Genomic DNA, 144179 nt, shown 5'->3' on the forward strand with positions numbered 1-144179 from the left:
ATATCACTGGGAAATCACAAAGTGGATGTGTCAGAACTTGATGACTGCTGCTTTGCTCTCCCAGTAACAGATGTCTTGATTTTATTATTATTTTTTTTAGTTCAAAGATTGCTGTGCTGATGGTTCCTTCTCCTTCCCACTGGATCTCTAGAGTTCAGATTGACAGTGCTCTTTTGGAACCAGGAGGTGATTCAAGGCATTGTTGTACATTCGTTTTGTACATACTCTCTGAATAACGAGATTCAAAAGCTTCCATTGGGTATGTTACTTAGAATTATAAATGTAAATATAAAAACACACTACAGTTAGAAAGGATTTAAACAGAGAGCGACAAGGCGACACACTTGAATAGTAATGAATAGTAAGCGTACGTATTATGAAAGCAAAGGGCTTGTTTAAAAAGATTAGCCTAGATGAGTCCAGCTTCATATATATCTGAAATTAAATCATGTAGTTTACTTAATTTCACAAATGTTTATTATTAGTTTTATTATTATTCGTCTTACCTTTTAGTTCGCTAAATGCAAATCAATGATTATGAATTTAATACAATTCAGTTATGGTAATAATAGTATCGCTTCTAAAATTGGTATTTGCATCAGGAAATTGGTCAAATGCAAGCCACTCGTGGGAGAGCTAGGACACTGCCGTAGGGCACAAATCTTAGTGTTCTGTAATATCCCAGGACACCCAGAACAGTTCCTCAGGACACCAATCTCAATGTCCTTGTGGCGGAGTGTCCCGCCCCTATTTATTATTATTTGTATTTTTGTTTGCGGCGCGGGTAAAAGCGCCGCGTCTTTTGTTATTATATTTAAAAACCCCGTGAGGATGCATGGCTGATCAGCTACTGATTATTTAACTAGCTGACAGTCATGCATCCTTACCAAACGCGTGCAGACTCTGGCCGGGGGATAATAAGATAATTACCAACTAGTTAAATCCCTCGGCCAGAGTATATAAACCTGCAGCTCTCTGCATTTGGGGTTGAGAGTGTAGAGGAGAGTACGGGAGAGCGGAGAGAGCGGAGAGAGAAAAAGCAACATTAACAAAACAATTGCTAAAACGTGCTGGATTTCCCAGCACATCACTTACTTGTTTGTTTGTTCATTCGTTTGGCCCTTGTGCCCTTTTGTTTTGTGTTGTGTTAATTTGTTTAATATTTTGTTTATTAAATACGCTGAGTGCACTAACACTCAGCTTCAACCGCCCATCCACTGTTTGGTTTGAGTTACTTCCTGGTCCGTGACGTCATCCACATCACCACTGCGAGCCAGACTGTCACATATGGTGTCCTGCGTGGGATAAACAACGCCTCCAACAGCCGGACCAGGATTGAAAAGTGCGTTTTTTTTTTGTTTGTTCGTTTTTTTTTTTTTTTCAAATTAAAAATGGGGAAAAGTAGCCGGAGGAGAAAGCGGCAGCAGCAGCAACAACAGCAGCAGGAGGCGCAGCAACATCAGCCTTACCTGGCCACACTGGATATCTGCCTCACCTGCCTGAAGGGTGAGGAGTGGTGCTTCGCGGTTGGTGAGGTTGGGCACGTGGCACCAGACCAACCCCCTCCATGGCAGGAGAAAGAGGAGCCAGAGCGTCCAGTGAGGGAGGACCTGCATCCTCCAAAGAGGACGAATGCACTCTCCTCTGAGGGAGTCTGGGACTGGCTGGTGGAGCCGGGGAGGGATTATGAGGAAGCCCTCCCTGCAGTGATCAACCTCCTGTGGGCAAGAGATGGGGAGCGCTGGGAGGCCTGGGAACAGCAACACCACCCAGCTTCCCTCCCAGACATCGCAGCCATGGTGTTCAACTACCTGGCTGCGGATATGGGAGAGACCCTGCTGCTGCCATCTCCAGCATCAGAGGGAGAGGAGCCATCGCTGCCGTCTCCAGCGCCAGAGGGAGAGGAGCCATCGCTGCCGTCTCCAGCGCCAGAGGGAGAGGAGCCATCGCTGCCGTCTCCAGCGCCAGAGGGAGAGGAGCCATCGCTACCGTCTCCAGCATCAGAGGGAGAGGAGCCATCGCTACCGTCTCCAGCATCAGAGGGAGAGGAGCCATCGCTGCCATCTCCAGCATCAGAGGGAGAGGAGCCATCGCTACCGTCTCCACCAGCAGAGGGAGAATGCCTGCTGGTTTCGCCTCCACAGCCTGGGGAGGAGCCCGAACGTCCTACGCCCGAGTGGGAGGAGCCCGAACGTCCTACGCCCGAGTGGGAGGAGCCCGAACGTCCTACGCCCGAGTGGGAGGAGCCCGAACGTCCTACGCCCGAGTGGGAGGAGCCCGAACGTCCTACGGCCGAGTGGGAGGAGCCCGAACGTCCTACGCCCAAGAGGGGGGAGTCGGTGCGTCCACAGCCCAAGAGGGAGGAGTCGGTGCGTCCACAGCCCAAGAGGGAGGAGTCGGTGCGTCCACAGCCCAAAGAGGGGGGAGTCGGTGCGTCCATAGCCCAAGAGGTGGAAGTCTGCGCTTCCACAGCCTTAGGACCCAAGCTGCAGTCCCAAGAGCCAGAAGGGGAGGAGTTACAGGCTCAACCCCCTGAATTTTTCTGGGGGGGAGAAGGGCAGGATGCTGATGTTCCCCAGCAGCCTCTATTTATGCTGCTGAAGGGAGCACGGCACACACCAGCCCAGCCGCCACAGCAGAGGGAGCCAGAACCGCCACAGCCTCCCTCTGAGTGGCCAGCATCCGCCCCATCGCCTCTGCCTCCACCACCACCAGGAGCAGAGCAGCAGGAGCTGCCTCTGTCTCCACCACCACCAGGAGCAGGGCAGCAGGAGCTGCTTCTGTCTCCACCATCACCAGGAGCAGAGCAGCAAGAGCTGCCTCTGCCTCCGCCACCTCCACCAGCAGAGGGTGAATGCCTGCTGGTTCCACATCCACCGTCGTGGGAGGACTGCTTGCCCCTCCCACCTCCACCAGCAGAGGGTGAATGCCTGCTGGTTCCGCCTCCACCGTCGTGGGAGGACTGCTTGCCCCTCCCACCTCCACCAGCAGAGGATGAATGCCTGCTGGTTCTGCCTCAACCGTCGTGGGAGGACTGCTTGCCCCTCCCACCTCCACCAGCAGAGGATGAATACCTGCTGGTTCCGCCTCAGCCGCCGTGGGAGGACTGCTTGCCACTCCCAGCTCCACCAGCAGAGGGTGAATACCTGCTGGTTCCGTCTCAGCCGCTGTGGGAGGACTGCTTTCCCCTCCCACCTCCACCAGCAGAGGGTGAATACCTGCTGGTTCCACATCCACCGTCATGGGAAGGACTGCTCCTGCCCTGCCTCGCACCACCCAGGGATGCCTGCCTCGCATCGCCTGGGGCTGCCTGTTCCACATCGCCTGGGGTCGCCAGGGATCCTGCTTCGCCTGGGGTCGCCAGGGATCCTGCTTCGCCTGGGGTCGCCAGGGATCCTGCTTTGCCTGGGGTCGCCAGGGATCCTGCTTCGCCTGGGGTCACTACACTGTGGTCGGAGCCCCACGGAGGGGAGCTGCCGGCCATGAAGAAAGGGGGGGAGGTCAGGAGACCAGCTTCCCCAGCCGCACTTTCGCGGCCGGAGATCATGTGGTCAGAGCCCCACGAAGGGGAGCTGCCAGCCATGGAAAAGGGGGGGGAGGTCAGGAGACCAGCTCCCCCAGCCGCACTTTCGCGGCAGGAAATACTGTGGCTGGAGCCCCGTGAAGGGCAGCTGTCAGCCATGAAGAAGGGGGGGGAGGTCAGGAGACCAGCTTCCCCCGCAGCAATTTCGCTGCAGGAGAAAGGGTGGCCAGAGCCCCACGGAGGGGAGCTGTCGGCCATGAAGAAGGGGGGGCAGGTCTGGAGACCACCCCCAAAAATTTTTTGGCCAGAGGAGCTGGCCGGTGCGCGGGCCATTGGAACACTACGGCTGTTTGGGTGGGAGGAGGACATCCCACCGTGGCCGCCACCTTTGGCCCGTTGCTGCCCCTGTTCCTGCGCCGGGACTGCTGACCGGGACTTTGGGGACTAAGGGGGGAGGTGGCCGAAAAGGCCATGTGTGCTGCGCACAAGGGGGGGCATGTGTGGCGGAGTGTCCCGCCCCTATTTATTATTATTTGTATTTTTGTTTGCGGCGCGGGTAAAAGCGCCGCGTCTTTTGTTATTATATTTAAAAACCCCGTGAGGATGCATGGCTGATCAGCTACTGATTATTTAACTAGCTGACAGTCATGCATCCTTACCAAACGCGTGCAGACTCTGGCCGGGGGATAATAAGATAATTACCAACTAGTTAAATCCCTCGGCCAGAGTATATAAACCTGCAGCTCTCTGCATTTGGGGTTGAGAGTGTAGAGGAGAGTACGGGAGAGCGGAGAGAGGAGAGAAAGCCACATTTGGAAAACAATTGCTAAAACGTGCTGGATTACCCAGCACGTCACTTACTTGTTTGTTTGTTCATTCGTTTGGCCCTCGTGCCCTTTTGTTTTGTGTTTTGTTGGTTTGTTTAATATTTTGTTTGTTAATAAATATGCTGAGTGCTACTGCACTCAGCTTCACCCGCCCATCCACTGTTTGTGATTCAGTTACTTCCTGGTCCGTGACGTCATCACCCTCACCACTGCGAGCCAGACTGCCACAGTCCTGTAATATCCAGGGCATCGGAGGACGGCATAGGACAGCCACACAGGACGCCTCAGGCCACAGGACAGAATGCTACAACGAATAGGACCATTTTAAACCACTCCTGTGTTTTTACTGTACATCCTAGCAGTGCTTCTCTTTTGTACTTTTAGCATTTTCATATTATAATTATATTTAGTGCTATTTTAGTAGTTTCTATAAATGTGAAGCTGGCATTACTTATTTGAATATGTAAGAGTTAACTGTTTTAGATATTTGTTATAAACAGTGTTAATAATTTATAAAGTTTGGTAGGGTTATTTTATTTGTCATTTTGTACGCTAGAGGCTAAAGACAGCTCTCCGGGGCAGTTCCTTCAATATATTGGAAACTTGCTGCTATTTTTTTGTTGTTTTTTTAATGGTTTATTATTTTATTGATTTACTTCCACCAGACTTTAAATTTGACACCCGTGTTGACAAACTTCCCCAGCTGTAAATTGCTATATGTAATGTCTAAGTTAGAGTTTATTTTCTACTTCACTTGCTTGTGTTGTGTGTCACGTTGTTTGGGTGTATAGTTTTGATTGTTTCTCGTTCTTTTGCACACTGTAGAGGTTACAATTAGCTGCCTCTGTGGGTCACTTTCTGTTTTGTTTCAAGATTTGTTTTTGGGCTTGCTGCCCAGGGTAGCTGCCTTGCATTTGAAAATGTACAAACCAGAGGCCATTTGACCCATTTAAGTTCGTCCGGTTTCTAGTAGCTGATTGATTTCAGAACTTTGTCAGCACAACATTTTATGTTCAATGCAAAGGAATTTACTGTAGTATTGTTTTGTGTTTCAAATTTGAATTGTGATCAGCTGTTTGAAACAGAAAGTGTGTATAATGTATAGCTTCAGGTGGGTAGAAGTGCAGAGCAGTCAAAAAAGCCATGCATTGACATACAGTAATTATCTTACAGAATGTATAAATACTTTTAATAGTTTTTAACTATTGTGCACTGTGGCAATGTGCCCCGCCCCTGTGTGCATATTATGTGTTGTATGTTGCGTGCGTGTGTTAATGTTGGTGTATAGTCATTGGTACACGGGATATAAACGGGTCTGTGTTTCACATGTATTTAAAAATGTAGATTTGTATTTAGGCACGAGGAGGGCACAAATCACTTCACGTGCTGGTTAAATGTAATATGTGAGCACGGGGTTGCACAGAATTAATTCACGTGCTGGGATTCAAGTGAATAATTAATTAGTAATTGAATCCCAGCACAACAGTATATATAGACACATTTTCATTCACTCAGGGTTGGGTGTTCGGTGAGTGGAGAACGGGAGAGAGAGAAGGAGAAAAGTAAATATAAGTAAATCAGTGTTTTCACTCACCGTGTTTGTTCGTCTGTCTGTTTAAGTGTTTAGTACGTTTTGTTTGTCTATTTATTTTGGCGCAAGTGCCGTGTCCTGTGTTTTTGTTTCAAACCTTTTATTTTCTGTTCTGTTTATTAAATGCTGAGCGAAAGCATTCGCTCAGCTTCACCAAACCACACCTCTCTGTCTGTTTATTTCCTGCTTCTGGTCTGACGCCACCCACTCCGGCCGTCTTTGTGACATGCACATACAACTTTTTTTTTTAAGTTACAAAACAGAATGATCAATGATTCATAATTTATACATCAAGGGCGTAGGTTTGGTTTGAACATTGGTGGGGACACAATTTTTTAGGGGGGTGGAGTCGCGGTCGCTAGGGGGGTTCAGGGGCGTGCCCCCCCGGGAAGACATTTTTTAGGAGACAGCTGTTAAATGGTCACTTCTGGTGGCTTGAAATGAATGAATCGAGGATAATCTGATTGACATGAAGTTGGCTGGTATACACTTAAAACACTATGATAAAGTGGCCCTCCTGGAAGCTGGTTTGACATCCCTGCTATAGAATTACTAATAACCTGAATTATAACCTTTCCCAGCCTTACTGTAAGCTACCATTACCCCTACCACTACAAGCATGAGCACATGCACGCTCACGTGCTCTGCCTACCTCTCCTGTGTCTGTGCTGCTGCTTGAACCTGGGTGCATTGCTTCATTCACCTGATAAAATAATAAATTGATGCATGCCTGTCACAAAGACGGCCGGAGTGGGTGGCGTCAGACCAGAATCAGGAAGTAACACACAGAGAGATGTGGTTTTTGGTAAAGCTGAGCGCGTGATTGCGCTCAGCATTTAATAACGGAACAGAAAATAAAAGGTTTGCAACAACAAAAACACAGGACACGGCACTTGCGCCAAAATAAACAGACATACAAAACGACTAAACACGAAACAGACGGTGCAGGACAGACGAACAAACACGGTGAGCAGATTTAACTATTACTATTACTATTATTATTACTTTACTTCACCTCCGTCTCCAAACCCGTTCTCCACTCACCGAACACCTAACCCTGAGTGCAAGAAACGTGCATCTATATATACTGTTGTGCTGGGATTCAATTACTAATTAATTATTCACTTGAATCCCAGCACGTGAATTAATTCTGTGCAACCCCGTGCTCACATATTACATTTAACCAGCACGTGAAGTGATTTGTGCTCTCCTCGTGCCTAAATACAAATCTACACTTTTTAAATACACGTGAAACACAGACCCGTTTATATCCCATGTACCAATCTATACACCAACATTAACATACGCACGCATACATACATACACAGAACACACAAATGCACACAGGGGCGGGGCACTTTGCCACAATGCCATATAGAGAGAAAATATATGGCTATGCTAACTTTATTTGCTGAGTATTACTATACAGCATTAGCCTACTATCATATCACAATGTGCCTCAAACAATAATATATCTTAAAACTGAGTCTAACACTTTCACTGTTATAATCACTAAGTCATTACAGACCTCACCTGCGACCCTGTTGCTCCACCTGCCTCTGTACTGCTTTTACCAGGTTGCACTGCTTCATTCACCTGATAAAATGATAAATTGATGCATGCTGTTTAGAGAGAAAGTATGACTCTGCTAACTTCATTAGTAAATTATTTTTACATTTGCTATGAGAATCATTATCAATTGTGTTTATTACTTTAACAACATCTTCCTACTTACACTTTGACTTTTTGTAAAATTTTTTTATTTTTTTGGCTGCCATTATGCTTTAGTCACCTAAAGCCAAATTGAAGTGATTAGCTAACGTTAGTTGGTTGACGATATGAAAACATGCTCTCTCTCTCTCTCTCTCTCTCTCACACACACACACACACACATAATGATTAGCTGTGAAACAAGCTAGCTAGCCACCAAGGACGTGGGGTTAGCAGCTAGCAATGGGTCGCTAACGTAATAAACCTACTTACCTACCCATTAGGTAGTTCGGTAGGTTTATTCTCTCAAACTATGTTGCTGACGAGCTGACAATACCTTCAGCCGCGGTACCTGGCTTTCATTCAGTCAGTGGGTCACATTCAGACTGACCGGCAAGCGGCAACTTCAGACGAGCGTCTTTCCACAGTCCAGCCTAAGCCAGCGGGTTTCAACCTTTTTTTACACACGCCCCAATGAAATTTATTTTTATATCCCCCCCCCCCCATTTTTTTATGACTACCTATATAATATAGAGCGTTTATTTAGCCGCCTGGATAGTCACACTGTCCATTCAATCAAATTATGTTCGTGTTCGCTTTTTACACACACGATACAAAAATATCAAGCAAGGAGTAAGTTAGTTACAAAGGGAGGAAGGAGGAGGATTGAAATAATGTGACAACGCATTAACCAACAAACACAAAATAAATATCGAATTTAACTGATTACATTTGTTCTTGTTTTTTTAAATAAATGTGAAAAATGTGGCACAATATACACCATTTAAGATTGACTAGAATGTTCCTTATTTTAAACCCGGAGAATCACCTTTAACTCCCGAGTCCTTGTTCACTTTCGCGCCTCAATGAAAACAGAACACTCTGCTTGGTCCCTGACGTCATCCGCGCACTGAGTCCGTGTTACAGTGATGCATTATGGAATTTGTAGTTTTCTTGTCTGCTGATTACACCCCAAAACCCCACCAAACACCTACAAATCCCAGGTTGAGAACCTAGTGCCTAAGCCAATCAAATTAGCGTTTTTTTTTTTTTTTTGAGGAGGGAGGAGCAACGAGGGGATCTTGTGAGAGTTAACCCTTTGTGGAGCGGATAAAATAACATTACAAAAGACGTTTCAGATTTATCAAAATTATTGGTAGGGACAATTCAACGGTCCCTTGACATTGGTAGGGACATGTCCCTACCGTCCCTAGCTAAATCTACGCCGGTGTTATACATATTTAGTAACTGCCAACCAGTCGACCAAGTCCAATGTTTTTACCAGGACTTGTGGACTCTTTTGAGTGGGAATGTATTCAAACAATTTAAAAGCAATACATATAACAGAGGAAGTAGACACCGCCCATTGACAATAATTGGAAAAGACACCATGGGATCGATGTACTAAGATGGGCCAGTCGCAGTGCAAACCTACCGCAGTTTGCATTTTCGTTACGAATTCACAAAATGCACATTTTGTCGTATGTGCTAAGAAAAAATATGTTAATGAAGAGATCCGCAATATACTAATTAAAATATTATTTGCGTCATCTTAGCGAGATCTCTAGCGAGAGTTGTGCAACATTTTTTCAAATAAAATAGCAACAGTTGAGTTGTGGTTTGCTGAATCAGAGAGGGCCCGAAGGATAACGTCTATACATGCAAGGGCAAGAATCAAAATAACATTGTTTTTGTTAAATGTAAACGTCACATGTACAATGCATTCTGTTCTGTCTTCATTTTAATTATTGTAATACTGTTATATATATATACTGTATATTAAAAATGAAAGGCAGTTTAATCCCATCAGATTCTATAGTGGGGCCCCAACCTTCACCCCCCAAAACCCTTCACCCCCCATAAAGCCCCTTGCTAAACCGGACATGTTTATCCGACACACGCATACATTTACAGTTCTCGATGTATTTTAAATATAAATTATTGCGCTGAAATAACACTAATGTGTTTTGGGTAGGCTACATTACATTATGTAAAAATATAAGTCTGTACAGCAAGCCTATACAGTATACAGTACAGTAGTAAAATAAATTAAATGAATACCTAGCGCACTTTTTTTGTAATTTAGTGTACTGGTAACATAAAATGAATCATGCTGCTGCATTGTACACATTGGTGATAGATCAAATTAGATTATTTTAAATTGAAACTAAGTGATTTTAGGTTTTTTATTTTTTTATTTTAATTATTATTATTTTTAACTTGGTCTACTTAGTAGCTCAGACAATTAACACCCAATAGATCACGGTCCTATATACATGTAGCACATGTGTGCAATCTATTGCTCTCAACACGTTGGGGAAACCAGAAATGTCATAGAAATTTGTTTTCAAGTCTTGTAAGGACACCCTGACTTTAGTGAAAAATAGGTACTTGGGTGTTCGCCTCAAAAATGCATTGAGCACAACTGACAACACACGAGAAAAAGCGGACTAGGAAATGCCAGCAACAATTACGACTGTTTAAAACATGCTTTCAAAAGTTCTTAACAAATTGATGCAATTGCCGGCAGTTTTGGTACATTTCTTTACAATATTGTTGATCCCTCATTTGCACTGTCTCCACCCTGTTTTTGTGAATTTCTGCAGGAACGCCCAGAATTACATCTTCATTTAAGGCTAAAGTGCAAATAAGAACTGCGGCTGCAAAGCATTCGTTAAAATGATGTTAACAGCGTTGCATTTGTTTAGTACATTTCATGCTACACTTCCAAATGGTTTGCATGTGGTTTGCAATGATTGCGACAGTTAATCTGTTTCTTAAATAAAACAATCACATGCTTCATACCTGTGCGAAGTAATTTATTCCATATCATTTCATATTCTTTCGTGCACCATTGTGTTTCGAGTTTGAAACAGACAGATATATAAAGACCTGGCAGCAAATTAATAAATGCATATTCAAATTGAAAACACTTTGGAATAAATTACTTCCAGTAATGATGAAGTATGAGGTGTATGTATTTTAAAAAAAAATGTTTAGAGAACAAAATTAAAGAACCGTTCCACATCACAGTTCCCATATACATTCTAAAACAGCTCTACATTGCAAATGGCTGGTAGGAAGTACCAAATAAATGTTCATGAATTTAATGAAACACTACAGTCACATATGTAAAAACTGCACAGCAAGGGCAATCGCTAGTGCTATGGTTTTCTTACAGTCCTCACAATCCTTTGCAAGCAGAAAGCAGTTTACTGTTTTTATTTGTTCCATCAGTATTGGTCCATAAGTGTGTGCACCTGTGAAAATGCTGCATTCTTCATTTTTTAAAATGATCTTGGTGATGGAAGCTCTACTCATGACAGATGGTGTTCTTTTCAGCTTACAGCTATAATTGGTGGAGGATGTGGTGGAGAAAAGTTAAACTGAGACATCATAGACAAAATAAGAACAGGACACTTGTTTTAAACACTGAAACTCCAAGCTTTATATACCAGTAAGTCCTATAATAAGGGATGATTAAGCCATCTGTATATTTAAAATCCCAGTGGTGAATTAAAATGCTAGTTATGAGTAATAACATCTTTTGATGTTGCGGAGGATGGAGAATGCAGCACTCTTGGCTAATATATAACATTATACAAATGATATATCATGTTGAGATGAAATAGATTTAATGCAAACAGGTGCAGTAGCTAAATGGTTTTGAACAGTAAATACCACAGGAATATTGCACAGCATGCATGTGTAAATGAATGTCATTATTGGTTAATTAAAAAAAAAAACACACACACAATTAGTGTGGAGACCACGATTGAAATGACTGGAAATGAAAAACAGAAATACATATGCCCTTGTCTGCAACCATGGAAATGGCCACTTGAAAAAAGTTAAATTTATTATGCTTCGCTTTAACCTTTTTTTTTTATTTCAATCTTCCAAATAAGACAGTACCCAGACAGTAAGAATGTACCGTTTACTTAATAAATAAACTATATAATCAGGAATGTTAAGAAAAACCTCACCTCAGTAATAGAACAATATAAAATAAGAGCAAAAGTATAGCTGTGTCATAAAATTGCAGATACAAGGACCATCAGTGTGTTTTTCATACACATGATAAGAACTGTGGTAAAATTCTGTCTGTCGTAATTGTTCTTTTGTATTTCAATTCTGGAGGGGCATCCACTGGAATACCACTATTTGCTTTTGTGTCCATCTGTCTTTGTTTTTTACAGCAGCACTAAAGTTTATGAAGTCACATTCCATTATACAAAGTTTCCATAGATTTGGGGAATCTATGGAGGTTTCTTTCTGCCTGTACATCTGTGTGCTTTTATTTCAGTACTGTCACTTAGAGTACATTGCAGTTTAAAAGATATTATTACTGTATATCTGGAATATCGCTTATTCAATTGTGATAAAACCTATTTACTGAGAGGATTAGATTAAATATTGGGGTGTCTGTGAATTCTAACTACGCCAGCGACGGTATTTAGACCTACCACTGTTTAGATTGATTGAATATAAATAATTTATTTTGATGTTGACATTGAAGTTACAGTTATCCAAGGATAAAATGACTGAAAAATCAATATTTATTACACTTTTTGGTGATAATTCTTTAAAGCTGCTGTATTATTTTAGTTGGTATTTGGTTTTGATCTAGGAATCATTCAAAGTAAGTTTTTAAGCTATGATGTTTCATGCAGTAGGACAGTAATGCTTAAAAAGGTAAGGGCACTTAACGAAAGACAAGGTAAAGGACTAATGCACAGGATATGAATGCTATTATAAACTGAACAAATACAGCCATATCAAGCTCATCAAAATACTGGGACACATCTTTTGATGTGCTGCTGAGGCTTCTAAATGTGTATAAATGTGGTGGTCAGATTTTTATGTTGTTGAGTAAGTCAAAGCTAAAAAAGAACCATCACCTCTTATCATAGAAGACCATAAAAACAGCCTGGTAACAGTTCACAGGGAACTGCTTGCAATGATGATGTTACGGTATACAGGGGTGTTTTGGCCACAACACATGGTCTGGTTACCAATGGCAAAAAGGTTTGGGGTTAGACTACACTTTTTAGAAAGGCACATTTTGAAGTCTACACAACTTAATGAGTTAAGGGAGCTGGGGATTCTGCTATGGTGCCATATCCTGTCATGGGAGCCCTCTTATTAATCTAAAGGTCAGTGAATGAAACACACTTTCTGAACAGTGGTTGGAGTTGTTTTTAAGGGCCCCAGGGGACCAACAAAATATCTGGAAAGTTCCAAGACTTCCACTGAATGTCACTCAATATTGCACACACAAACTATAAAAGGAAACAAGCAGATTCAGAAACTAGTCATCACAGCTATTCACACCAGCAAAGCAAGACACCAGACTGGTAGAAGGAACACATTTGTTCCTTATGTTAGAGAAAAGAAAAATAGGTCACTTGCGTTGTCTAATGTCTCTTTTCATATTTCACACTTTTGTCCTTATTTGTTCTACTTATTTGCTTATGTCTAGAGGTCTTCAAGCATATCCTGTCTCACTGACAATTTTCAGAACCATAGCATTATCCTGAATGTAGCAACATCCCAAGAGAGGGAAGACTACTCAAAGTACAATAATGAGAATGAACTGGTGCTCATTCTAGTGTTGAGAAAGAAATGAAAAATGTCTTGCATGTTATTAATGGTGTGTGTGTGTGTGTTATACACCGCTGCATACACCATAAATTTGGAAGCACCTTACAAAGAATGTATTAGAGCAGAAAAAACACACTGGAGTATGCGTTGCCTAATTATTAGCAAATATATTCCTTGTGGTTTGGATGGTTCAGAGATATACTAGAAATGACTAAATGTATATCACGTAGCTTACTTCTGGGTCCTTCTATGTCCTGTTCTGGTGACAAATTTACAGTTGTCATACACTCCTTATATCAAAATCTGTCATGATGTGGTTTTCTGTATATTACAGCAACAGCCAATTATAGCTATCCAGGTCACAGGAATGCTATTTGTACTTTTTGTATATGCATAGTCAGTTCATATTCCTAACACCACTTTCCTCATGCATTATACATTGTATATACTGGTTCTGCCCACACTCAACATGTCAATTTATTCTCATTATTTTATTTTTGTACAATATCCCTGCCACAGTCAATTGTCTGCTATATGTCACAAAATATATGTTGCTGCCTAAGAATGTCCAAAATCTAGAATACTCACCTTGTTTTTGCTTGTATTTTCCTAGTTTCTGACAAATGATAAGATGTATGTTTTTGTTCAATCATTGTTTTTGTATCACTAATCACATATTAGTATTCAAATATTCTCACAAATTACAACTTTAATAACTGCATACCACTGACAATATAGATATAGAAATGGGACTAAGTACCAAATAAAAAAATCAAAACATAAAAGTAGAATCACATACAATTAGTGCTAAATTATGGTTGGCATACAAATCAAATTCCAAGGAGAGTTACCTTTTTATAAAAAAAAATATGCATGATTTAATGGAATAAACACACAAGATCTTGAGATAGCACTGGAACAAATTATCTTTGACTGAACATAATTTACAGTATTTACAGGTAGCAAAAACCTTAAGATCTCAGCTACAAAGGCAATTCAAATGTTTAAATATATATATATTTTTCAAATTATGTAAAAGTGCATAACATGCATTAAAAGCTCACTAGAATACGCAGCTAAATTAATAGAAAACAAATACATTGTTACAAAGGCAGCCAGGGTGACAGTGTATCAAATAAAAAAAGAGAAAAGATTGTAGGCTATCAACATTGCTGTTGTCATTGTGTAACATAATGAATGTAGTTATAACTCACACTCACAGTTACTGGTTAAAAACAGAACAGATCCCTGATATTATATTCTCATACCCTAAAGAAACAATGACAATAGACTCACAGGGTCCCCAGTGGCTCGCCTTGTAAATTCATAGCAATGTGGTTGGGGGCTTGCATGTTCAAATCCCAGTCACACTTGACAATCTTAGCAGGGAGCCCACAGGGAGTGCTGCATTGGAATAGCTGAGCTGAACACTTTCCTCAAGGATTAACTCATTACAGATACAAAGGGCCAAACTGATATAACCTGTGACTTTTTGGGTCTTAGAGTAATTCAAAGAGGAATCAAGACACTTAGCGATCCTTCTGATATTCACTTTTCAAAACAAAAATCAATGTCTATTCACAGAGCACACCGCTACTCTGTCACAGGTCTTGTCAGAACCTCTCTCACCCTGGTATGAGGCCATCACAGGTATTTATACCTGTCCCAGTGACTAACCCCTCCCTTGGACTAGTCCTCAATTACTTTCCCTTTAGTTTTTTAAATCTTGGTAAACATACTATAGCTATAATTATAATATAACTCACAGTTTTAAGTCCTCCCATTGACTAACATGGGTGTGCTAATAGCCATAAAAAGATGGTGGTGCCTGTATCCTCTCATCATGTCAGTTACTCTGCATTTAAACCACTGTAGTAGCAGCATTTTTTAAATGTAAGCAAGCAATCACATTTATTTTTACCAAAGTAAAACACCTGACTTTCAACTCTATGAAGTCGCCGCTAACAAGTCATGTTATTTATTGTACAGAATATGTGCACCTATTCTCCACAACAAACACAAGCATGTACGGCGTTTAGGTTAAATCAAACACATTGCAAACCAGGAACAATGCATTGCCACTCACCCCTACAGGTAAGTTCTTTACTGTTCTTTCTTTTACTCACAGTGATTTGTTTGGTTCTACGTTTTCAGGTTTACACAGGTTAAAGTAACAGTTAAAATAATTTTTTTTCTCCTTAGGTTATAAGGTAAAACAGTGATGGAGTGTTTATTTTCTCTCCATCACAGTATTACAATATAGTAAAACTGTGGTCCTGTTTTAAGTGACTCTGCACCAGCAGTTGTTGATGCATAGTTCACCCCCTAGTCTCTGTAAGTCGCTTTGGATAAAAGCATCTGCTGAATGACTAATTAATAATAAGTAACAATGTGACTCAAACATGTTTTTCATAGCGTTTTATTTATTTATTAAAAAAAACTATAATTGTATTATTTCCTGATTAAAACGCTAACTAAATCTACAACACACATGCTGTATATTTCCTTTGTATTTTGATATCACCAATTGTGGAGGGAAAAAAAATAATGACGTTTAAGAATTCCTGATTCAGTCAAAACTATGGTTACTTTCTAGCCCTCCAAGGACTGTGGAGGGAAAGGTCACTTGAGTCTGAGGACTTTAATGAAGTGACAAGACAAATGATTGATGACAGCTTGTCTTCAAGCAGAACTTTTTAATGATCAAACACTACCAGTACTTTCATTTTATTCATAACCAATTATCTGTGGGGACAGCATGGTCTCTTACAAACTTAACTATCTGACAGTAGACTGATGATTGTTCACATTACCTACAGGCAATACATTTCAATAAGCTCTTTCATCAACTTAGAATTTGTTGAAATACTTACTTAACTATTAATCTTTAAGTAATTTAAAATGCAAATAACGGAATATAGTTTAAACAGAGCAGTTTTCCTATTAGAAAAGTTATACAAATGTTACTAAAATGTTACTAATGTAACACAGGCTCCATCCTCAAAATCATAATACATTTGACAGGTTCATACATTTTCAGATTTACATTATACTAATTATTAGACTGTTTTAAAAACTGTTGATTGTAATTAGACAAGGGATTTGATTAAGATATGTGTTTTGCCATTCTATTGTTTTCCCATTTCTGATAGACCCACCTCTTTCTGGGTTACCTGAGTAAACCATGTATTTTTCGATTTAGGTCCTGGAAAAAAAGAAAAAATAATCCAGCCGTCAAAGTGCTGCTTGAACTTGTTTTCAAAAGACTGCAGGAGAACCACACGTGTGTTAGCTTTTTTCTACTAACTATATACATTATTAGAATGATGTGTATTATAAACATTGACTTTTCAAAACCAGTCAAATGGTGTGCACGGCTACAACGAGTGCAACTATGCTCAGGCTAAGCCACCGCCATGCCGTGCAGTAATTCGGCTATGCCCGCTCTATAAAGAAAGAGCAACTAAAATCTCTCACTACACCCCCACTCGACCTCTCCACTCCGCCTGCACTAGAAGACTAGCTCTACCTCCGCTACGCTCCCCTGCCTCCAGAGCCCGCTCCTTCTCCACCCTTGCTCCGCAGTGGTGGAATGATCTTCCTACAGATGTCAGGACTGCCCAGTCCCTGACCACATTCCGGCGCCTCCTTAAGACTCACCTCTTCAAACAGCACCTGTAGAACTCCTCTGTTTGTATCCTGGGACACTATCACCCTTCATGTAAATGTGCTTTATTTTGCTCTTATCTGCCCCCTATTTTACTGCATTTAATCCTGTACTTCAGAATACTGTAATCTGCCAAGTGTTTAACCTGTAGTACTTTGTATTTAATCATATCCTGATGTAACTATCATTATTTAATCATATCCTGATGTCACTATCACTATTATCTGCTGTATTATTGAATTGTGGTTTGTCACACTTGTACTTTGCTTGAACAAAAGTTATTGTATTTCTTGCTCTTATTGTATTACTTGTATTGTAACACTTGAAATGTATTTGCTTACGATTGTAAGTCGCCCTGGAAAAGGGCGTCTGCTAAGAAATAAATAATAATAATAATAATAAAATGTAATGTTTCCCAATTTTGCCCTAGTTTAACAGCACAGGCTATTTGATTGGGAAGGAGCAATGCATGAACCACAAGGAAAGTAGACAACAAGCAAAATGGAGTTCAATGTTTTTATTTATAAGATAACATATGCTTTTTGCATTAAAAAAAAAAAAAAATATATATATATATATATATATATATCAAATGGATCCTTTTTTCAGGGCTTTGTAAAAACAGAGGAATATTAGTTATCAGCTACATAAATTAGAAACAGTAGTTAATATGTTAGCATCACAGGTTATAAAGCACTGAAGGGCACCTAAGCAGAATAAAACAACCCAGAGTTAATTGCATTGGTGAACTGGAGATGTGGTTGAGGACTCGGTCAACAAAATGTATTCAAATCAAGAAAACTCGGTGCTCCAACTAAACAAAACAAAACCTAGCGAGTCCTCAATCTCAGTTACAGAGTATCGGGCACGTATTCCATAGACTAAACAATCCCATTCTCACAGCTATCAAAGAAAGGAAATGGATTTTCATTTTACAGGCTAAATAACACTATGTAACACAATTTTTGTTCCTGGGTAGTAAGTGTTATTTCCTAATTGCTTATGCCTCAAAAGTATAGAAAATGGCTATTATTCCCCACAAACTTTGCTTTTGTGACCAGGACAGTGATATTTTGAAATTTACCTATTTCCAATGAGAAAACAGGCGAATTTGTGTCTTTTCGTTCACATAAAGTCAGAAAAAAACAACATATGAATCCAAATTAACATGTATTTATACTAAAGTAATACAAAAATGACTACAAAAGATTTAGAAGTGAGTAGTTTTTCGAGATTTACGATTATACTGTAAATCACTTTCACGAATCAGCCCCCAAATGTAGTCTCCCATCATGTTCTCGTTATACTGTCCTTGGTAGCGGCGTTCAAAGTCCAGTATATCCTGGTGGAAGCGCTTGCCTTGCTCCTCCGAGTACGCTCCCATGTTCTCCTTGAATTTATCAAGATTAGCATCAAGGATATGGACTTTGAGGGACATCCTACAGCCCATTGTGCCGTAGTTCTTCACCAGAGTCTCAACCAGCTCCACCTAGTTTTCGGCCTTGTGATTGCCCAGGAAGCCCCGAACCACTGCGACAAAGCTGTTCCAAGCCGCTTTCTCCTTACTAGTGAGCTTCTTGGGGAATTCATTGCACTCCAGGATCTTCTTTATCTGTGGTCCGACGAAGACACCGGCTTTGACCTTTGCCTCAGACAGCTTAGGGAAGAAGTCTTGAAGGCTGCCGACTCCTTATCTAGAGCTCTGACAAATTGTTTCATAAGGCCCAATTTGATGTGCAGTGGTGGCATCAGCACCTTCCGGGGGTCCACCAGTGGCTCCCACTTGACGTTGTTCCTCCCCACAGAGAACTCGGTCCGCTGTGGCCAGTCCCGCCTGTGGTAGTGCGCCTTGGTGTCCCTGCTGTCCCAAAGGCAAAGATAGCAGGGAAACTTGGTAAAACCGCCTTGGAGACCCATCAGGAATGCCACCATTGCAGCCTCTTGATGCCATCTCAGAAAAATGCAGATCTGTATCCACTTAGGCAGCTGGCACTAAACTGAACTGGTGGGCTTAAGGCTCCTGTATTTATACTACTATGTATATTACTGGAAAGTTCTAGAAAGTTCTAGAAGTTACTCCAAGTTTACTCAGCACTGAATCTATCTGGAATGTTCTGCAAAATAGGTAAATTTCAAAATATCACTGTCCTGGTCACAAAAGCAAAGTTTGTGGGGAATAATAGCCATTTTCTATACTTTTGAGGCATAAGCAATTAGGAAATAACACTTACTACCCAGGAACCAAAAAAAAAATAAAAAATTGTTACATTAATCACATAGGAGCCATTCTAGATCTCTCTCTACCCCTCTCACTACAGGCAGAGGCAGCGACGGGCTAAGAATGTAGCAGCAACGACAACACAGGAGCTACAATTGCTATATGTGGATACACACCACCGCCAGTATACGCTACAGTTCATACACTTCACACACAAAGTAGCAGTTTCTCAAAAACCCCAACCGCTGCTCCTTATCCATTCTCACATGAACTGCTCATTATCCTGAATGTCCTCCCAGCTCTCCCCTCGTTCTTCTTAATGAAGCTTTATAAAGTGTTCAGCTACAAACAATTGGACTAATAAATCAATTACAGCACGATCTTTCTTTCATACATTCACATGTGCGTTAAAAAACAAACAAGGAGGCTGTGTGGTCCAGTGGTTAAAGAAAATGGCTTGTAACTGAGGTCCCCGGTTCACATCCCACCTCAGCCACTGACTCATTGTGTGAACCAGTACGGTGTCCATATTAGGACATTGTCATTTCTCACGTCTCAGCGTCAGTTATCAGGAATTTCTTTGTCATGGATCATTTAGTTTGGCGATCAGTCGTCATTTCTTAATCGTTGTTTCTGTCATCCCTCGTGTTTTTTTATGTCAGCCATTATTTGTATCAGGTATCATTTGTATTTTGTGTCCGCCGTCACTCGAATTTTGAGTCATTGTGTTAACCGCTCATAATGGCCCCCATTTGTGAGAAAGCTATCTTCTGTCCTTAGGATATCTTTAAAAACCAGATCACCACATTTCCATAGGTTTAGCTTATGTTACCTGTGAAAACAGAATAAAACAGGAGGATGTTTAAATTTGGTCATCAGGTGAATCCAGAAGTACAAGAAGGAAAGTTTTTAAGAATTAGCATGAAATTCAAGCTTGATTGCTTATGATTAACTTTTATATAAGGGCTTTTTTTTGACAAACTTACTAGTAATTATTTGAACTTGTATAGTCACTATACCCAGTAAAAAAAAAACTAATATACTTTGCAAATGGGGCAACTGTTAAAGACAGTGGTGTTTGAGAACACAATAACACGTTTTTAATTGACTTCCAGTTTAGTCTAATGAACATATTAAGCTTGTCAAATGAGTTGACACATTTGAAAGTAACTGCAGGGAGTAGGGCACAGTTAATATAAATGATCTGCTTTTCCACATGGCAGTCTGTACCTTCCTGGGAACCAGATAGTGCCACCATCCTGCTGTGATCTTAACGCAAGGACCTGAAGTAATTACACTCAAATATGTATTTTTATTTGGAACATTTAAGTTTAATAGAGACCTATAATTTGTATTTAATTTAATAAACTGCACACCAAAGTGTTTTAACCCAATATTCCCAAGTTACCTTTAAGTTAAACAAACACAATAAACAATGGCAGTAAAAAAATGCAGTGTGTACAAGTGTGTCTTGAATGTTAAAACCTTTATTTCAAATAAAAAATAAAATAATCCACTAAAAAAAAAAAAATCTAGTCAAAGGTGGTGTATATGTCTTCTTCCACCAATTGAAATAAATTCCTTCAGATCATTTTCAGGACAATGTTTTGTATCCAGACATCTAGAGAGTTAAAGAGATCTTCATGCTGGAATAGCTGTGTGAAATGAGAAATTATAATTCAGGCAAAAAAAATGCAACGGTAAATTTAAGCAGGCATGAGACTATCCCTATTATTTTAACAATGTTGAGTATAGTAAGCAATGTAATTGTATCATGAAAATTTTAGTTTAGTTGTCTAGAACATGAGATAACGAGTAATGACTGTAAAAAAAACATTTCACTTGGAAGGAACAGCAAGCACAGTTCATAGTTTTATCCAGCAGTGCAAGATAAGCAATGCTTTATTTAATTTAAAAAGAACTGGGAGAAAAAAGATAAGAAATTGGGAAAAGAATATGAAGGAACAGTTAACAAGATACAAGATACATTGCATGATATTTAACTTAACATGGTGTCCAGTGTCAACTTCTGAGCAGCGTAAAATAAAATAAAAACATTTGTAAAACATTAACATTTGTAAAAATAATTATTAAAAAAGAGATCAAGATTTAAGTGTTTCCCCATAGTTATTTTATTCCAATAATAGTTTGGAAATTAGTACCTTAAAAGTTTATGAACATTGTGTTTGCTTTTTAGTATTGACTTATTTCAGTAATTGGTCTTCCATTAAACATTAAACACCGATTTCCCTACTAATTTTAATGCCACAGAATATGTAGAGAAAGAACAGTTCTACAAACTAGCTTTCTATCTTAGTTTTTCAAATTAAAACCATTTTTTTCTCTTTTTTTGATTTCTGTTTTATTAAATTCTGTATTAGACTGTTTTTAATGTAATGGTTTAATTATGCATTGTTTTATGTGTGATGCGCTTTGGGATCCTTATGATGAAAGGTGCTATAGGATGAAAGGTGCTGTTCTTGTTGTTTATGGGGTTCTGGTTGAAGATCAAATAGTTGCTAAGCTGGAATGTATATTTTGGAAATCAGAATTATTTTTTTTTCCTTTAGTCTGGAAGTATCATATTTTTCATATGAGAAATTGCTTCTAATATACATTTATGTATAACCCTGGAACATGCTTTTCGTTGACCAGTGCATTTTAAAGCGAATTCCATGCCCATGTTGTCTTGGGGCATGACCTTGACTAGCCTCTTACTTAAACATAAAAGATGTAAATGTAAATATAACTTGCCAGAACCTTGTCAGGTACAACACATTTAAATTGTGTTTGGACATGGGTTCATTGTGAATGATGTAGGGTCAGTTGACACCATGTAGCAACACCCTAAACATATTTATTTACACAAAATGCACAATTGACATACTGTTCCAGTTTTGTGGGTTATATTTTATCATTGAAGTTTAGTTTAGAGCAGATCCTAACTTTCCTGGAGCACACCTTTTAATTATCACATTCCTGTTTAGTCTATCCTGTTATCAGTCGCATTAATGCCGCTGGAAATCCATTTAATTCCAGAGGTTCCTGGTGCTGAAGCCAGTACAAAGGTTTTTCCATATTATTGAAGAAAATACATTCTCAACTTCAAGCAGTCAATCATAAATTCTAATGCCAAAGTTTAAGCTAGTGTCTTATCAGCAGCAGACAAACATATTGTCTACTTAAAAGTTTTTTATTTAAAGATAACATACCAGTTCCTGCAATGTAATTCTAAACTTATATTTATGATTCCTTGCTTCAAACCAAACATACTTTCAACATCAGCAAAATCCCCAAACCGTCAATAGATATCATTTTGCATTTGTATTCACAGAGAGATTGAAATGATTGATGTCCCTTTGGCTTGGTTTAGTCGGCTTAGACATTTTTATTTGTTTGTATTTTTTATTGATCAATAATTGTACCACCATGACCAGATTTCTGGATCCATGAACTGAATGGGATTTCTAATTATTTTGAAACGTGCTCCAAAATAAATATTTGTACTTGATTTTTATTACCTGAAAGTAGCTGTTATTTACTTAATGCTAATATTGGACTCGGCTTTCACCAAGATAAACTGAGATAATAGCGACGGGAACCAACAAAGACATAGATTTGCTGTAATATATGAGCCTTCGGCACTTTTCCTCTGACAAGAAATGTGGATTTCCTTTTGGCCCATTGATGGATGAAGCGTAATGCTGGCTCCAGGGATCAACTAAAGTGCGGCCTCCCTAGCACCTCGGCACGTGAACCGTCTGGAATGGGCTGGGTGGGGCACTTCGCAGGGGCCATCAGATGGGCCCCTGCTGTCTTCGGTGTTTCGTTGACTAGCCAACGACACCTCAGGAAGGCTCGACAGTGGTGCTGGCGTTGACTTGCATTAGCCATTCATTCCTTTTTATTGATGTTAACTTCATCCATCACCTCTCTTATGAGGTCCCCAATTGATCTCTTTCTTCCACAACCAGAGCCAGTTGCTACTTCTCTCTGCCTCCTGGGATACAGCCTTCAATATACGCTGAAATTCCTGTCCACTGAATCCAGCATCTCTGAAAAGCCAAGTGCACAATGCATCCCAGAAAACCCGCCTCTATTGGATAAACCCAGACTCTCTACCCCCGATGCTCCAGCTCAGCAGCTAACTCAGCATACTGGAGTTTCTTCCTCTTGTGTGTCGTAATTATTATTCATATAAAAAGACTGCTGATCATGACATCAGTCAGCCAGTGCAGCTTGCTCCAGGAACAATATCAGAGCTCACCGGAAAACACATATTGTGATTTTTACTGTAACCTGCAAAAGGGTTTTGATGTTGATGGTTTTCCCAGTGGATTATACAAACTAAAGAAAAAGATCAATCTTAATTATAAAATCAAAAGAAATGCCCTCTTTTACCATTTCCTGAACAGTATTTCACTTGAGATACTGTATGGTAATGGGAATTGCTGACTGAACATAGCTGATTTGGGGTTTTTACTATGATGGTGAGGTGCTTGTGCAAAAAAGAACAGATTATTTTTCAGTATTAGGCTAACGGTTGCTTATTGAATATGCAACCTCAAAACACATGCTTTCCAAAAAAGTGATAGCAGATGTATCTCTGATGAAAAAATACAATGCATGAAGAATAGGTGCAAGAATATGCTGTTAAAGGGAACTGGCCTTGTTTAACCCGTCACTCCTGTGCCAAAGTTTAATAAACTTTTATCTAGTTGTATTTTAGACAGGAATTGTGTTTTGATTATTGTAATGGTCTTTTACAAAATGATTTTATACATGAGGGGGAGGGCAGAGGTTTATGTGTTTTAGAACAATTGTTGTTTTAGTCCCATTTTTAATATATATATATATATATATATATATATATATATATATATATATATATATATATACAGTATATATACAGTGCTCACCCTTTATAACGCTATAGTGGGGAGCCATAGTTACAAGACTGTGCTATTTATGTTCCGCCTTATAACGACTATAAAAGGGCTGCTGTAATGGCATAATGGAGGAAATGGGAGCCACGACCCTACCGTGTTATAACAGATTCCGCACTATAACGAGGTGTGTTATAACAGGTGAGCACTGTATATATATTTATCGTGCTGAAAAAAAAAGTAAAAAGTTTGTATGGTTTTTGAAGTAGTTTATAATGTTCTGAAAAAAAGGACACCGACTACAAGATGCTGCTGTAAAAAAATATTTTTTAGCAAAATCTTTATGGAAGAGAGTCCGCTACAGTAAAAAAAAAAAAAACTGGTCCTGGGGAGCATCCCACTGAAAAACGCCTAGTCCTTCAAGGGTTGAGATCCAACACAGCCGCTCCCAACCTTGATTTCAGATCCTGTAGTTCAGCTGAATCAATTTAATTGATTTTAATTTAAATTTTATATGATTTTATTTCATATCTGTTAGTGCTGAATGTCACAGTGGCCTGAAGTCCTTAACTTGCAGCAGTGGTGGTGAGAATTTTCTTTTTAAATCTGTTGACCCAGACACACTTTGACATTCAGAGGTGAGGAGTCCTAGTATCTCAGCCATGCACTACGGCAGAATCGAAATTGTGATTGAAATAATATTTCATTCAGATTTTGCTGTGCAACAACACATTTGACTCTCTTTTGTCCCGCTCATCTTGGTTTGTCTAGTCTAGTTCTATACATATTTTTTATGGCCAAGGATAAACCTTGGATTTGGGTCTTTATCACATTTCACCAAACTCATCTTGGCCCGATACATGATAATGTAGTGTGATAATGCAGACTTTTGAAATTTCCAATCATATTGTTGCAGTGTTGCTATAGTAATTGGAGCAAGTGAATAAGAGTCGGACGATAAATTATGATTGTGTCTTAAGATGTGCTCAGCAGGAAATGATGAGATGCTGGCCACAAAGCAAAAGCCAAACTTAAGTCAAGAAACAAAGAGTATATGATTTGTGATGTAAGGATGGACTAAGTTGTGTAGACTTGATGCAGTTTCTGTTTAGTGGTTTATGGTTGATGAACAGTCAGTAAGAGGTGCCATGCTGTACTGAGAAAAGCATCGTTTAGATATTTAAACGTCAGTCTGCCTAATAAAAGCTTCCATAGTGCAATGTTTCATCTTATTCTTAGCTCGATTTAAATGTATAGTTAGTTTGTTTTTTATTTAGTGTTAACTGATTCCTGTATTAGGAGGAAATTGTTAACGATACGAAAAATTAATAATGATAATAAAAAAGAGTTTTGTAACAGCATGCATGCATGCAAAATTTCCCCCATTCGGTGCACTGAATGCTCATTTTAGAAGGGTATCTTGTTCATTTTTTATCCTGTCACAGCAATTCTTTCCTTAGTTATTTACTATTGCTCTCTTGCTGGGTGCATGTGGACTCACAATTTCTGTGAGGCATCAGGTTTGTTCCAGTGATTATCTTTGCTGAATGAGTATTCCCAAGTTTAACCTTGCAGTCAATGGAGTGGAATACCATCTCCACAGTAATCAGGCTTAGCTACCTGTTAATAAGCAGTGTTGAAGTGTCATGCAAACAGGAAATTATTTAAACTGAAAATGGATTCACTACACTAAGAATAACCATACCATATTGCATTGCATTGGAAAATGGATTAATATCAATCTACATGCAAGCATGGTTTGGCTCAGGTGTTGTAATACGTTTAATGAGCAGGGAATGCATTTCACAACACTGACAGGGTTTACATGGAAAAATAAAAATAAGTCACATATTTTGGTAGTACCTGTCTGTGTTCCAGTTTGGCCTTGTGCAATGGCTGATATCGTGCAGCGTTATTAAACTGGGTTTCCGCTAAGTTTTTAGGTTGTGTTGAAGAACCGCATCTGCAGCCTGCCTCATTTGGCCACCAAAACAATATAACAAAAAAGCACAGGAAACAAAACAATAACCCTGACTTAGAGTTACACAAATACAAGAACAAAAGAACATTCTATAAGAAACCGCTGTGAATGGGCTCCCGAGTGGCGCATCCAGTAAAGGCGCTCCGTGTGGAGTGCAGGATGTGCCCTATAGTCTGGACGTTGCAAGTTCGAGTCCAGGCTATTCCGTTGCCGACCGAGGACTGAAGCTCCCAGGGGGCGGCGCTCAATTGGCCGAGCGCCACCCGGGGGGGAGGGACGGTAGGTCGGCCAGGGTGTCCTCGGCTCACCGCACACCAGCGACCCCTGTAGTCTGGCTGGGCTCCTGCGGGCTTGCCTGTAAGCTGCCCGAGAGCTGAGTTGTCCTCCGACACTGTAGATCTTGGGTGGCTGCATGGTGGGTCCGCAGTGTGAAAAAAGCAGTCGGCTGACGGCACGCGCTTCGGAGGACAGCGTGTGTTAGTCTTCGCCCTCCCGAGTCAGCGAAGAGGTGGTAGCGGTGAGTTGAGCCTAAAAATAATTGGCCATTCCAAATTGGGAGAAAATTATAAAAATAATTGGCAACGACTAAATTAAAAAAATTAAAAAAATGCTGTGTACTATCCATGTACTATTTGCTAAACATTTTTGACTGCATTATATATATATATATATATATAAGTATAAGTCTATTATACATGTAAATATATAATACATATGTTACATTCAGAGTCAGAATTCGTAAATCACTGTTTTACCATTTTGCGATTTGAGCATTTACAAATTATCGAAGAACGAAATGAAAGACTATTTTGGTCTTTCAGCAAATTATTTGGCTCAAATAGCGAAATGGAAACAGCTTCTTTTGGTCTTTGAGTAAAGCGATAATCAAATTGCGAAGTGTGCATTAAGCAAATGCACAGTTCCCGAACAGATTTTGAAAGGCTTAATTTCTTGCAAGCCAAACAAAGTGCTTCTGTGTGCATAAGTGCAATTCTAAATGCCACAGCAGCAAGCCTTGCAAAAACAAATAACAATATACAGTGATTTTGTATGTATCTAAATCTAAATTGTGATTTTTTTTTTTTAAATGAGCTCTCATTATAGTTTCTTTATATGCATCTAATTTTACTACCGTAAAAAAACGCTGCATAAGTTGATTTTCTAGGGGCCTTTAAAAAGGGGAGTGAAAAAACAATCAGTGACTGGAGACGAACTTAAAATGGTGAAAGAAAAACAAGCTGATAGAGGAGGAAAGTGTTTATGGCCCGATGTAGAAAACATTTTGTTTGAATGGAGTACTTTGAATGACTTTAATACATAATACATGTAACTTGTTCTACATGTCAGTGCAATGTAGTGGTACACTGGTAAAGTATGTGTATGGTTATGGTTCTGATTAACAAAACAAAATGAATGTATTTGTACAGCTGGAAATGTAATGCAATTGTACTGCACTGTATGCAACACTAAAATATTTTGTTTACTGGTTATTAGATGGTGCACTGTTTATTTTACTTTATTTTATTTTATTTATTTTTTTGCTTTTTTAATTGATGCAAGCAGCACTGTTTAATACTTTTCTTTTTAAATTTGAATTAATACACAAATTTTTAAAAGCCAATGCAGCTGGAACTATTGTCTGTAAGTATGGTTTTGGAAAGAAATGTTCAGTAAAGCAAAGAAGATATGTTCTTGAACATATTTGGGTACTTGTTAAGCAAAAACCCCAAAACATTATGAAATTTGAAGCTAAGACATGGGACAAACTGGTCCTTGGCCTGTTCACAGTTAACACATTCACTTTTTTTTAATCTTAAGAAAAGAAAAAAATGAGTGTCATGGAAGACTTACACTGTAACCAAAATAACATTTCAGTAATCTACTCAGTCATACAATTTAATTTGTGAGAATTACAAAGGAAAAAGAAACATTACTGTGCATTATGTTGAAATAAACAAACACTTGAGAGTTTTACCTGGTGATGTTGACATTGGATGTAATTGAAGCTGGCTGCATTTTCCAGGAAAAGTGACCTCTGAAACAACTTGACAGGCATATACAAGAATGAAAAATTAGCAGTCAAAAGACCTAAGAGTGTTTTTTGAGTGTTCTAGAAAACAATTCCAAATAAAGACGTTTTTGAAAAAAATCGCATATTTTGTTATTCAATGTCTTATCTTACAGTGTATTTTTAACTTTAAATTAACCAGTATCATATATATATAATGTGAAAGATGTCACTTATTTTAATGTTCGTAGCCCCTTAAAATCAGACCCAGACACAAGAATTTGAAGTTTTTAATATCAGTTTCATGCCGTTTTATTAATTACAGAAATCAAAACCAAATTAACAAAAACAAAACAAAACCTAACATCGTTTTTGGAGCGCTAACTAAACTGTACAGGAACCTAACTACCAACCTGGACAGCTAAGCCGTTTACCAGTTACTAAACCACTTTTACATGATTACACATAACAATACACAAAAGGTTTACACAGTATCTTTTCCTTACTGACAGCCTCTAGCCTTCACACTGACTGCAGACTGCCCAGAACAAACATTTTTCTGGTTTTCCTGGCTAATCACAGGCAGGTGGCATTCGTTTATTATTAGAGCCAGGTGTACCCCATCCTGGCTCCCTCCCGTGGCATTCTGGGGATGTAGTTTGGCCTCTCCTTGACTACATCTTTTCCCCTTCCTCCCCATGGTCTGTTACATATATATATATATATATATATATATATATATATATATATATATATATATATATATATATATATATATATTATGATTTTACAATGAAAAACATATATAAAGGTCAAGCAGGCGTGACCTGGGTCGTGGGTTTTTACTGGGAGACAGTGGATACCCCCTTAGGTCTTTCCTCATGACTCCATATGTCAACCTATTGAGTGATGCTGAAGAAGGGTACAATAGGGCACACAGTACAGCCAGATGTATAGTGGAGAGGTGTATTGGAGTGTGGAAACACAGGTTTCGTTGCCTATATGACGAATTGCACCTTTACCCAGAAAGAGCAGCGAATGTCATCCCAGCTACCATCATTCTGCATAACATCACCACAGAGAGGAATGTTCCTGATATAGAGGAAATAGATGGAGTTGCTCAAGCAGCTAATGAGGGTGCCCCTGTTTTTTACGATGGGATTGCAGCAAGAGGAATCCTCACTCAAACCCATTTTGTGTGAATTGTTAGCATTGTTAGCATTTACTGACTTTTATTGTTTTTATTGATATTTGCTTGTCTGAATGTTTAAATGAATTCTATGAAGCTGACACCCTGGGATCCTTCAAGAAACTGCTTGATGAGATTCTGGGATCAATAAGCTACTAACAACCAAACGAGCAAGATGGGCTGAATGGCCTCCTCTCGTCTGTAAACGTTCTTATGTTCTTATGTATATACTGTTTATCCTGTCACTGTATTTATATTTATTGTGTCTTAATTGATTGTTGTATTGTTGGTGTTGCTGTTACCTTTCTTGGCTAGGTCTCACTTGTGAAAGAGGTTTTAATCTCATTTTGAGGTATTGCCTAGTAAAATAAAAATAGTAAAATAGACCCCCAGTGTCTTCAAGTTTTCGTTGCAACTGAGCTTTTAATTATTTAACTAAACCCTTAAATGAACTAACAACTTACTTAATTAAAAGAAACTCGAAATCTGCGACTTTAAGAGCTGAGTACATTTGATTTATTGTTTAAGCAAAAATTAAAACAAACAAAAAAAAATGTCCATCATGTTTACAATTCATTCTGGAATTCGATGTTTATGCCCATCTGCTTTAACTCAAATTGTAGTTTTACATGTGCGAATATATTTTTTGGTCTCATGTTAATTTAGTGATTTCTGCTTGCAATTTTTTTTCCCCTAGCTCTAGCACTTTTTGTTCTAGTTCACTTAAACTGTCTCTCCCTCGTTTCTGTGCAGATGGACCCTCTGTACTACGAGGTGGTGATGTTGGGAGGGATACAGGGTCTGGAGCTGGACCTGAGAATGTTGAACTCTGGTTCTCAACCAAAGTAACACTGAAAAAGCAAATAGAATCCTTGTATACCTGTTTTAATTTTACCTATATTTAGGATGAGGTCATTGTAGGTCATTGTGGGTTAAATACGTATCTAAAATGAATTGGGGAACATACTGATGGCGCATGGAGAGAATGTGATGTGTGCCTGAGTCAGTAGAGCATCTTATTATTCACTGTGGAAAGAATGATTTGGAAAAGTTATGATTACTCGTCTGAACAAAATAGGAATTTCAAATATAACACTGGAGGAAATATTGGGAACTAAGAAGTTATTGGGAGATTTATAAGTATTGTTTATCAGATCAATTAACATCAGGGATAGAATATCACGCAGGTATAGCAATTCTTACTCCAGTCCTGTAGGTGACAGTAATAAACCAAATGAGTTTACAAACAGCCGTGAATATAAATAAGAAGTCCCACCTACTACAGGGCGGCATTTACGCTGAGACAGCAGGAACTGGCAGTTGAGAGAGTGAGTGAAGCAGCAGTTCGACAGAGAAAGGGAGATGTTGGTATGTGGTAATCATCTATACATTAATGTTATTCGACAGGGTTGACGGAAATAAAAGTAGCCTAATAAATTTCCTTTGCTGAATTGTTTAATTGATCTCACCTGATAGATTCCGTAAACGATGAACTGTCCCATCCTTGGGGAATTCCTCCAGATGTTGGCTAAGATAAATCTCAATTGGCGGTCCGCCCTGTTTTTGGTCTTTTCATTTTGGAGAATTCTCACCTAGCATCAGAAACCATGTTTTTCCACTTCTTTTTTTTATTTCGTCAACTGTCCTCTTTACCTACAGATTAACAGAGTCCACAGCTTCCGTGATCTTTGCCCAGGCTTGATTTTTCTCCTTAACAGTAACCGCATTGTTAATTTTACTGTTAAGCAATGTTATGTTTTTTGACACTTCATCTAATATAGTAAGCTTCTCGGTTTCAGAGAAATTAATCTTTTTTTTTTCTTGTTAGCCATGATGTTAAAAATCAATCTGATCAAAGTGCCCTAGATCAGACAATGAAATATGCGTCTTTACGCTTGTCTTCATCAGATTCACACAACCTATGAATAAAATCTCGGGATATTTAAAAGTACTAGAATTACTTCTATGGTAAGGTTTAAAGAAACACTAATCATCTAATTTAACAAAGCAATTGCAGATTGGTGTTTGGAACATTCAGATACCATTAAAATTAACCTTTTTAATTTCAGTAATACCGATGCTGGAAGAGACACACTAGTCTGACATCTTTATGAAGTCCACCCAATATTGTTATATGTTTCCTTTTTAAATAATTTATGAAGCCAATACATGGTATATATTAGGATCTTGAATGGTAGTATTGAGGGAGATGATGGACAGCCCTTAATGTCAGTTAAAGGAAAAGGAGACAGAGTGCATGACTCTTTCACAGTTCACCTAGACCACAGTGGCAAATTTAGCAAAGCCACTCTAGTCTTGAATCTTGAAGCAGTTGGGTCGAGAAAAGAAAGGGAAAAAAAACAGTACTTGTCTGAATCCTTTCTAACGCTGTATAAATTATCAAGAACTTGATGCAGAACAAATTTAGCCTACCTCCGTGGAAAACCAGACACTGTGTTTTGAGCATAATTTCCGATATTTGGTTCTACACTCTGTTTTCAGATAGTCTTGCACGTTCATAGTCATTTTACCTGCGAGTTTGCCTCTGAAACATCTTGAAGGACCCCTTTCAGAAGAGAGTCGTGCCTCACTTTCTTACATTACCAGGTTTCTTCACAGAAACCAAAAATCCAGCATGACAACTGGAACGGACACGCTACTAAATGTTAGTTATTATTAAAATAAAAAACATAGAAACAGCAATGCAACATAACTGTATAGAAGGGTGTTTTTTCAGCTCTACTGTCAAATTTTACAGTATGGCAGTGGTTACTTTTGTAGATTTCTATACCCATTCCCGTATAAATGAAACTTAAAATGACTGTAGATGAAACAGAATACAAAAAGAAAAACATAAGTATATTGAAGGCGAAAGTATACTGATGCACTAAAGAAACACAACACTCAGGTCAAATGGATTTAATCAAATATTTTAAACACAGATGTCAAACAAAATCACAGAAATGTGAACAAAAATACAGATCAAAGAATCATACGTTTTCAGTATGAAATGTGACACGCTGTCAAAATGAAAACATTATAAAGTTAGTATCGGGTATGTTTTCTTGAAGTCTTGCAATTGTAATCCTCGCACTGTGTGGTCTTGCATTGTCCTACCGGAAAATCGACACTTCCAGATTGGCTTGCAGGAACGGAAAAAGGACTTTGTCAATGTATCACTGAGCAGTAAGATTGCCCTCAATCTGCACCAAAAGAGTTCTTGTGTCCTCCCCATCATCACACTTCCAACACACCACCAGTTGAACAATGCAACAGTCAGCAAAACGCTCACCACGATGTCTCCACACACGTTGTCTTCCGTCAGGGCTGTCAAGGGTAAAACGGCATTCATCAGTGAATATTATTATTATTTGTTTATTTAGCAGATGCCTTTATCCAAGGCAACTTACAGAGACTAGGGTGTGTGAACTATGCATCAGCTGCAGAGTCACTTACAAATACGTCTCACCCGAAAGACGGAGCACAAGAAGGTTAAGTGACTTGCTCAGGGTCACACAATGAGTCAGTGGCTGAGGTGGGATTTGAACTGGGGACCTCTTGGGTATAAGCCCTTTTCTTTAACCACTGGACCACACAGCCTCCACTCCACCACTCTCTCTGCCGCCACCTCAGATGTTCTCAGATGTTCTCTGCCCACAGAAGACGTCGATTTAAACTCTCAGCTGTCAACATGTTACCCCTGAACGGCCTCTGAGCATGCAAATCATTTTCATGCAGACAGCGAGCTACAGTTATTCTGCTGATGTGCGGGTTATTTCTTCCTGGAATTTCCCGTGCTGTAGCCACTTCAGTCTGAAAATGACCCTTCCAGGATGTGTCCTGTCCCTTACAGAGCTGGTTTCCTGGTTTCCTACAACAAAATGTTCCGTGCTTCATATAATTTTGTTCAGGATATCGTCGTTATGAAATAATTTTGTTAATTATGTTATATGTTTTATTTTTTTTATTTAATTAGTATTGAAAGAGAAGCACATTTTCCCACTATTTTTTTTAACAGCCTGAGAGAAAGGATCGATGCTGCAAATCTCCCTCCCGATTAGAAAGGGTGCTGTGTAAAGGTGAGGGTATGCTGCCTCCTAGATTTGCCACCTCGGTGGTAGGTGGAAACTGGAAGGTGACAATATTAGGAGGGGCGTGTAGCTGCAAGTACTCCGGACGATTCCATTGCAGTCAGCTGCGGGGCAGCCCTCTATTGGAGAAACCATGGCAACGCGTTGACTGCAGGGAGGAGTTTGCTGGGTACAAAGGGGAAGCAGCTACATCAGTACCGGAACTTTTGCGCTGAGAGAAATGAGCCACCAACCGGAGCTGTTCTCGTTTTGTTTTGTGTTACGTGCTGTCTGTGTTTGTCTTTACAGCGGAGGAGTAGGAGCGAGGGGCTGCAGCCACTGAGCCAGCACAATCCCCGGAGCACTTCCCTCACAGCACGGTACCAATCACTCACCACAATCCCTGGAATTACAGAGCACAGTTTTCGTGCACGGAGGATCGTGGATTAGGAGTGTTTTTCTTTTGTTATTTTGTTTCATAAACTTTATTAAATAAATCACTGACATTTTGGGAGAATCTGGTTTGGACATTGTATTTATTGCACCACGTCACTCGCATCCTGTCACACAGCCTTAAATGCTGAATGGAGACCCAACCCCTAAGGGAGATATTACAGAAAAAAAAGCAGACATTTTAGAAAAAGTGAAAATATTTTGTTTAAATAATTGGGTCAAACCAATGGTGATGACTTACATTATCATTTTATTCAGAAATAATAATGGGAAGAGGAATCAACTTGTTTTTGATGTTTATGGCCAGACATTTAAATGTTTCACTTTGCATATGCTAATGACTGCATCAACACTGTTCTTCAATCATTGCAAATATGACATGAGGAAAGAATATCTCATCTCAAAATGATTTACAGATTGTGGACATGTCTTTGCAGTTTTATTATCATGGAAAGCAGATTAGATTGGGGTGATTGCTATAGATATTAAACATCAGAGAGTCAATCTATCACAATCTTAACAAAAACCTCCTTTTTGCACACTCCCACTACATTCTAGCAACCCTGAATATCCATCCTCCCCACTGCATCTAACCTTCTCATCCTCAGTTCTGCAGCTTTATCACCAGCATTTCTCTGTGTGACAGTTTTTTTTTTAAATTTTATTTATGAATCTATGGGAGCCAATCAAAAAGAGCTTCAGCTCTCTGCCTTCCAGAGCTAAAAGTGATGCAGAGAAAGCCAGCTGGAGTTAGATACAACTATAGCCAGTCTCGGAATCTAAGTGCAGCTAGAAAGGGTACGGATGAGCACCACTGAACAAGACGTTGTCACAAATGAATATGAATTTAAAAGTGCAATAAACATTCACTGAAGGTAAGTTATTTTAAATATGATCTCATTTCATACATAGTGTGTTGATGAAGGATTAAATACTTGTATTATTTGCTTTAACAGATACTATATATATATATATATATATATATATATATATATATATATATATATATATATATATATATATATATATATATATGTATGTATATGTTGCCATATACTTGGTTAAAAGTAGACTGATGTAAATGTAGCATAGTTAGGTATGCAGAATGTGTGCAAACCAGTAACTATTTAAGTATGAATGCACAATCTGCCCATTGTTTGTTCAATGCAGTAAAATCTAAACAGAAATAAGTCTTTTTCATATGAATAGCTACCTTTTTTTCTTTCTCACTGTAGGTCTTGTGTGGTTAACAGTAAACAGCAATGAGCTGGACAATGAAATCCACATATTACGTTGAGTTAGTGCAGCGAATTCAAATTGGGTTTTAAGAACAAGAAGCCTGTAAGATCAGAGAAGGTAGTGGCAGGTTTCAGTGCTGGCTCAAACTAATTGACCAGTTTACTGAAAATGCAGTGTACCGACTTACACATACTGCAAGCACAGACACATACATGATACAGGTACCTTTTGTGTCAAACTGTTGTTTTGGGTTTTTTTGGGGGGGGATATTTCATAAATTAGGAAATTAACCATAAAAAAACTGATTGTGTTGCCTGTGCTTTCTCCTCTTTATACTACAACATATAGGTCATCCCACATAAAGCTTATTAGTTCTTCATGCCAAAAATCACCAATTCCAGCTATTAATATGTGAGAAATTGGTCATCAAATTCAGCTGTATTTTACAGTATATTATGAAGATTCAGTTATTTTTAAGAAGGGAAAAAAAGTTTCAGACATCAATGAATTGGAAACTAAACTGCAAACTATTAGTTTATAGTTTTTTTTTTGTTTTTTTTTTGTTTTTTTTTTAACAACAAATATAATATTACATTTCTATTGAGACTTTAATGGTAAACCATACCAGGGGAAGACATATTTCATGTAACAGAAATGTACTGTATTTTCGAATCAATGCATGTATTGTATTGTATATTGTAATTAGTATACTGAGCTTGTTTCCCTAGATCCTAAGACTCGTGGTTTAAAATCCTAAGACAGGTGGTTTAAAATGACCAAGTCAAAGTATGTATTGCCTTGCAAAACAGGATGCGTAGGTAGATTTGATAGATTTATAGAGATACACAGATGACCTGGATTTAAAAAAAAAATCAGAAACATGCTCCTAAAACTTCAGAAAATGAAACTTGCTAATATCGGTGTTTTAATATTGCATGTGTCACATTATCAACTGAAGTTAAAAAAATAACAAAAATAATAATTTAGTATTTAAAAAATAATAAAATAATTGTATCAATTACTGAATTAAACAGCGTGCGTGATTTTAGATCACCTCTAAAAGACATTGACCCTCATAATAGTGCTTCTCTATAACGTCAGCAATTTACTGTATAATTAGCTGCAGTGTGGGTTTGATTATCAAACAGATGTGTGCTGAGCCCATAGGAATTGATTGTCCTCATACAACAATCTTTGAACATCAGTCTTTTTGATATTCTGTAGTACTTTATACAAAACGGAATGGATATTGTTTACAGATCATCCTGTCTGCTGTACATTATTAAAGTGAATAGGGTCGATGATGGCAATTATTTAGAAAATTAAACAGATGTACATATTACAGAAATTGAGAGACATTTACCCCTCGGTTCAGACATGAAATGTTAAGTATCTGTGGTCAATATCAAAGTGAACATTACACAAATATTTTATATTTAAGTCCACCTGTAACTACAATGATGCTGAAAAAGACCAAGGGAAGCATTGCAGATAGGTCTTGAGCGCCATCTAGTGGCAGTTTTTGGCTGGCTTGATGTGCTTCAGCACAAATGATTTCCTGAGAAGCATAACGAATAAATAGCAGCTGACCAGATAATGTTAAATTCTGTTTTGGTTCAGATTTGAATGAATGCAATAAATACAGATCATATTATCAGACTTTTACGTTTTTATAAAATCATAAAAAAATAGTTCCTACAGGTACTTGCAACAGGGATATTTCTGACCATATAAACTCATAAACATAATCTTGCCTCTGAAAAATGTATTACTGAAAAATATGTATGATGAAATCCAGTTCTTTGGACACAGGTTTGCGCTTAAATGGCCCTTATTTGTTACCCATCCATGCTGTAAAAAATACTGACACTACGGTATAAATAAAATTTAAAAAAAGAAAAGAAATTAGTGACGACTAATATTGATTTCCAAAAGATACACAAAAGATTTTCACTTATTTAATGGAAGGAAGAATGTGACATGATTCAGAATGGATTTCAGTTCAAGCAACTACACAGCATCTCAAATTCAGTTCTAGCAATGACTTGATGATTTATTTTATTCGTGATCCAGTATTTTAATACTTCACTTGGTGGAATTTTTCATTTTACTTGGTTGTTAGTTTGGGGCTCAGAGAGAATATTGCTGTTTGTTTTTGGCAATTATTTTCAGAACAATGTCTACTGATAGCATTGAACTACGAAGCAGTCAACACTAAGACAGCCAATAGAAAATAATCAACTAGATACTAAATGGATTCCCAATGCTCATGACCTTTTTTTTCTGATAATGATGATGCTTGAGGAATGAATTAGTCTGCCACACATTGTAAATCTTATGACCCATTTCAGAAAACCATGCCATTTTTTGTGTTTATCATCTAAAATAACTTTTAAAGTAACCTGAAAGATAAACTAATCAGCCAATCCACTTTTCTTATTGCATGTGCGCTGTGAAATTTCCATTTTAGATATGCTTTCAGCATCATTGGTGCTGAAACCAGTACCTGAGTTTCAAAACAATGCTTCATGAGATGCATACCAGAACTCTGATTCACAAGAAGAAACAGACAGTTTAGATTTTGTTCAGTGATCAATTCTCCAGGCCCCTACTTAAAGATTGCCAGCTCTGAATTAATCATATCACTGAAGAGGCCAACCACAAATCAGCAGCCCCCAAGTTAAAACAAAATGGCCGTGTTTTTGATTACATTTTACATTACTCTAAAACATGAACTGTTTGGTGCTCAGAACTGGATGAAAAATAGACAAAAGAAAGAGCAATACTTTTTTTTTTTTACTAGTGTGTTAATTCATATGGCTAACTAAATGCCAAAAGGTTTACTTGAGCTCTGTATATCTAGACCCTTGAATGTAAGTAATGTATTTGTAAAGCATATGACAACAAAGATGAATGTGTATTATTAAAAAGTAGTGTTTTTCCAGCACTTTGTCAGACAAGCATAGTGCTCCACTTGTTGTTTTCTTAACCAAGTGTGTTTGAATGTGAAGCTGTGCTCTTTCACTATAGTGAGTCTGATTAGCCAATCAGCAATGCTTGGTATGGTGATCTTAAAAAAAAAAAGATACTGGAGCACTCAGCTTCCCTGATGGAGTCAAAGGAAAACACTGCATATTTTCCAGTGAATTACAGTCCAAGTGAATCATAGCTGTACCTGTATCTGGATCAAGGTGACTGCTGATCAAAATCAAGAAATATAGTTACTTTGTCAATGTTTTGACAATACCATATAAGAATGTGAGAATTATTTGTGTACTGTATTTATTCGCTATGCCAGAAAAGCAAGTCAAACCAATTAACACAGCATTTCTGTAAAACAGTTTTCAAGACTAAGCACTAAGCTGAATTCATAACGTCCCATCTGACTTTTACTCTTCCATTTAAGTTGAAAATGCTGCTTCGTTTAGGTTAAACATCCACGTATAATGGATATGCTATTTTAAAATAAATGATATTAGGTGAAATTAAAATATGAAACAGATACAATGACATAAATGTGGTTCTAGTATAATTTTTGGAGCTTACTAAATTGAATAAGAGATGTTTGTTCTATTGTAAATGGAAATGTAATTATACTTGTCTCTTTCCTCTTGAGACAAGACTGCAATAAAAGAAACTGAGGCAGAACACTATGCTGACAGGTATTCCATCTTACCAGCGGCAGATTTTTATTCATATATTCTTTTATGACTTGCCAGAATATTTAAATGATCCTTCACCTCAAAAACAGTACATTTTGTCCAAGATCTATTCAATGTAGGATTTAAAAAAAAAAAAAAAAAAAAAATCAAAGCCACTAAATAATTAGTGTAAAATCTATTTTGCGTAAACATTGTGGGTCCTGCTTTATTTTGAAGCAAGTTGAAATGCAAATTTTCGAAGAGGAATACAATTATTTTATCGGTTAAAACTAGCAAGAATGATCTAGCTAAGAAGATTTTTTTTTTATTTAATGGATTTTCTGGAATAATATCCGACTTTGGTAGTATGCAAATTAGCTAGTTAATACTAGAATTATTCCATTCAGGGCTTTTGTTGAGAAAGATGCATTTGAAAATCTGCTTATTCTGTAGGTTACAGTTACATGTACATTTTTTACTGGGATGTGTTTCCTTTCATTTAAAATTAAAGCAACCACCAGAGTTCCTTAGACATTCAAAAATCATGGAGGCAATGTATTAGAGGAATGCAGACTTTCACACTCCTGTGGCGCCTGCCTGCAGGACCTTTATCATCTGGTTTCAGAGACCTGGAAAAGCACTCCTCTTGGACTATTTCTCAAGGTAATATTAGGTTGTTCAACATTAGTGCTAATTGGCGTCTGTAAAACCTGGAGTAATTCATTAAATCTTTTTTTTATACATAAACCTATAAAAAATAATGTTTATTACATTTGATTAGTCACCAATAGCAGAGTATTGGCAAGCCCAAAACATAGGTATCTGTAAGCAATAACACACAACAGGGTGTGCAGTCATATTGTAAGAAGAGAAGTGGTATATTTCACAATGTGCACACCCTTAAGTGTTTTATTCCACTGATAAAATGGCTTGTACAGTATTTAGAAATAAAACAAGACACCTTTTTTCTGTAAATCACAAATAAAACAGTTCCTTAAAAGTATGTAATTAATAACTATAATATTTAAAATGTTATTTATTAGGGTCTCCCTGTCACAGTTATATTTAAAAAAAAAAGGGTTTAGTTATTCACAAATTGTTATGAATATGCATTTACTTAAGTATGTTGGTAGTACTAATGCAAACTTAGTTTGTATTATTATTATTTAACTATTATATTTACTAATTGTATACATTTAACTGTATATTGCCTGTTCCAGTGCTGCAGGTAGTGGGTTTTAGAATGGCAGTTTTTGTCTGGCACAGCAAGGGCCTCTGTTGTTGGAGTTTGCATATTTTCTCTTGCTGTCATTGGTGCTGCCGGGCAGCCGCTCAGGTCAGATTATACAGCAGCGGAAGAGTTCTGTAAATGTATGGTGCAGAAGGCGACTGATTTGTTTTTCATCAATGAGCAGGAACTAAAGTCTGTTACAACTTTATTTTGAAACATAAACTGAGTTGATATTATTTGCGGAAGTGGGTAGTTGTCTTGTTTTGGACAGAGATTAGGATTTGCACCTGTAGCCTGTGATGAACAAGTTTTAATTCTGTGTACATTATTGAGCGTTTTAGTGCCCGCTGTGTTATAGGTGGGAGTGAATATTGACATTGCTTAATATTTGTTTCCTTGTGTATTTTTTTTTCTTTTTGGTTTTCTTCCAGTTTATTTAACTCCTTTGCTCATTGAAGAATGCCTACTTACAGTTTTTATTTTCTTTCGTACAGGACTTTTCTTTGTTCCAGATGCCACCGATACAGTATATAACATTGGTAACACTTTATAGTAAGGTGCTGCTTAGTAATTAATGTTTTATAAATGTTTTATACATATATAACAGATGCCCAATAACTATGTTATAAAGTGTTAATACAACATTATAGGTGGTTTATAACCATGCAATAGCGATAGACAGACAGTTTTTAGCCACCTATTGTACTTTGGGATGTTTAAACGTAATTCTGTCTATGGCTATTGCATGGTTATAAACCATCTATAACATAGTTATCACACATAGTATACATTTATATAACATTAATAAGCAGCACATTAATATACAGTGTTATCATAACATTTGAGTTTTTTATCTTTGCATTATTTTATTCAGCAAAATACAATACCGATACTAAACTTATATCAACAGGGTATGTATAGTGCAAGCAGGAACACAATTTATACTATAAATTTACAAAATGTAGTCTCCAAATGTGTTAAGTATAAAGATCTGTCTCATTCTAAAGGTATTATCATTTTGCAAAACGAGTTTCAGTTTTAAGTGGCTGTGTAACAGATGACCAGGCTGAACACATTAATCAAGGCCAAATGATCAGAATGACTTCAACTCAGTATACAGTTAAGATTCAAAGTCAAATTGGGATGTGGAATCTAAGTGACAATTGATTTTGCACTGTCTGTCATCCCAGTTGAATAATTTTGCTGACAATGACATACTGAAGAAACAGTATGAGGTATTCTAAAATGTACAGTATACCATACAGAAATCGATGCCTTGTAGGCTATATGTAGGTCACTAACTACATTTATGTGCAATTAGATAAACAGATTAGTATACATCAATATTGTAGTGTGCCAGGGGGTATATTTGCAATGGTTTAACTGAGTAGGATGCTTTGTTCATGCTACTCCCCAAAATGGGGAGCTAGTTCTTGAGTTGCTTTGCTGTTTGCATAATATGAGAAGGGCTAAAATGTAATGTAATGCCCTTTTGATATTGGGGCTGCTCTTTAAATAAGGGTTTGGTTTGGATTAGGTTGTTGGGTATTGTAATAATTAACCTATTTGCTGCCAAATTAGAATGCTGCTTTTGGTTGTAAGCAATCTCTACTTCTGACTTATATAGGCTCTGTGATGCTGCTGGATGTGGTTACCTTCAGGGACTGACATTATTGTTCTTTTCCACAGCATTTCTGGCTTCTCTGCAAGTTACACATACCTAACTCCCTTTCCCCAAATGTAAACACATTCTCAGCACACAGGACCATACCCAAACTGGTTATACAAAGCAGAGGATTTACAAGTTAGTAATTGTAACAATGTGTTTCATACACAAATATTATACAAAATAAATGTTATAGTGAAAATAAAGCTTATTGCAACAGTTTTTATGGGCAAACGTTGTTTTTTTTGGAGTTAGCTTCATGCAGTACCTGGCATTGTAAAAGTAGTATTTGTGTATTAAAATACTTCCCCAAAATGTTTCATTGAGCCAAAAAGGCATGGCCTATCCACCTCCAGACACACCACCCTATAAATGTACATTTACACAAGTTTCTGAAAAATACAGTACAATGATTGTATGGTTACATCCTAGTTCTAGAAAAAGAATGTTACATTCTGGGTGCCAATGCTGTAACGTGGCTATTTAGTGCACATAAGGATATGTTATCTAGCTTATTGATTTCAAAAGGCATGATGCTTAGAAAAAAATACTGGCTGTGGCGACTGCTATTTGCTATAAGTAAAGGCATGGCCTTTTCGTTAAAAAAAAAATACAAATTTGAAAATGGTGTACTGTATATGTGATCCTCTGCACTCGACTGTGTATCCAGCCTGTTATCATTTGTTGTTTCTAAATTGTATATTTTATTTTTTCAGAGCTCAGCAGAGGATCAATGAAAGGAATAAAATGGCAGTTCCAGTAATACAGCATTTTAAGACACAGGAAATGCAAAACTACTTTCCTTATTAGACTCTATATTGTGGACTAAAAAACAGGATACAATGATATTAAAACACTGCATATTACTACTGCTGTTGGCCTCCTGCCCACTGTTGAGTTTTATGAAAACTCTGTCAGACAGGACTAATGGAGATACACAAGTCAAGGTCACTGGTATATCAGAGAGTGATGGGAAGGTACTCCATCGCTTCAAACGTGGCTGGATGTGGAATCATTTCTTTCTTCTGGAGGAGTACACAGGCTCTGATTATCAGTATGTTGGCAAGGTAGGTTTTATTATAGTTGTATATTGAGGTTTTGTCTACTGTATATTACACTGCTGAGGGAGTATGTGAGAAGATGTGATAATTCCATTTCTACTGGAGCAGAATTCTTAATGGATAAAAAAAGCCTGTTGAACATGAGATTGTGACCAGTGCAATTTAATATTTGAAATATTAAAATAAGAGATTAAGTGGAGCTGGACCCTGTGAGTTTAAGAGGTACTGCTGTTTTTATTAAATCTAAAGATTTTTTTGATCAATAATGTTTTAAGACCTTAGAAATAAAGACGAAGTAAAGAAAGGTCTCAAGTAATTTACACTGCAAGTGATAGGCCTATAGCTGGAGTGGTCCAAGGGATAAAGTCTTATTTAGTACAATCCAAGACTTGAGCGTGCAAGAGGGAGGAACAGGACATTGTCAGTGAGAAATAAAGCCAGGTAATCTGCAACCGGTATAATGAGTTCTTCTTATCTCACCTTCCCCAATTGATGCACTCCACACCAAGGTTTCCACACAGGGAGTTGGGAAGAGGTTCAGCAGTGAATGGAGATAGGTGGGAGGAGAGGATGATTCCTGATTTCCTTCTTTTTACTCACTAACCCTGTCCTATCGATACCAATTGATGCTACAATTGCTGGTATAAGAAGCAATTCTGAAAACTATATTTACGTAGTTTTACCAGGTATTTTGGGAGGCAGTACTGTATTAATCAATCAGACGAAACCCAGCTGATTTCAATGTACACATATATAGGATGTTTCAGACAAAAGCCCTTCAGATGTGTGTGTGTGTAATGAGAACTTTACTGTTGGCCTGTCAATCATTTGCTGGACTGGGATAGATATTCCTAAAACAAACTTACTAAAAGCATAGTGTGCATACTCTGCATATCTAATTTACTACTGCCTCCTTTCTGATTGCTCTACAGTGCACCACACCACTGTCACAACACTCAAATGCCCTGTTCTAATGCAAACTATCAGCTAATCAGAAAAAGGCTGTTATTCTCAAATACACAACATAGCAGTATACTGCAAGTAACAAGACAGCAGGACCTTTTAAGGATTTGCAATATGCAAGGAGATGTAGCAAAAGCTAAAGCTTTTAACACCTTTGGGAAATAATGTTTTATGTTTACAGAGCACATTTTGTTATTACACTACAGCACTAACAAGCCATTCGTACTAGGCACTCAGAAACCAACTCAGATGTGTTTGCATTCGCACATAGGTTTATACAATGAATTACTTCAAAGGGTCGAGGGTATTTGTTCAAGCACATTTCATTGTGTGTTGTGCTTATAATTGAGAGAATCCATTTTGATGCAATATAGATAGCTCTAATTTTAATGACCACTGGTGTTAACTAGTAACTGTATTATTATAATCATGCACCTGGCCTGTTGGTGACGGTAAACTTATATGGCGACAGTTAAATCAGAAAGCAGTCAAACACAAAAAGTTATGGTTTTTTATGTGTTTATTTATTTATATGGGGTGCATTTATATATACAAATATCCACCACTTACACCGTCCAGGGTTATTGCAGGCAGCTGTTTATATTGGCAAATAGCATCTGCCATTTTCCATTCCCACTGATTTCAATAACAAAGGCATAGTTTATATCATGTTAAGCACTCTGGATATTTCAGACAAACTCAACTGGTTGGATCTCATTACGTGCCATTCACATAGATTTAAATAACAAAGGCACTGCTTATAATGTAGTAGACGCTCTTACTGATTCACCAATCAGCTGTTTTCACCTCGTTACCTTGCCATTCACATAGTTTTCAATAACAAAGGCACCTGTTTGCACTGTAGTAAATGCTCTGACAGATCGATCAATAAGCTGTTTGCACCTCGTTATTGATTGCAAACTGACGGGTCGGAAACTTGTCCTGGCGGCTAGACAATTTTCTGGTCACCCTTACATCTCTGGGCTAAAGAACATACGTCTTATCTTCGTCCCTGCCAACCCAACCTGCATAATCCAGCCCTTAGATCAGGGCATAATTTACTCTATGAAGCAGCATTACGTTAGGTCAATGAGAGAGAGAGTGCTTGAAGAACTGGACTCTAATGCAGAACTGAGTGCAGTTCAGTGCATAAAAAATATCTCTGTTAGATGCTGTGTGCCTGCTGAAGCATGCTTGCGACTCTTAGTCAGCAAACAATCCACCTTGCTTCAAGAAAGCTGGGTTTTCTGTAGTTGAGAAGGAGTGTGCTGACGGAAATACGACAGAAACTGACACTGACAACACCAGACGGGGTGTCAGAGGAAGAATTCTCTCAGTTGTGTCACCTTGGTGACCACAACGTTCTGCCTGAAATGGACACCAATGACACAAGAGGTAGTCGGCGCAATGCAAGACATCACAGAAAATGCTGAAAATGATAAGCAGGACCTGGATGGCCTGAATGACCAAGAGGAACAGCTGTTGGTAACGCCAGCTGATGTGGGTGCTGTGCTTTTAACACTGCAGCGTGCTATGGAACAGCATCCGGACATAGCGCCAGAATGGGACATGTAAGGAAAGGTTGAAAAAGTTTGGCGTCCATACTACCAAAAAAGACCGTCCAGATGTGTATCACAGAGTTCTTCACTGGAAACAATTTGTAGTAATGTACCTGTACTGTACTGTACTGTATAAGTAGGGTTTCCATTTTTCGGGTTTTACTAATTGTATTTTTCGGTGCTTATTTTTAGCTATTTTCGAGTTTTATGTAAATCGTTTTTTTCTTGGCTTTCGTTTTTGATATACTGTATGAAATTAGTGTTTTCGGTTGCTTTCCAAAATGCTAGAGCGTTTTTTTTTTTGTCAAAATATGTATAGTAACTCGACAGTACTTGCACACTTAAGTTGTACCTTCTTTCCTTTGCTGTCTTCTACAACGAAATCCCTATGGTCACGGGTACATTCTTCTGGGGTTTTTGTGTGTAGGCATTTTTGCACATTTCACCACAATTCTGTTTTAAATCCTCCGTATCTTAACTGAAGTACAGCTTTAAATCCCGCTAACAAGCTTCCATCCTGATTGTAATCTTGTTTTAAATCTTGCAAGCGGAGTCTCCAATAGTAATATAGGTATGTGCTGTCACTCAGTAGTTGGGGCGGGTTTAAAGTATTCAGAACTAATCAATGATAGATACAAGTCAGGAAGACGGGACATTGCTCAGTAGCACTGGGAAATTTACTTATTATTATTTTTGTAGTAGGTTTCATTTTTTTTAATGTGAAAAGGATAAAGTCAGTGAATAGATTAACCATTTCCACAGTTTTTACATGTTTTCCGGTGTTTATTGGCTATCCACTGATTACATTTTTTTGTATCGGGGGTGTTTTATCAGGTTTTATCGGTTAAAACTGAAAATCAGAAGCCCTATGTATAAGTTATTTTTTTGCACTTTGTGGCAGGATGGCTGGGTGGGTGACATCATAGACCAGGAAATACAAGCACACACACGAACTCTGGGGTGAGTCGCCAATGCGCTCTTATTTTATTAAATCAAATCAAACTTTAAATAATAAACAAAACGGCTCGATGCCAAACAAACAAACCACTCACTAAACAAATCAAGTATTGTGCTGGTCTTAACCCGGCATGCGTAGCAAATGTTTTTAAAGCCTTTATCTCCTTCACTCTCTCTCATTCTCCATTCAACCCTCTCTCCTTTGTGAGTGGCTGATGCGCTTTTATATATATGGCCATCTCCAAATTAGTAATTACTTAGTTCATTTGGAGATGGCCGCATTACGCACGTGTTTATGGGGAATTTTAACCCCATCCATGCTGCAAAACAACAATTAAACATTCCTTTAAATAACCACAAAACAATCCATTTAAATCATAATAATACACAAATAATACAGGGGCGGGCATACCCTGTCACACACTTACATTAAAAGTAACTTTTTATTACATTTATAGGTTTTAATATACTGTATATATATTTTTATTAGTGTAATAAGGCTGGCTTAATAAAAGATTTTAACCGCATACAAGCTTGTTTGTTTTGTTTACCGTACTGGTGATCGGGGGACATTTTTAATGTCAGGTTATATATAAGAAAAAGGCTGTGTGTGTATATATATATATAAGAAAAAGGCATATTTTACTTACTTTCTGCACGTTCAAAAAAGCTTCACATATGCAATGATACAAATATTTGAACAAAATAATAGTGTAGACAGAATTAATATTACATCATATATTTTCAATATTTAACTAGACGCCTTCCTTTGAGATGTACATGTTTAATTTCTTTTTGGTCTTTGTAACTGTGAGCCAGCATCAATCACTCAAGGTTTAAACTAGCACAGAATGATAAAATACTTTTTTTCCCAGACTCTTTAAATTACATACTAGACTTTTTGATAAACATCAATGTGTAATTCCAATGGGTGGGGAATTCTCACCAACACAATTTACTAACCCTGTAAAGGTTTAATTGACTTTATTCAGAAATGTATTAAAGCAGACAGACTGCTCAATTTGTTATTATGGTATGATGCCTCATACATGGCCCTTAATTGTAAAATGACAATGCAACATAAGTACAACTAAGTGGTATGCAAAATATAAGAAAACAATGTAGGTGTTATTCTATTAAAAATGAATTGAATGCAGAAGACCTTCCAGCAAGTACAGTCATACTGGTGTTTCATTAATGTATAACACATATTAATCCAAGCATGAAAGCAAGGTATCAAGATAGAAACACAGTAGCTAACTGAGAAATACATACCTTTAGTGAAATATTAGTGATTTTTGTCACACATGTAAAGTAATATGCAAGGATTATGTGAAACTGGTGACCTCTAGATCAAGGTTAAATAACCTACTGTCATAGAATCCTATGCAATTCTCAAGAGTAAGGCTCACACAAATATGAAACCACAAGTAGGAAACAAAGATAACTCTGCAAGTGAAGATAGTTCTGACATTTACAAAATATAAAACGTGTCAGAAAATATTATTCGTGGCACAAATGCTGTTTATATCACATACTGTAAAATTACATCTGTCGTCAAGTTATATACCGAGCATCAAAAGAAACTTATCACTATTATAACACATTTATTTTCGAAAAAAATAAGGTATATAAATAATGGACATTGACAAAATGTTTTTGGTTTCTTTTTAATCACTCGATCATTCATCCTTGACCATGACACGCTTGAGTGATTATGACTGAAGCATATGCACTTAATCATCTAATTAGTGAGACAGTTGATTGGACACTGGATATGGAGTAATTTCAGCTGTTGAATTGCAAGCTTAAATAAAAGCAATAAAGAAAATCACAGAAAAAAAACCAATATGCCACGTCTGTCAAGAGAGCAGCGCTTTCGTGCAATCGGCATGTTGGAGGCTGGACTAGGGCAGCGTACTGTGGCTCGCCGTCTTGGGTGCTCACAGCCAGCAACCTGGCTAAACGGTATATCCTGAAATTAGAAATTCAACATTTCCATTGGTGTATGTAAATTTTTGTCTACAACTGTATACAGATGTGCTCCAATTTGTTGGTACCCCTCCACAAAAAATGAAGAATGCACAATTTTCTCTGAAATAACTTGAAACTGACAAAAGTAATTGGCATCCACCATTGTTTATTCCATATTTAATAGAAATCAGACTTTGCTTTTGATTTTTTATTCAACATAATACTGTAAATAATAAAACAAATGAAAATGGCATGGACAAAAATGATGGGACCGCTAACCTAATATTTTGTTGCACAACCTTTAGAGGCAATCACTGCAATCAAATGTTTTCTGTAGCTCTCAATGAGACTTCTGCACCTGTTAACAGGTAGTTTGGACCCCACTCTTCCTGAGCAAACTGCTCCAGCTGTCTCAGGTTTGATGGGTGCCTTCTCCAGACTGCAAGTTTCAGCTCTTTCCATAGATGTTCGATAGGATTCAGATCAGGACTCATAGAAGGCCACTTCAGAATAGTCCAATGTTTTGTTCTTATCCATTCTTGGGTGCTTTTAGCTGTGTGTTTTGGGTCATTATCCTGTTGGAGGACCCATGACCTGCGACTGAGACAGAGCTTTCTGACACTGGGCAGTACGTTTCGCTCCAGAATGCCTTGATAGTCTTGAGATTTCATTGTGCCCTGCACAGATTCAAGGCACCCTGTGCCAGGCGCAGCAAAGCAGCCCCAAAACATAACCGAGCCTCCTCCATGTTTCACGTAGGTATGGTGTTCTTTTCTTTGAAAGCTTCATTTTTTCGTCTGTGAACATAGAGCTGATGTGACTTGCCAAAAAGCTCCAGTTTTGACTCATCTGTCCAAAGGACATTCTCCCAGAAGGATTGTGGCTTGTCAATATGCATTTTAGCAAATTCCAGTCTGGCTTTTTTATGTTTTTCTTTCAAAAGTGGAGTCCTCCTGGGTCTTCTTCCATGGAGCCCTCTTTCGCTCAAAAAGCGACGGATGGTGCGATCACAAACTGACGTACCTTCACCTTGGAGTTCAGCTTGTATCTCTTTGGCAGTTATCCTTGGTTCTTTTTCTACCATTCGCACTATCCTTCTGATCAATCTGGGGTCGAATTTCCTCTTGCGGCCGCGCCCAGGGAGGTTGGCTACAGTTCCATGGACCTTAAACTTCTTAATAATATTTGCAACTGTTGTCACAGGAACATCAAGCTGCTTGGAGATGGTCTTGTAGCCTTTACCTTTACCATGCTTGTCTATTATTTTCTTTCTGATCTCCTCAGACAACTCTCTCCTTTGCTTTCTCTGGTCCATGTTCAGTGTGGTGCACACAATGATACCAAACAGCACAGTGACTACTTTTCTCCATTTAAATAGGCTGAATGACTGATTACAAGATTGGAGACATGTGTGATACTAATTAAAGAAACTAATTAGTTTGAAATATCACTATAATCCAATTATTTATTATCTTTTCTAAGGGGTACCAACAAATGTGTCCAGGCCATTTTAGAATATCTTTGTAGAATAAGCAATAATTCATCTCTTTTCACAGCTTCTTTGCTTTATTCTATGACATACCAAAGGCATGCAAGTATACATGATAAAATAGCTTTTAATTTCATCACTTTTCAGGAGGAATGAAGCATTATTTCAATGAGCTGTAAGGGTACCAACAAATTTGAGCATGTCTGTATATATATATATATATATATATATAGAGAGAGAGAGAGAGAGAGAGAGAGAGAGAGAGAGAGAGAGAGAGAGAGAGAGTAATAGATGGGCTTTAGTGAGTTACAGGAAAATAATTCCATCTTGGGTTTATGTGACGTCATAAACTACAAGAACTGGACGAATTGTTGTGCACCCATTGCTTGCCTGAACATTAGGTAAATCCTAGAACACTTCGCTGCCACTTCAAACAGCTCTTCTTCTTTCTTTCTTTGAACAATTTTGAGTTGGCACTGGGACAGTGAACACATGTGATTGAAAAACCTGGAAGCGCGGTCATATTGAGTTCAGTCTACCTGCGTCCCTCCCTGTTTACCCATCATTAACCAATGATAATGAGTCATTTTCTCAGAAGATTAGACAGAATTAAATTGAATTGTGACAGAACAGGCCAGCTGACGCTGAGCCAGTTTGTGAATGGGTTGACGATCAGATGTGCTGGTGCTGAGGGACACCGATGGCAATGACGGACAGGCTTACAGGCAACTTTTACTGTATGTTTTTTAAAATTTGAGAGGCATTGCAGCAAGCAACTTGGGCACTGCGGCGATTGCTGCCAGTGCTGTTGGTTATTTCGCACCCTGCTTCTCTCTCTCTCTCTCTCTCTCTCTCTCTCAGATATATATATGTTAGAGGCGAAACCCAGTGGTCTGGCGAGTCTAGTTTTGCCACTTTTACCACTTTTTTTAGGCACTCGCCCACATCCAATCAGGCAAATCTAGAATGGACAAGAACTTGAAAAAGACGACTGAAAGAAACCTGTTTTTTCAACAGTTTTCACTGAATTTCGTGTCTAGCCCGGGCGAGTCTGTTTTCATCCAACACTTCAAAATCGATGCTGCGCCAATCTAGTTTTGCCTATGCTAATTATGTCGGCGAGTCTAGTTTTGCATTTCTACACTCTCCCCTGCCAGCTGCCAAGAGCGTGTCAGGGTAACTCGCCTCTACTTCTGACAACAATGTAGCGACTGTGTGCTGGGTTTCCAGTGGTGGTGCAGAAAAGGCAGGACACCAGGGCTGGTTATAATAGGGGTTAAAAACACTCTTTATTAGCAATCTCTCCTAAAAAGTTAAAAGTCAAAAAATCTCGCTCCTCCATAGCAGGCAAACTCGCCACACACAAGTGGGTACAACTATCAATAACTCAATTAGTCGGTACCCAATAAGGCATTACAAGGGGACTGAGTGGAGAAGCTACTAGAAAGTCATACATCGATTACAAAGTGCTAGTAGACAATATCTAAAAAACGTGCACTAATCAAATAAAAGTGTACAATTTTATAAATGAAACATACAAGTGACAAATATGTGAAATATAACAGGGGTATTAGTGACCATTTTACAATCTTAACTATCTTTTAATGAAGATGAAACAAAAGAAGATTTGAACACGAACGATTAATATATTATTTATCTCTCTGTTATGTGTGTGTGTGTGTGTGTGTGTGGCGAGTTTGCCTGCACTTTACTGTCTCTCTCTCTCTCTCTCTCTCTCTCTCTCTCTCTCTCTCTCTCTCTCTCTCTTTTGTGTGTGTGGCGAGTTTGCCTGCACTTATGGCGGAGCGAGACTTTTTGACTTTACATTTTTGGGAGAGAGAGCTAATAAAAATGGTGGTTTTAACCGCTATTAAAACCAACCCTGGTGTCCTGCCTTTTCTGCACCGCCGCTGGAAACCCAGAACACAGTCGCTACATTGTTGACAGAAGTGGAGGCAAGGCAGGTTCCCCGGCATGCACTTGGAAGCTGGCAGGGGACAGTGTAGAAATGCAAAACTAGACTCGCCCAAATAATTGTCATAGGCAAAACTATACTGGCACCACATCGATGTCGAAACTTCAGATGAAACTAGACTTTCCCAAGTTAATGGCATGGGTGAACCAGATTCGCCCAGCATTGATTCTGAAACGTTGGACAAAACTAGACTCGCCCGGGCTAGCCCCGAAATTCAGTGAAAACTGTTGAAAAAATGGATTTCGCCCAGTCGTCTTTTTCAAGTTCTGGGCCAATCTAGATTCGCCCCATTGGACGCGGGCGAGTGCCAAAAAAAAGTGGTAACCTCGGGATTTACCCAGAAGCCCTTGGTGAAACTATATTGAGCCAACTGCCCAACGTTTCGGTATGTTTAACGTGCCTTTGTCAAGGTAAAGTGTGTTTGAAAACAAACATTGGAGGTATGTATAGGCTTTTGATACCATGGTAACCTCACATTTATTTCTCTTTGAATTTAATGTCTTTGTGATGTCATTCACGATATAGCTAATTATGTAACTACCTACTCTTCCTTTCTATTTAAACCTTCAGGCATCATGGCATCTAGTCTATTTATCAATTTATTTTCTTTTATACTTCTATAATGTACATTATATCATTTATTTTTTCCTAAAACCACAAACTTTAGGTCATCCATGGTGTGTCTGTTCCTTGTAAAGTTCTGAGCTATTGGTTCATTGACTTTTTTTATTTCTTATTTGATAGGTGGCTCTATATTGCTTTATATAATTACTTGTCTCTCCTACATATTTTATTTTATTACATTTTATGCAAAATATACCACATACAAGGTAGCTATCCTTGCTTGACAGATATTTTTTGGGGGGATTTCACTTTTATCTTGACCAATATATGTGCACACTTTACATGTGCTTTTACAGGTTTCAATGCCCCTTAATGTATCTATGATCCCTTTATGTTTACTGTGTCAGCTAAATTTGCATCTCTTCTACAGGTAAACATCGGTTAAAACAACTTTCCTACCCATGTTCTACAATATAAACTAATACAAATCGGTATACATAAACAACTTGAACAGTAATGTAATATTAACAGTACTAACATCAATAAAACAAATCGCAGCTTGTGGCACTAGTAAAATACATTTACTTGCCTGAAACCATGCAAGGCCAAATTAAGGAATCATGGAAAAATAAATGCATCTGTTGAAATGAACTTTGTACATCCAACTTAAACATAAAAACTCCCTTTTCCCCAACACTGGTTTAAAATGAATAAAGTCTGCTTTAATTGTAGTAAAAACAGGCATATTTTTCCAAACTGGCAGCAGACATTGAGGATCGTTCTTGGCGTTGCAGAAAATGTAAGTGTGTGTAGCAACAACAAACCAGATATGAACTGACATGGGAAGCCTTCTCACGCACATTCTTTCATATCAGGGGCTGTTGGGAAATGGAGTTCACAATGCTTAGCCTAATAATAATAATAATAATCTGTCCAAAAAAAAACATGGCAAATTATACTGAAGATATTCTGTAGAAGGGCTGTATAACTCCAGTCCAAGGGTTAATCATCTATTAATTTATTTTTGAAGGGTGTGTTTGTAAATTTGAATGAATAACTCAGTTTTTTTTACATTGAAGACAGCTGTAGGCCAATCAGCCAATCACAGAACACAACTGCTTTAATAGTCAGGGTTGTTATATACATGGTATATATTGTATTCACAATAACTTCACCTATTGAAATGTAACCTACTTACAATACAATTTTTCTAGTGACATATTTGTTTTCATTCCCAATTTAGCTGCATTCTGATCAAGATAGAGGAGATGGAAGTGTAAAATATGTCCTTTCTGGAGACGGGGCCGGTTCTTTGTTTCTTATTGATGAGAATTCAGGTGATATTCATGCTACAAAGCGTCTGGATAGAGAAGAAAAAGCTTACTACACTCTCCGTGCTCAAGCAGTAAACAAGAGGACAGGCAGACCACTGGAACCAGAATCTGAGTTTGTCATTAAAATCCATGACATCAATGACAATGAACCAAAGTTTACAAAGAGAAATTATGAAGCCAGTGTCCCTGAAATGTCTGATGTGGGTAAGTTCAGAACAATTAAAATCTACATATATTTATATAAAACCTAAGATATTTGTAAAGTGCAAAGAAAATATTTCATAATTCTGCAAAAAATGTTTAATGTGCAGTGTATTTTTTGTGACAGGTCTTAAGCAGTCTTTTCTCTAAAGCTTAGGGGATGTGGTGAGTGTTCTAATTGGTTACCACATTCCTCTTATCTGTTTATTGGATGGCCACATGCCAGTGCAGTACGTAAACAGTTTTGATCCTATTAATATATGGAGATAGATATACATGTGTATATAACCCATACAAATAAGCAAAGAATACAATAACCATAAGAAACTCTTGAGATAAATAATGAAAAAAGTTTGAATATAGAGTGCCTCTGGTCTGGAACAACAGGTGTGAATAATGTAGATAGGTGGAGGGAACTTGTATTAACACTGTGCTAAGGTGTCAGCATTTTACAATTAGATGTAATAATTCTTATTTTTAGACCCATATATAAGAAATAATGTAAATAAAAAAAGCTAAACATTTATTTATAAGATAAAACTGAATCGCAACAAACAAATAAAGGGTACCTGTGCTATGACCTTACACATCTTTTTTTGCAAACGGATGCACTTCGGTTTCAAAACCTCAGTCTTAAGCCGCTGCAACAGGACAGTAAGACAAGCTTATTCTAGACCAAACCACTCAATATACGAGAAGGGGGAGTGGGGGAGTGTTACGCATAGTATTAATAATAATAATCACTGCGTTTAATCATGTGTGTATTAGTGTATTAACCCTTTGCGGTCCATTTATTCAGCGCGTCTCAGACGCGTCAGGTCCAATTTATTTTCACACGCACAGTTTATTTTAGACGCGCTTTTTAAAAGTATTTTTTCGCAGTAAAACAGGTTTAAAAGGCACTGCATATCAACAGGACACTCAGTACTGCATCTTCAGCCCTGCCCCACCCCTTGTTCGCCATATTTTTCAAATATCTCTTAATAATAGTACATACCGATAAATCATCTCTTGATCACTCGTTTTATCACCAAACTCCTCAATAATGCGATCCAAGTCATGATTTTATTAATATAACATCTAAAAAAAGCTCTGCAAATGTCTGTGATATTCTTTGAGTGCTGGATGTGGAAGCAGCTATCTTGTTTGTTTATGTCCGTGTTATCTATGTGGTGTCGGGGCTATCAGTATTCATGAGATACGCCCTTTTTTCGGCTTCTCTCAGCTCTATCGGTCTCACTCAGCCATTGAATGGTTTTCTCGGTGTTGGATCTACCTCCAGGAGCGCTGTTGCATTGGTGCCCCATGTCCAGCGCTCCCCTGTGCTTGCGGGTAGGTTAGACTGTTAGCCGCTGCAGAGGCCTGAAGATGATGCCTCAGGTCACCAAGCGGGGGGGTGGGGATCGGGACCGTCTGAGTCACCGTGAGTGCCATAGGTGGATGCCAGTGTCTCACTCTGTCCCGCACCGAAGTGCATGAAGGGAGCATCGAGGTTACCTCCCTTGATGTCTCATATTCTTGGTGGGAGTGTTGCAGTATCTCCTCCACCACTGGCCTGAAGGTATGGCCGGAGAAATCTGCGTGTCCAGGAAAGCCGATTTGTCTGTGTCAGGGACCCTCGCTTGGTACAGCCAAAGCTGCCTGCAAGCTACTACCAGGCTTGCCAGGCTCCGGCCCAGGGCCTGTCCTTGGCAGCCGGAAATTTGGAGCAGCGTGCTCAATACTAGGTGCAGCTCCGAGGCCACTGGTTCAGGGAGGGGCGCTGATTGTAGTATGCCATCTAGGTAAGCCATGAAGAGGCTTGCTGTGTTGGCCAGGCGTGTGACTTGCGCTTCTGCCACGTAGGCCTTTTTTAATATGGACCTCCATTACTCTGCATTAGCTGTTAGGACATGCAGGGTCCTTAGGTAAACCCCCTACTGGAGGGGTTCACACCAGGGCTGCGATGGTCAAGTCCACTGGTGGGAATTCCGCCCATCCCAGCATCCCCGCGACTTCTAAGGATCCAACAGGGCTGCCCGTTTCACTACACTCGGCGCTGAGGTTGTGTGGTTCCAAGAGGACCACACCTCTTCCAGGAAGTCAAGGAACTGGGAAGGGCTGAAGGCAGGGCAATGCTGCCTGTGTCCTGAAGACCGACTGGCGAGGTTCAGGCGCTGCTGTCCAAGGTACCTGTAGGAACTTCGTCCAAGGTATTCTCGGAGCTGGGACCCGTCTCAAAGGTCAGCTCTTGGGTGTCAACTTCTTCATCATCCTGAGGAAATGGGCTACCATCCCAGGAGGCCATGATTTGATATCACATCCTGGCCTTCCTCGGCCACAGCCGAGCGGGGGACAGATCAGGGGATTGGGCTTGCTGCCTGTCCTTTAGATCAGAGATATCCTGTGCCTGTTTTGACTGTGTCGCGCACTTAGTGCTCCTCGCAGGAGATATAGAGCAGCTGCGAGCCTGAGGCGCCAGAGCCTGAGCGCAGAGGATACTCTTTGAGGGAATCTGGGACAACTGAAGGATGGGGGAGACCAGGGCTCCCAGCACCGCGGACGGTTCATTCGAGCTAGCTGGGGAAGCCACACCGGTACACCTGGCGAGTCTGCTGCAAAGCACCTGAGGTTGGAACGCTGCACAGATCTCAGTAGTACTCACCTCATCTCAAGGTGTTCTGAGGTGAGTACTACACTTTAATTGAAATCTGTTTACCTTTGACAGAACTTCTCTCTATTCAGATTTAATGATGTCATTACTGTATCATGGCTGTATCAAGTGGGGGTTGAGGAATTTTCTTAAGCGTTTTGACCAAAGGAAGGGAGTTTATAGCAACCAAGTATTTTATTTTAAATCACAAGTTTTAACTAACAGTTTAACAGAAACAAGATAGTGTTTAAATGTTGTTAATTAATGTTACGCATACTGCCCATCAGTGTTTTTGTGGCTGTCTTCATAAATATGTATGAAAATGGCTGCTGTGCGTGGCAGGCAGGGAGAGAGAGAGACGAGACCCAAGCCACTGCACTGAATAGGGATGGAAGTCAGCACTGGGAGGTCCATGGCCTGAAATTAGCTTCACGATGTTGGCTGCAGAGAGACAATATCCCCCGCTGAGCAGGCAGCATTCTCACACAGCCCCTTGTGTTATGGGCACGCGTCTTTCTGAGTGGGAAACCACCACGACTCAAATACTTAAATGTATACATGTGACAAAAAAAAACAAAACAATACAAACAAAAATAACTTAAAAACTAGAAATCCAATCAAATCCTAACCACCACAGGAAGTTAAGTCAGCAGAGACATTGGCATTGTAATTTGTATTGTATACAGGGGAAATGTTAACATGTTGAATCCCTTATATCTTTTAAAATACTAATCCTATCAAAAAATGTTTAAAGATTTAAAGAGATAATATCACAAAGTGTTTATGTTCCAAAGAACCATTGCAAGATATTAATGATTGAAATGGTTTTATATGAAAAGAATCGTGTCACTATAATACAATGCTGTCAATCCTTGTTGGTAGCATACTGATTTATCTGAAATGTTTATGTCAGGATCCCATATAGAAATATGACCTACTCTGCTTGGAGTTCATAGTGGATAATTGAAATACCCTAACCTTTACCCCACGGTGATGAGGTCAACTTAGGATCCTAACAATCCAAATCGATGGGGGCGTATTTCAGTTTCAGATCTTAACACATGTATCTAGGGCCCAAATCAAAAAGAGATGGACACAGTGACATTTTCCTCTTAATTGTGTTTCACATTTTTGTTTTGGTAGGTACTTTTGTTGTACAAGTTACAGCAACTGATGCCGATGATGCTAGCTATGGGAATAGTGCTAAACTTGTGTACAGTATTCTCCAGGGACAGCCATACTTCTCTGTTGAACCTGCAACAGGTCAGTGATTTCCTTTCATTTATGCAGTGTTTTCTTTGAAGTAAATATTGCAAAACCAGGTACATGAATTAATTTTCTCAGTAGCAAAACTATTCAAGTCTGATTTATAATAGAATATGAGTTTCTCACTTACAAGGTTATTGTTATTTGATTGTGACAGATCTAAATACTGCCACTTTCGTAAAATAGGGCCCTTTGTGTGTCCAGGCTATGAAAATCACACATCTAACAGCACTTTAGTCAGTTTATCTTCTTTCTTTTCATCTCTGTAAAATGCCAGGGAGGATCAGATTTGATTGAACTTAGCTTTGATTGTATATAGATACAACACCATTTAAATCAATTGAATAGACCCCACATGTTTTTTTTTTTTTTAATCCATTTGTCCTTTGAATTACACTGTTGTCTTTCCCCAAACCAAAATACTGCATTTCAAATTGAGTATTTGGACAAATATGGAGTATTTCAGTCTATCAAAGCGCTGACAACAAAATACTAAAATAGTGCTTCACAAGGTATCATTTAAATGATTTTACAGCATCTAAAACAAACAAAGCAGAAATAAGTTAAAATGTATATATCTAGGGTAATATTAGTTAGCCATTTAATTCCTGCAAATGATAAAGAAAAGAATACTAACATTAAACCAACTAACATCATCATGCCTGGAAGTTATAATGTAAAATAATCACAGGTAGAAATCTGCAGGATAACTATTGGAACTGTTGATTGAGAAACAGAAATGTTGTCACCTTGGATACAGAAGAATCTGCCAATGGAACACATGTCATTACATCAGATCTGCTACCTTACCCATTGTGACATTTAATCTCTGTATATTTAAGCCTTAATGACCAACATGAAGGTCCTCAACTGGGAGATAATGACCTTCAGGGGTGGTTGACTTTCAACCACTAAACAGGCCATTATCTGCCAGTTTTGGGATTGACTCAAAGGTTATTAATGCCACACACACACACTTTTTAACTTTAAATACAGATGTCAACAGAATATTCATAAAAGATCCCGGTGTTGGTCAAGGAAAAGGAATTGCAAGTCTTTTTCATTTTCCTTTTATGCAACTATGTTAGACGAGCTTTAGGTTGTTACTTTTATATTTTTCCAAGGTCTGCAGTGGCGTTGTGTCCAAATAGATAGGCAGGATTTTTTATTTTTTTTTCCTCAAACACATGACAAATTACTTTTCTGATTGATTTTCTTTTCTTTAAAATAAATATCTGAAATGCCCCTTCAGTTTTTGACTTGGGAAACTTCTATTAAGCCTATCTGAGGGACATGTTACCCAACATTTTAAAATGAACTATTGCTACTGGCATATGGTCAGACATACAGTGTTGTTTTTGTTTCTATGTACTGGGATAGAAAAGGTTTAAATCTATTTTAAATAGTTAGTTAATGTTATTGACTTAATTGCTGAACTGAATGTCATAATAATAATAATAAAAGGTTTTTGAATTTAGATTTTTTTAAATTTCTTTATTACTACTTATGACCTTCAACCAGCTGGGGAAGAAAGCAGTCTATGCATTCTAGGCCAAGTGTGTATTTAAGAATCTAGGTTATATGTACATGTTTTTAAGCATGAAATAAACAATTGCCACTCATACAAATTATTGATGATCTGAAAGTAAATCACAATTTGAGTAATGTTGTTTCTCTGGTAAATATATCAGTCAGCTTTCCATTTAATTTTTGACAGTACAAGGCAATGTTTCAGATAATTAACACAATCTCAACTTTCATTTGCATTCAGGTATTATTAGAACAGCTTTACCAAACATGAACAGAGAGAACAAGGAAAAATACCATGTGGTCATCCAGGCCAAGGACATGGCAGGGCAGATGGGTGGATTATCAGGGACTGCGACCGTGAACATCACGCTCACTGACGTGAACGACAACCCTCCCAGATTCATTCAGAGTAAGATTAAATATATGTTTTTGATGAAAGCCTTGCAACTACCACCTTGTTCAGATTAAAAAGATTATTGTAAAGGTTTTAGTGTAATGTGCATACAATTCAATTTAAATATTAGTCTTCAATAAAAAAAAAATGTAAAAGCTACACTGGCATCCCAAAGGGGTTCCGTGTTTGCCAGTATTTATGTGCACATTAATAGGACAGTTGTGTATGATCCATGCAAAATACTTTAATACAACATTAAAACAGTAACATTAAAACACACTCTGGTCCCTTTAAGAAAAATTCACTGGGCATGATCGAGGGCTGCATAGAGGAAGAGACCTCAAGAATTGATTTATAGAAGATATGTGCATATAACTTAGTGAAGAGTAAGGAGATTCCCCTTGGCTCGGTCTCCAAGGCTGGGAAGCAACCGATACTTCCCCCAAGGGGGATCCAGAGGACAGAATGGGAAGATGACAGTGATAGTTACATTTGGCCAGGAGTCCCTCTTGACTCGCAGGGAACCTTCCTCGCGGAGGACGAATCCAGCAGCGGCTGGGCTTCTAAGGTTGGGAAATGAGCTTCACTTACCCCCAAGAGGGAGACCGTTGCAGAGGAGAGAGCAGTTGCAGAGGTGGAGAGGGGTGGAGAGCAGATGTTATTGGTAGGAGGGGGGGAGGATCCCTCGTTCATGCCCCCCGAATAACAAACACATTTTCAAAAAGAGATTTGTGGAACTCACCATTTTAGCCCAGTCCACTTCCAGTAACCTCATCTGAGTATGATCTGACCCTATTACTTAACAAAACAAAACACAACAATCTCATATTGGTTTAAATCTGTTACACAGTATATGCATTGACTGAATTCTTACATACCAACAGGTACATACCAACTTAGCACATCAGAGTCTGCTGATATAGGATCATCAATTGGCAGGATTAAAGCGAATGATGCTGATGTTGGTAAAAATGCTGACATTCAATATAGTATCATTGGTGGGGATGGAATGGATGTGTTTAACATTGTGACTGACAGAGCCACGGGAGAAGGTGTTATAACCATAAAAAAGGTAAATATGATGTCTGTCTGCATGTATTGTATGTTCGTACAGTTTTTCTCAGCTATGTTTTTTTTTCCTCTTTCTTTGGATCAGAGGTATTTTGTATTTAATTAATTACTTAATAAAATAATTAACTATCAATACTTAATTCAAATATTCACTATATTTCAGAGATTTAAAGTTATGACACATACATGGTTGTCAGATTGTATGATGATGTATTTTTTGTACCTGTAATGATGCAGAACGATATTGTTAGTGTTAACAATATCTATTGCTGTCACCTGTTACATGTGTATAAGTGCACCCAAATAACACAACCTGTTTATATTGTGCCTGCTTGACCTTTTATATATGGGCAGCAGTGTGGAGTAGTGGTTAGGGCTCTGGACTCCTGACCGGAGGGTCGTGGGTTCAATCCCCAGTGGGGGACACTGCTGCTGTACCCTTGAGCAAGGTACTTTAACTAGATTGCTCCAGTAAAAACCCAACTGTATAAATGGGGAATTGTATGTAAAAATAATGTGATATCTTGTAACAATTGTAAGTCGCCCTGGATAAGGGCGTCAGCTAAGAAATAAATAATAATAATAATAATAATATATGTTTTACATTGTAAAATCATTATATATATATATATATATATATATATATATATATATATATATATATATATATATATATATATATACTTTTTTAATGATTTAGTTTAGCTTTAGTATTTCGATCAGTGCAAATCACTAAAACATGTTTAATTATTTTTTTTATGGCTAGCATTTGGATTTTGAAAACAAAAGGATGTACACATTAAAAGTTGAGGCTGCTAACACTCACCTTGACCATCGATTCCTTCATCTTGGTCCATTTAAAGACACGGCAACAGTAAGGATAACAGTTCAGGATGTGGATGAGCCCCCAGTTTTTAGTAGACCCTCCTATGTCATAGAAATACATGAAGATAACAATTCTGGCAGTATCATGGGAGCAGTTACAGCCTGGGACCCTGATGCTGCTAACAACCCAGTCAGGTAAGCATACCATGTTCTATCACGAATCACTGTGTGCATCTTGAGTTTGCCAAATATTCCAAAAAAAACAATGGTGGAATATCTGAGGCAGTAAAAACACTTTCCTACCTAATTAGCATACTGACGTCCTTAGCAACACGTCCCTTATTATTTTGCTGTGAACATTTTTGTTTTACAGACTTGTTTTTAACATGACTCAAGTGAAGCTATTTGCCACAATACAAGTATGATGGCAGTAACATGTTATAGGGCCCCACGTAGTTTCCTATGCCCTGCATAGCACACAGGAGTACAATGGTACTCCTGTATGCTATGTGCTATGGAAAACAATATGGGACTTGAAGTTGTTATAATGCAATGTTAAATAATGGGAATCATGATAAATAATCATATACAGTAGTCTCAACGTATAGGAACACCTCCTAAGAGAACACTTCGCCTAAGGGAAAACCCTAGTGGTGAAACTGATTTTTCTCATTGTAAATGCTCCGGCTAAAGGAACAGGAACTTCACTTAAAAGAACACCTTCTTGGCACCGATAGCGATTTGTTCACAATGGATACAGTACTGTTTTGTAAAAAAACGACTAGTCATCGTGAGAGTGTCTTGAGGGACATTTAAATATTTCCAGAACCTCCATCATATCATTGAATTGTTTTGTATTCTGATTTCCACGAGTGCACCTCATCACTACAAAATGGCATGTAAACAAAAATTTGGAATGCAAAATGCGGCGCTGTTTCTCTTGCTACACAAAGTTGGAAATTGTTCGAGCTCTTGAAAAAAACCTGAATCAGACACGTCGCCAAGCAATTTGGTGTTTCCCGTTCTTCTTAGTTGCTTCACCATTCTGTTAAATAATGTGCGTGTCTTGTAGGTTGCTGCTGCATTTTGTAACGTGTGTAGGGGTGCTGTGTTAATTTAGTTTGACAGTTAGTTTATTAACGTTATGTTACCCCTAAGTAATGGCCATTATTTTTGCCTCTGCCATTGTGATAGAACGAAACAAGTTTTAAGTTTTTTGACCGGGTTATTTTGCTTTAGTTTTATTAGCATTAGTTTATCTGTTACTTTATTACTATAGTTTTACTTATTCAGTTAATTTCATATGTTGATGCATGTGCGTCATGAAGTAATTCATATTTATTGATTCATATTGTGTCTGGTGGCTAACTCTGTCTTAGAGAACACTTCGGCTATAAGAAGACTTTGCTTGCTTCCTGAGGGGTGTTCTCTTAGCCAGAGACTACTATATACATAATTCACCATGAAATACTGTTAATACCTACTTAATAGCACAGTTATTACTCATGCAAACTTTATACCTTTAGCTGCACTGTAATAAAAAAAAGAAAAAAATGGTACTGGGGTACCAAAAAAGAAATACATACTTACAATGGAATAACACAACATGGGGCCTGATTATCAAAGCTTTGTAGCTAATGTTGAATAAATGTCCATTAATAATAAAAAAAAAAATCACATTTGTACTTACTGCATTTCTGAGCAAAATAAAACATAAAAGTTTAAATTAAAAATGAAAGTTTATTTACTCAAAATTCACTTAACAAGTTTTGAATAATACTGTATTTTGAGTCATGGGGCCAAATTTTGAAGGAGCAAAGCTCAAAGCATTCCCTCATACAGCCCTCTTAATAGAGCCATGCAGAAGACAAGTTGTGTCTGATATGCTGAGGTGTACTGAAATGGGTATGTACCTGCACAAGACTACTGTGTATTATAATATTTCATTTATTTTTCATCCCTTCTAGTACTGTATGTGGCTGAAATTTAAACCACATTTTGACAACATAAAAAAATATATTTAAGCAAGAAGGCACAAGAGGGCATGGGTTGTACTGGATATTGTCTCTTTTTCGTGGGTTGTTAGTCACGCGACACTGCTGATTCCCTGCAACCAGCCAAGAAGTGACAACCCATGGCCTCCAGTGCCTTATTGCTTTTGTGGAATGGATTTATAAATATTTTATAAAAAAAGAAAGCAGAAATGTCCATCCTTAAGTGTTATTAAATATTTGAATAAAAAACCCATACGGTGTTTCAGCTGCAGAATCGTAATAATGAAGTTAGAAGCACTTACTCCTTAAAACGCCGCAGCAGCTTTTTAAACTGCATATTGAAATCAATAAAATATAGCCGACAATTTAGTCTGGCCTTTGTAATACAATCAAAGTCATTGTGAAAGAACATATTGTAGCAGGCAGCAGCAGGGCTGGTAGGTGACGTAATCACACACAGAGACATAAGCCTGATATACGCTCCTTGCAAAGGAGCCGGCTCTTTTGTACAGCGGTATCAGCGCTATGCTTTTCTGTGCGAGAGGTCCCAGGTTCGCGCCCGCCCTCCACCTGTGTGTGGATTGCCTCGCCCTGTGTAATGAGCCTGTCTGCGTTAACCGCGATCACTACAGTATTATAATCCTGCTGAGTGGTTGAAACACTGATGAAAGTCATTTTACACATCATATATTATTATTATAAGCTCTCTGCACAGATCAGTGACCATCGGGACTGATGCTAAATGAAAGCCAGAGACCATTTTATAACGCAACGAAGTATGGTATGGATGTACTTCATGGATGTACTTCAATGGCACGGCAGTATTCTGTCAAAGGTGGTTCTCGCAGGTGGCCTGTGGCTGTTTTTATAATGTTTTGGACCTGGCTTTTGTTTTGTACAAGGAGTGCACCGGGAACACAATCTCCCAGAGGGACTTCATTTTGCAGCTAGCCCTGGAGCTACGGCATTAGAAACATTTTGATCAGAGAAGCGCAAGCCAGCTTGCAAAAGCCCCTCAACCTTCAGCCAACGCTGTGCCCACTGGCACATGGAAGAAAACACAATGCCAGGTTGCTAAATGCAACAGAAACAAAACGTTGGATGTCTGCACCTGTTGTGAAAAGGCAGTCTGTGGTACATGCACTGGTAAAGTTGAAAAGCGTGTTTTCTGTGTGGATTGTACTAATTAGACTGTGACAGATGTGCCTTTGAACTCCGTCGCATAAGTTATGTTTACACAGTAGTTTATTGTGTAATGTTTATTTTATTGTAGTTATTCATATTTATGTATATGTGCTCTTTTTGAAGAAAAAGAAAACAAGTTTAATTTTCAATGTATATAGTGTTTTTGCTGTGCAAATGTTATATATGGTGTTCATAAATAAAAATATTACGTTGGATCCGATAGTTTGTTTTACATTTTCATATTGAAGCTGTTTTAAAATATAGATGTCAAATGAACCGCTGCAGTGGTTATAACTAGTCAGAAATTTCAGCGGTTCTAGTGTTAAACCCTTGCTTATTTGTGTTTCAGTTCATTTGCCTGACTAAATTAACTATAAAAAGCTTGCTTAGTTTTCAACTAACTGTCAATTGTTGCAGAAGGAGGCAATGAAATGCAAGAAGAGGTTTTGCTTTCATCTAAGTGTGTTTATTTATTTGGCGATGGCGTGAAGTGTTTTTCTGGCAAGATGTTGCTCAAGCACTTTTTATTTTCTAGCGACGGTGCCCACGTAACTGGTCTCAGATCTTTGACCGCAGACGGATATAATTACTCTCGCTTGCAATGCCGCGTTGGACAGTTTCTGTAATTTGTGAGGTTCCTGCCTTCCTGCATATTCTGGGTAACATTGTTGGAAGGTAATTCACTCCCATTGGCTCTAGTGTATACCAAACAGTGCAAGAGTTCACGGTACTTTGTTCTGCTTTGTTGGGATGAAGATAAAAGGCAGGTGGATTTTCCGGAAATTACTTCTTCAGTGAAGCTATAGGGCAGAAGTGGTTTCCAGGCTCTTCAAACATGAGATTCTTTGTTCTGTTCGTAGGGATTTTTGAGATTGTTTGTACTTTCATTAAAGGTCGTGGTGGCATTCTTAGCTCTGTTTTCATCTGTTTTTATAATAAAGGAATCCGCTCTTAGTTGTCTGTTTCCTTCGTTTTCTTTGTGTCCGAAACTAACTGGACATCGAACCAAACTTTGCTAACAAGACCTGTAGCTGTGTTAGGGTTTAGGGCATCAGAATGTCTAATTATTTGTCTCTTTCCGTTATTGCAGGGTTATGTTGTGTTTTATCCTGGCCTTCTCGTCTCTGTTTTTTAATCATCTTATTTTATTTAACACATTGTTTGAAGTTGTGAATTCTGTTTCATTGATTACATTTCAGGATAAGCTTAGTGGGGGATCATTTATATGCCTGTTTATTCCAGCACAGAGCCCCACATAGCTGCTTATTGTATATTTCTCACCTATATAATTACTGACTGTGCCATAGAAATCTTTAAGGATATTATGTAACTGTTCTTTTGTAATTCATTTTGAGTCAAATGGTATACTTTTTTAGACAGTGGTTTTAACTGCCCAATTGGTTTGTTAAGTGGTATTAATTTCATTTCGAGTTTTTTCTAGCATGTCAATGTTACATTTTTGTATTTCAGCATGACAGGTTAGCTTTTTCTTTTGTGAATCGATGCCACTTCTTTCTGTAACCATTCTTCAACTGTTATGTGTGCAAACAGTTATGTCCACCTGTATCTTCCTTGACAGCAAGGCATTTTGACAGGTAATGTATTTGACGTTGCATGGCACAGTGATAAGTGGTTAGCACAAGTACAGAGATTTGCTGTTGTTCCTAATCGTGACATTGTGCGGGATATTGGTACAGCTTGGAATGTTGGTTGACCAATCAGCATGCAGCATCATGACATTCCATTTTATAATTAGTTTATATATATCCAGTAAATCAACAAACAAATACCAGTTTCTGTTACTGGGGACAGGTGGATACGACAATCATATTTAATTAACCTACATATATGTGTTTATGTATTTTATGTAGCAGATATGTGTTTTAAAGCTTTAATTTTATTTAAGAATATTGTTTTATCTCATCTTCACACACAGGCAATGTTAATAGCGACTTTTAGCAAGCCAGAACATTCTTTACCCACAATGCACTATTTAAGTTTGTGTAGGAACTTTACAAGGTATAGCTCCACTGTGACCAAACGTTATTTCAATTAGAATGTTGGTAACCATGGTTTTGTTGCATGTTAAATATGATAAAGGGGTTTCGCTAAATGAGATGTTTTTCAATGGCATGAAAAGTCTGGGTTTTTTTTAAAGCATAAAGGTTGATTTCACCCATTCTCTGCTTGAATTGCAAAAATAAAGATTGAAAAAAACCTGGTAAATTCTTTCTAAAATAAATGTCAATATTAATCGTTGATTAAAAATCAAATAGTCTAATCATATGGTAGGGACAAGTACAAAAACTTCATATAACTGTGACAAGAATGCAAAGAAATCTCATTCGCAAATCCACGACTTGTCTTATAGGCGAGACACACATTTAAATTGTATTTGGATTTTAAAAATTATTAGAAAACAACAGATGGTATAGGGGTAAAACAGCAGTAACACTTTAGTGTAGGGCTCCATTATAAGTGATTATAAACAATAGCAAAACAAAACAATGGCAAACGTGTATAATAACTGTATTGTAAAAACAAAGCAACCTCATATAATTGGTGAGACAGACATATAAAGACAGACAGACAGACAGGGATAGAAAGACAAACAGACCTGAAAAGACAGACAGGCTATATCCGTTATAAGCAAAATAGCACAAAAAACAATGACAGTAGTGTATACTAATACTCTTATTATTTCTGATCATATTCTATAATTGTTAATAGCATAATTAAATCACTTATATCGGATCCCTCAACTAAAGTGTTACCAAAATAGCCAGGTTCAATAACCACCTGTCTTTTCATCATATATTGTATCAATAAATACAATTTGAACACAAACAAAGATAGCTTGACTTATATTCCATAAACATCCAAAATGTGAATGCGTTTGTAACAATACCAAGTAAAAAATTAACAATGTTAAAATGATATGTATAAAAATATAGGGAGATATGATTCAGCCCATGTATATGGGGTAGGCTATAGCCTACAAACATTACCACTGTACCTCCAACATTACGGATCTACAGAGTGAGCAGAATAGTACTTGTTGAAAGCAATAGATTTCAAATAAGATTGTCTTGTGAGTAAGATCTGCCTTGGAGACATTGATTTACAAAAAACAGTATGTGCTGAATATAAAGCAAATAGGCCTACATACAACACTCCATTGCATCGTTATCATAAGCTGCCAACCTGTATCTTTTTTAGAGACTGTGCTGAACTATTTTGTTTTGCTAGATGGTCAAATGTACATTTTTATATGTATTTTACGATACCAGGTGTCCCAAATGTATTCTTAATTTGAACATATTAGCATAGCCCCACCTCAATTAAAACAAAATGCTGCCCACCAATTCGATTCAATTGACAAAAGTATAACACCAGCATACCAGTCCCATTTTTTCTGTTGTAAACATCGCCATCCATAGTACATCATGACAAACCACATTTGTTATATTTGTTTTTCCCAACTAAAGCAGCTTTTTTAAATCAATAAACCAAAATATTAGTACCCTGTTCACCCAGTGCCCTGAGGATAAACCTAAATGTGAATGTGTTTATTCAGTTCAGTCGAAATGTTGAGTGTATAGTAGTTACAAAATTATATTGTAGATGTTTATAGGTTACTTGAATCCAACTTATTTTAAAATGGTAACAAAAAAAACTGTTTAGTTTTATTTTAAAAAAAAAGCTAATTTTTTTTTTTTTTTTTAAATGTTAAGATGAAGAATTGTATACACAGCAGGTCTCATTTCAAATTAAGAACATAAGAACATAAGAAAGTTTACAAAGAGAGGAGGCCATTCAGCCCATCTTGCTCGTTTGGTTGTTAGTAGCTTATTGATCCCAGAATCTCATCAAGCACCTTCTTGAAGGATCCCAGGGTTTCAGCTTCAACAACATTACTGGGGAGTTGGTTCCAGACCCTCACAATTCTCTGTGTAAAAAACGTGCTTCCTATTTTCTGTTCTGAATGCCCCTTTATCTAATCTCCATTTGTGACCCCTGGTCCTTGTTTCTTTTTTCAGGTCAAAAAAGTCCCCTGGGTTGACATTGTCTATACCTTTTAGGATTTTGACTGTTTGAATCAGATCGCCACGTAGTCTTCTTTGTTCAAGACTGAATAGATTCAATTCTTTTAGCCTGTCTGCATACGACATGCCTTTTAAACCCAGGATAATTCTGGTTGCTCTGCTTTGCACTCTTTCTAGAGCAGCAATATCCTTTTTGTAACGAGGTGACCAGAACTGAACACAATATTCTAGGTGAGGTCTTACTAATGCATTGTAAAGTTTTAACATTACTTCCCTTGATTTAAATTCAACACTTCTCACTTCAATTCAACATATCCAAGCATCTTGTTAGCCTTTTTTATAGCTTCCCCACATTGTCTAGATGAAGACATTTCTGAGTCAACATAAACTCCTAGGTCTTTTTCATAGTTCCCTTTTTCAATTTCAGTATCTCCCATATGACATTTATAATGCACATTTTTATTGCATGCAAGCAATACTTTACACTTTTCTCTATTAAATTTCATTTGCCATGTGTCTGCCCAGTTCTGAATGCTGTCTAGATCATTTTGAATGACCTTTGCTGCTGCAACAGTGTTTGCCACTCCTCCTATTTTTGTGTCGTCTGCAAATTTAACAAGTTTGCTTACTATACCAGAATCTAAATCATTAATGTAGATTAGGAAGAGCAGATGACCTAATACTGATCCCTGTGGTACACCACTGGTTACCTCGCTCCATTTTGAGGTTTCTCCTCTAATCAGTACTTTCTGTTTTCTAGATGTTAACCACTCCCTAATCCACGTGCACGCATTTCCTTGAATCCCTACTGCGTTCAGTTTGAGAAAAAAAAAGTCAAGTGGATTAGTTAGACATGATCCCCCTTTCCTAAAACCATGCTGACTGTCTCCCAGGATATTGTTAACATATAGGTAATTTTCCATTTTGGATCTTATTATAGTTTCCATAAGTTTACATATAATAGAAGTCAGGCTTATTGGTCTGTAGTTACCTGGTTCGGTTTTGTCTCCCTTTTTGTGGATCGGTATTACGTTTGCTATTTTTCAGTGTGTCGGTACAACCCCTGTGTCAAGAGACTGTTGCATGATCTTGGTTAGCGGTTTGTAAATAACTTCTTTAATTTCTTTGAGTACTATTGGGAGGATCTCATACAGCCCAGGGGATTTGTTTATTTTAAGAGCTCCTAGTCCCTTTAACACTTCTGCCTATGTTATGCAAAATTTATTTAAAATTGGATAGGAACAGGTCGACATGTGGGGCATGTTGTCCGTGTCCTCCTTTGTAAAAACCTGTGAAAAGTAATCATTTAATATATTTGCTAATTTTTTTTTCTTCATCTATGATTTTGCCATTTGTGTCTCTTAGACATCTAACCTCCTCTTTGAATGTTATCTTGCTGTTATAATATTGGAAAAACATTTTGGAATTGGTTTTAGCCCCCTTAGCAATATTGATTTCTATCTCTCTCTTGGCCTTTCTAACTTCCTTTTTGACTTGTGTTTGCAGTTCTAAGTACTCTTTCTGTGTACTTTGTTTTTGGTCCCTTTTAAACGCTCTGTAAAGTGCCTTTTTTCGCTGAATATTTTTTTTAATTGATCTATTAAACCATTTTGGCCATTTTGTTTTAGATTTAGATTTGTCTACTTTTGGGATGTAATTGTTTTGCGCATCTAGTATTACATTTTTAAAAAACAGCCTTTTTCTGTGGATGTTCTCTCTATTTTACTCCAATCTACTTCTGTTAGTCTCTGTTTCATACCTTCATAGTTTGCTTTTCTAAAATTGTAAACCTTAGCTTTAGTCATTACTTTTTGAGTATAAATCACTTCAAATGAGGCCATGTTGTGGTCTGAATTTGCCAATGGCTCTCTGACCTCTGTTTTAGTTATTCTGTCTTCATTATTTGAAAAGACAAAATCAAGGCATGCCTCCCCTCTAGTCGGTGCCTTGACAAATTGCGTTAGGAAGCAGTCATTTGTCATTTCCACCATTTCAATTTCGTCCGTCGTGCTCCCCACCGGGTTCTCCCATTTTATACAGGGGAATTTCAAATCCCCCATTAGTATGGCTTCACCTTTTCTACATGCATTTCGAATGTCATTGTATAACAGATTATTTTGCTCAGCGTCTGAATTTGGCGGTCTATAGCATGCTCCTATTATTATGCCCTTTGAATTTTTGTCCATTATTCTGACCCATATTGATTCTGCATTGTTTTCTTTGTCCTGATTTAACACCTGGGCTTCAAGACTATTTCTTATGTATAGCGCTACCCCTCCGCCTCTTCTGTCCTGCCTGTCTTTCCTATACAGTGTGTACCCACTAATGTTATATTCGTCTCTATCACTCTCAGACAACCAAGTTTCTGTAACATCTATCACATCGTAGTTACTTGTTAGTGCAGTAGCTTCAAGTTCTAACATTTTGTTTCTAAGACTTCTAGCATTAAGATAAATACATTTAATAGTTGTCTTACCTGAGTTGTTGCCCTTGTTTAGATGTGGTCTCCCTTCTGTTTTTTTGTTTTCTCCCCCCTTTCTAGTTTAAATGCTTCTGAACCTCCTCAAGGATCCTTTCTCCGAGTAGATTGGTTCCCTTTCTGTTTAAGTGCAGTCCGTCCCACCTATATAGATAGTCCTTGTGTGGCCGATGTTTTGTTTTTCTGTTGAAATATCAATTTGGTTATGATTGTGTATGATAAAAAAAGTTCATAAAATACTGGTAAGTTCATGGGTTAACTGTATTTGCATGTACTATATTTAAAGCAAATTGTTCATATTGTAACAACCCGTGGTCTTGAGGCTCAAAGCAGGAGACATAGAAGGGATTCAGGGGCTAACAAAACTAATTTCTTAGTTTAACAGGGTCTGTGTTTGGACCACACCACTAGATGACATGGTCCGCACCCAACAGCAGCTCACATACACACACCCACACACCCGAAACTAGCATGGTCCCACCCCGGAACAATACAGATAACGTGAAGGCACAGGACCCAGCGAAACAACATAAACAAACAAAACAAAAGTCCTGCTGACCTGCACTGACTGGGTCACTACAATATACTGTAACCTTATTAAGTTTATTACTAAGGAAGCAGATAATAGGGTGCTGAAAACATAATTCAACAGATTTATCTTTTGTGTTATTTTAGGTATTCTGTAGATCGACATACTGATATGGACCGAATGTTCAATATTGACTCTACGAATGGCTCAATTTCCATATTAAAACACCTCGATCGAGAAACATTGCCGTGGCACAATATTTCAGTTATTGCCACTGAAATAAGTAAGTTCACTCTCAATATGTTATGTTATATATATATAGAGCGAGAATATTAGATAAGGTGGTGTATAATTACGATTCTTTTATTTTCTGAGTTCACAAAAAATACTGGTACTGTAACTCAGCATTCATCTTTATATATATTTTTGAGGTGACTCACATTAATCATTAAAATGTATCAATTGTGCAATAAGTTATCAGTTTATGTATGACTTCAATGTGTCAGATATCTAGAACTGTAAACTGGGTGTCAGTGGCTATATTTACAATGACTTTTTGGACCCAATTTGTACTTTTTGCACTATATTTATTCCAGATTTTGGAAATGTGCATTTAATATGTGTTACTTTTTCCAAGACAAATCACACTGTTGCTCATTAAGGACTGTGGGGTGTGATGTGTTGAGATCACAAGATAAATGATAAAGATATCCACATTCTAAACTCAGTGTATGTCGCTATAATATTTACACACACATGTTGATTACATTTGCAGGTTCTACTTACCTTTTAGTTTGGAATTGTAAATTTATATATATATATATAAATAGATTATATATACACTGTATATATAATCTATTAGATGGAACAGTTGAATGTCTGTTACCTATTATGTCATAGGCAACTGTGCAGTTAAGGACATATCTATTGCTATCTGCCGTTATATGATTTTATATTTATTGCTTATTTATTGCTTATTTCTGTTTTAGGTAATCCCAAGCAGACCAGTCGTGTTCCAGTTTTCATTAAGGTTTTGGATGTAAATGACAATGCTCCAGAATTTGCAATGTTTTATGAGACATTTGTTTGTGAAAATGTAAAAGCTGGACAGGTAAATTACTTGTAGCTTTGTGTATTTTAATTTGGAATAACTTGTATTTGAAGAAGTACAGTGCTCACCCTTTATAACGCACCTCTATATAGTGTGGAATCGGTTATAACACAGTAGGGTGTGGCTCCCATTTGCTCCATAATGCCATTACAGTAGCCCTTTTATACTCGTCATAAGGCAGAACACAAATAGCACAGTCTTGTAACTATGGCTTCCCACTATAGCGTTATAAAGGGTGAGCACTGTAATTGTTTACCAATGAATTATTATTATTATTAAGTCAAGTGAACTACGATGATTACTTGGGGTGTGCTGATACTCGAACTCGGAATTGCTTTTAAGAAATATTTATCAGCAGGTATTCATTAAATCCATTCATTAATGTGTTGGCTGTTCTTTGCTTACATTAACAATTGAGTACCAATTAATGGCAATTAACTTATGATTTTAGTGTTTTATATGATTCATATAACTGAAATATCCAACTATTGCTTCATTTATAAAAACACAATCTGTAATCTGTTCATGCATTATTTGTTAAGACTGCAAGTGAAAGCGTATTTTAGAAATATCTGCTTTAATTTAGTTTATGTTATTAGTAATGTAATTTACATTTAGCGGCCAGGTGATTATTTCATTTATTTAATTTATATTTCTTATGAACAAAGCATCAATTGATGGTACATTAAACTCTTACTAATTTAAGAAACTTCACATCTGTTGGTGCTAATGCTGTAACTGTTTGTGATTAGTTTAGGTTGTATTTTTAAGTGGAATAAGTGTGGAATACATAATCAAAGTATGTCCATTTCATATGTATTCAAATGTATGACTAATATATTTCCTAAGTAATTATGTAGCTCATAATGGAAATCAAAATATAGTTTTACCAAAAAGTATCCCATGACAGTAACAGCACATCATTTTGTTCTCATTTTTTAAACCATAGTTGATCCAGACCATAAGTGCAGTGGATACAGATGAGCCACTTGTTGGGCACAAATTCTTCTTCACTTTAAATACTATGAATCCAAACTTTACAATCAATGACAATGAAGGTAAATACATTTATCTATCAATCAATCCAAAAGGAAAGTGTATTCTTCCAGAGATGACCATTGTTAAAATTGTTTGTGTTTTTGTTACTGAAACATAAATATACCAGTACTAAGTTAAAAATAAAAAACACAATACATATGGCTATCATTTTAGATAATTTGTATTACTGCACAAGACTGATGAGATTCTTTTTACAGATAACACCGCCAGCATTTTGACAAAAAGAGGTGGATTCAGTCGACATGAAACGAATACCTACCTTTTGTCAGTTGTAATATCTGACAATGACTATCCTATTCAGAGCAGTACAAGCACGCTGACTGTCAGGGTATGTGCCTGTGACAGCAGAGGCAACATGCAGTCTTGTAATGCTGAAGCTCTGATCTTTCCTGCTGGTCTCAGCACTGGAGCTCTTATTGCCATTCTCCTCTGTATAATTATTCTTCTCAGTAAGTATTTTTTTGGTTTCCTATTGAAACTAACAACAGTATATATACTAATATTATGCAATTTCAGGATAAAACAACTGGTAGCATAGAAGCAGTATACACAGATTTTAAAAAGTCAGTGATACATAAATGTTAAAGCATGCAGGCTATTCCTTTCATGGATTAAAGATAAATGTATGATTGTATTTGGAATGTTTTGTACATCTACAACAGACTTATGTTTTCTCCAGTTATAGTGGTGCTGTTTGCAGCCCTAAGGAGGCAGAAGAAGAAGGAGCCTCTGATCATTTCCAAAGAGGACGTCAGAGACAACATTGTCAGCTACAACGATGAAGGAGGTGGAGAAGAGGACACACAGGCCTTTGATATTGGAACACTAAGGAATCCAAAAGTGATGGATGCAAACAAGTTGCGGAGGGATATAATACCAGAAATGCTGTTCCCCTTTCGCCGGACATCACCTATTAAGGATAATGCAGATGTCAGAGATTTCATTAACCATAGGTTAGAAGAAAATGATACTGATCCAACTGCACCACCTTATGACTCACTTGCAACATATGCTTATGAAGGAAATGGATCCTTAGCAGAGTCCTTAAGCTCAGTAGAGTCAGCAGCAACAGATGGGGACCAAGATTACGATTACCTCAGTAACTGGGGACCTAAGTTTAAAAAACTAGCAGATATGTATATTGGAAAAGACAGTGACAAAGACTATTAGTTTAAATGTGAAAATAACAAAGTGAAGTGTTATTTGGAAACTTAAAACGTGCAGACTTGAATATTGTTTAACAAGAAACCCATTTTTCACTTTCTGATTTTTTTTACCTAATGGTTTATTTGAATGGTTTAGGACTTTTGTGAACATGCTGTGGAAAATGTGTTTTGTATCTAAAAGAAGAAAGGTAGTAGTATTATATACCGGTGTTTAAGAAAAAAATACACCATTCTTTTACTCAAATCTGGAATAAAAACACATGTATAAAATGACAAACTTATTTCATCTTTTTTTGTTTTATTATACAGTATAGACAAAATGTTAATGTAAAAGATTGGTAAGGTTTAGTAGTCAACCTGTGGTTTAAATTAATCCCTTGATGTATACAATGTTGGAGACTGTATACCCTACAGATAAAATGTGTAACATGCATTATACAGTACATGTTGTTTGAATGCTGAGTCACATTGTTTTTTATATTTATATTTTTATATTTATTTTTAATAAAACAATTTGTAAATACAAATAGAATAATGTATGGTCCAGAATATATTATCACACAATAATATATGTCTTGAGTTTTTTAGGTTTTTTTGCAAAAATATAAGCTACCGGTATTTACTAACTAGCAGGCCTGCTGCCAGCCCCCCAAAATATACGCAATATTCTTGTTTAATATGCTAGTTTATTATATTATTATTATTATAGCCTGTTACTATATTTTACATATGACTATAATAATTATGCCCTTATACTTGAATTCAATCAATTTACCGACAGAATGCAACAAAGGTAGTCAGACAAAATAAACTAATGTCATGTTTCCAATACAATTGCTTAATAGAAAATGTACTTGCTCATAGAAGCATCTGATTTACTGTAAAGCAGTTTCTAGATATTTGCACTCCAGACCAAGCGGTCGTCTGCAACAATCCTTTGAATCCAGGTGCCTATTTTAACTCATTTTGGAACCGGATAGTAAGCATGATCTTCCTCAAATTACTATGAAGTTGTTTAGGGTGAGGTAATATTTTCTTTTCTTTCAGTACTTTTGCATTATTAGTTTTATGTGTATCTGTAAATACAGCACACATTTAAATTACGTCTACACACTACCTAACAGGTGCGACAGACTCAACCAATTTCAACCAATTTCAACTTCAACCAGCTACAACTTTTCATTTCATATGATGCATTTTTTTAACAAAAGTTTAGGGTATCAGCATTACCTGAATGCCTATGTATTTGTGTACAGTGTAAGATATAATAAACTGATAAAAGTGTACATTTTCAAGTTCACTATGAGTAATTACATTTTATTTAGAAAATTTAGGGTCAGTTTTGGATGTCATCATTTTTATGTCTGCTTTTTGTTTTAAATTTGAGTATAGTATAGTGATGCGTGTATTAAAATCACGAACAAAAGATGTGACTACCAGAGTACACAAACAATAATGTGGCTGACTGTCGAGGAAGACGAACAAACACGTCACTGCCTGAATACACAAGCAGCAATGTGGCTTACTGCCGGGAAAAGACGAACCAAAATGTTACTGCCAGATCTTGAATCATCCATGACATACAAGCAGCCATTTTCAAAGAAGCATCATTTGAAGAGAAGTTTTTAGAATTTCAGCGTTTATAACAAACAGTACTAGCATGGAAATGCTGATCAAACCCCTATATTTTTCGACATGTCAAACAATACCACAGTTCACAAATTGGGAGAAAAACAGGAAAATGAGAAACAGAACATAACTGTAATGCTGTGTGATAGCAGATGGCCGCAAAGTGCCTCCATATGCGTAATTGAGGTTGTATCTTTGGAAATGCATATTTATTTGATGTTTTATTTTTTTTCTCCAAACATTGGGCTGCATCTTAAAATAGGTTTCAGAGAAGGTTGAACTGCAGTGTACAAAAATGAAGGTTGAGAAGAAGAAAAAATATAAAAAATATAAAAAAAAATAAAATTGATGTACACAAAAAGTTTAAATGATTAAACAAAATAAAAAAAAAACAAAAACATTTATTTCAGGACATTCAGTCAGCATCAAATTCCCACCCAGCTTTAGAATACACATGGGCCATCTGAGAGACCGGCACCAGTATATCGTTTTTAGACATTTCCATCACAGCTGAGAATTTCACTATCAACACCACTATTCACTACAAACCTACCAACTCTCATTCATATCTACAATATGACTCCTCACACCCAAAGGCTTGCCGTGACTCAGTTTCCTATTCCCAACATTTAAGACTCAGATGTGATCAAGACTTGTTCATTAAAAATGAGGAAATGTGTGGATTTCCTCACTTTTGTGTGGAAATGTGTGGATTTTTTGCAAATTGCGGTTTTCATCAACAGTGCTAAATCCCGCATTTCGTTTTTAGACAGAAAGCATGCTTTACATACCACTAAAAAACACACAATGAACAGAATTCCTCTAGTTCTCATTTACCATCCCACCAACAGAGAAGTACAGAAAATTGTGCAAAGAAATTTTACAATTCTACAGCAAGACCCATCTACAGCATAGTGAAATTCACCCTTCTGCAGAACCTTTAAAAGGCACAGTCCCATGCAACAGGCCACGATGTACGACATAATATATATATATATATATATATATATATATATATATATATATATATATATATATATATTAACTCCCAAACTGAGATCAGAGGTCCTAAATCATCACTCCACATCCACCAGCCCTTTACATGTACTTCTAAAGGAGTAGTGTACTGCATCATCTGCACAAAATGCAACCAATTATACACATTGGGGAAACTAAAAGACGTTTAGCAGATCGTTTTGTGGAACATTTACAAAGCATTCGAATCAACACCTTGACATTTCCAGTAGCCTGACACATCAACAGAAATAATCACACTGCTGAAGACATCACCATCTGTGGAATCAGTCAGTGTTTTGTACAAATTCTACTTGGAAGCAAAGAAAACGTGAACTTATCTTCAAACTTGGAACTTTGGAGCCTCTTGGAATGAACATTAAATTCTGACATCATCGTAACATTATCCTCAGAATATTTGAAAATCAACAAGTTTACTGCACTGTGTTTACTTTTCTTTTTAAACAGCTGAAGAAGGGCATTTGCCCAAAATGTCCTGAAATAAATGTTTTTTTAAACTTTCAATTTTATTTTTTTATATTTTTTCTTATCAACTATATATACACTACCGGTCAAAAGTTTTAGAACACCCCCATTTTTCCAGTTTTTATTGAAATTTAAGCAGTTCAAGTCCAGTGAAAAACCTGAAATGGTACAAAGATAAGCGGTAAAAAAAAGTTTAGGTTACCAAAAACTGAAAAATAATGTACATTTCAGAGTTATACAAAAAGGCCTTTTTCAGGGAACAAGTAATGGGTTAACAACTTACAGCTGTTCTGCAGCAATGGAAGTAAATCAAGCCTTGAAAATTGATGCTAACAATTCCTACAGGTGTCCCAACTTTTGTTGATTACTTACAAACCCTCTGTCTGTATAAAAGCAGTGTTGGAACAGACTGTGTTACTACACCCTCTTAAGCATTATTTGGACAGTATTGTACTGCAGGAAGTAGTATATTGCTCTCATAATGGTGAGAAAAAGGCAATTAACAAAGGAAGACAGACAGACCATTATAACCCTTAAAAGTGTAGGTCTTTCCTTTAGAGAAATTGCAAAGAAAGCCAAGGTGTCAGTGAGTACAGTTTCCTACACCATCAAAAGGCACTTGGAAACTGGAGGAAACTCTGACAGGAAGAGGTCTGGCAGACCCAAAGCCACAACAGAATCAGAAGACAAGTTTCTGAGAGTCAACAGCTTGCATGATAGGCGGCTCACAGGACAACAGCTTCAAGCACAGCTTAACACTGGTCAAAGTAAGCAAGTCTCAGTTTCAACTGTGAAGAGAAGACTTCGAGCTGCAGGTTTGACAGGTCAAGTGGCAGTAAGAAAGCCATTGCTAAGATGGCAAAATAAGAAAAAGAGGATTGCCTGGGCCATGAAGCACTGCCAGTGGACTACTGAAGACTGGAAGAAGGTCTTATGGACCGATGAATCAAAATTTGAAATCTTCGGTTCATCACGCAGGGTTTTTGTACGCCGTCGAGTAGGCAAAAGGATGGTTCCTCGGTGTGTGACACCAACTGTCAAACATGGAGGAGGAAGCGTGATGGTCTGGGGCTCTTTTGCTGGATCCAGAGTCGGCGACTTGCACAGAGTGAGTGGCACCCTGAACCAAAACTGCTACCACAGCATTTTGCAGCGCCATGCAATACCCTCTGGTATACGCCTAGTTGGTCAGGGGTTCAACCTACAGCAAGATAATGACCCAAAACATACCTCCAGGCTATGTCAGAACTACCTTAGAAGAAAAGAACAAGACGGTAGGCTTCAAATCATGGAATGGCCAGCAGTCTCCAGACTTAAACCCCATCGAGCTGGTTTGGGATGAACTGGACAGAAGGGTGAAAGCAAAGCAACCTACAAGTGCAACACATTTGTGGGAACTTCTGCAACAGTGTTGGGAAGAACTTTCCGAACAATATTTGATTTTCATTGTAGAAAGAATGCCACGGGTGTGTTCGGCTGTTATATCTGCAAAAGGTGGCTACTTTGATGAGTCAAAAATTTAGATTACATTTTGTTAAACAAAACGATTCCATGATTTCTTTTTTTTATCTCCAATTGTTTATTTGTTCAATGCTTTAATTTCAGAGTACATTGAGACATTAAACTGCATAAATTTCAATAAAAACTGGAAAAATGGAGGTGTTCTAAAACTTTTGACCGGTAGTGTATATATATATATATATATATATATATATATATATATATATATATATATATATATATATATATTAGCTCAAAGAGCCAGCTGCCCAACGTTTCGATATGTTGTACATATCTTTCTCAAGGGAGCCTGTGTTTGAATCAAAACATTGGAGGTATTTATAGGTTTTTGACGGCATGACAACTACTTGTTATTGTTTACATTCAAATCCATGATTTATTCTTACATGATGTAATGGTGTTCTATATATTGTGACATCATTTTTACTTCTATCTTTGCATTTGTATTAATTCTAATTAACACTACTTTATATAAACTCATATTTTTATTATATCATGCAATGCTGGCTCTGAGGATCAGTCTAGATTTGGCCTCCCCTGTGCATCAGCATGCACAACTTTTGAATGAATTTTGTTTATTTATTTAAATGTTATATATTTATTGAAGTTAATTAGTTCATTCTTTTCTGTTGAGTCCCGCTGGCATAATCGTGTTCAGTCTATTTATCCATTTACCTTCTTTTATTCTTCTATATGTCGCATTGTCTAATTTGAACTGTTCTAATACTACAAACTTTACATCATTTATGTCATGTCCCTGACTAGTAAAGTGCTGTACTATATGTTCATTCATTTTTTTATTTCTAATTAATGAAAGGTGGTTCTGAATTCTTTTATATAAAGTAGATCCAGTCTCTCCAACATATTTGATTTTATCACATTTTTCACAGGCTATTCCATAAACAACTAAAATAATATTACAATAATAGGTCGAAACAGTCTAGTTTATTATACATTTTTTTTGATTATGTTCATTTTGAACTTCTATAAAAAAAAAAAGTGCACATGAAATATGGAGGATTATGACAGTGATAACTAGCAGGCACAGTCATGTCAGGAGCCATTTGAGCAAGAATACATCAATTCTGACTTGAACAAGTGATTGGAAAGCTGCTTCTTTTTTAAACTCTCTTTTGTATGTTCTTAGATCATTATTATTTGTTTATTTAGCAGACGCCTTTATCCAAGGCGACTTAGAGACTAGGGTATGTAAACTATGCATCAGCTACAGAGTCACTTACAATTACGTCTCACCCGAAAGACGGAGCACAAGGAGGTTAAGTAACTTGCTCAGGGTTACACAATGAGTCAGTGGCTGAGGTGGGATTTGAACTGGGGACCTTCTAGTTACAAGCCCTTTTTCTTTAACCACTGGACCACACAGCCTCCTAATTAAATTAAATTAAATGATATGTGTTAAAAATCCTCTCTAACCTTTACTTATTCTTACTTTGAAAAAGGCACGAGAAAAATATAACTTAAAAAAAATTATAAATCACACAGTACACTTTGTGTTTAATTATTACAGTATGTGTTGCATTTTTTGAAAATCACTTGCAGGGCTGCCAAGAGTTGCATCGCACAGTGAAGAACTTATCTGAAGCAGCAGAACGGAGCAGCAACTAACTGTGGTTGAGACGGAAAGATTCTGGCTGGGGATCTCAAGCACAATAGAAAGAAAGCAACGCTGATCTACTGGTAAGTAAGCTGGGCTGAGTTGAGTGGGGGACGGAGAGGGGTGAGGCTGGGACGCCAGAATCACCGTCGAGCCCTCATGAGGTATTGTGGGCTAGTCGACGAAACACAGAGGATGGAAGGTGCCCACTTGAAGACCCCAGAGATGTACCCTACTTAGCTCAATCCAGACGGTTGTCATGCTGATGTGCTGGAGAGACCACACTGTGGTTGATCTCTGGAGCCAGCATCGCAGCCGTTGTGTGTGCTGATGCGCTAGGGAGGCAAAATAAGCTGATCGCTGGAGCCAGCATTACACTTCAGCCATCAACACCAGGCAGAAGGATATCTACATCATCAGATGGAAAGAAACACAAATGGATGGAGATGCAGATGGATCACATTAGTTTACTGTAAAGCTATGTCTTAGTTGGTGCTTTTCTTGGCAAGAGCCGAGTTCAAATCAGCATGAAGTTTTAACATCTACTTTCATGTAAATGGAAATCATATAACAGCATCTTTCCAAAACCAGGAAGAAGCATCTCTATATCCATGACAAAATACTCGTTATGTGCGAAAACTCTTAGATTGTGGTGAAACATCTTACATTTGTATTTTAGCGTCATGGCGAGAAATCCTGTTTGTGTTGATGAAATGGTAATTGTTCTCAACAAATCCTGCTTTAGAGGATACCTCTGGTAGACCCCATACACGCCAACCTGGCATGATCTATGAGTGATGTATACAATTCTTAAACACTGATATTGTTGTACATATCAGTGGAATAATAATTCAAATGTTCAAGTTACATCATTCTGAAAATCACGAGGATTAAAAAATACAACTGAACATTGAGAAAAGTGAAAGCTTATCTATTGTGTGATAAAATATGCAACACTTTTTCAATTGTGCTGATTAAGCAGGATCTATTATACATGGTGTACATATTAAGTTACATGTGCCAAAGAGAAGGCTTGGTATGGTATCATACCATCTGTACAACAGTAGAAGTAATCTCTACATAAGCCTCATGCAGGTGTTTCAATTGCAATATTTACTTGTTTTCTCTTGAAATCCATTCTAAATGTTTTTGCTCATTTATTTGTAACCTTCACATTTTCATAGCTATTGCCAAATGAGAAATAAAGGGCTATACATCAATTTAATATAATGTAAATATTTTATTTGAGGCATTTTCTAGCTGAAATTCCTGACATTAATATTTCAGTGGATGCATAACTATTTCTTGTATGTGTAATATCTTTGTGTTGACAGTAATTTGGGACTCAAGGTCAGAGAAAGTGGCTTTTGTTTTATATGTTTCTTCACATTGACAATCGGGTCTTTTTAAACAATTATGCAACGCTAACAGCATAATATACAGTATGCTGAACATAAGCAATGTATTTAAAACCAGTGACAAGGTTTTACAATTTTAAAATTTGGCAACTAAATATTTGAAATGATACTCATTGGACGGCAACATCTCCTGTTTCAAATAAACAATATATCCACAGCCACCTTGGCCACCACAGGGACTTCTTTAGGTGTCCATATGATTTATGTACAAACAATAGCAGCTGCAAAGTATTGCTGCAATCTATTGAGAAACAGATGTTAAGGGATCTGCCATCTGTTCTACTGTATTAAAATATACACTCTGGAACACTTTACTGAATGCAAGACCCTATTCACAACATTTTAACCCTCATATATTGAGAATTAGAAAACAATTCAATACCATCAGCCAATCAGCTTCCAGCTTTAGCCGGCTTCTATCAGACAGCACATGCACTCTGGAACATTACCTCATCATCTGTGAATCAAATTTTAAATCAATCCACGCGTATACCAGCTTTTTCACTTTTCAGTAAACTGACAACATGACAAACTACCTAAACTCTGAGTCTAGTTATGTAAATTTTGATTTATTTGGGGACGTATCAATACCGGATTGAGTACATTTACCGTCCTCCTCTACACCTGATCCAGCAGCTGCTGTTGAAAATCTGCTACAAAACCTTAGTACAACAGTACAGAAAGGCATATCAACATACCAGATCTAGAAAATCTAGAACTGCAAAGAAATTAACTAAAAACAAGACAGAAAACCAAATTGTCAGTGTTTGTTTTTAAGAATTGGTTCACTGAAAATTATTTTGATACTGAATTTGAAATTGCTAGTGTGAGTCTACTGTACAGATGACTTAAACATTTTCATGCCTCTGTAAGTAAATGAGTACAATGTTTCAAAGTTACATCCCTATCAGAGCTGGCACTAATAGGCACCTTAACAATCCTCCCCTGAGTAGAAATTTAAATATCGTACACAATACTGAGTTTACTTCAGCAAACAATGTTTTTGTCAGAATGATTATAAAAAATGCGCAGGGAACGGAAAGACAAATCTGAGAAGCATGAATTTATCTCTAAGCCTGATCAACAGAAACAAATCATCTGGCATCTTAAACACCAATGAACCAAGAGGGCTTCTGTTTAAAGTGTGATTTGATATACAGTTACACTTTGCCGTCATGGCAGAGGTCTGTGAGAGCTGCCTGGAAACACCTTCAAAATCAATACTAATGAAAATGGCTTAAGATAAGCTACCCTGACCTATAACTTAAAAAATAAAAAACATAAAATGCTCAGCAAAGACATCTGGTCCACAGTTCTATCCTCAGCTGTATCCAAACGTCACTCTGCCTCAAAACCTGCCAATCAAGCAGTGAATCTTGTACCTGTCACTAACGCACCAGCCAGTCCACTCCCTTCCAGCTCGAATGATGCTCCAATAAGAACATAAGAAAGTTTACAAATGAGAGGAGGCCATTCGGCCCATCTTGCTCATTTGGTCGTTAGTAGCTTATTGTTCCCAGAATCTCATCAAGCAGCTTCTTGAAGGACCCCAGGGTGTCAGCTTCAACAACATTACTGGGGAGTTGGTTCCAGACTCCCACAATTCTCTGTGTAAATGCCCCTTTATCTAATCTCCATTTGTTACCCCTGGTCCTTGTTTCTTTTTTCAGGTCGAATAAGTCCCTTGGGTCGACATGCCATTTAGAATTTTGAAAGCTTGAATCAGATCGCCGCATAGTCTTCGTTGTTCAAGACTGAACAGATTCAATTCTTTTAGCTAGTGCAGGCTCCATCTTACACAGACTGTTCAGTAATTGCTCCATTAATTTCTCTGGTAATGTCCAGATGTCCAATGTCCTATAAATAGGGAAGTTTTAAAACCCTAACAAATAAATAATAATAAATAAAAAAATAATAATAATAATTTGCTAATACATAATATTTATGTAATCCTTGCTTTTTTAATACAAAAATGTGGACTATTGTCCTCAAGGGTACCTGACAAATTATTACAAGTTCAAGGTAAATCTATGTTTTAAAGTGTTGTTTTAAAGAAAATACTTGGTGAAGGCTATACCATGTGGTAGTTGACCTTGACTGTCATTAGCGCCTTTGCCTTCGGCAAGGGAAGCATAACTCTAATTGCAGTCAACTAAAATGCGGTACAGCCTTCATCGATGGTTTAATATCACATAATTAGGCTACGTATGTGATATTGACTTGAGAAATCATTTTGTAAACATAATAATACCAAGGATGTATCAAACATGGTATTCCCATGGGATGATTATGTACTAAATTGTTAGTCTGGACAGTCAGGGTTATCAGGACACTTTAAGGTTACTGACTAGCATGGTGACTTGATGAAGATTACTGTACAAAAATCCAGAACTGCTGAACAAACCACTCCCTCTGATGAATTATTTAATATAATATTAGGCATTTACTTTCACCCCTGGTTCAATGAATGATAGTTTAATCTTCCCATGGTGGTTGACAGGCTGCAAATCTATTGTGCCTTAGAAGCACCATATAACAACAGTTCCCTACTCAATCAATTTCAGTACTGTATTTTGGTAGCAGAAGTAAGATTTCAAAATATGTTAAGATTAACAGCTTCATATGCTTTGTCAATACAAAAATCCTGTTGTTAGTATATCACACTTTACATACAGTTTAAAGGAGAAAAGCGTCTTTAAATATGTGCTCTACAACCCAATACTACCTTGATCTTGGCAGTGTGGCTGTCAGTTTGATATATGAGGAACCAAAGGAAACCATGCAGAATACAGAAGAGATGAAGTTGAAGGTATGACTTAGATGTGAGATGAAGGCTTTTATTAATGGTGTTCGGAAGAAAAGGATAAGAGCCAAGGTGACTACAAAGGAAGACGGTTTTCATCTGGGATTATCTACACATAGGTAACATCGTTCTAACTAACTGAGGGTGTTTAGATACCATTGGCCAAATTCACAAAACCACAGAAAGATATGACTGGGTTTTATAACCATGTACTATAAAGCAACCTTTTATGCAACCTCCTTTACTAGGGTGGCATTAACTATGAGGATACTGATTCACTGTTTCCTCATAATTTTGCTATTACAATTTATTTTTTTAATCTATTTAATCAGCTCCTGGTTCCAATAGGGGTGTAACGAATGTCAATCTCAAGTTCAGAGATCGAGACCCAATCCAGGGGGGAAGGAGGGACCATTAGTACGTCAGTCTTTGGCAACACGTCCTCCATTGGGATCTGTCTAAACTGATCAGCATTTTCTGAGCTAATTACTAATTACTGTTTCATAAATAGCATCTGAATCTCAAAGGTTTTGGAATATGTACTCGTACTCAGAAACCAATACTCTGACATTGCCAATACTGACTGTGTTAAAGCAAAAGCAGATTTCTGACTCAAAAGGCTAGATAAATAAGTTCAGCTTTAAGCACAAAGATTCCTAGTTACCTCAAACCTACAATTTGTAAATGACAGTCAGCATCATTCTAAAATGCAATTTTATGTATGGAAAATAATTAGTTCTTATCGGCAACATCAGAGTAATTACAAAGACTGCTTCAAGTGTAGAAACTTAGTTTGTTTTGCAGATCAAAGTTTTTTTTTTCTGATTGCTGACTGTATACAATTTAAAGCCACCTTGCTTAAGCCTAAATGTTTATAAGACAAAGGCTCTCCTAACTTACCCTTTCCTATCATCTCTTGAACCTTTGCAACATGTATACTTATAGTGGTCATGGATCTCCTCCTAGTGGCTCATGAATTAATACTGACATCAGCATAAGACACAAACGTACCTCTTTACTACAGAGCTTGCTCTTTGGTTGAAGGGTAAGATGTTTGTCTTTGAACCTTATGGTTTGCTGTTTGAGTGAAGCCAATGCTTTTTTATTCAGTTCAGTGGGCTGAGATACCAATTCATTGCATAGAACTAAAAAGAGAATTGGTCATTCACAATGACTTCATAGGCTATAAGATAACATAACGTAGCACACTATGCATCTATATATGCTGCATGCAGCTGATATATTACTGGTATTTTAAAGTCTATTTTACTGATTAGAAATATTTAGCAAATTAAAAGTGGTAATTCACTGCCATGGAATAATCTATAATACTAAACAAGACTGCACTAATTGCCATTATGCATCATTTTTAACATTCTAAATTAAAAAGGTAAAGAAAAGCTTAATAAGTTCTGCTTCTTAGCAGAAAATGTCTGTTTGAGTAACTGTTCTCCAACACACCTGAGACCGTTGACGCAAGTTAGCACACATAAATACAAACACACATAAATCCTTAATGTGAATAATGAAGTCTATGAAACTGGTTTTTATTGCAGGTCTATAATATATTTATGAACAGTTCTACTCTATATGCAAATTAATTATTCTAAAATAGTGGACAGCACAGCACATTTGTGTAAACAATTGTGTAATTTTCCAAACCGATTATGCTGTATAATGATATGACAGCAGTCATTCATTAGCAGGGGGTACTATGAAAGCATTCCAGACATTCTTTCTCTCTCGATTTATCTCAGAAGGCATTATTACGTTTCCTCATTGGGTTACAAAACAAGAACTGTATTGCAAATGTATTTAGTTAATATAAAGCATATGAATAAAAAAAATCATTTCAGATTGGCTGAGAAGCATCCATTAACAGCGAGTAATGTACTAGTTTTTAGCTCTAATATGTTAGAGCCAACACTGAATAATTTGTAAAGAGCTTGTGTAACCTAGGTGAATACTAGGCTACATAAAATTATGTAGGTTTATACTTTTCCCATACACAGGTTGAGTAATAAAGCGTACAATTACAAAAGTTTCATTTTCACACAACCAAGAATCACAAGGCCATGGACAACTATACCAATAAAGAAAATACACTTTTAAACCATATAAATGCCAAAATAAATCAATACAATTAACCAGAACCAGAACAAATCAAATTCAAAAGCAACCAATCAGTCCAAGTCAATAGTAAGGCAAAAAAACAGTTACGTTTAGATATAGTTCCTAAACTTACAGCATTGAGAGAATAGGGGATAAGTAACGCAAATGTAATTAAAGCCCAACAAATGGCTATATTGCTAAAAGAGGGTTAAGGTCACTGACTTCATTAAGGACATATTTCTGAATAAAATGGCATACAGCACAGCACATTAAATGGTATAATTGTTTACAATAAGAAAATCAGAACACTCCTAGTATCTCACACATTCAACCCTTTAGATAACACATGATTAAACTTAGTTTTAAAATAAAAACCAGTATCTATTAAAAAAAGCAAAATCATAGCAGCATGGGAAAACTAAAAGAAGAAAGTTTAAATGTGCTCACCAACAGCAGTCCTCCAGGTACTCTCATTCTTTCCCCAGCACAAACAAACACAGCCAGTCAATCCTTAAAATGGGAAGGGCTAAGAAAAGTCAAGAGTGTTAAAACAGGTGGAATTCCCAAACACTCTCAACAGTTATATTCCCTACAAATATATTGTATTTATGCAATGTAATTATGTAGTTATTATTAAGTCTAATTTGTGAAAAATGAAGCCTCTCTATATATTAAACTGATATGAGAAAAAATAAAATACCTGCCATTTTGTTCAGCGTAAACAACCAGGACATGATGGATGAAAGAGCAAACACAGTCACAGAGAGGTGTAACTTCCTAGCAGCTTATTAGCTAACATGTTTTTATGTTAAATATTTTGCTGTGTTATGTATAATCAGACATAAATTGACTTTTGCAGTATGACACTAAAAGTGTATACTCAGTTTGGCTCTGGACAGCAGAATTTAGTGTAGGCAATACATTATAACAAGCAATTCTACTGAATGGGTCATTTCTACACAATAAATCACTCATGGTAAAAAGTCAGTGAATACTATATCTTAGTATTACCACTTCTTGTTGTTGGCTGAATAAGTTCTGAGAGGTCATTTTCGACAGGAAAAGCAGGAAAAACACAACAATGATAATCTGGTTTCCTGCTATCAAGTGATTTTTCATCTTGACAGCAACTGAAAATATGAGTTCAAGAACTGTATGATAAATGCAACAAAACACATTACATATAGTTGTTTATCAGACGTGTGATTCTGTATGACAAGACAAATGATCATTTAGAGTATCTTAAAATGCTATTACAGATATTTACAGATATCTAAAAATGAAATAAAGATATCTCAAATTGGTTTACAGATATCTTTAAAAACTATGTAGATATCTATAAACCATGTGGATTTTGCAAGCATGGTATGCCAAACTGCCATTTAGAGATATCTTAAACTAGACAGGAAGTTATTTCAAGATATCTAAATTACTTCCTGTTCATTTAGAGATATCAGTTGACTTGCCATATTTTCACAGTCATTTTGAGATATCTTGAAATTACCCTGTTTATTTAAAGATATCTCTTAATGGCCAGGAAGTCCATTTAAAAAATGTTCACAGAAAATCATTTAGAATTATCTTGAAATTACTTCCTGTTCATTTCAATATATCTCTAAATGATTTACATATATATCTAAATGAACAGGAAACAATTTAGAGATATCTTAAAATGATTTAGAGATATATTTACTTCGACAGGATGTATTTCAATATATTTTTAGATGACTTCCATTTCACTTCAAGATTTCTGAAAATGAATTACAGATATCAACATTAATTTAAGATATCTTAAACTCACTAAGATATCTTAATACTATTTAAAATATCTTAAAATGATTTAGAGATGTCTTATTTATCCATTTATCTACTTTAGGTTATCTGGAAAACATTTCAATGAACAACGAAAACATCTAATACATGCAAGAAATACATGTTGTGATATTTTGAATTTTAGAAATACTTTATTTAGAAATATATGCATGCATAAACTGTAACTGTAATCTCTATGTTGCTGTATATATTCATTCTTGCCATTTATTTTATATAATCTGTAAAAATAACAGTAACTGTATTTGTTTTATACTGTTTTTTTTCATTATGTTAGTGCGATAGTGACTACGTTTATTATACGGACATACACATGTCAAATGTAGATATAATATAATGTAATTAGGAGGAGACGCTTTTCATTTTTTCATTTTTGTTTTGTATATTTTATGATCTTACAAAAAAAGTGTTAAGGTGAAAATGTAGTCGGTCTAGAAACAAAATATATATAGATTTTTTTACTCCGCAGTATCAACTTCTAACCACCGTAGCCACCTCAGCAACAACTACACTAGCTGTATCTATGATTGTTTTTTTCTATTATAGTTTTTGCTGCTGTCGGAAAGTTAATGTATGGTAACTTTCTAAGTGAGAATCAGGACCAGAGAGGGATCTTAACGACTCTTCCAGGTTTAGCCCATTATTAAACTATAAGAGTAGTTCTGCGTGTGTAGCGAGTATCAAGAAGATATACTTCTCAAACATGGCCCATTACTTAAATAATAAAGAGCTGACATTTTGGGATTCCTCCATAAACACTTCCAGGTATAGTGGTAGTCAAAGCCAACTATTCAGAAGCCAAAAATAAATAACATTCAATGATTGCATGATATAAAAAACAAAAAATTCCTGACTTTCTGTCTAAAAAAAGTCCTGTTTTTAGCTGCAAGGTTTTTGTCTTCCAAAAGGCCACAGCGCCCCGTGCTGTTATTATAAGGAATCTTTCTGTTTTATTCTGCCACCTGGTGTCAGGAATAATGAAATGCTGCAATGCAACACTTGCATCAGGCAGCATGCTGTAATCTGCTGTGCGGGGAAAAGAACATGCAGATCCTGCTGTAATTCTATGTAAATGATTGAACATTGACATTGTTTTAATTACAATTAATGCAAACTGCCTATATGTATTACTTACTGTTTGGAAGAATGCTGTTTTTAAAATGTAGGCAGAGAAAACCAAAAATATTGTTCCCAAACTTTAAAAAGACACTGTGATGTTGGTCTGCCTTTTTTTCAACTTCCTGCGAAAAGACTGAACTAATTGATCAAGGTGTATCTTAATATTTAAAATGACCGTCAGGCAATCTTAACATTTTAAAGAGTCAGTGACAGATTATGAGGTCTGAATTTAAAATAGAAAAAAAAATTAAAATATCAGTAATACATATAAAAAATGTTTTCTGTCTTTTGAAATCCCCTGTTACCAGGGGTCAGCACCATATCGAGTGGTGACGGACATTTAAAAAAAACAACAACATATTGTCCATGGACAAACAAAACGGATGTTATACACAATTACATGCATGTGCGTATTAGATGTATTCACTGCCACGGACACTGATAACTCTTGCCACAGACATGCATGTCCGTGTATGGACAAGTTGCCGACCCCTGCCTGTTACCATACATTATTTGATAAGGGGGGCTCCCTGCTTTATTGAGTTGAATTACTATAGGGATCCAAATCAGATTATCAGTAATAACTGGATCCATTAGGCTGAGATAAACAGTTCTGAAAGACCGTGCTGTTCTGGGTTTGTGCTGGCCTCTGGCGACAGCTCCGGAATGTGTCAGCTGTCTAGTGAATACAAACAAACAAATAGACAGAACAAAACAAACACTCACGATTATTTCACCAAACACAGGTCCTTCTCGGTCACTTATTAATAACCAAAAACGGAGGTTACAATAAAAAATCGTTTACCTTCCGGGTCAATGCGTTCTTGCAACGGAGTCTCGCCTTCATCCAGACTGGCTGACTTCCCGGCCCTGAGAAAGAACTGTCAGACCAGCCAGTCCAAAGAACTCTGTTCTCGCTGCTTAGCGCCCTCACAGGTTGGGAGGGAGATTTACTACCAAGAATCATTGTCTTTCTGTCACACTACTGCATAGGAATTCTGAAACTTTCATAAACTGGATATTATAATCCTCACAAATCAACTTAGCCAGTTAGGTTCCCACAGGCTGATGTTCTCTAAAAGCCAACAGTAATTTTAAAACTAATGTAACTTTAAACAAGAACCTACATTTTAAGCTTCCTATGTGACTCACACTTTAAAAAAAATGTCTTCTGGTGAGAAAGGGGAGGGAGATTGAGGCATACTAAGTAGAGAGTGTTTAAATGTTAATCTTTTTTTTTTACAGCCTGTATTAGGTGAACGTCTTGATAAAGATGTCAGTGAGCGAGTGGCAGTAAGATGACTGTGTCTGTGTAAATGACATGCTGCTGCCGCAGGGGTGGCTGCAGGCAGAGAGAGAGAGAGAGAGAGAGAGAGAAAGAGCACACCAAGCAGCGTTATTACACAGCACCCTACTGATGGCTGTTTTGCCAAGAAATTAATGTTTAAAGCCAGGGTACATTTGTGACATGCCAAGGAACAAAACGATAGCTTTCTCTAAACCAGGGTAAACTTCTGTTGGATGCTCTTGCATTCGCCACAGGACACCTAACTTTCACCATGGCCAATTGTCTAGCGGGTAATGACTGATTCGCTGTGTGTAATAACAATTCGCTGTGTGTAATACATTGTAATTCTGGAATTTTCTAATACAGATACTGTGTCTCTCTGATACTGTACTGATATCGTGCTGAAAAAAGAAGAATTGGGGGGGGGGGCATGATTGAAGTCTTTAAAATCTTAAAAGGAGTCGACATAGGTTTGGTTTACATGCAGAAATAAAAATAAGCCTCACCTTTTTGTCACGCTATTTTGATAGTACTTTTCGGGCAATTTAGGTTTAAGTGTAGGTTTCTTTTAGGGAGAGAAATAATCCTTCAAAATTAAAATGACCAAATTTGTGTGAAAGTTTCTAAAATTGATATGTGGGACAGTAGGGATTAACATTAAAAAGAAAACGATTTGGCGAGTCAGGGATACAGATGTAGGTGTGCTTCACATCTTCCAAACACTGGCCCAACTTGCAAGGTAAATGTAGTGATCAAAGTTTTGTTTTGTTTTGTTGTGATCCTAGTATTTTCTGTTATTAGGACTGTAATTAGGGTTGCCAACTGGCCCCATAATTCTGGGACACTTTAAGACAGGTCAGGTGTTTCAACTTGTCTCTCTTAACGGCAAATTAATTGATTTTATGTAAGTGAGTGTGAATTGCGTGAACTGTAGCTAAAAGAATGTAATTGTTTTACTTACTATTTAGGAGCCCCTGTCACCTCCAGAGCTGGAAGGGGAGGGGATTCCATTGGCTCCAGAGTCAGCAAGACAACCGCCGGGCTACCCTCAGCAGAGGGGAGCACGGCGAAAGCCTGCCGTACGTCCATGTCAAGAAGGCTCAGCACCACTGACTGAGCGCCCACATGTATAAACGGAAAGAGAAAGCCTCCCTCTCGGAGAAGGAGTTGGTGAGTGTTTCACTGTGTGTGCTGTATGTTGTGTTTGTCAGTGAAGGTGAATGCCCAGCCTGACATTAGTGTTTCTGGTCAGTATTGTTTTCTTTAACCTTTTATTTTGGCCCTTGTGTCTGTTTATTTGTTCCAGTGTTTTGTTTGTTTGTTTAATAAACATGCGCACCAGCACTTTAACTGCAGTTTTCTGTCTCTGGGTCTCTTTCCTGCCTGTGACAGCTTGGGCCGTGATGCTATCCTGTCACAATAGGGATAATTTCAGATTATACTATGGAGATTAAAATGGCAGTACATCATTTTTTTTAAGAGTAGTGCCTGGTACATTTAAAATTAGAGCCCCTTTGCATTATTTGACTTAGATCTTTTGTATATTTGTTTTCATAGCATAGTTGTTGTTTTTTTTATATATATATATTTTATTTATAATATCATCCCCTTTTTAGGATATCTTGAAACAAAACTCCCTCTCTAGAGCAGTTACTGCATAGTGTAATATTTCTTAATACTTATCATTTAAGGTTTAACATAATTGTTATATTACAGTACATGAGTGATATATGCAGTGGGTACAAAGCTTTCAGTATTTTCAGCTTCTTTGTTTATGGTGAATTGGTTATATTTTATCAGTTATTTTTAAGGCTTATTTTGTATTAAAAAAATGTATAATTTATCGATATGTATACATGTTAAAAAATATTTATTCATTGTCACTCAAATTGTCTCAATTCTTTTCATGTTTACAGACGGCTGTGCCTATGAGTACCTGCACCTTTTTGTTGAGAATTTCACTCCTGCTCCTCTGATTAGGAAATTAAACTCACCGTTAGTTGCCTCAACTGTTAATTTGGGCCACAATCTCACATTGTACTAGCTATTCTTCCAACTTCATAGTGTGGCCTATAGAGAGAAGGATTTCTGCAGAACGCTTCTAGTTGGCTCTACAAGGAGGAAATTTATACCATTTGATGTGTCAATAAAGGTTGTTCTGTCTTCTCAGAACCTTCCACACCTCACATGGGACCTCCCTGCTTTTTGCTTGACATTTTCCTTTATCTTCCACTTGACCTGTTCTTGGACCTCTTTAATCTCTTACTAAGTATTGGCTAGGGTTTACTTTGTCAACTCCTTTTAGGATTTTTATATTATGATCTGTCTCATGAAATGTTAAGCCATATAAAAACTATTTTCAAAGCATTTTGCTGTGTTTGGCATCTACCTTGGCACACTCTCCAGAGTATTGATGTGACAGTGAGCAATGAATCTCATACCTAAGATGATTATTTTGCAGAGTTCTCCTATATGCAGCACTGCAAATCTAGTGAGCTCAGATATTATCAGAGTTTGTATTGTTGAAAAAATGTCTTTCAATTGTGCAGTTCACCAACCTTTTAATGTGTTGCTATTAATTTTTTTATCTGAAACTGGAAGTATTGGCATTTTAAATCAAACTGTTTCAATAGAAGATATTATACACATGCATCTAAAGTGGTGTATGATTCTTTATACATTTAAATAGTAGATTTCTGGAAACTTATTTTACTTTTTTCAATGGGGGAAGTAACCAATAGAGTGATATTATTTGTTCTAAAAAGCTGTTTTTAGGGTCACACAAATGCATTTAAAATAAATAGGGGGCTGTGGCAGGGCTAAGCCCTGCACGTAAATAGGGAGCAGTGGGTTGATTTAAATGTAGTATTTTAGGTTTAAGAACGGGTGATTTAATGTATGATTTGGTGTTCATTTAAAACAGAATGGCTTATCGGTATAGTTTAATGTAGTCGGGCAGGGGCAATGTTTGCAACTCGTCTCTGCCAGACTACATCTCATGAGAATACGTCGGCAGCAAATAAATTAATTATCGACAGATTGGCTGTCAACCATGCATATACAAAAGTCTTGTACAGAATGTGACCATCTCTAGATCGAAGTGTTTGGTAACCTGGAGATGACCACATGTATAAAAACCTGCAGCGTTTGCTGGACAAGGTGGGTGTTCAAAGAGGCGGAACGAGAAAGAAATACAAATAAGAAATACAACTGCTGCGTGTGCTGGAGGACCATCATGGCACTTGTTCATTTTGCTCTGTGAGCAGTGTTCTTGTAAACATGTTTTATTTGTTTTTGAAATAATAAATACGTGCATCAGAGCTTCAACCTGCAGTACCTGTGTGTCAGTGTCAGCTTCCTGGTCTGGGGAATTCATCGCCAAGTCGTCCTGCAGCACGTGGACCAAATCATACATTAAATCACCCGTTCTTAAACCCCAAACACTACATTTAAATCAACCCACATCCTGTGTGCTGGTATTAGTGTTCAGATAATTAAAATAGACCCCATAGTATAGTATCCAAATCCATACATTTTCAATTTGTGATCAATTAAGTCCAGGGCATAAAAAAATAACCCTCATATTAGTTGGATGGTATGATTTTAATAAGATAACTTGCAATCCCCATATCATTTGAATATAAAGACTCTGGGCCAACAGAAAAAAAGATGTGGTGGTCAAGGACAAATTGTAGGATCAGTAGAGGGCAAACTTATTAGGTTGTCCTGTCATCTACACAGATTGCAGCACAGCTGTATTTTACCTGAAAGAAAAACAATCTCCAGCTGGAGCATTACATGTGAAGTCAACCAAGGAGGAAGGACAGTGTGGTAAACACTTCATAAATCTCAGGAAAGTAATGCAAATATCACAAAACAATGTGTAGTGACTTACAGTGTGTTTAAGATCAAAACCAAGGTTTCTTATGCAACCAAATAATTAATTGGTTGGCAACAGTGTGTGATTGCTATAGTAAGGTAAGAAAAATATACAGTTTAAGAAAAATGTCACGTATACAAACATGTTCACAGAATGTGTGTTTTTCTGTTGTTTCTAGTAAAACAAGCAAAAAAAAAAAAAAAAAGATGTGCCACGTTTTACATTTTATGCGTGGATACAAGATTCAGGTATATTTTTTAAATTCAGGTTGGATATTCATCAATGCAGTCAAATTAGTGGTTCAATTAGGACAAAATGCATTATGATGTGAAGTACTGTAGTGTCAATGCAAAAAGAAAAGTATTGTAGTGTTGCATGAACATGAAGGAGGCTCACTCTGGATTTGCAGATTCTCGAATTCACGGTTTATTAAGCCGGGACTTATGCAGCTTTACCAGCCAGTGGTACACTTATAGCTGAGCAGCATAGTGCTACTCAGGCTGTGACAAATAATAAAATAAAATAAAAGAGAGTCCAAAGCACATTGTTTTGGCTGTGTGCTACAGCCAACTACGTGCAGTCTCTGGTTCTTTTTTAGTCCCGCTTCTCTTTGGCTGTGTCTTCTGCTCTTCTCTGTCTCTCTCTTCTTCTTACTCCAACAGCAGCTCAGCAGCAGCCCACTACATATCCCTGCATCCAGAGCTACCAATCCGACGCAGACCCGGATTCCCGTTCTCGACCCCCTGATGGTTGTAACATCTCGTCCCTTGGTTTGTGCCAACAATGTTGCAACTGGGTACCACTCACACGGCAAGCCAAGCCTCTGATTGGTGGTGATTCTCCCATCTCTGACGTCCCTGAACACCTGCTGCAATTGAACTGCTGACCCTTTTTACCGAACGCGGATAAGACCCAGGGTCGTTACAGTATGTAATTAAACTGAAATTCAGAAATAGATATATTGCAGCCATACACAATGATACTTAACAGGCTTCGCCCTCTTGACATAATTGCTATCAGTATCATCAAGGGAATGCAACAAATAATAGCCAATGATTTGAAATATATTTCCTGTTCAGTAATACATTCGGCAATGCAGTTAGTTATAATAAACACATATTGACATCACTGGTGTTACAGCCTGCAGACATGGTAAACTTTGATATTGCTTATGAGACTTGAGACTTGATTGTAGGTGTGTTCAATATCTTCAAGATCGGTAAGCCTATTTTCAGTTCATTCTAAATAGCATTGTGCCAGGTAATGGTAACTGATTTTCACTACCTGCCATTGTTCATTTATTGGTAGACAGCACACTCTTGCGTTTTCATTTTTCTTTAAGGTGTTGTTTCAGCATTCACAGTACTTAAGTTGGGTTGTACTCTCATTAAATTCATGAAACATGTATGGTACCCTGTGGCAAAGTGGTTACCAGTGTGCAGGTGCAGGTGCGCAGCGGTGAACGCTAAACAGACAGACAATGATAATCCAGTTGCAATGATGTTTTATTTTTAAATCCAAGTGTCTGATGACACAAAACACACAGTAAATAATAACAATGATAAGCAGTAGAGCGGTGTGTATAGCTTTACTGTAATCCACGGGTTGGTCCCAAAATAATAAACAGTCCCGATCTTTTACACCTACACATAACACAAACACAAACACAAGTCCACAGTGAGTATTTTAGTGCTCGTGGTGTAATTACAGTTTATTGTGAACAAAGGTGCAGTGTTGTCCAGGTTCGTGCTGGCCTTAAGCGACAGCTTCTGGATCATGTTTAGCCGTCTAATTAATCACAAACAAGCACAGTATTAGACACGACAAAAACAAACAAACACTCACGGTATCACAAGACGTTTTTCCTTTCGGTTAGCATTAACCATAGCAAGGGAACAGATCACCTCGCTCCATCCCCTTTTGTATCGTCTATCATGACCCCTTGGTTAACGAGTGCAACAGCTTCTCCAATCCACGGCTGCCACATCGCTTCCCTTCCAGGTCAATGCTTTAGTGTACCAGAGCTCCGCCCCCTTTCTGGATGTCCAACTTCCTCCTAACCCTGGGAATGAATTGTCTGGCCATCCAGTCCAGGGCACTCTGTTCCCTTTACACATCGCCCTCACAGGTCGGGAGGGAGATGTATCACTAAGAATCATTTTGTCTCTGTCACATAACCCCAATTCGCCAGTGGAATGCATATGTTTACACCACAAAAGAACAAACACATAAAATAAAAAAGCGCATTTTAACATGAAGATACAGTATGCAACACACAATACAAAGTCATCACATAGCATTTTAAATCCAGGTTGAAAAAAAGAAGAAAAAAAAAAGCAGATTGCCACATTAGCAATTCAACAATCTGGGGGCAAGGTTAAAAAAAAAAAGCTCTGTAACAGAAGAAACTGACAACAGGTTGTTACCAGAATATCACAATCTTTAACAGGACCCAAAATGATATACTTCATGTTATGTATAGCAGAACACAGATACTGAGCATGAAGCTGAGCGTTTGAGAAAAAATAAAAATAAATAAATAAATCAGTGAAAGTGGATTTTGTTGTAGAAGTTCTAATAGGAACCAGTAAGATTCTTTAATAACCCTTACAACAAGTCTTGAGTGTCAAAACCCTACCCCAAAGCTTATCGAGATACAGGAGTTTGGCATAAATTAGCCAATTAAAACCAGTATTTGGCATACCAAAGCACTCTGGAGTTGTATGTCATTGTGGCATATCTCCAATTTCGAAAACAAGGGCTGTAATTTTATGCTCACAGAACTGGAACTAATGAAAATACTGTAGGGTACCATACGAAGGAAACAAATAAAAAGCTGTGTAGTGATACAGCCGTTTTACTCAGAAGCTTCTGCAGCAATCAAAGCCTGTATAACATAAGGAGAAGAAGATTAAAATAATGAATTTCTACCTTTTAAAAAGACAAGATAAAAACATGTGTAATGCCATCAATAATGGAATAAATATTGTGGTATCAAAATATGATATGACGTGACAGTTAAGTCACTTGAGCCATGTCCTCCTTATTAGCCAGCTAAAGGCACAGCCCTGCCACAGCATGTTCCAGTTCTGACAGTAAACTTGCTATTCTTATGGCTCATGGGGACTAGAGGTGTTCATCCAGGACATGTTATTAATCATTTGTTAGTCCTTCTACCTCTCCGGACTTATATCACCTTTAAAAGTACAGTTTATATTGCAGAGATGGCACTGATATGCTGTGGCATATTAATTTTTGTGAAATATGCTAACTAACCCTCTCCCTGCCATTTATTATTATTATTATTATTATTATTATTATTATTATTATTATTATTATTATTATTATTATTATTTTATTCTAGCTAGTCAGTCAGGCTCCTGTGACTGTACAAAAACTGTTCCAGCATAATTGTTTGATTACCTTTTACCAAATATGATACCACAGACCCCTAAGTCAGTTGAATTTAGAATTGTGACAAAGAAAATATTACTTACTTTTCCAACTAGTTGCAAAACTGTAACATCACCTGACTGGACAGAATTCAACAGATTTTTTTAAACGTCATAATAAATTAAATAAGAATTAGACACATCTAACACTCATTCCTGAATTTAAGTTAATCAGTCCATTCATTACCCCAAAAATCTTTTTGCAGACCATTTATTGTGGTAGCTCAAGCCCATCTGTACAAGGTGTGTACACACACAGACATTCCTTCTCTATAATACACATCTTGTTCTTATCTGGAAAAAAAAATGAAAAAATTAAGAATGGGAAGGGAGAAAAATGCAGAGAATATATACCTGTCTGAATATAAAGAAGCTATTTACAGTACTTATCATTTTACTTCTTCTCATATATTTCATTTCCTACTGTTTTCATTAATTAAACTCTGTAAATAAACATATTAATTGTATAAAACACAACATGTATTATTTCTGGATGTTTTGAGTGTTTTAATTATTAAAAGGTATTTTTAGACTTGGATGTTCTGAGCTTAACTGCCAGTGGTACACTGTCAGAAAATTGAAAATGGTACAGCAACAAACAGCCAATTATGATGTCTACACACTTAACTAATACATGCGATAGACTCAACCACTTCCAAATGCAGCTTTTCACTTCACATGATGCAACTGTTTTGCATGAAGTGGGCTACATAGCTAAATGTTTTTAATCTTTACCTTCCATCATTGCAATGCCAGGGATAAGATGTGTTAACTCTTCATCAGCCTTTGCTAGCTAGATTAGACTCAATGCTTGTTTAATGCCTCCGTGCAGAGTGTATATAATAATGCATGTTCTCCTCTTACACAAAAGTATCTTAGCACATCCCAATTGTTACATTGCCTAATCCAGACCAACAGGGAACCAAGGGCCAGATTTTCAAAGATGTTGCCAATTTGTATAAATGGTATGCAACTCATCTGGTATTGCAGATATCCTGGATCTTCCGTATTCGTAAGTCTGTGAAATTCAGCAGTTTCCCGGACAATTACTAACATCGCTAGAGGAATGAATCAATTCCATTTAATCTAAACAGGAAATAAACCGCAAGTTTGAATACAAATTTGATTTTTCTATGAGATAATTGGGAATATTCCCATCTTTTAACGGCAAGTAGATTACTTTTTATTCAAAAATAGATATCCAGTTTGTAGTCGTAGTCATACTTTTGCACAAGATGTTCATGTGACCTGGAGTGCCATTTTCACTGCTCCCCTTATCGAATGCTATCACATCTCAATACTAATGTTAAAGCTATATCTGGACATATGGCAGTTATGCGTGCAGAGGCAATTCCTGGGTTTTGTGGGTTAGATCTAGAACACAATCTGCAATATCTCACATGTTATGATTTTGAACAGAGCAAGTGCTGGACACTGGCCTGATTTTGTTATGAAAAGTGGGAGATACAAGGAAGTTTAATATGGAATACTTCTTACTTCACATGCATTTGCTGTTATTCTTCAATAAAAACACAAATGATTTCCATTATAGTAAACTTTTATTTAAGATTTTATGGGGAAGTACATAAATTGTACCTGAATAATATGGAAAGTGACTTAATACTATAGGTAATTTGCGTAGACATTAAATATGAGATCTAAATAACTCTTTTTTTTAAAGCAGTAAGAAATTTGATGATGGGATGACAGAAGGAGAAGATTTCTCAGATGACAAACTTCTTTACATTGATTCGAGTAATAAATAGAAATTATATAAGCCTGTGCAAACGTCAAATAATTTTGTGTAAAATCAAAATGATGCTTGCTATTTATGATTTTTATTTTTTATTTTTTAGGTAGGAGATCACTAAATTGCACTTATGAGGACATTTCTAAAGAAAAATGAATTCGAGTGAATTTTAAACCTTTCTTTTACATTCAAACTAGGTAATCAAAGGGTATACTTCATCAGTGAAAACATTGTTTTCCTAATAATCTCAGGACCCTCAGCATTTTAGAAAGGTATACTATTGTTTAGGTGGATATCTGCAACGATGGAAGCCCTAAAGTGAAGTCATGTCAGTCGGACCTCAAAAAGGTAACATTTTCACAGTCTGCAAAGGGTTATGGGACAGCTCATTTTTACACACCGATATAATTGAACTTGCCAAGACAGGAACAGATATCGCTCTGTACCACATAACAAACGTTTTTGATAAAGTAATTGTAACAGGGGGGTTCTGTTACGTGTGGGAATCCGCTGAGAGACACAGAGATTTAAGTTGAAGCGTCGCTCAGGTGACCAGGTTTTATTAACAATTACAGACAGGTGTAGGTGTAGGTGGCTGCCACTGAGGTACACCAATGGTAGTTTGAGTGCAGGAGGACATACACAAACACAGACTTGGATGTTCTGAGCTTAACTGCCAGTGGTACACTGTCAGAAAATTGAAAATGGTACAGCAACAAACAGCCAATTATGATGTCTACACACTTAACTAATACATGCGATAGACTCAACCACTTCCAAATGCAGCTTTTCACTTCACATGATGCAACTGTTTTGCATGAAGTGGGCTACATAGCTAAATGTTTTTAATCTTTACCTTCCATCATTGCAATGCCAGGGATAAGATGTGTTAACTCTTCATCAGCCTTTGCTAGCTAGATTAGACTCAATGCTTGTTTAATGCCTCCGTGCAGAGTGTATATAATAATGCATGTTCTCCTCTTACACAAAAGTATCTTAGCACATCCCAATTGTTACATTGCCTAATCCAGACCAACAGGGAACCAAGGGCCAGATTTTCAAAGATGTTGCCAATTTGTATAAATGGTATGCAACTCATCTGGTATTGCAGATATCCTGGATCTTCCGTATTCGTAAGTCTGTGAAATTCAGCAGTTTCCCGGACAATTACTAACATCGCTAGAGGAATGAATCAATTCCATTTAATCTAAACAGGAAATAAACCGCAAGTTTGAATACAAATTTGATTTTTCTATGAGATAATTGGGAATATTCCCATCTTTTAACGGCAAGTAGATTACTTTTTATTCAAAAATAGATATCCAGTTTGTAGTCGTAGTCATACTTTTGCACAAGATGTTCATGTGACCTGGAGTGCCATTTTCACTGCTCCCCTTATCGAATGCTATCACATCTCAATACTAATGTTAAAGCTATATCTGGACATATGGCAGTTATGCGTGCAGAGGCAATTCCTGGGTTTTGTGGGTTAGATCTAGAACACAATCTGCAATATCTCACATGTTATGATTTTGAACAGAGCAAGTGCTGGACACTGGCCTGATTTTGTTATGAAAAGTGGGAGATACAAGGAAGTTTAATATGGAATACTTCTTACTTCACATGCATTTGCTGTTATTCTTCAATAAAAACACAAATGATTTCCATTATAGTAAACTTTTATTTAAGATTTTATGGGGAAGTACATAAATTGTACCTGAATAATATGGAAAGTGACTTAATACTATAGGTAATTTGCGTAGACATTAAATATGAGATCTAAATAACTCTTTTTTTTAAAGCAGTAAGAAATTTGATGATGGGATGACAGAAGGAGAAGATTTCTCAGATGACAAACTTCTTTACATTGATTCGAGTAATAAATAGAAATTATATAAGCCTGTGCAAACGTCAAATAATTTTGTGTAAAATCAAAATGATGCTTGCTATTTATGATTTTTATTTTTTATTTTTTAGGTAGGAGATCACTAAATTGCACTTATGAGGACATTTCTAAAGAAAAATGAATTCGAGTGAATTTTAAACCTTTCTTTTACATTCAAACTAGGTAATCAAAGGGTATACTTCATCAGTGAAAACATTGTTTTCCTAATAATCTCAGGACCCTCAGCATTTTAGAAAGGTATACTATTGTTTAGGTGGATATCTGCAACGATGGAAGCCCTAAAGTGAAGTCATGTCAGTCGGACCTCAAAAAGGTAACATTTTCACAGTCTGCAAAGGGTTATGGGACAGCTCATTTTTACACACCGATATAATTGAACTTGCCAAGACAGGAACAGATATCGCTCTGTACCACATAACAAACGTTTTTGATAAAGTAATTGTAACAGGGGGGTTCTGTTACGTGTGGGAATCCGCTGAGAGACACAGAGATTTAAGTTGAAGCGTCGCTCAGGTGACCAGGTTTTATTAACAATTACAGACAGGTGTAGGTGTAGGTGGCTGCCACTGAGGTACACCAATGGTAGTTTGAGTGCAGGAGGACATACACAAACACAGCCTACAAAATTACAAAACAAAACACAGTGGAAAAAACACTGTCCGACCTTAAACTCAATATACTTTTGTGGGATAAAATCCCCTAAACTAATCCCTCTGTTATGGTCCTCGGTTTTGGTTCACTCACCCTGGCTATATACACAGTCACATGCTTCAAGATGGTAGATGAAGAAGAGAAAAGAGTGGCTTCTCAGCCCTTAAAGGCATTACATGGAAATGAATGAGGCTCACACAGGATTTGCAGGTTCTCAAACTCACGGTTTATTACAGCTGAGCAGCGTAATGCTACTCTGACTGTGAAAAATAATACAAATAAAATAAAAGCAAGTCCCAAAACACACTGTTGCGACTGTGTGCTACAGCCACTAAGAGCAGTATCTGGTCCTTTCTAGTCCCGTTTCTCTTTTGCTCTTTTCCGTAGTTTCTTCTGTTCTCTTTCTCTCGCCGTCCAGCTTGTGTCTCTCTCTCTCGTTCTCCAGCACCGTCTCAGCAGAACTCTCTCTCTCATCAGCACATTGTCTCAGCAGCACACTGTCTCAGCAGCCCGCTTCTTTCAGCACCAGCCTGTTTGTCTCCCTCTTTTCTGCAGCAGCACAGCAGCCCGCTACTTATTTCTGTGTCCAGGGAACGCCCCCAGTGCACCAGCCACCAATCTCAAACAGACACGGCTTCCCGCTCTCGATCCCCTGAAGTTGCAACATCTCGTCCCTTGATTCTGCCAACACTGTTGTAACTGGGGACACTGGCGTGGGAAGCCGAGCCCCTGATTGGTAGCGATTATCCTGTCTCTGACGTCCCTGAACACCTGCTGCACTGAACTGTTGACCCTGGGCCAGAACCTTCTTGAACGCAGTTACCGCAGACCCAGGGTCATTACAATATATTGTTGATCAAGATATCTATCAATACTACTCAGTATAGAACGTACCTTTCTGGGTTCATAGGCTACTCACTGCCATCTTTTCGTAATGTATAAACACAATAACAAATGTTAAATTCAGAATAGTATCATTACATTGTAATTTTTAAAAAGATGCCAGGCACATTGATTAAGGAAATGTTGCTCTTTATTTATTTCAGAGCCTGTAAAAAGTCCCACACCTATAGCAATGTTGCTAGGAGACAGCAACGCAAGGAGAGAGAGTAGTATCCACAGCAGCTGGCTTTTAGGGAACTCAGCATACACACAGTGCCAGGTTTGAACTCACTGCCGTCTTTTGTCATTAGCGGTAAGACTTAGATACAATTTTACCAGAGCCAAGTCAAATTTGTTTTTTTTGGCCGTGTTTACATTTTCTTGTTGACTAATAAACGTTTTTCGAGCATTGGTGTCGGCTGCGTGTTGAAAACGGGACAACATGTTGAGTTTGAGACAAACGCCTTTTGCTTGAGCTAGTCTGGATTGATGTAACAAAGGTGCAATACAAACTTTTTTTAGCATGAGCCAAAGTGTAAATATAGCTGCTATCCCATGTAATATAATGCATTAAATAGTTCATACATATGTGTAAAACAATATTTTACTTTACTAAATAAAAAGAATGGAAAATGATCAAATTAAAGGGTAAAATAGAAATATATATATATGGTAAGTACATGTAGTTAAACGTGGCCACGATTTGGAAAGGGAATGTGCAGCGGTCAGAGGTTGTTGTTTTTGTTTGTTTAATGTGAAATCAGTAATAGTAAAAAGAGCACTATATTCCAAATTCTTTAAAAAAATAAATAAAAAGAAAAAAACCCTCTGTTCTGAGCTTTAGAAATCTGGTCACCCTAGGCATGGTAGCAAAATCTGCTTGAAACAAAAGCAGACAATCAGCTTTGCCTTTTGATATAAGTAACTAATCAACCTCCTTATTATGAGCAGTAGATTCCAGATTGGAATTAATGGGCCATGGAATGTAATGAATGTGTGTGTTCATGCATTTCAGTGAGGCAGATAGGACCATTTAGACAATCCACAGATTCTGGCAAGACAAACTGAATTTGTGATTCATCTACCTTGTCAGATGCATCTGGGACCTTGGATCTTACCTCTCGAAATACATGGCTCAGCAGAACATAACCAAATATAATTTATAGAGACAAGTGATGTGACCTGTAAACTCTTTTCTGTTCACTGCTGAACAAACATATACATTGACCAATCTCATCCAAGAAAGCAAACTGCAAATTTAATTTGTTTATAACGCTAAATGGCATATTTTGTAAGAAGCTAAGGGCCAGGATATTTTCTGAAAGAATTAACATTGTAACTGTTGAAACCAAGAATAATGATCTTAATTGTAAGAAGCAGCAGTTAAATTTTCATATTTTGCTAGTTTTATATTGTTAAATCATTTTATTTGCCTCAGCACTAAAAATAGGACCTGGCCTAGTATGCACAAGACAGAAGAACTTTTTGCAAATTGTATATTTTTTATTTGTGCTCCAGCTCCCACTGCCCAACCAGTTAGAAAGTGCTTCATTTATTGTACAAATGGAAGGTGACAGATTAGTAATTCAACAGCTGGTATGCAAATAAGGTAGTGGGCTAGGGATTATGGGTACCTGTTTTGGAGCTCAGTGTTGGGCCATGGGAGTTTGAGAAGGACACAATTACTGTGAAATAATAGTTCTGTGCAAATGTGTGTTGGGTATTTTGTTGTTTTTCAACCGCAAACAGTAATGGTGGAATGCTCCCAGAGCCCCTGTGCTTTTGGGTACAGCTACTTGTGTGTTGAACAGCCTGAATAAAGTAAACGCTATGTGTGTTATGCCCAACAAAAATAGAGCTGGTTATCAAAATGTCCAAAATGCTACAACAAACAGTAGGAGATGAAAATAACCAAATACCAAGTAAGAGCTCCAGATAAAGAAAAAAAAACAATGTAGAACACAATACACATGTGGGGAGCACCATCTTCTGGTTGTGGGATGATATTACAATGATATCTGATTTTACATGAAGCAATGATCAACTTGGAAGATATCAAACATAAAAACACATATTATAGGATAAAGGACTAAACCAGGTGATATAATGTAAGATGTAGTCCACTGACTTACACCTATAGTCTGGAAGCACTGTGTCAATCTAATTTACATAGGTACTGATTGGGGAACTTAAAATAATCAAAAGAGTTTTACAAATGTAGTGATTATTATTAGTAGTAGTCGTAGTAGTCGTTGTAGTTGTATTATAGACAGGTTAATTTTTTTTTAATGGTTTTCATTTTTCAATTAAAAAACTATTTGTCATCAGGCTCAGATTTAGAATAGTTTGTTAGATCGTAGACTGGATTGGTAGAGGAGAGACCTCTAGAAAAAACATATAAAAGAGGTTGCTGTATGAGGAGAGGCGTGGCCTCCAGGACTGTGCATGGCATCCTTCGAGGATAGAACAGGTAGCGGATGTAAACCTGAATCCCTTGAGGATGGACTAGGTAGCAGAGAGGAAAAAAACCCTTGTGGGAGGAAACCTCTGGTGGTATCCGGCAAAGAGATAGCCCCCACTCCGGGCAAGCTAGCAATACTTTGTTGATACTCTCCTTGTCTGCCGATGTTGCTGCCCCGATCCTGAAGGAGGGATGGGTGTAGAACTGGGGTGAGAGGCCTGCTTTAGAGATCAGGGTGCCCAGGTGGGAAGAGAACCAGTGGCTTGATACGATTGAGCGGGAAGGATCCACGAATAATGGGTCTGATGGGAGGAGGGGTTTCCTGCGCAAAAGGTATCTAGACATGGATCTGTAAGGGCAGAGAGGAGAGTTGCCTTTTGACAGCTAAATGAACTGGCCTAGGCAGAGCTGATCTGTCCTGGAAGTGTAGTAGGAGGATGAAGTGGGATCCAGGAACCAGTGAGAGGTCACAGGAACGGATGCCGATGGAGGGAAAGCTGGCGATTGATGGAACTGTGAATTCTGCACATCTAAGGAATCCAAAGAAAGCGGTTAAACACATTGTCTCCATGAGTAGGTCGCTGAAAGGACTGAAGCAGCCATTTTGAAGGATTTGTATTAAGTTGAATAAAATGTCCACGAATATAAGTAGCCGCAATGAGGAAGCTGGGGTTATGCTTTTAATGATTCCTCGCAGTGTCAGACGGACTGCTGGAATGGACAGCAAGATAGGTGAAGGAAATACTGCACTTCCAGCTTTGTTAGTGGAATATATATTGTGAATGTGTTCTCTGCTAATCTTTCCAGTATATTCATCTAATTGTTGAGGCTTTTCTAGATTACTCATTGTTGTTCATCAAAAGTGTTCCTGTGGTTCTAACCAGGAAGTTCATTACTTGTGTAAAGATGGTTAAAAACACCTCTAATCGGTGGTAACTGATATTACCATCACCATCAAGTAAGTTTATTAAGAGGGATTCAGACTCGGCAGGCATTCTCATTTAAAGTACAAATTACATTTTCTATAGCTAAAGTCACGAATTAATGAGAAAAAACATCCTTAAAGTTAATGAAGTTCTGCTCACTTCCATCACTATTGAAATGTCATGGTCGATTCTGACAAAGCATTCCAAAAACTGACATCTTAAAGCAGACTTCTCTGGGCCTTGTTTCATCTAACATTTTTTATATGCAATAGATTTTAAAGTGCGCTGAAGCATGATCTCATTTACCAGAATATTAAATGCATCTGTGCAACACTGGTTTCTTTGAAACAGTTATTTGTGTGTAAAATTGACATTTAAATGCTGTATCTATAACAAAATACTAAATGACATGACCTTCAAAAAATCCATCAGGCGGTTTCAAATGTTCTGTGAATCTTTATTTTAATTATCCTTTCTTCAGTTTTGATTGAAAAAGTTTTCCTTAAAGCTGTCTTACAACTTGTTTCAAACATTTGAAAAAAAATGAAATATAAGATATTCATATTAATACTGACTACAATTTGATTTTCCATCAGCATTGTGGAATTTATCTGTCTGCTGGGTGAATCACAGACCACTGAATACTAATAAGTATATCCCATTGTGGAAGGGTAGAGTTGCAGTCAACATTAAACCCCATCACATAACCAGAGACTGTTAACAAAATCCCTTTAATGCTAAAATGTAACATACAAGTCTAAAGAAATTAATCAAAGTACAGGAAATATTACACAAAACAAAGCTTAGTTTAAACACTCACTTTAATACTTTGGGACATCTAATTATTCATAATTTGATCATTAATAGTCATCATATTTAAAATAACCTCTTAATTGTCTGAAATAGGCTCTATAGTTCATTTATTTATTTATTTTTAAATTTAGTGGTCGCCAATTAATTTTACCTCATTTTTTTCCCAATTTGAAACGTCCAATTGTATTTAGGCTCAGCTCACCGCCAACACCCCTGCGCTGACTCGGGAGGGGCGAAGACGAACACACGCTCTCCTCCGAAGCGTGTCCCGTCTCTTTTCACACTGCAGGCCCACCATGCAGCCAACTCAGAGCTACAGCGTCGGAGGACAACGCAGCTCTGGGCAGCTTACAGGCAAGCCCGCAGGTGCCCGGATAGTCTACAGGCGTCGCTGGTGCACGCTGAGCTGAGGACACCCTGGCTGACCTAAGCCCTCCCCCTCACCGAGCGGCGCTCGGCCAATTGTGCGTCGCCCCCTGGGAGCTCCCGTCCACAGTCGGCAGTGGAATAGCCTGGACTCAAACCGGCGACATCCAGGTTATAGGGCACATCCTGCTCTCCATGCGGAGTGCCTTTACCGGATGCGCCACTCGCGAATCCCTTCTATAGTTCATTTATATTTGTTGATCCATTTTATCACATACACAAAAGAAGACCAAAATATTTCGTTCTTTAAGGATAATCATGTTCAGAGAATCACAGGCATGACTGCCTATTTGTAACACAATACTACACTTATATATCCAAGCTTTACTGCCCATTTGGTCAGTGTTCATCACAGACTCTAGTTTGTATATTCACCATAAAAAAGTAGCATGTTAGACCAATTACATTGTAGGTGAAGTGTAGCACAGCTGAATTGACTTTAGCATCTGTCGCTTTAAATGGTTTCTGCCAAAACTGATAGGGCCCTTACGGTACTGTATTCTTCTTGTTGCAGTATGTCCTGTAATAAGGGGGATTATAATGATTCAGAATGATACCAAGAGGCATGATAGCATCTAATTTTGAGTAAAATATTATCTCACAAAACTTTGGAAGGAAGAAGATTAAAGTGCAGCTCTCAGTTAAAAATGAACACAGTTTTCAATATACAATATATTTACTTCCACAAAACGCAAAGGACAATATATGCCCTGATTTCACCTGATCAGTCAGTGAGTAAAATATTTCTCTCAACTGTAGCTAATATAAATGTGGTAAAAGCCGTAAACAAAAACACAGTGTACAGTACAAGCAATCCCTGTGCAATTGATCAGATTTAAATCAATCAAAGACATTGCAGGCAACTGTGGGTGAAGCACTTTTATCACAAAAACAGGTTACCAGGTAGGGACACATTTTAAAGTACTTAGAGCTAACAAAACAAAATGCCATTAAATTGTACCTGCTATGTATTTACGATTTTCCTTCATAAAAGAGTCACATGTTAAATATGTTTTTGACTTTTCATGGTATTTTTAGCAGCTTTTAATGAACATAAAAATTGGCGAAGGCTTCACACATTCTACACTACAGTCATCAATAAAAGACTAGCAGTTGTTTTTTGGAGTCTGTGACCTTGTAAAAACACTTCAGAATATTTAAATTTTAGACTGTGAAATACCAGAAATACATAGTTCCCCAGAAAATGTATTCCCTTTACAAGAACTCAAACTGCCTCTGTGGAGTTTGTGGAAGGGTGGTGGGCAGTTCACTGAGACAGAACTTTATCTGTAACGCCGCTCAGGCATCAGATTTATTTTTACCCGCAGAGGGCGCTGTTATCTGCACAGCCCGAGTCTCCGTCCTATGCTCACCCGTTCCCTCAACCTGTTGATACTGTTCGGGGTTCTGCCAAGTTTTCCCTGCTATTAAAAATTCCTTTCCTTTTCTTTTTGATTAATTTACTGTTGCTTGTTCTTCTCCGGCCGTGCTCGGTCCAGCAGCAGAGCTTCCGCCAGCTGGCTCGTTTCGTTTTAGAGGGGCAGACTGAGGGACCAACAGAGCGTTATCTTATAGGGTCAGCAATCACTAAAGTCCCGCCTCTCAGCCACTCAGAGAGTGGGAAAGCCAACACACCCTCTTCCCCACCTCTCCGTGTCACTGCCATGACTGACAGGCAGATCTACGAGGCTGCTGCCCACATCCTGCAGTACCCCGCATGCGCCAGACAGTCAGCACAGATCTCCCGTTACAGAGTTGAATGTAGAAACAGAAGTGTAGCATGGTAGTGCATTACGATAAAGAAATAAAACAAATATTGAATGACTACTTTGTGCAGTTAAAAACACAATCCTAGACATTTAGTATAAATCGATGTCAACAAATGTAAAGTGTTACATGCCAGTCACAAAAAGTAGGATCCGAATACCAAATGGGTGGTAAATAACTGGAACAGGCTCACCAAGTGAAAGACCTTGGTGTTGTAAGAGATTCATCACTGTCAGCAACCAGTGTGGGGAAGCAACCAAAACAGAATGCTTGAGTATACAGTATAGCCAAATGTGTAGAGTACACATCAGAGGTTTTAATGAGGTTGTTCTATGTACAAGGTTTTTCATGACATATCTTGTATCCTCTATGTGTACGTCTGGTAAACAGTCACATGGGATATTGTCTTGTAATCCATGCCCTCTACAGTGTGCCTGCATAGCTCTTCACACAGACCATTAAGACTGGTCTGTGTTGTCTCTGACATGCCTCGTGAGGTGGTTTTGTGCCACCATAGTCATTCTCCAGTGCCAGCTTTGGGCCGTAATAACTTGTCTGTGTGAAAGAGTACTGTGTTAAATTCTGGTCACCACAGTACCCGATGTCTACACTAGGTTTAACAGGTGTAATGAATTTACCTGCTTGAGGTCCTGAATGGATTTAAGAACATGGTTGGAAAATACACCTGGTCAAGTGGTCATCAGAAAAAAGCCTTACAGTACATTATTATATAAACATCTTTATTTCCTTCAAAGAGAATAACAGACATGTTCAAATTACCTATACACAAAAAAGGCTAAGGAACTAATTACCACAGTAATAAATCATTTTTAAAAGTGACAATAAAATGTACAATAAAAAAAATGGAGATCCAATGCAATTAATTAGTACTGGGGAATCCGCATTAAAGGTGTCAAAGAAAATCTCCTCTTTAGTAATCCTTAATGTTCTGATACTATGCATACTATGTATGTGCTGCCTCATAAGACAATACATTGTGAATGAAAAGCTTTTAAAACCTCTCTCAATTAATTGTCTTTTTTAAAAGGCTATAACACACAATACAATAATTTATAACTGATTCCATCTCCAGAAATTATTCACCAGGTAATGAGTTAATCTATCTTATGAGTCACAAGCAGCTTTTATTGTACAATCAATTCTTGTTATTTCAGCTAGCCACAGAAATAGAAAATGTTTGAAATGAAGCAATATCTGAAAAATCAAAATCTCACAAGAGATTAGAAAGACATAGTGATTGATAGTATCAATGATATGCTTGTGGCGAGCAATAATGGAAGATATTTAGTTTTAAGGAAAGTGTTGAAAGTCAGATACAACTCCCCAGGACGTTTTGTGAATGCTGTCTTTGTGGGTTTCAGAAGTCATGTATAAAAATGGGGAGCACAACAAAAAGACTTATGACAATAAAACGTGAAGTCAAGAGTAATCCGCCCATCCACAAATAAGGTATTTTTTATAAAGGCATATATATATATATTTTTATGACAGACAGCTTTAATAAAATTCACAAACTTCTTTCAGTAGGTTCAAGACTCGATTCAGATTGTCAAGAGTTTGGAAATCAGTCCCAGTCTCAGACACAAAACATGACATTAAAATCAAAATAACTTTAAAACAACAAATCCAGTAAATTCTAACTGCCGTAGGAAATTATGTTAGCAGAGACTACGGTGCTGCTATAATGTGTGAAAATGCCAACTATGACTTCTTTAGTTCAAGTTAATAACATTAGTGATTTGCCCTTACTGGAAACATGATAACTACTGAAAATAACATCCATTGTTTCTTGGAACTTTTCCTTGTTAAAGGTGTTGTGGGTAAGGTTTTAAGGTTTTACAGAATGCTACCCTGCCCATCACATCTCAGTGTCTATGCTAAAAGCCTAACTTGGATGCAGTTGAGTTATGGGTGGCATTTCCTGACTTTTGTGGCTTTATACTGCACTACTGAATTTAATTGAATTGCATATTTCCAAGGAATTTTCTGACTTTTGTGACTTTGAGCTTAAACTATAACCATTTTTTAATTCTGTTTTTTTGTAAAAAAAAATGTCAATACTGTTTTTACAGGACCACATTCAACATGTCAACATTTTTGGTTGTTTTTTTAGTGGACTCAAAGGGGTTGTCAACATTTTAAGGCACATTTGTAACCTAAATTACCTACAAAAGGCCCTGGACTAGAATATATTTTCAATTTTTGTCATCATAAAATTGCATATATACTGTATATATATATATAGTTCATGTTTTGCAGGTACTGCTAATATAATTTATAAAAAGTGAAATTAACCCAGTTTCTGTTATCTGGGTAATGTGATTATTTAATGTGTAATTTAAAAACATTTTTAAATTACAGGGACCATATTAACTGTCACACATTATGGATGTATTAAGTGGAATAGCTAAAAAAAGAAAGGAAAAAAAAAATATCAAAAAGGTGGCATTCAGTATATGCCAAAGTGGCAACTTTAATTCGTTAAAAGGGTTTGAGTCATTTGAAAGGATTTACAGCTTTTAGCACCAATATCACAATGTAGAGGGTTTTAATTTATAGCTGTAAGATTGCGTTGTATCAAATAGTCTTTGTACAGTCTCACTGTAGTATGATGGATATGACTCCAGCCGCATATACAGTATCTGTTAATACTGTAGTTGAGTGCAATTTGAAAGGCAGATTTAGATGTTTCTTTTTCTAATCTCACAAACTCATAAATCATTATTGAGCTCATACAGCATTTCTCTAATCAGATACTTGAACCTCAATTAAGGTTAAAATGGTATCTGCAACAAAATCAATGCATGGAAAATATTTCCAGTTTACTTGCTGAAAAAATGTATTACAAAGTCAACCAATTCAAAAAGCTTTTATATCATAATACACTGATTTTCTATAATATTCCCCACTCACTGGGTGGTATCAGATATTTTGTAAGGCAAAATGCCTTTAGTTTTGTAAATATGTCTGCATTTACACTTTAGCTTTATAATTGCTATCCTCATAAATGCTTGACATTCTAAATTGGATGGATGCTTCCCTTCAAGGTCTTTTTCATTGTAGATGACAGGCCCTATCACCTGCAAGGAAAGGCAAGAGAGGCATATCAGTGATATTAACATACTCTAAAACAGTGTTTCCCTACATTGTTGATACCATAGACCGGTTCAGCATCTTCCTAAAGTGTGGTGGACCATTTCAAATGAGTGCTGAGAGGAACATGGTATTTTCGTATTCTGATATCCATTCAAGATTCAGACAAGTACTATTCAGATATTCGTCAATATGCAAAACATACCCAAAGCCATAGATAATTAACACTGTATAAAAGTAAAAAAATATCCCAGAAGAATTTGTTGTGAAGGTCTTACTTTACCCCAGGGAATTGACTACAGAGCAAAGGATGTTATATAGTAGTTTAAGTTAAACATTTTTTCTTGTGTGTATTTCAGACAAAAACATTCCAGAACGTAGACATTATATTGTGTTTTAAATCCCTGCCTCTGGCAGGATAGTGTCACGGCCCAAGGTGTTATCCGGCAGGAATTAGACCCAGACAGAAGCTGCAGCTTAAGAGTTGTTGCACATGTTTATTCATCAAACAAACAAACAAAGAACAAGGGCCAAAATGAAAGGTTTACACAAAACAATACAGTCTGAGCATTCACCTTCACTATATAGTTCAAAAACACAGTATAAACATTCTACTAAACTCCCTTCCCCAAACAAAGGATTTTTCTCTCTTTATATATGTGTGGCCATTCCTCAGTTATCACTCAGTTATCTAATTGGGGAATGGCCACACATGTGATTGTTGGCAGGGATAGATTTAATCCCATCCCTGCCAAACTTACACTTATTTACACCCTGCCATGATGCCATTATCATTTTTTTTGCAATAAACAAAAGGCATATGACCCAGTTTCATAAAGTAATAGCATTACTGAGATTATGATTTTTATCTGATCAAGTAAAATGTAACTTAAATAAACTCTTCACATAAAAAAATTGTAGAAAAGGGGGTATTGCACAATGAAAATACTCACTGTTTTGGTTCTCATTTATTACATTCCACATAATAGGAAATAGGATCACAAGAGTAAACAAAAAAAATGTAGATCATTATACATAACAATTCCCTTGCAAGTTGGTTCATTGCCCACATCTGCATCCCCCGATTTTGACTTGCTTCTCAGATCTGAAGCATCACTGTGACTTTAGCCGATAATATTCACTAACGTTTACTCCTTTCAAAGGCAAAACACTTTAAACATGTTTAAGAAATAGGAAAGGAAACCAAACAGAGAATTGTAACTGTTTTTATTATCAACAATTGAAAACATAACCTAGGTGTAGTTGATGTAGTTGTGACTCTGGATTTCATGTGGTAAAAGAGCAATACTCCATTTGCAAAGCAGACAGATACAAACCACAAAAGTAGGGAAACCAGGGTTAAGTTTTTGCACAACAGCGACCTCAACTGAGAAATGATCTACCTAGGCATTGCAGCATCAACAGGGTACTCATATCTGCAATTGACTCCTTATTATTATTATTATTATTATTATTATTATTATTATTAGTCGTAGTAGTAGTATTATTAGTAGTCGTAGTATGTATGTTTTGGATTGTGCTTTTTTCTTTATAGGTATTGTCTAAGTTGAGCACAGTTTGTTTCCACACGGGCTTATTTTGATACAATACTCCCCCACTCCCACAAACAAACCAAGCTATAGGCTATATGATTAAAGACATATAATTGAATTTAAGCAGGGATTGGAGGGGAAACGAGAGTTCCCACCTCCTATTGGATATTTCACCAGTGAGGTGAGCCATGAAGAAAGGGAAAAAGTGACTCAGAAGGACGTATATGGGCTGCCGAGAAGTAGAGAGAATGCAGGGACTGCATGAACTATGGTGCGAATGAAAGGCAGAAATGTAAGAGAAAGAGCTGGACAGCGTCCGAGGTGTGCAGTGACTGACACAGGAAGGTGATTTGCTGTATTAGGGAGGGTGGAAGTTGCTTCACACCTCCTGCAGAGTTAAGTGCCTTTCCCACGTTTGATTTATGTTGTTTAGACTACACTTGTAGATCTTTTGATCTACCCCTCCTCCATGCACTGGACTTCCCTGATCTAAGCACCAGGGTACTGGATCCTCAGCTGATGCACTATCCTTGCACTATTGCACTACTATTATGTCATTGTAGATATAACCTCTTGTAATCCTAACTTGTTGCATCCTATTTCATATTGTATTTTAGTAGTATTATTTGAACTTACTGTAAACTATATTGTATTTAAATATTAATCTTGCATTGTAACCCTGTACTGCCCTGTGACGCCTGTAAGTCGCCTTTAATAATAATATGAAAAATGTTGTCAGTCCGAATACAATAATAAGATTCTACTGCTGCTGAGCTTAAGATAGCTTTTCTGCTTCCCCGTTCTTTTTGGCCACCAGCCGCCACGATCTAAAGCCTATACCCCTGACTATATGGCTCACCCTGCACATCATGGGACCATGCTTTTACCAGATGAGGCACTCGGGGCCCCCTATGCCGCCAATATTAACACATCAGCATCATTTTTCTACTGCCGATGCTATTACCTTCAGCTGTTGGGGGGGGGGAGGTGGAAGAGTCACATATTAAGCCATCACTATTCTAATTATATTGTAAATCTCCATTTGTCTTTCCATGTTTTTGGTATTGCATTCATGTTCATGACTATACATCTGACAAACCCACCATTCTTTCTTTATGTAGCTGATCACTGAACAGTCAGCCAGCAGCTTGACGAGGTCAAATCACATTAAGTAACATTCCAGATTATAGGTATAGATAGAAGTTATTAAGGCTCATTTGATGGAAGGAAAAGTACAGAAGAGTTATTACTGTACTGTACATATATTAAGGATGCTCTCAATCCATAGATCCATAGATCTCAACTGCATACATCTTTGCTGTTGCCTTTAATGTTAATATTGAATTTGGTGAATGTATGTATTTGTGTGAAATTGTATTTTAGGCAGACATTTCTGGTATTACTTTGAGGTTTATAACTACTTTTAACAGCCATTTTAATTCATAACATCATGAGGTGTTTTTTTTATATATTTTAACAAAGATTTTAAAACATTCTAATTAGGAGAAATGTCAAAAGCAATAACAAAACTCCCAATCTGCTGTAATTTTGAATGACAGCTAACAGTACCTTGTGTAACACTTGTTCTTGACTGTGTGACTGGTGTAATACATAATGTTGTAGGTGGCGGTTTGCAAAATTTTTGCTACAGTGAAATCTGGGACAGACAGCAGTGGCCCAGTTTTGATGAAATGTGATAAAACACAAACGTAAAGGGCCAAGTGCTTCATGTTTGCACCGTCCCTTCAGGTTGTGATTCTGAAAGGAGTTTGAGGTGAATGCAAGCAGAATTCTGTTTGTACTGACATACTAAGAAAGAGTGGGAGCAACTAACATTCCCTTTAGAAAACCATAGTCTTAGTGATTGCCTTTACTGAGATCTTGACAAAGAAAAAGTTGCTCTTTATTGCCATTGCATCATTTATTAAAGCAGTAATTATACATATGTACATGCATTGTATTTTTGCATATATGACTGCAGTGTTTCATTATATAAATAAACGTGAATTGTTTTTCTTATACATACTTCCAGCCTTTTGTAATATAGAGCTTATTTATGGTTTATATGGGAACTGTGTTTGGGATATGGCTTTATTAACTTTAGTGCATCTGATATAGATTTGTATGAAACATATAAAAAAAAAATACATAGGCAGACACCTCATACTTCATAATTTGTGAAAGTAATTTTATTCCGTGTTTTGAATATGCATTATTTTGCTGTCTATCTTTGGAATATAGGTGTATATTCAAACACCACACACAAAGAAAGTGCACTTAAAAAAATGCTAAAGTCTGTACAACTGCATGTATATTGTTTGTATGCAACAGTTTTACTAAATGTAACTCAGTTTCCAGGAATTTGTTTGTTGTTAGCTTGTGTGTTTTTGTATTGTTGTGTATTTTTGTGACCAAGGGTTGGTAAGTCCATACTTCATACCTGTGTGGAATAATGTATTCCAGATCATGTATAATTTGAACAGAATATTTTCTCCATTTTGAAATTTATGCAAGTTCTGACAAAGCAAAATGATTGGGTGCATATTCAAATGTAAAATGTTTTGAAATAAATTACTTCCTGTAATTACGAAGTATGATGTGTATGCATTAAAACATTTAAAAAAAAAAAGTTAAATCTATATTTTTTTGAGCAGCCCTTAAAACCTTTTAGGATCTGCACAATGTTAAATATCCTGCCGGTGACCTGGCCCTTTAACTATTTTTACTTATGCACTGTAAGAGACAGCACTGCTTGTGATACATCATTGGAAAGAGGAGATTCAGACCTTTAAAATGGTACATTTCCAGTAGATGACCATATTACGAGATAGCCTTGAATGCGAGTGTTTCGGAATGTGGCTGCTGGTCTGAAGACAGACCTACCTCGGTATAGTAAACAAACATTTTCACACAAAATCTTTACAAAATAAGAGAAACGGCAATTTCGAAGGCACAAGGACCTATTTTCCGATATATATATATATATTTTTTTGTTTCATGTTTGTGGATCAGACACACAAGACCAGAGCTGTTTAGGGTTATGTTTAGGGTTAGGACCCTAAATTAAGTTCATGAAAGAACGTTTAATACCGCAGTTTGCATGCCTTCATTATTTATTGTTTATTTTAATTAAAAAAAATAAATACATATAAATTAGAACATTTCTTGAATTCTTGTTATTGATGTTCCCTTTTCATAATGGCATTGGCTGCGTCTGCATTTCAATAATGCCTACCCTTACTTGGTTAGTTTGAGACACATCTGCCCCCTCTCCGTCGTCATCGAAATGTCTCAAAGCTAACATGTAAATGAGACCACACCCCAAAAATAATGCCAACCACTGGCACTGAAGCAAAAGCAAATAGGCGGGGCAAAAATTGGATTACAGAGCAAATATATCTGCAGTTTATGGTTTTAGAAAAAGTGTTTAGAAAAAAAGAATACAAACATTATTATTTTATATTGTTTATTATTATGTTTTTGCTCTCTCCAATGTTCTATATTACAGAAATACTTTCTCAAGCTTAAGCGCCATTCAACGTATAACATTTCAAAATTCAAACATTCTGATCAGGTTACTAATGTGCAGTAGATCTCGTTCCTGGAAGTGACAGCAATGCACTTCTGCATTATAATATTCTGCTCTGTGAGTGGAATGAACTGAGATGACATCCAATGAATAGTTTAGCCTAGTCAGCAGAAATGGTAGCATCTATTTCATTTTGTTTACTACACAGGAAGGGTAACTGATATTCAATAGGAAAATTCAGGTCATTCAGTAAATGCATTAACCTTTATTAAATAATTATGTAGATTAGTTATTGTGCACCAGTATGTATTTATTTAAAATAAGCTTTTTACCTTTTATATTACAGTTTTTCAGTCAGTGATGTGGGAACTGATTTTGTAGTAATTTTGTGGTGTAAGTAAAATGTGTAGTTAATTATTTTAAAGTTTAAATGTTGTATTAGTTCATCGTTGAAAATAACATCTCTCAACACTGCAAACGCGCTATCTGATCCTGAACTTGGCTATACAGTATGTTTTTTATGACCACTAAGCACTAAAACTGTTTAATTGGTTTTATTAGTAATCATGTTTTCTTTTTGCCGAAGTTACTTGGTGCTGAAAGAGTTAAATTACACACATAATAAAACATAGTAAAACACAGGTTAAACATGAGCTCATTCGATTTAGCCAACATAAAAAAATTGATTTGCTATATTAACCGCTTGGCAACAAAATACCTTTTAGTTCTAAAAGGATGTAAATAAAACATTTTAATAGCACGCTATACAGTATATACTGCTTGTGATTTATTGATTATCAAAGGCTTTTAGTTGTATGTGTTTGTTTTATAAAAGCTTGACTGTTAGGAGATAATGGATGACTTCTTTATTTCTTTGACATTTAACTACTTGGTTCTTTCAGTCGTTCACTTTTTTATTTTTTCCTCCATGCCTAGCAAGCTACAAATAAATAGAAATGTATAACACATTTCTTTACATTCTATTCAGATAAGTAACTGAACAATCGGTATACTGTGGTGTTTGAAGAACAGACTGCAATCCATTACATCAACAGTCATTATTCTATCATCAGCTAATGGAAGCATTTATATTCACTGTCCCAAGGTCAATTGCACTGCCATTACTAAAAAGCAAGAAACAATGTCTGAGTAGCACTCTAAGTGGCCATCAGCATTCATTTGTCACAGTGTGTATGTCAAGGTCACTTTGTTTTTGGTTGAGAGCATTTATAGCAAAATTAAATTAAACACGTTTCCAGCCAGGAAGTCCTTTATTAGTCAGTTCACTGAATTAAATTCTGGAAACATATCTAAAGTATCAACATTAAACATGTATTTGAAAGTGCTAAACAAATGACTCAACAAGGGTCCAAGTGAAACCTGTGACTGTGACACGTTACAATACTGATCAAGTGAAACCTACAAGTCAGGCAAATGGTTTACATGCAGCTTTTTACTTAAATTTAAAGAGGGTAAATCTTTCAGGGATGTGTAATTGTACAAGCTTATTTAGTCCAGTCTTAAACTACTTGCAGATACTATAATAAAAATGACGCGCAAATAAATATGTCATACTGCCAACAAGGGGTGTGCCCGAGCACAAGTACAAACAAGTATTCACAATGAGTATTGCCATGTTTTTTCCAGAGTACGAGTAATACACAAATAATTTTACTATTACTCGTTATTCTGAGAAAAGTATTTATTTAAAAAAAAATCATTGAATTAGTTCCTAGCTCTAATTGGGCAGTGATGTCTATCAATCTCAAGTCTACAGATAGAGATGGGCAGAAAGAGGAGGGACCAGTGTGACACAGTCTCTAACACAGTGGAGCTATGCATCATTCTGTGTTGCGTGAGTTAAGAGGTCAGACAGGCGGAACGTTCGGCTCAGAATCCAAACTCTTCAGAGATATACAGTATTACTTTCACTTTAAAAAAGGGATTTCCTTACAACTTTTCTAAAAAAAACAGAGTTAGAAATATATATATATATATATATATGTGTATATATATTTGTTAATAATGGGTAACTTGGGCATTTCAAGGCTAGTCCTTCAGTTTGTGCATGTGCTCGACTGAGCAAATAATTATATTTTCATTTTTCAAAGAAAAAAAAACAACTAGTGTATAATTTATGTAAAGGTTTTTTGTGCTGAATTTCAGACTTGTAAAATAACTAATAACTCCACTTTTAATTTACATAGCACACACAAGCTATTGTTTGTTGCATTAGCTTTTAAGAAGACATTTTTAATGACAAATATATATTCCACGAGATGTATGCAGGTTTTTTTTTTTTTTTTTTTTACAAGTTGTGTGCATTGTTTAATAGGCCATGTCTTTTTTCATCAGAGATACATTGAATATCACTTTCCAAAGTAATGTGTGCATTTTTGAGGTTGCTGATTCAATAAGTACCCATTAGTAAAACATTGAAAAATAATATTCTTTTTTTGTACACAAGCAACTCTCCATCACAATAAATACCTAAAATCCTCAAATAACGCTAACATAATAAATAGTACGTATTGCATATTTGTTGTCATCTCTGATTGATCTCATCATACTTTACTATGCACTATACACAAGTGTGACCAGGCGTGCTTCATTGACCAAACAATATATTTTTTTAAAGAAATGGCAGAGTGAGACCGATAGGCGAGAGAAGCCAAATAAAAAGGGGAGGATCTGAGCAATACACGTCGCCCCGGCACCACAGAGATAACATGGCCATAAACAAACAAGATAGCTGCATCCAGCGCTCAAAGAATATCAGACATCTTTTTGAGATGTTATAGTAATAAAATAATGACTTGGATTGCATTATTGGGGAGTTTGGTGATAAAACGAGCGATCAGGAGATGATTTAACAGTATGCACGACTATGAAGAGGTATGTGGAAAATACAGCGAACAAGGGGTGGGGCAGGGCTGGAGATGCAGTACTGAGTGTCCTGTTGATATGCAGTGTCTTTTAAACCTGTTTTACTGTGAAAAAAATACTTTTAAACTGTGCGTGTAAAAATAAATTGGACCTGATGCGCCTGAGATGTGCTGAATAAATGGATCACAAAGGGTTAATGCACCAAATTGTGTTTTGCCAAATACGTAATAGTTTGGCTATTTATTGTTAGGCTTGGGCTTGGACCATTTATAATTATGCGGGCTTGTTTAATGCCAGTGTATATCTAAGCATTGCAGTAGATCAAGTCTGTTTAATAATATTTATTTTTTTCATAAATAAACATTATTTCAGGACAATGATGCAACCATTCAAAGTGTTGCAGGCTTCCCACATTTCCAATGGACCATGTTGAATGTTGACGGACATTTGAAAAAAAAAAAGACGTCTTGGCCATGGACAAACAAAACGGAAGTGTGTGTGCGTGTTAGACGTATTCACTACCATGGACACTGATAACTCTTGCCGGACAAGTTGCCGACCCTGCAATGGACAGAAATACATTGTTTAACAATTCCTATGGAAACCTTTTCTAATGTTATCATTAATTTAGTATGGTTCTATTGGAGCACGTAAAGTGGGATCAACATTACTTTAACTTTTCAATGTATTGAATTTTGCCCTCCTCCCTGAAGACAGCACAAATTACACAACATGTACTATAATCCAAAAAAGCTTAGTACAGATTTTAAAAATAGTTTTAAAAGCTTTATCCAACAACCATATCAGAATCTCACTGGAATTGTACACGTACGCTGAAGATGTTTCAATATTCTGATGCATAACAATATTTTCATTTTAAGGGAACTGTCCTGGGAAATGTCTTTTTCTGCTCTCTTCACTAAAAGCATGGTTACAACTGCAAGTTTACTATTGACTGGACTGTTTGGATTACTTATTTGTCAATTCTTAATGAAATAGGTTTAAATTTATCTAACATATTTATTTGATCTAATTCTAAATTATTCACACTAATGTAAACATCTGAATTATTTTGGACAGGGTTCTATAAACTACAAACACTGAAAAGTTAACAAGTCTGACAAGATTGTTTCAAATGCCTTGCAGTCACATACTAAATGAATGGCATTCAGGTCGCATATTAACCATACAATCCCCACTCCATCCTATAAAAGTCTACTTTGCAGTGTGAGCCTCCACAATACATTGTGCTTCAGGCACATGGCTGTCAAGACTGTCGAAATAAAAATATGTAGTGGCGTGATGCAGTCATTTTTTTTTAAAGCAAAATACAATGTCCTAATAGATAGAAGGGTTTTTTTTACTTGAAAACATGCATTTAGTCCTGCAATTCCTAATGTTATATAATTTGCAATTTGTACAACTTAATGCAGGTACTGCATTATTACAAAAATAAATAAATGCATACATAAATACAATATTGCTGCCTTATTCCTATGTATTTGATTGGCCCCAAACATATTATAGCTGAAGCAAGGCACGGATTTCACAAGGTTCCTGTAGTCACCCAGGGAAATTCCATTCCATTTGTCTATCTGTGCAGTGATGCCAGAGACTTTGACATCTGCAGGCGCTGATGAATTTGACTGTACAGCCTGGATTGGCCTGAGATCTGGGAATTGTGCAGGCCGTGAGTGAGTTGTGTGTTAGCTCTGGTGTATGTGCCTTGAAGTACTCACTTAAAAGTTTGGCACAGTGTAAATTGTGCCATTGTAATCATGAAACACACCTCATCCATTGGGGTTCAATTGAAGAATTGTGGGCTTCACCTGAGGCAACAGTACAGTCACATGCATGACCCATTGATTCTGCCCTCCAAACAAAAAGCTGCTTCCAGACCTTGTGAAGTATTTTGCACTATCTGTCGTAAACAGTGAACTGCCATATTGCCAAAACAAAAGGTTTCCAGAGTGGTATTCACCTATGTGCCTGTGTGAAATTCTGCTGGATATGGGTTCTACATTTTTGGAGGTTTGTCACTCCTTGAAGGCATGGGACAGTAAACCTTGATATTGATGCATCAGCCATTTGTGCACAGACTATCATTCCTCTTGTAAACACACTTTACCTCTTCTCAAGATGTAAATAAATACCTATCAGATAACAGCTCAGATATGTATATACTTCATTAAACATGCATGATGCTCCTTAATGAAAACCCTTGCATAGAATCTATATAGCAATGTATCACATTTTTTAAAACTGCAATTCAGACACCAGAGTTACCAACAGTGCAGCACAATGCTCATTAAAGTGGAGTGAGTTATATGGTGAACCGTGTTACAAATTACTATTAGAAATAGCATTAAACTTGGGAAATTAAAAAAAAAAACATTGGCCATTATTGCACCCATTTTCCAAGCCTAGTATTGCAACACACAATACAGGGTAAACAACTATTTCCTCAACTAATGTTTTAGCAAAACCCAGACTACATCCTGTGTTGTATATGCAGGTATGCTGTTGGTGTGTAGAATGAAAGTCAAACCGCTTGGCTTGACCTAGTTTCTTATAGTTTTACCACAGGATTTTGGTATTTTTTTCACTGTCAAATTGTTTAATAATGAGTAATTTTACACTTAGAAACATAATATTCACACATTTTCCATTTGAGAGAACTAACATTTGCCCTTCTTTAATCAGACTAGGTCATTTCAATTTGGTGATTAATTTTAATTTATTCCAGCAGATGGCATAATTTTAAAGGGATGATTTGAATGTTTGATGGGATGTAAATCTGTGTGAAAGGTTGTAAATAAGCAGCCTTTTATAAACTTGAGTAATTTGAAAATATAGCTGCATTTTTTTTTAAAGATGCTACATGGATAGTTGCTGCAGAATTTTAATGTAATACTAGGGTAAATCTTTAACAATTTTTAATTTTCAATTCCTAATCATAGTTTATTAATCCCATGTTATTTACAGTAATAGTGTTGGTATGTTTATTTGCATTTTTTTTAAATATAATTTTACCTTATTTTGTTTATGCATGCTATTTTACTTTTATATTTAATTTGTTGGTATCAACTATAGCAATAACAATACATTTGGTATTTCAACCACCTGTTTGTTCAGAGAACGAAAATGATTTGTTTCAAAACTCAAATTACTTTGGTGAAGGTGTTGTGATTACCTCATATATCCAGCTTCAAGGGCATTGGGATCCCTGTCATTTCATAAAAGTTAGATTTGATGCAGGTTATAGTCCTAGAGAGATATTACCGTGCAGCTGCCATCTATGAAACAGATATAGGTATAACAAAATGACTTGTCAGAATAACCTCAATAGGTATTTACAACTCCCCAGTGGAGAAAGTTATAGTAATTCAATTTTTATTTAAGAGAGGAACTAATGTAGTGTATGATTTCCAATAAAGTGGGCATGTTGAAATTAATTATTTCCAGTTGCTGAGTTTATTAATATACTATTGACAACAAAAGACAACATGGGGATAACATGTGGAAGCTAATTCATATAAACAAGAGAGGCACTATTATTCTACCTCTTGTTATGCCACGCATTCAAGCACGGAAGAGAATTCACAGTTTTGTTGGGTTAAAGCAGGTTACTGCATATTCAAGGTGCTTCTCTCGCTATTAAAAAAAACAAACAAGGCCTCTAGTCATGGCTCACTTTGTAGTGTCATGCAAGCATGGTTTCAGTTGGGCATTTCATATTGGATAGAAATATGAAGTTACATTTATTGTAAACGGCTGGGCACATTCTCATTGCACATTCATAAACAATGGCTATGTCTACAAAGAAACCAGAAAATGGTATGGTGTTGTCACGCAATATAATAGGAGACTTAACAATAACAACAAAATTGGCTGTGTTCTGAGATGGCCATCATTGTATTTTACGTGAGGTGGCATTGCACTACAGTGGTAAAATAAATTAATGTTTAAATAAATAAAAAAAATAATATTTAGTACATATAACATGTTAACCATATAGCAAAGCTAAATATCACTGTAAATTATTTTAAAAACAGCATGGACGCCTCTTATAACGATTTCAGTTCAATGGGGTGCTGCATAAATGTTCTTTGGTCTATATTTAGCACATACCATTTTTGTAAATCAATTTCATAGTCACCCTTCTTTAAAGTTGCAATGCTTGCTCAGTGGTAATGTATGGCTTCTTTGAATGCATCCAAAACATATTTTTTATAACTTTTTTTTATATATAAATGTAATTTTAATACAGGCAATGTATGCTTTTCAATCACATATATATTCTAACGCACAATATCATGTATTTATAAACAAAAATAAAGCTTTTTACTTCATCCAAATCATCTAAAATGAAACACCAAAAGTTTAATAATCAATCTGTCAACCAATCAATCTATTTTTAACCAGGTATATAAAATGGAAAGCGCAGCATTTTGGCAAATAATGAAATAAGATAATGAACATTGCATTCTGGCTTGCATAACATTGCTCTAAACACAGCCAACTGCAACTGTTACACCTTACCTTGTTACTATGCCCCATTACAGTGATCATAGTTTATTTGTATTAGTTATTGTTGTTTAATTGCTATAAGGAGAGTGGCACCAACCTTTTATTTAAATCCTAGGATAAATCTCAGTTTGTAACAATTTTTACACAATGAATTAAAATGGGTTTCAAATTACATTGCATTAGCCTACCTGTCGCTTATAAAAACCAATAGGTGGCACTCAAACCCAATTTAAGTTTACTATTCACTAAAGTGCAGTTGCTGTCAGCACTTGAAAAACAAAGACGGGACTGAAGGTATAAGGTTGTCCTTGTGAAAGCGGGATAAAATCGTTGCTTTTTTAACAGTCAGAAAATTGGATGTATTCTTTACATAAGATAAAATAAAAATGATATATGTATCAAGACAAATATGTATTCAGAACTGGTGTGCATTTTGGGTATTGTTGTGTTCAGAATAGACATATTTTAATAGCTTTATTTATCTCGCCTAGAAACAAAAACTAAAACATGCAAAACATAAACAGATATTTTATTTATTAGTAGGCACTGGTACTTTGACATTTTATTTATTTTTTTTTTACCAATTTTCATTGATAAATTCCTGCTTTTTTTTTTTTAAAAAATGATCCTTATGAATTTTTACTGATTTTCTACCAGATTTTACCATACTTAATCATGTTCCTTTTTTCACGGTTTTCAATTATAAAAATAAACACAGAAAATTCATGGGAAATTCTGAGAAAAAAAAAGACAACAAAGAACCCTAAATATATTGTATTAAAAGACACAAACCTTACCCTTGAGGATCTCATATGTCTGGCTTTCAAAACATCAATTAGATGTCAATTAGGTGGTTTATACTAATATTATTGTATTTAGACATTTTAAAGCAGTAACAGATATTTGAATAATCCTATTAATTTGACCTGCATGTGCTTTAATAAGCTATGTAAATTTTGAAATAAGCACCTTACAGCAAATATGTATTACCATTTTTAAAATATGGCATCTGGTCCCAGGTGAAAGAAATCTCGCAAGTTTGCATGCATTACTCAGAAACAGCAGTCTTCCGTCCATTATCTGTAACCACTTAATCCTATAGAGAGTCGCAGTGAGCCAAAGCCTAACCCAGCTGACACAGGGCGCAAGGCAGGACTACACCCTGGATGGGACGCCAGTCCATCGCAGGGCAACTAAAGGGGTAATTTAGAGAAGTCAATCCACCTAGCTAGCATGTCTTTGGACTGTGGGAGGAAACTGGAGTACCTGGAGAAAACCCACACGAACATGGGGAGAACAAGCAAACTCCACACAGACAGACCCCTTAGGCCGGAACTGAACCCAGGACCCTGGAGCTGTGAGGCAGCAGCGCTAACCACTGCACCGCCCCCAACAGTAGTCTTTTAGACTGTTATTTAGACCTGTATGACGAGGGCACATTCTTTAAATAGTCTTAGATTTATCAAATAGTGTGTAATCTATGTTCTTTCCAGATACTAATCCTATTAAAAACAAAGCTATGGCACCTGATCTAATTAACTTGTCTGCAGTTCCACACATTTTTTTTCCTTCTCTTTATAGGTCAAACTTGAAAGACTGTTGATCTAGGCGCTGTACCTGGGGGTGTGCTACCACTGGCAATATACATCATCTTGGTGTCAAATCAATTTTAATCTGTGTATTTTGGGCTGATCTGCAAATTGGGAATGTGTTTCGTGCCCAATCAGGAGCTGTCTTTTACATTTAACTGTTCTGGTGATATAAAATGTTTAAAAAAGTGGCACTTTCTAGATGGGCTACTCTTTAATACTATATAAAGGACGGCATAGCCCCAACATCACTGTCTCAATCTCTATTGCTCCTATATTCTGCTTATAACAAACTTCTGGTTTATTTTAGGTTGAAACAAGTACCCCTAAAAATGTATCTATACCATAATCATCTTTTTTTTTTTATTAAAAGATTATTACATGACTAGCAAGGGCTATTACTTCATGGTAGCAACCATATTTTATTGTGTCAAATAAACCTAGGGCCATACTGACTAAAGAATTGGCCTTCTATACACATTTCTTTTTGTGTGTGTGTTTGTCAAGGCTCTTTTCAAACCAATGATAGATGTTGTAATGCTCTGTTCGATGTGTCTCCCGTAGCCTGTGAGTGATTTCTTTTATCCTGGTATAGTCAAGATATCTGTCAATTTTATGTGGGTAACATACACCGACATGACCTTATATTGGACAGACGACTATGTTGAGATGTCACTGTTAAAGGAACTTAGCTTAAAATTAATGTCATAAGAAAAAAGTTTTTTTTTTTGTTTTTTTTTCTTAATTATTTTTAACACTAGACGGACCAGAGATATACTCATACTTAGGGGTCTACTTAAATCGCGGTAAATTTATGTATTTTTCACAGGTACGTTGCGGAATAAAATTAGGATTTACACAAGGGCATCTGGCATACTTTAATAAAGGCAATGTATGCAGCACGTTCGTTGTCATGTTATTTGTCCCATCCAATAATCTATTTTATCAGTACCGAGTCAAAACATAGAGAATGTGGCTGTTCGGGTCTAAAATTCCAACTGTGATAAAGTAAGCAGCAGGCTGAAGCGAGTTGACTGTGCTGGATCATTTTAGTACTGATTTAACTTGCAGACAGGAATAATTTTTGTCTGGGCTGACTTTCCAGTTTGGTTTCTGAAAGCTGTTTATTTTACATTCTGTTCAGCAGCCTCTGTAGTAGCCTTTTTTTAATGTGTGTTTTTGGAGCTAAATTGCGATTGATCGTATTTTCTCCAAAGACACATTAAGATATGGAAAACAATTACCTCAGTCTGCATGTACAGTTTCTTTGGGAAATATTTTGAAACGATCATCAGCCGAAATATACTTTGCTTTTTTTTTGTTGTCAATTTCTACTATTTTACCTCCAATGCTGAAAACTAGATTTTAGCAACCTAAATCAAAACAATGCAGCACCAACTTTGTCCCGCCCCCTACTGCACAGTACAGATCACATAAAAGCAGTAAAGACGCACTGATAGGCTGATTAAAACGTTGTCATTTGAATAGTAAACAAAAACGTTAACCGCTTTGTGTAAATGTTAGTTGTGGACGTTTTTTGCTTAAGTGCAATGCACACGGAACGGCGAAGGAATAAATCTACAGAAGGAAGTCACGTAGTTTGCATCACTTGCGTTGCGCAGTAGTTCATTTAAACAAGGTTTCTTTTTTTTCCCTCTCTGTACTTGTTTGTATGCATTGGCCCCTAAGAGGTGAATTTCGCGGTGACCCCTCAATTTCACGATTTCCGCGAAATCCGCAAAATCGTGATTTAGGTAGATCCCTACTCATACTAGACCCCACAGCAGTCTTTCTGATTGCTGTATTCAAAACACTGTAAATAGTAAAACGAACGGAGAAATAGTCGGATGTAATAGTTTTTTTATTTTTTATTTTATTATTATTATTGAGTACGTTACATAAACATCTGAAAAACTGAAGCATATATATATACACACACGCACACACAGACACACACACATTAACATTTATTTAACAAATCAAAACAAAAAAGTGTAAGTAAATAAACATCTGAACAGACAGGTTTATAACATACATATTTATAAAACAAACGATAGCAATACATTTTTAACTTTTCAACAGCAATCTGTTTATTATCAGATGTGCAAAAGCAACTGAACAATGTACAGTAGGTAAATTTAGAAAAAAACGTTTTACAGAAGCGTACAGCACAAGACGTTATAAACAAAGTCTAATTTCTTTTTCTTTTTTTCTTGTTTTTTGACAAAATGGTATTCCTTTACCTTGAGTAAGATAATGAGCTTCTCCATGCTGCCTTTCTGCACAGGCCACAGCTGTTCGAAGTTTTATTTTTATTGCACTTGCCAACCTGCATTGGTGTCTCTTGCGGCTCTCAGCGCGTTTGCCAGCTTCAGCTGTGGGTACACGCTTGGCAGTTTCTCTGTTCCAAATGCTTCTTGCGAAGTTCCTGTGCTAAAGGTAAAATATATTCTCTCCTTGTTAAAGTCTGTTCCATGCATTCTTTGTAAAGTACCCAGGAGTTGATGGCTACTAGGTCCAATACATTGTAAAACACCTGAACAGGCCACCGTTGGGAGCCAGCTTTCACGGAATACTTCCATGCCATCTGATCCAAACATCAATTTCATATTTTGTTGCGTTGTAAAATTCCACGGTCTCTGGTATTTATTTTCACTAGTCCCGATGCTAATTGACTGACCAAAGCAGCGCAGCTGGAAAGTGGGCGCCAGCCTTCAAAAGGCTGATTGAAAAACAATAGTCAGTCATTCACTCAGGCAGAGAGTAGAAACTAATCGAATTACAGCTAAACACATTGCGGACTGGTAAATAAAAATAATAAAGTAGAATACCATTCTATATAATGAAAATACAATTGTTTTACGTGTGGCTGTCAATGTGACTGCTCCTGGGGCTTTTAGATGTAATGTAATATATCTCCTTTATTTCTGCACTCCCGTGTTTCCTGCTTTGTGAGAATATTTAATGCATACGGACAGAAAGGTACACGAAAGCACAGCCCCATATGTGTTACAGGACTGGAGAAAATTACATTTTAAAACCAAAAACCGCCAAAATGACCGCCGCAGGGCTTCTACGAGTGTGCAGGAAAGATCAAGACTCTCTGTCTGAGCCGTACTGTCGACTGTGTTTGTTTACAGGTAATGGCAGCTGCGAATTGGCCAGCTGCAGATACCTGACAGGCCAGTGGGTGTGTTCCGACAGAGCGTCTAGCTATAAAAGGGAGCCATGATGCTGGCAGGCCAGTTGATATTTGATCGTAAAAGGAACAACAGTGCTGAACTTATTAATAAGAACATGCAACAACAGTCAGTGAAACAGAAAAGGGGTCTTTGATTGCAGTGAAAATCATCGATTCCTGACCTTCTAGTGGCCGTGCAGAGTATCTGGCTATAAGGGAGCCGCTCACACCCTGGGGGCTGATGAGCCAGGGATGATAATCCATTGTTGGTATAGTCACGTGGTTCCACCAATTTAATTCCACCCTAGGAAGCTTCCCCACAAAAACAATTATATTGGTTTTTCAGAAAATGAATACAAGATAATGATTTTTCTTTCCAGCATGTCATCTATTCAAGCGACTGTCAAAAAGATGGTAGTCTAATGTAACTAAAAATTGTATCTGTGAGTACCACTTCCATACAGCTTATGTGGCCCATTGAGCACAACTAAACTAAACTAAACTGGGCAACCTAGTTCATACTCCAAGAGGTACTTACATGTGTTTGCCTTGCTAGAAAACCACATAAGGAAATCCATATGCACACACCACAATATTTATTAGTATCATTGTATAATTTAAATAGATAGAATTATACTAAATTTCCATTTCACATCATACCGAAATTTGAAACATCCCTAAAAAGAATATCTTCAGCCAGTACAGTGCACATATTCTAAGATAAATGAAGTCCTCTTCAATTAATATTATCAGGGCTTTCTGTGAGATGATTAAAATGAATATAGCCAAGCTAATTAAAACCAAAAATAGAACAGACTGTTTAGTTTGACAAGTCCTATATGAAGTAACACAAAGCTCTCTCAAGGGTAAAGTGACATATCAATGTAATTTTAAATAGACAGTAACAGACTGAAAAAGTAAATATCTTTGTAAATGGATAGATATTATATCAGACATCTTAGAACTTGTTTGAATACACATTAAGACTTGTATTTGATGTTATATTTTTTCACATTACAGCTTAAGGAATTCATCTAGATTCCCCTCTATAATTCCAATTTGATGACTAACCCAGTACCTTTACTTTATTGTTTGGGATATTGGTTTATTCTAAATGCAAAAAACACTTATTTTTGATTTGCTGATACTGTGCCTAGGGTATTATTAGATCTTTTTTGGTCAATGAGTTTTTTTCTTTTTTTTTTTTAAAGTGAACCTTTGAAGTTCAAGACTTGAATGAAAAAATAAATCATACAGTTGGTAGAAATACTATAGGATAGGTGATGGCAGTGTAGGGTGTATTAACATTATTATTTATTATAATGAATCAGACAATTCTACTTTAATAGAATATTCGAATTACACAGTTTATTGATTAATAAAGGATTATTCTTAACAGATTGTCAATATATTATTACATTTGTTTTCCATTCATAGGTTATTCAAGATACAGAAACATCACAATTATTGCAATACATTTTCTCTAGACGGAACAATGGTAGTCACCTAGCTTACAGTCAGAATAGTAATGATGTCATATTACCTCTTAACTGGGCCCTTACAGACAGGTTAGGAAGGGATTCCTTTGATTCCGAACCCGAGCAACTCATCTGATTGTTTTCTTAGTTACTCTTATATAGTACATTTCCTTAATTTCCTAAATAACATATACTATGTTTCACAACTGTTTCAAATTATACATGAAACAGTACTTTCCATAGAATAGACCTATAGAATATGTATTCCCTTTTACTCAGCAAAGGAACCTTTGAGCCCCTGAAATAGGAATGTGAGCATTTCCTTTCTCCATTTAGCAAGGGACTACTTTGAGCCCTTTACAATAAGAAACTCTCAAATCCTTTTACTTGAGTCTATCAGTATACCTTGCAGACTCATTCCTACACACACAACATAGAACATTACAGACTGTAGCAGGGCTGAGGCCCTGCACTTGTAAATATTGTGTGTTTATTGGTTATAAATAGGGCTTCTGTTTTTCAGTTTTTATTAATTCAATTTTAGATATTTTTGAGTTTAATGTAAATGTTTTTTTTACTGTATGAAATTATTGTTTTCGGTTACTTTCCAAAATTCTTGGGTGTTTCTTTCTGTCACAGTATGTATGAACTCGACAGTACTTGCCTACAATTGTACCTTCTTTCCTTTGCTGTCTTCCACAGCTAAGTACTTATGGTACATTTTGGCACAATTTTTAATTCAGTTTTAAATTCCACGATCATGTAAATACTCCCTATGATGGTACTGTAATATAGCTTTAAATCTCACGAGCAAGAATAATCCTCCACTTCTAGTAATTGTAACTCGTTTTAAACCTTGCACGCATCTCCAATAGAATGTATGAATTTGCTGCCACTCAGAAGTTGGGGTGGGTTTAAAGTATTCACAATGAATCAATGCGAGATACAAGCCAGGAAGGAGGGATGTTGCCCAACTGCACTGATAAAATTACTACTCTTTTTTTGTAGGTTACTGTACTGTATGGGGTAAAGTCAATGGGCTGAGTATCCATTTCGAGTGTTTTTCCGGTTTTTATTGGATATGCACCAATTTTGTTTCATTTTGTTTTATTGGTTAAAATCGAAAATCAAAAGCCCTAGGTATGAATACAGTTGTATTTATTTTTGAAATCTCATCCTTGTGAATACATGTGTGGAATGATGCCATTCCCCAAATTTAATTTACTGCCAATTTGGGGATGGCCACCATTATAGAGGAGCTGGGAGACAGCTCCCCAGAGAGTTTAGGGAAAGGACTGGGAGCAGCAGGTTTTGATCCCTATTTGCATCGAGATAGTCTTTGCTTGGTTGCTAATTTATTGTTGCCGTTTTTTTTTGGTTTTTTTTATATTTTGTTTCTTTGTTTCTTAAAATAAAAGTTCGCAAGAATCACTCTGAACTGCAATCTCCTGTCTCGTGCATCTGTTATTTCTGCCACTTACCAGGACTGCAATGCTGCCCTACCAAATAGGCATATAGTTTGAATCCTGTTTATTCTGTCAGTGTTGTATAACCTACTCTATCCTCCACCAGATAAAGTTAATTGACTGTGATGGCACTTAGGGACTAAAATAACAACTGTTCTTTCATGTTTTGTCTTTAAAGATGGTTGATGGTTTAAAGAGGAATAATATGTATTCCTTTATTCAGATTCCCACCAAATTACTGTCAAATCTGTGCATAACGCATTGTATAATTGATACATTGTACTGTACCGTAAGCTTGACTTATTTTTTAAATACATGATACATATAGTCAAGTCTCGTTAAAACAAACTTGGAAAAAACACATTTCCCGATACGAGTGCAGAGATCAAATTCTAGTTTTTCTGTATTAAAGTGTATACGTGGAAAACTGAAGTTGTTTCTGTATAAAACTTTAGTTTCACTGAACTATTGTTTGACCCAAAAGACCCTGCGGGGTGAAAAGAACAATGAAGTAAAGCACTAACAGAATTCCTGGAAGGCAAGGTAAGACAGAACTTTCTTTAATCTACCCACTATGCCAAAGGGGCGTGCTCATCTACATCCATAGTTATAGAGCTTTAAACCTCATCTCATCAAACCAACCTGGGACAGAATCCATAACAGCAGTGCATCACACAACACTGCCTGTTACACTAAAACATGTGTTTCTTTAAAAACCTATGTAGCTGATGTAAGTGCAAAATGGGTAAGATTTAGGTAAGTATTTTGTTAGCTAAAGTTACTTTAAGTTTTGTCCCAATTTACTAAATTTTGTAATATATGTTTTGTAAGAGTTCTTTGTAACACATACAATAACGTTTTCCATCTTCTCTGGTGTTGGTTTAGTATTGAGCAGTTATCCCAAATCCCAAAATCCCACATTTATGGAGCAATTACCTCAGGACATGTTATAGAGATCCACTTTTAATGTCTTCCGATAGTGGACATAAAATAACTGCTGAAGGTAGTGTGTTGCTGGTAAAGTGTATGAGGAAATAAACCAACGCTTGAGTGGACCTTGTCTCTGCTTTGTCAATCAGGAAGCACCTAGTGGGCATGCTAGTCCCTACTCTAACAGGTACTTACCAACATACCCACATGAAGACCATAATATTTAGGGAGACAGTTTTTCCAAGTTACACACAACAAAGTATAGCAATTTTCTTGACACAGTATGTGATTTGATTCATCCATTGCCAGTGCTTATTAACAGTAGAATCTCTGTGATGGAAATAAAATGCAGAGATCTGAAGTTGTATTATTATTATTATTATTATTATTATTATTATTATTATTATTATTATTATTATTATTATTATCCCCAATACAGGATAAAATCCCTGACGATAGGGATAACATATCTGTAAAACTGCACAGTTGTGATGAAACTTGGCATTAACATTATTTAATAAAAGTAATTGGTTATATCAGATTGTGGGTATATATGGTGGCGTCCTTCTGTCTATACATCCGTCTGTAGGCCACACATTTTACCATGTTCCTTGAGAACACATGATTTCCATTACACAAGAGTAGATGTTAAAACTTCATGCTGATTTGAACTCGGCTCTCGCCAAGGTAAGCACCAACTAAGACGTAGTTTTACAGTAAACTAATGTGATCCATATGTGTCTCCATCCATTTGCGCTTCCTTCCATATGATGATGTAGATATCCTTCTGTCTGGTGTTGATGGCTGAAGTGTAATGCTGGCTCCAGGGATCAGCTTATTGCCTCCCTAGCACATCAGCACACACAACAGCTGTGATGCTGGCTCCGGGGATCATCCACAGTGCGGTCTCCCCAGCGCATTAGCATGACAACAGTCTGGATTGAGCTAAGTAGGGTACATCTCTGGGGTCTTCAAGTGGGCACCTTCCATCCTCGGTGTTTCGTCGACTAGCCCACGACACCTCAAGAGAGCTCGACAGTGATTCTGGCATCCCAATATCACCCCCCCCCCCCATCCCCCACTCAACTCAGCCCAGCTTACTTATCCGTACATGGGCGTTTCTTTCTTTCTATTGTTCTCCCCAGCCAGAATCTTTCCGTCTCAACCACAGCCAGTTGCTGCTCCTCTCTGCTGCTTCAGATAAGTTCTTCACTGTGTGACGCAACTCTTGGCCACTGAATCCAACGTCTCTGAGAAACCGGTTTGTAGAGTGTGCCACAAATCCTCGACAACCTACTTCCACTGGGTAAACCCGGACTCTCCATCCTCGCTGTTCCGCTTCAGTGGCTAGTTGAGCATACCGCAGTTTCTTCCTCTCATACGCCTCATCTACAGCATCCTCCCATGGCACTGTTAACTCTACCAGGTGAACAAGGCGTGCTGATCCAGACCACAAGACAATATCTGATCGAAGGTTAGTGGTGACAATCTCAGGTGGAAAAATAAGCCGTTGACCAACATCTGCCAGCATTTTCCAGTCTCTAGCAACTTCCAGTTGTCCTGGGCGAGGATTGGTTTTAACACCTTTTCTTGGTGGTTGCTCTCCTGGACAGAGGAATGTTGTCTTTTGTGTGTAATGCTTTGATGGAACAGGCGGCAACTTATTGGTCATGTTACGCTTGTCTTCCAATGCTAAGGCCAAACATCGCAGCACCTGGTCATGGTGCCAAGTAAACCGTCCTTGGCTAAGTTATTCCACATCCTGACTGTAAATCAGTGATTTTAATAAACCTGATTCTGCCGAGTCCCATTTCTTTTACCTTTACTTCTGCACCATGGCCATTAACTTTTTTGTCATAGTGAAAGCGCTAATTTTGTTACTGAAATAGTGAATAGTTGTTGTTGTAATAAAAAATTAATATTATTTCAAAATGATTTTTTGAAAGTGCGGGTCTGTGTCAGTTTCAACATTAACATCAACATTATAAAAAGCCCCTCTGAAGTTGGTCAGTGTCGATTTGAAACATTCATTCAGTGGCTGGAGACTGAGCTGTGCTGATATTAAAAAGTAAAACCTTTATGATTGTATCAAATAATAAACAGATTCAGTACTGAGTCCATACAGTATATCATAGAATAGTCAAACTTGGATTCTCTAATAAAGGAGGCAGTCAATTCCAATATCATAGTTAATTAAAAAAAAAATACAATTTACCACATTTATAAAACCCACTTGTAACAAAATGCATCCTCTGTCCTTGAACAGGCATGTTGCAAGAATGGATTTAAAACAGGTATTCATGGACAACTTTGACCACTTCACGATTAGATGATTTGGATTCATGAAGAGTTCTTGAGCATGTTTTGATGAATTATTCAAGAATAATTTCGACTATTCCATTTTATGTTCATGTCCACTACATGAACTATTCATGAACACTTTGATTGATGTTCTTGAACTAAGTTAGTGAATTGTTCATGAGCACTTAATGGGAATTCAAGAACAATTCTCCACTTCCTCACAATGGATGTGGCTATGAATCTTGGCAAGCCAAGATGTTTTAAAAATATGTTTCAAGGATGTGACGAAAACATAAGCAGGACAGAATTAGAACCCGAAAGAACAGAACCAGGGACCATTTTACATTTGTAAACCCTAATAATTCTACCTTTAAAAGTTCAGTTTCAAAATGTTCTGAAATTGAACACAGAACACTAAAATGTATATTTACTTTTGATATGTATGCACAGAATCTGGTAAGTCAATAGTTAATGTAGTCTACTGTATAGAGTTTTGCAGGCAGCAAAACAAAACATGTTTTTACATTTCTTATCTATTATATTAAAAGCTAGAAATGATTTTGCTTGGCATTTGGTGAAGTCCTCATTGACAACTCTTATTGACACAATAGGCCTGATTTTCCACAGTGGGCAAATTGCCCTTTAATACATTTACTATGGAAGAGGAATTTGCCTTCAGTTTGCCCCTAGAGAAAATATAGGCTTATATATTCTTTAGGCTCAGTCCTTTTGAACTCATGAAATTAGGATTGACTGTATTAAAGAAAACAGTATTACTGTAGTTAATATAATATAATATTGTACTATTGAAATGTCCTCAGTGTACCAAACTTAGTAGTCTGAGCTTTGTTGCAAATCCTCACTTGGGAATAAGCCTTTAATGTTCAAAACATTTTTGAATGAATTAATTTTACAGATTCCCACAGACAGTGTGAGTTTGAACCTAGTTGGAAACCAAAAGTTTATATCCAGAGAAGGGAATACCGCTATGCCGTACAATGGATGCAGTTCCTAATAAAAAATGAAATCTTAACACTAGAAGTCATTTTGGTGGTTTTTGGTTTTAAAATGTAATTTTCTCCAGTCATGTAACAATATGGGGCTTTGCGTTCATGTTCCTTTCTGTCCCTGTGTATTAAATATTCTCACAAAGCATGAAATGCGGGAGTGCAGAAATAAAGGAGATATATTACATTATACCTAAAAGCCCCGGGAGCAGTCACATTGACGGTCACACAGAAAACAATTGTATTTTGATTATACAGAACAGTATTCTACTTTATTATTTTTATTTACCAGTCCGCAATGTGTTTAGCTGTAATTAGATTAGTCTCTACTCTCTGCCCGAGTGAATGACTGACAGTCTATTGTTTTTCAATCAGCCTTTTGAAGGCTGGAGCCCGCTTGCCAGCTGCGCTGCTTTGGTCAGTCAATTAGCATCAGGACTAGTGAAAATAAATACCAGAGACCGTGGAGTTTTACAATGCAAGAAAATATGGAGTTGATGTTTTGGCTCAGATGGCACGGAAGTATTCCGTGAAAGGTGACTCCCGACGGTGGCCTGTTCAGGTGTTTTACAATGTATTGGACTTGCAGCCATCAACTCCTGGATACTTTACAAAGAATGCACAGATAAGAATTTACCAAGGAGAGAATATATTTTACAGTTAGCACAGCAACTTCCCAAGAAGCATTTGGAACAGAAGGAGACTGCCAAGCATGTACCCACAGCTGAAGCTGGCAACCCCGCTGAGAGACGCCAATGCCAGGCTGGCAAGTGCAATAAAAATAAAACTTCGGACAGCTGTGCCCTGTACAGAAAGGCGGCGTGGAGAAGAGCATTGTCTGTGTTGATTGTGAACAGCCTGAGACTCAAGGTAAAGTTTTGATTTTATTTTTATTTGGTTTTCTAACTATTTTTCTTGTTCCTAATCCCCTATAAAGTGGAAACCTTTAGGGGAAGTTCCCCCATTCTGATGTCATGCAATCCTCTAACTATACTTCAGCATATTATGTACTCTGTCATCATTTGATACATTATAAATTAGTAAGGAACTAAACTGTGGTATCAGTTTCATGTACATAATATTGAAATATCTAAGGTTTGATCAGATTTCCCCTTGGGTCATATACATGATCAATAGCTTGAGACTCAGCGCAGACAACTGAGAAGACTAACTGGTAATCTATATTACGTATATTGATTTGTCACAAATCATGTCCAGTAAGTCCGACATAACAATATATGAAGAGAACAATTGTTAGAATGAGCCGACATTACCATGCCGCCTGTAATCTCTCAAGATGAGCTAATTGATCAATTATGTTAAACATGAATGAAAGGTCAACTTGATCAATAGCATGAGGAGCACACAATAAATGGCAACCAGAAAATGATTTCATTCATGAAGAGCTGATTCAGTAAAAATGTCTTTCTTAAGAACATTGGGGTATTAATTCTCTACTGTGTAATACCAGCATCCCCAAAAGGTACATTGCTACTATATTTCTCAAAATTAAAATGGTGCTTGCCATTAAAAGTAAGGTATCAGATAGGCCCCCATGCTTGTTGTAGCTTTCTCAATTAAAACACAATAGTTTTAGACATATTTATTACATTAATATTTACTCTCATTAAAATTAGTGTTATATTGTTATTGTTCTTAATACAAAATTACTGGAGCTTATTCATTCTCTTTTTTGTACACATTTATAGTGAAGTATTGTCGCAGCATCTGATCCTGGTATTCCCTTGTCAGAAAATAGTCTCTTGGTAATATATCTGAAAGGATCCTGCATTTGATACATCATAAGGTGATACATCATAAAGTGCAGATTAAATCAATTTGCTGCTTGCCTTTTCATGTCTGAGAATGATAATGCATTTAATAACCAAACTCATATTTGTGGGCTTATGTAAAACTGTATTACATAAATAATGTATACACTTTTTTAATAATCCATTTTCTGTATTTTCCCATGCAAACATTTATTTACATTGAAAAACATAAACACACAGCAATAGTGAAATACAAATGCCTCAGTTTAAGCATAAAAAATAGTTTTTGGTTTACTAACCAGCTTTGCTTTTATTGTTAAAAATCAAGAAATAATTACTATTAATTTGTGGTGCACTGCATGTGATCATTCAACGGAATGCCGTTGAAAAGGGTGCTGAGTGCATAGCCTCCGGCAGTGGTGTAGTGGTAAATAAAAAAGTGGGTAAACTCCCCTGGTGGAGTTGAACAGATCGACTGAACAGATAAACATGAACATACATTGTTATTGGCCCTCAGCCAACCACAGCCCCCCCATACAGTTCTTTCTCCTCTCAGGTGCTGTTCACGTGAAAAATCACAGACCCGAAGTGAACAGTTCTGTGAGCAGGTTAGGATGAAGGTTACTAGCACCGCGCTTCAGGTCCAATGTGCCTAACTACAGAATATTAACAGAACATAAACCACCAATCACAGAACACACACACACACACACACACAAAAAGAACACAAAGTCCATTGGCCATGCCCCCCTGCTCGCGCCAAAATTCGGACTTTTCGCACGCAGCAACAGAACACAGACGTTCACCGTTAAACTATGTTGTCTTTAACCCAGGATTCGCACATCACAGGAAAGTAGAAATGCGCAAACTCTGTATCCCTTATATGAGAAGTGAGTAAACGCTATATTGCTCAAATTAAAAAGTGGGTAAACGTTGTTTACTTGCATATACCCTCGACTACACCACTGGCCTCTGGTACTGCAGCAATACCGTGTTGGTGCAGCTCCTATCTGTAACTTAGCTCAGGGGAACTCTCACGTGAGAACAGGTGCATCCACTTGCTTTTATCGGGGTGTACTGTGCTGCTATCTGTTCCCTAAAAAGTGCTGAATGTTATTTTAAGGTATCTGGGATGATAGGAAATAACTCAGCAAGGTCCAATACAGCTCAGAAGTATTTTTATAACTTAAACTAGATAAATGTGATCCATGTGATACTGGTTCTTTAATCAAATCATTTTTTTTTTGTTTTACCTGACATTGTACCTCATGACATTTAGAAAAACTGAAAAGATCAGGAAAGAATCAATGCTTTTCTCAAAAGGCAGCAACTATGGAATTAATAAATACCACATCTGAAGGCTTGGAAATAATCGTTGTGGTGCGTGAAAATATCACAGTTTATATCAGTAACTCTCATTAGTTTCTCGCAATATAAAACTATTGAAACTGCAGCATCAAGCATTATCTAAACCAGTGCAGACACATACAGAGGGTCCTCACAATCACATAAGAATCATACAGAAACTAAAAAGCTACAAATATTTGTATAAAATCAGGAATTTAATGGATTATAGTCAAATGCAATTTGAAAGTCAGTAATTGTTTGGTGAAGATTGATAAAAAATCAAGGCAATTGCCTTAATCACCATGTAGAGTGTGTGAGACGGACAAGATCAGCTAATACGAGTGACCATTTTTTAAATGAGGACCTTAAAAACTAGTATTTCCTTTTATTGCACTTCAAGATCTTCTGAAAGCTGTTGGTCCTAGGTATTTGTTTATTCTGCAGAGTTGTTCAAATCAATAATAATAAAGCAACACCAAATAAATGTCAACACACACACATCAAAAAAGGAAATGTCATAACCATTAGATGCAGACTAAAATATGTTTATACTTTTGAAGTAAAAAAAAAAAAAAGTATTCTACCTCCAGGACTTCTCATGCCAATTGTTTATGACTGTAAAGTATACATAATAAGCTCTGACAGTAATATATCAGGAATGAAACAAGTTGCATAATTATTTTAAATATGAACAATTCACACCAAGAGAAGTAGCATCATGTTTATTGTGGATAATTATTTACTTATAAATCCACATATTTATGTGTTACTCTGCCAAGTAAGTATTCATGATTTCCATTACATGAGAGTAGGTGTTTAAACTTCATGCTGATATTGGACTCAGCTCTCGCCAAGATAAGCACCAACTAAGACATAGCTTATTTTACTGTAAACTAATGTGATCCATCTGCGTTTCCTTCCATCTGATGATGTAAATATCCTTCTGCCTTGTTAATGCTGGCTCCAAGGATCAGCTTATTTTGCCTCCCTGGCGCATCAGCACACACAACGGCTGCAATGCTGGCTCCAGGGATCAACCACAGTGCGACTTCCCTAGCACATCAGCATGACAACCGTCTGGACTGAGCTGAGTAGGGTACTTCGCTGGGGTCTTCAAGTGGACACCTTCCATCCTTGATGTTTCGTCGACTAGCCCACGACACCTTAAGAGGCTCGACAGTGATTCTGCCGTCCTAGCATCATCCCCCTCTGTCCCCACTCAGCTAAACCCAACTTACTTACCTTCCTTTACATCAATGTTTTTTTTTTTTTCTACTGTGCTTGAGGTCCCCAACCAGAATCTTTTCATCTCAATCAGAGCCAGTTACTGCTGCTCTCTGCTGCTTCAGATAAGTTCTTCACTATGCGTCACAACTCTTGACCACTGAATCCAATGTCTCTGAGAAACCGGGTTGTGGAGTGTGCCACAAATCCTCGACAACCCACCTCCACTGGGTAATCCCGGACTCTCCATCTTCGCTGTTCCGCTTCAGCAGCTAGTTGAGTATACCGAAATTTCTTCCTTTCATATGCCTCATCCACAGCATCCTCCCTTGGCACTGTTAACTCTACAGGTGAACAAGGCGTGCTGATCCAGACCACAAGACAATATCAGGTCGAAGGTTAGTGATGGCAATCTCAGGTGGGAAAATAAGCCAACATCTGCCAGCATTTTCCAGTCTCTAGCAGCTTCCAGTTGTCCAAGATGAGTTTTGGTGTCATATATTGCTGGAATTGGTGGCAACATGTTGGTCATGCTGCGCTTGTCTTCCAATGCTAAGGCCAAACATCGCAGCACCTGGTCATGACGCCAAGTAAACCATCCTTGGCTAAGACCCACCTTACATCCTGTCAAAATGTGTCTTAATGTAGCTGGCAATGAACACAAAGGACACCCTGGATCCTCTCCTACCCATAGATTAAGTTTCTGTGGTGATGAGAAAACATCTTATATTGACCTGATGAGAAAACTGATCCTGCCCTATTACATTGTCCATAGGTCTTGCCAGCCGATCTTGTGTTGTTCCACACTCTCCCATCTCGTCCTTTCTCCCTGCTTGGCCTGAGAAACTGCCTTTACGCACCTCATCGTCTCCTCCTGCTTTTGCACCTTGTTGACTACCAGCTTCCTCCTTTGAGCTGGGGCTGCCTTGTGCCATGTAGGAGGAGCTGAACTGAGACCAAGGCCTCCTCTTCCATGCTGTACTTGCCCCATGATATCACTGATACGAAGGGCAGCCTTTGCATCTCCCACAGCTTCCTTTGCTGCCCACTTTCTTCCAGTTTTCAACACAGGTGCTGCCTCCCTCACACATTAGTTGTGTGACACTACCAATGTAATTTCCAATGGAACCATGGCGCACTTAAACTCCTTGGTTAGAGCTGAGACTGGCAGCTGCAGTATTCCTTTACCATATAGCCCCACTCTACTGAGGCAGCGTGGAACTCCTAACCATTTCCTGACATATGAACTGAATAAAACTTCCAGCTTCTCTACTGTTGCCAAGGAAACCTCATACACAGGGAGTAGAACAAACTGAAAGCACCAGAGTTTAAGTTTGCCCGGTAAAGCACTGCTGCTTTTCAAAAGTGCTGCTGTCTATGTTCTTCAACCCTTGCACTGCTTGTTGTCTCATGTCTCCCACACAAACTGTCCTTTAGGTCCCCATCATACCATCCCCCAAGGTTCCCAGTTCAATCCTGGCTCAGCCATTGACTCACTGTGTGTGACCCTGAGCAAGTCACTTAACCTCCTTGTGCTCCGTCCTTCAGATGAGACGTAAAACCGAGGTCCTATTCTATGTGAGTCTGCAACAGCAGTTGTGATACATAGTTCACCCCCAAGTCTCTGTAAGTCGCATTGGATAAAAGCGTCTGCT

At 37.3% G+C, this 144179-nt stretch overlaps 1 protein-coding gene across 1 annotated transcript; it reads left to right on the top strand.

Annotated features, from left to right (window-relative positions):
* Positions 1–34415: 34415 nt before the first annotated feature.
* On the top strand, positions 34416–76124 carry LOC117400454 (cadherin-6-like). Its single transcript, XM_059023100.1, has 12 exons — positions 34416–34602; positions 42221–42571; positions 53290–53584; positions 57357–57476; positions 59251–59418; positions 60288–60475; positions 61241–61494; positions 71679–71815; positions 72522–72643; positions 73593–73701; positions 73900–74151; positions 74382–76124. The coding sequence occupies exons 2-12, from the start codon at positions 42347–42349 to the stop codon at positions 74870–74872; spliced, it is 2361 nt and encodes a 786-aa protein (XP_058879083.1). The 5' UTR covers positions 34416–34602; positions 42221–42346; the 3' UTR covers positions 74873–76124.
* The last annotated feature ends 68055 nt before the right edge of the window (positions 76125–144179 follow it).

Source organism: Acipenser ruthenus, chromosome 4 (assembly GCF_902713425.1).
Source record: "Acipenser ruthenus chromosome 4, fAciRut3.2 maternal haplotype, whole genome shotgun sequence".
NCBI classification, from domain to species: domain Eukaryota; kingdom Metazoa; phylum Chordata; class Actinopteri; order Acipenseriformes; family Acipenseridae; genus Acipenser; species Acipenser ruthenus.

Excerpts from the sequence above, each read along its gene's own strand:
- LOC117400454 (XM_059023100.1), top strand. The coding sequence starts at position 42,347 with ATGATATTAAAACACTGCATATTACTACTGCTGTTGGCCTCCTGCCCA. Across the intron at positions 42,572-53,289 it reads ATTATCAGTATGTTGGCAAG|CTGCATTCTGATCAAGATAG; the intron begins GTAGGTTTTATT and ends TTCCCAATTTAG. Across the intron at positions 72,644-73,592 it reads AAAATGTAAAAGCTGGACAG|TTGATCCAGACCATAAGTGC; the intron begins GTAAATTACTTG and ends TTTAAACCATAG.